This window comes from Excalfactoria chinensis, chromosome 28, assembly GCF_039878825.1.
Source record: "Excalfactoria chinensis isolate bCotChi1 chromosome 28, bCotChi1.hap2, whole genome shotgun sequence".
Taxonomy (NCBI): Eukaryota; Metazoa; Chordata; class Aves; order Galliformes; family Phasianidae; genus Excalfactoria; species Excalfactoria chinensis.
Genome location: NC_092852.1, coordinates 1513754 through 1629924, shown reverse-complemented (window position 1 = coordinate 1629924; position 116171 = coordinate 1513754). Strand labels below are relative to the sequence as shown.

Genomic DNA, 116171 nt, shown 5'->3' with positions numbered 1-116171 from the left:
TTCCAAGTTTCTATGAGTCAAACGTTTGCAATGTGTTACCGAAATGTTACCAAGCTGGAATGCGGCATCCGAGAGGGTTTAGCTAATAAAACTTCTTGTTTGTTGGGTGGGAGAAAGTGTCAACCAGCAGGGAACGACCATCCGCTTCCTTTCACTTTGCCCATCCGGGTGCTGCTTTAGAGGTACCCATCCAAGGGGGGGCATCGATGCTCCCAATGGGAAATGATGTTGTAAAGGGAGATGGGAAATGTGCAGGTGGGGGATGGAGGGAGATGTGAAATGGTGGGGCTGTCCTGTAGCATGGTGAGGGTGGGCCCAGGGCTGAGCAACCAAAGCCCTTCGTGCAGGTTTGGGATCAGGAAAGTGCTATTCCTCACCCCACAGCTCCTGGGTTCATCATAGCTTCATAGCATGGCTTGAGTTGGAAGGGACCCCCATTGCAAAATGTGGGCTTCCAACGAAGGCAACAGAGCACAATCTTCAAAGCATTTTCCAGAAGCATCTGCTGTGGGTTTGCATGCTTCCACATCTCAATTTCTTTCCTCCAGAACCCAGCAGAATCAAGGAATGCTTCTTTCTTATGATGTTAACCACCAAAAGCAACACCCTCCTTCGGCTGTAGATCACTGCTATGCATTTTATCCCTTCCAAATCTAGGAAACCCAATACTTCCCAGCATCACTAAACACACAGCAAGTTTGGAAATGGTTCTATGATCTTTGAGCTCCGTTCCAACCCAACCATCCCATGGTTCTATGATCTTTGAGCTCCCTTCCAACCCAACCATCCCATGGTTCTATGATGACGGGATGGGATAACACCGGGTTTTGATTTTGGGGTTGGAGAACCACCTGTCCTGACTATTTCCAATGTGTTTTCTCCTTTGATGCCATTGGAATAACAGTGGTAGAAAAGAGGGAGCACGATGGACCTTCTCCAACCAACTCCTGGTCAAGCAGGTCATTGTGAGACCAGGAACAGCCCAAGTCTACAAAAGCAGAAGCTCATTTTGGCTGTACCATGGAAAAAATGCCCATTTATCCTCAAAATGGCAGCAGCAACATTCACATTCATCAGAACAGAAGGAAAATGGGAAGATCTATCAGACTTCTGTGGCTTTCTCCCTAAACATAGGGGTGTTCCAGGCTGCTCTCTCCTCAAGGAGCCCTACAGTTCCCAAGCCCAATTGCTCTGTATGGAGAATTGTTCTGGAATGGTGTTTTTGGCACTGGGGAGAGTTTTACCACACCTGCAACAGCTGCAAAACATATTGAGACTAAATAAAAATACACATATATATAATATATGTATATATATATATCAGGCTAGAACTGTCATTGGGATTCTGATGTGGTGAAAGAGGGGGGAAAAAAGGGGAGAAAATAAGAAGGATGGGGAAAGAGGAGATGGGGACGGTGAGGATGCGCTCAGAGGTTGGGAAGGAGCCATGCAGACCATGTCCCCATATGGGGCCGCTCCTGCTCTGCTCGGAGCTGATCCTGAGTTGCAAACTTTTACCCAGTTGGATATTTGCTCTGTGTGCACGTTGAGGTGCGTGGAGCCCTTTCACACAACCAACTGCCAAAAGCAGAGCTGTCCAAATCCAGAGATAAGGGACGGGGGCTTTAACTTTTAACAAAGAGACATTTCCATATCTGAGGAAGTGAGGCAATTCTGCCTCATTAAGAAGGCTGACAAAAGTCTCTTAGGAGGAAGAAAGACAGCAAAAAGATTAAAATCTGTGCATTTCAGAGGAGAGCAGCCAGGAACGCTCATGTCCCATCAGCTGCAGGGTCGGACAGAGGCTGCATGGCACCTTCCATTGCTAAGAGTGATGGTGGTGGTGGAGCTCAGCGAGTGCCTGGAGGGAATGGAAAGGCCCAGAGATGGAGCAGGGTGTGAGCAGAGCCCTCAGAACTGCACTGGGATCCATCCAGGGAGGGAAAGCCAATGCTTGGCTGCTTTGAACTCAGCCATCGTTGTGCAAACGTTGAGCCTCAGTGCTTTCATCCATACTGGCGTGTTCCAAGAGCACTTCTTTGAGGCTTTATCATGAAGAAAAGCAAACCTCTACACATTCCAGCAGGCTCCTGGTATCTCTGGCTATGCACACAATGCTCTCCAAGGGAAAACGTGGCCTGCGCGTGTTATTTGCCATTCACACGGCTGCTCCTGCTGCGCTGAAGGGTGCACGTGGAGAAGAAAGATTCCAAAGTCTCTGTTCATTTGGAAGTGTATGATAGCAAAAGGGGAATGCAAAGGCATCCATGGAGAGCGCTCACACCGTGCAGACTGCTCTGCACCCAGCAATGAAACAGCTCTGGATGGGCCATGCTGGCCTCATTCTGGCTCTCTCTTCTGGAGTTGATGCCTTTCCGAGGTTCTTTCCCAATGCTGACAGCCCCTTCCCAAGCTCAGCCCAGCAGAGCTGGTGATCCAGCATGGATCAACCCACACCGTGCCCCTTCAAGGTGAGATTCCCCTTCAACCACCCCACAGCAAAGAAGCCCCAGTATCACCATCTGTGGGCAGTTTGGGGGCAAAGACACAGCAGAAGCAGCTCCAGAGGGGCAGTTTGGCAGCAGATGCCACAAGCTTTGCCAGCACAGCAGCACGTAGGTACCCTCACAAGCACATCAGCATCAATAGTTCATTTGGGGATGGGAGAGCGGAGGCAGCACAGGGAAGGGCTCCGTGCACAGTATTGATACGCCAGGTATGTTGGCCAGAGAGCTCTCAGAGGATGAATAACATTCCCTTCATACACTGAAAAATGTCAGGCTGCTCTATCTGGAATGGGACGGCCTGTAATGGTCGGAGATAGTGCTTAGGAGTAGAAAGGTACAGATGGATTCTGAAAAGCCTTCAGGCAACCAAGTGTAGAAGCTCTGCCTGGAAATCTTGCTGGGTGCCCATATCCATTTCTATCCACTGAGCACAACCTCAGGGTCCCTTCTGGCCTAACAAGGAGCTCTCCCAGCACTGCTGCTTCTCCCAGGGGCTCCAGATGGGTCGGGTGAAGCCCACCTGCCCTGGAACACAGAGAGCTCTGATTCTGCCCCCATGCAGCTCTCACTGTATGGAAGGTGAGCAGAGCAGAGCTCAGCCCCCAGGCACAGAGCAATGCCTTCAGAGCTGCAGGAGCAGCAGCGTGGGTGCAGGGGGAGGAGGAGGAGAGCTGCCTGCAGCTGCCATAGAAGGCAGAAGAGAAGCAGGTTTGTTTCTGCAGGGGGAGAAGAGTTATGTCTGCAATTCACAGCAGCTAAAAATACTCCCTGCCTGGAGGACCGGTGTGTACGAGAGATGCTCAGCGTTCCCAATGGGCAGGACTGGGGGTGCCCAAGACCCATAAATTTCAATGCTTTCATGCACTTTGGCTCACTTCAGACTGCAAAGCAGATGCAGCAGCCTGGGCTGGCCTGTTTCTTACTAATTAGTGCACAAAGTAATCGAAGCCCCAGCTCTGCTCCAAAGGTTCTTCATGTCAACTGTGCAAGGAGCAGAGATCAGAGCCCAGCAAACAGGTCCCTGAGGGGACTGATGCTTCTGCAGTGTACAGAGCAGCACAACTGCATTCTGCATGGGCTACAGCCAGCAGTGGCTGCTCATGCATTGCAAACCCAGCACAGATCAGGGGCAGGACCAGTTCACCCCTTACCTAAGCTCCCATGGGTGCAGGGTTACACACACAGCGCCCTTTCTGCATCACACCAGCACCTTCCTGGGGACCCCATCAGACCTGCCTGAATCATTTCTTCTCTTCTCCAGTTTCAGCTGACAAAAAAAACCCCAACAACAACAACAACAAGAGGCATCTCCAATAGTTTTTCCCCCCCTTTGAAGAGGCTGATCCCCTGTGGACGGCTCACAGCAAGGGCGTGAGGAGGAACTCGCCTGGCCCCAGTCCCAGTAAATCACAGCTCGGAGACAGACGAACTCCATTTTGTGATTATTAACCCCAGCCCTGCTCCATTTGTTTGGCCTGTCTGAGGCTAAATATAGTGAGGGGAGCAGGCATGGCTGGGGAGAATTGTGTGCAGCTGTTCAGTACAGTCCTCCCCCTTCCCCCCCCCATCCTCACCCCCAACCTCTCCTTAATAACAATTAAATATATATATATATAAATAATAAAGGGTTCCAGCAAAACAGAAAGACGACGGCTGGGAAATGAGAAGCAGCTGTGAAAGAGGAGGGATGAGTCGTCCTGCAGGGAGGCCTGACTTCAAAACTTGCAGGAAATGTTAAGAGAAATTCCACAGGCGTTTTTCCAATCCATCATCCCACCCGTGTCCGGGGTGGCCAAGCAAAAATCATCTCCATGAGGAGCTCAGAAATGCCCCATGAAGAGCTGCTGGTTCTCCCTGCTCCATCACCAATCCCTTGCTGTGCCTATGGGACACATCCTGGTCAATGCAGATAGAGGGAACATCAGCAGCAAGCAGGGGAAATGAAGGGAACCCCCAGTACTGTTTTCTGCTCAGCAGGCAAGGTGTTGCTGCACCAGCACTCTGAACACAGGAGCTTTCATTTGGCTGCAGAATACACAGTAATTAAAGAGAAATGCTTAGAGGAGCAGCCAGGGCTTTGAGATCCTGCTTTGGGCATTGGAAAGCTGCTCCTGAGTGTGTGTGTGCAGCAGAAGGCTGCTAGAGCTGTGGGTGCATTAAATCTGGGTGCATCCCGCTGCTAAATCAGTGCTGGCACTTGTAGACAAGCACAGCCTATCTGGCTCCTGCTGGGCACATGCATCCTCAGGCATGTGCACTATTTAATAGTGATGTATTTAAACGGATTGCTTTCCCTTCTAGGCTTTCCCTGAGCAGACAGTTCCGCAGCCAAGCTTATCTCACTGCAAAACAACATTTATCTGACTCAGATTTCCCCGGGCAGATACTCCTGTCCTCTTTCCCTCCAGGCAGAGCCAGACTGTGCCTGTTGCGCTGGCAAATTGCAATGGGGAAGCCTTCACCTGAGCCTGAGGCAGCATTGGGTTGACCTTCCCTCCCAGCTGTGCTCCTGGAGATGAAAGGAGCAGTGCTTTATCCCAGACAACCGGGTATCCTCCAGGACAGTGTGAGCATAGGAAAGCTCACTACTGACCCCTAACAACCAGCTTTTCTCTTTGGCTCCAACCACCAGCAGCTCTGGCAGTGTCTGTTCACACCTGAGCTGCTTCTCAGGTAGATGCAGCAGCAGCTTCTATTTTCTTCTCCAGGCAAAGCTCAGAGTGCTCAGAAAGCACTCAGCCTGCCCTTAGGTTTGGATATGGGTGTTAGTTGTACCAGCTGGCCAGGTAAAGCCAGGTGCACGCGTTTAGCTGGAATGCATTCATTTCACCTCACTGCAAATGGTGTGTGGGATGTGTTCCCATGTGTCCGTATTTAGAGTACGGCTTTGGTTGGACAGGTCCTTAAGGATCATGGAGCCATAGAATGGGTTGGGCTGGGGAACCACAGAATGGTTTTGGTTGGAAGGGACCTTAAGATCATAGAATGGGTTGGGTTGGAAGTGACTTTAAAGGTCACAGAGCCATAGGATGGTTGGGTTGGAAGTGCCTTCAGACCCCCCCCCCCCCAATCCCACCCCTCTATCAGCCACCCAGGGCCCCATCCACAGCCACGAGCACCTCCAGGGATGGGGCACCCACACTTCTCAAGGCAGCAGTGCTGGGGCCTCGCAGCCCCCTGAGCCATGCGACAAGTCACTCTCCCTCCTTATTACAAACTCTCCCAACCCTTGCTCGTAGCTTCCTGTTTGCCAGGGCAGCTCGGGGTGAGCACAGCCTTGTTTTTGTGCAGCTCAGCCTTCCCACAGGTTGTGGTTTTGGCAGCTGATGGCACCAGGCACCCCGCAGCCAGGTGTGACCGCATGGGGTCGGTTTGGAACAAAGGAGAAGAGCAGGGAGCTGAGATCAAGGTGTGCATCTGCAAAGGGAAGGAGCTTCCCAGCTCAGCTCCTCCTGAGGCTTCAAACCCCACCGAGCGCTCTGGTCCTACACCTGCAAAGCTGCTCACCCAATCCATGGGCTCTCTTTTCAGTGCTCTGGGATGCACACAGGAGGTTGGTGTTTTCCTATGAAAGGTGTCCCAGCCTCTTCCAGAATGAGAACAGTTCCCTGGGGAAGGTGCTGTGGTCCAGGCGGCTCCTGGCTGCACCCAGGTCCTGCAGCATCTCCACGTTGCTCTCCTACAAAGGAAGGGGTGAGCAGAGCACAAGGTCTCTTCAGCACAGAGCGTGGTCCATTCAAAACCAACCCAGAGAGGAACCCATTCAGGCCTAAAATCTACCAGAAATTCCCCCAAATCACCCCCTATGTACTCACTTTCACCCCTGGCTTTGTTTAAGTGCTGGGTCCCATCAGAGCTGCTCAGAACGATGTTCCCCCCCTGCTGCCTTTCAACCAACAGCCCCCAGCTCCCTCCAAACAGCTTCACCAACCCCACCATCAACTGCTCCAGAAGTGACAAATTCCACCCATGAAAACAGGAAGATGGAGATTCCTCCCAGCAGCTCCAACCTGAGTGCAGGCAGGGGAGGGAAGATACACAGAGAGAGCATCTGATGGTGCAAATCCCCCCCATCAGGAGCAGAAGGTTGATTTATTTACTGGGGCCAGAGGTACTAAAAAGCTTGGACAGGAATTTGCATTAAACCTTTGACACACAAGACATTTCCCTTTCTGGCCAAGACAAACAAAGGAAGGAAGTGTCTGGGACATTTAAAGCGACCTAATGGAGACAGGTAAGGGCAGATAAGGGCTGAAGGAAGAGCGGGCTGGGCAAAGGGAAGTATCTTGTTCTAAAGATTTGTTGGATTCCTTCAGCTCTGCAGATCAGGGCTGGGGGAGGCAAAACTGCCTGGGGGGGGGGGGAACTGCTTGCAAAGGGAGAAGCACCGCTGCAGTGCTCAGCACTGGCTTTTTCTCCTTGCCCATCCTTTTTCTGCATGCCCAGTGCTTATCCTATAGCCCACAGGACTTTGATGCCCTTGAGCTGACCACCATCCATCTCCTGACAAGCGATGCTGTGCAGGTGCCTGGCCTGATGCTCGCCCTTCCCATGCCAGCAGGCTCCCATGAGTTCCCAGCTTTATGGTTTGGTGCAAAAGAATCCTTGCCTCTTTCCAGCAGCTGTTCCCATCTTCTAATAAAGAGAGCAAAGAAAACCCTCCATAATTTATGCGTATTTATGCCATGCCTGTTTACAGCTGAACGCTGCAAGAATATTTGCCTTCAATTAGAAAAGTGCCTTGCTGCTTTCAGGGGTACAGATGCTGTGTTGGGTGCATTGCTGGCTCTGGCAGCTGCTCCTCTCCCAGCTCAAGACTTTGCATTTGCCATCACAGCACGTGGTTTTTTCCTTGTAGCTTTTAGTGCTGCAGGACTGAGTGCATTCCCCATCCTTTGGGCACGATGCTGTGGCTCCAAGCTGCCATCAGCTCACAATGGATGAGCTCCAGAGCTGGAAGTCAGTGGGACAAGCCAAACTCCAGCTCCAATGCTTGCCAAAAGGGTTAACCTTGTCTGTATGGGTTGATTTGTTTCTCCTTAGAGCCGACCCCACGCTTCCCACACGCACCCCTCCCTTACCCCCTTGCTCTTTGACCTCAACCCTTCCCATTCCCTACAATATTCTTCCCGTTTCTTTTGAATGTTTTCCTCACCCACGAGGTGACACAGCAACAGCATGAAGCTCAGGGGGAGGCAGCCGAGAGCACATCCACTTAGAGATCATGAAAACAAGGCTGCTGCCTTCTGGGTTATTTATAAAGCAAGCTGGACAAATAAACGTTTCCTACGCAGAATGGTCAAGGTTAAGAACCCATAGTTCTCCTTCCCTATGGGGATATCACTGGTGGTGACTCATTCCTAGCAGCACTCGGGGGCTTCCAGGGTGGGCAGAGGCAGCCAAGGGCTCCCTGCAAGGGCTGAGCCTGGTCTGTGCTCACTTGTTGCTATTAAGCACCAGAAAGGTGTCTGTAATGCGTGTAAATTCTTTATAAAATAAAAAATACTAAAATTGGATGAAGCACCATCTTGAGGCAGAGAATGGAAGTGATGGAAAAGCAGCTTGTATCTTCCAGAGGGGGAATCACCCTTGGACAAAGCCAATGGTAAAGTGCTGGGTATTCATCATAGAATGGTGGGGCTGTAAGGGTCCTTAAGGGTCATTGGACCATAATAGGATGGTTGGGTTGGAAGAGTCCTTAGAGGTCAGAAAATCATAGAATCACAAGGTTGGAAAGGACCTACAAGATCATCTAGTCCAACTGTAAGATGACTACCATATAGACATAGAACCATAAGATGGTTGAGTTGGAAGGGGGACCTTAGAGGCAACAGAACCATAGGATGGTTGAGTTGGAAGGGTCCTTGAAGGTCCCTTTGGATGGCATCCCTTCCACCTGTCACATCAACTGCACCACTCAGACCTCAAACTCAATCCCACCATCCATGTCACTGATAAAGACGTGGAATAACACTGGTCCCAAAACATCCTCCAGCCCCATACATTTGTGCACTTCCAGCCTCACAAGGCAGTCTCAGTCTTGTATATCTCTTCCAGCAGAATGGATTTTGCTCCTCCAACCCCCGCCAAGAGGTTCAGGGATATGAAAGACATGGGAATACTCAGGCTTCCCATCAAACACCCAAGTCCTTCCCCCATTCTCTACTCAAAACTCTCCCACACAGCAGGACCAGGCGGTGGGTGAATGCTTGGCTGCTGGGCCCCACCAGCACCAAACCAACCCTCACTGCACAGAGAACCCTCCGGGCTTATCACATCATCAGAGCAGTTAGGAGACAGTTGAGTGTCTCTCGAGGGGCCGATAGGAGGGAAGGCTTTGCTCCTGCAGATAAGAAATCCTCCCTGAGGAGCCAGGGGAGTCCGTTGGTATCTCAGTGTCTTCCAGAGCCTGGCAGATGAACCCTCTGAGCACAGGAGATGCTCATGTAGGCTGCAGCTGCTGTATTCTTGAGGTCAGTTAACCGAATCCCTCACTATCATCTATTTTCTTTTCCCTCCAATGATTTTGCTCTTGTTGATCAAGCCTTTGCGGTCACCTCGTGGGCTCACCAAGCTGTAAACAGGCGCCTGGATCCTGGCGTTTTTGGAGATTAACAGAGGGAAGATGGGCACTTTGGGGGCAGCAATTCAAGCTAACATCTTGAAATACTTCACAGCTCCCTTCACCTTTGCTGCAGGTTATAGAAAACTAAAAGACAGGAGATTTCGGTTAGTGGTTAGGAGGAAATTCTTTATAGGCTGCTCAGAGCTGTGGGTGATCCATCCCTGGAGGTGCCCAAGAAGTTGGAGGGGGGTGAGAGCAGCCCAAAGCAGGGGGGCTTCTAAGGTCCCTTCCAACCCAACCATCTTACAGTTCTAGGATCTTTAAGATGCCAGTCAACCCAAGCCGGGCTGTGATTCTACAGCTCTATACAGATGCAGGTTTATAAGCATCTCTTGCCTGGGTCAGCTGGATCAGCTCTATCTGGAATGCAACCATTCACTGCCACCTCGAGCCCACAGCAGCAAATCCAGCTTCTGCTGCTCGTGTGCCATCTGCTGCTCATGCACCAGGAAAGGGAAAAGCCCAGGATTCCTTTATCCAGAATTCAATAGACCTACGTCTCCAATATCAGGTAAAACTGGAAGAATGAGGCATTGTGCTCCTCTGGGCCCTTCCTTCTTACCTCCCACTCTGCTCTTCCTCCCTCTCCACAACCAAGGAAAGCCTTCACCTCTCCAAATATGTTCTTTTTACCTCTGAATGGGGGGTGAAAAGATGAAATATTGTTCAAAACAACATAATTTTGCTGTGAAGTAGAAACCTAAAAGCAATGCTAAAGTGCAGGCACACCACCCTACAGCCCCAGCTCAGCAATGGGAGCCCTATGCCATCTGCTGGCACAACCCCTATTGCAAGGTCTGTGGGGAGAAGGGAATACCCATCACGTGGCCTAGCAGAAAATAGGCTTTTTTTGTTTAAGTCTAACAGCCATTTTCCAGCTGGAAGGTTGCAGTGACCCCACAGCAGCTGTGAAGAACACTCTGTGTGTCCTCAACTGCTGAGCAGGTGGGGAATGCAGGCACTTAACAAGCACAGCTCATGGCCAGGGCTGTGCAATGATCAGCACAGCCATAATGAACCCAGCACTGCCATGCAGGTGCTGTGGGACATGCATAGAACTCTGCCATTTCCATCCCCTTCCCCTGGAGAACAGTGCAGACCCTCTGCAGAACCAGCAAGTAGCACAGCACAGAGGATTGGACTCCATAGGATCCATAAAAGCACAGCAAAAACAGAAAGTGACTTTTTGTTACGTGCCTCACGGGAGCTTCACCTATACTCCATTGCCAACAAGTAGCTACAATACTATGATACTATGATACTATGATAATTAATAGGACAAAGGTTTTGAGCATCCAGCCAGGACCCAGACTTGGTCAAAGAACTCCTGCTGCTGCACACTGCTGTATGTTCAGTTATCACCTTAACTGCTCAGCTTCAGCCCTTGAAGTGTCCCAACCCTCAGGCACTGCTTGCAGCATTTCCAAGCTCTGTTTCCTCACGGTGTTGCTGAGCACTTTGGGGGTTCAGAGTCCTCTTTGTAGCCTGAATCTTCTTGGACACAAGCCTGGACCTTTGTACTGCCTCCCCTTATGTGATGAAGGACCCAGAGCCTGCTCCCTGCATGCTTTTCTGCCATTTCCTTTGGCCATACAGATTATTTCTTCCTGCAAACCAAGCCATAGCTCTCATAGATGACTGCAATGACAAAAGCCAGCAAAAAGGGAAGATGAAGGAGAGGGCTCAGAAACAGGGGATTGCCAATAACAGCAGCAAACTGCTGCGTGCAAAGGAAGAGAGGCAGAAAAGCAGATCCCTGGAGTACAGGCACTGCATGTGCCCTGCTGCAAGTCCCTCCCAGCCCTGCATGGGCACTTGAAGGCTTCAAGAAGTGTTTTTTCAGTCGGGAAACCAGGATTTCCTTTCAATCAGCTCCGAGCATTTGATCAGCATTATTCCATTGAACACCACCATCTCTGGCCAAGGACTGTGTTTTCAAGCACTCTCCAAAGCTCTGTGCGTTTTTCATCTCTCTGCATCTCACTGCAGCTCTTTTGCTTTTCCTTCCCACTGTTTATCTCTCGCAGCACTGAGCCTTGCTTGGACTTCCTGTTTGGCTCTGTGGTTCGTTGCTTTCTCGTTTGCTGTTATTTTTGACTTCCATCCAAGCTTTGTATGATATTAATAGCCCTTTCACAGAGCCATAACCATCCTCAAAACCAGCCCTAATATTAGCAAAAGAGCCAAGAATCGTTGCCTAGCCCTGAGGAACTCAAGCTCCCACTTTCTCCTCCATGGTACCACTGCTGCCCACAGCTCAGCAAGCCAAAACACAAGCAAATGAATCCATCACCCAACCCCAGAGCCACACACTGGGGCTGTAGGAGCGTTGGTGTGGAGATGGTCACACAAGTATCCAGGCTGGGAAGTGATGCAGTCCTGAATGCAACAAGAGATGGATAAACACCTTGTGAGAGTGAAATGATTCTATGCAAGTGCTTAGAAAGAACGTGCTCCTACGATGACTCAAGAATTAGAACTTACTGAGTGTCTGCCTGATGCATCAACAGCCTCGTCAAGATGATCACTACTAGTTTGGTTACAGCAGTGATAACAACGTCCAAACTGCTCCATTTCTATTAAGGGCTGCAAGGAACAGGAAAAACAATCTGCCCCTTTCCTCTGATGAATTCTCCTCCCTTCCTTTGCATTGCTACAGTGACTCATCAGCATCCTGAGGTCTTTTGAGGGAGAAAATAAGAAGCTGATGATGGTTTTTGGCTCCTCTGTGCCAAGGGGAGCACGATGCCAAGGTTCATGATTTCTTCCTCCTCATTTTAGGGTTTAAATGAGGCTCTATTTAGTTATTTTCAATGCCTTCAATATTTGATTCTCTCCGCACAGGGCTGCAGTTCCACATTACATTCAGCATATGTCATATTTTACCTCTTCTAAGACCAATTTTTGTCACTTGCCCAAGCTGTGTTATTTAAACGAGTGGTAACAAATCATCAGTGAGCTGCAAGCAGCCCTGGGCCACCCTATGCACGCTGCCCACAGACCACAGTACCTGCTCCTTAAGGGAACAGGCATCACATCATCACAGGCACAGACACCATACCCCACAGTTACATAAAACCACATAAATTCAGCTGCTCAAATGCATTAGGTAACAGCCACCCAGCTGCTAAGCAGTTGTGGTTAGAGACAAACAAGCTAAACAAACCAGAGCAAAGTTTCAGGCAGGTCTGGACAGTCCCAACCACAAACCAACCTGACCAGTTCAGCACTAAGGGCTCACAGAGTCTGTGGCCTTTTAATGATAACAGCAGTGTCATGCATAGTGGAACACAGGACTGCAGAATGCATCCCTCTTCTGTCACCTCAGCCCTGTTGCTTTCTAAAAGCTGTAATGCTAACAAAGTCATTCTCCAGAGCAAGTCCCAGTCCTGCTGCTCTGACCACTGGGTTTTCTTCTCTACTTATTCAGATCCCAGACCTCCTTTGTGAAGGGAAGGCAGTGGCATCAAGGCAGAGTGGAATGCTTCATTCTGGTTTAAGCTGCACCTCAGCACTGCCAGAGTAATGCAGCACAAGAGCCTTCTCTAACACTGCCCAGGCCCTGGCTAAAATCCCACAGCGCAGGTGAAAAGTGTTCACCAGAGTACAGAACCACAGGTCACAAGGAGCACCATGATTTACTTTACTGCTTTGCAGGTTAAAATAGTTTTCCAGAGCTCAGTAAAATAATCACATTTCATGAATTTCTGTACATTCACCCTAAGCTTTTTTCCTGCACAAGTTCATATCTCCCTGTTTGGAGAAGCAGGTCAAGAGTGTTTTTAAATCATCTTCTAATGCTATCTAGATAAAAGTTCTCTGCAAAAGTCTCCCCTTGTAAGCCCAAGACAAATGCAGCACTGCCACCCTGAGGATGACAGGCTGCACCACCACAACGCTTCACTCATCAGGCAGAGAACAAGATGCTACTGAAAAGTAGCAGGGAGCTTAATTGTCTATGTTAATATTTCGAATAGGACTGGTATTTATTGTCTTCACCAATGCTAAAAGCAGGTAGTAAGATCTAGCATTGTGCAATATACTAACAACAATCCCATTAATTCAGCTGAAAGAGAAAAGGAAAATGAGATTATTTCACAAGCTGCCAAGGAGAGGAGCTGCTGCACTCGTGCGTATTGGTGTGCAAACCCTAGGATGACATTTACTCCCAGGTCCATTTCATTTCAGCACAGGAGAGGCAAAGAATCTGCCTTGACGCCTCAGCTGGGTTGCTGACTTGCATTTGCTTGCAGATCTGGTTCAAGAGAAGTTGAAAAGATAAGGTTTGGGTTTTGGATATAGACATCTAACAGTCTCCCTTTCCCAGGGATCGTTCACCCAAGTTCTACCCACCCAACCAAAAAACCCCACCACTCTTCTCCCTGCCATAGGACAATGCTCATTAACCATTGTGCAGCTTGCACTGCTACTACAGCACTGATTAAGGCAAATAGATTCAGTAGTAAATCCAAGCAGCTCCCAGAATTCCGTCCAAAAGCCTATTTCAGCTCCTCTTGAACACCCAAACCACCCGCAGCCAACCCAACATTTCCATACAGCACCCAGAGGAACTTACTTGGGGGTCATGCTGAAGGAAGAGAGGACCCTTTGGCACAGGGAGCTGGAAGACAGCCTCCTGTACATCTGCCTCTCTGGGGTAGCGAGGGGTTCAAATATGCACTCTATCAAGAAAAAAAAGATAGGCAGCGAAGTGAGCAGCATGAGGACAGCTGAGTTTTCATTGCTATGCAAGCAACGTCAGACATTTCCCAGCATCTGTCAAAGATACCAGACTTGTCTAGTATTTTCTGGCACACATTCTTTCTCTCTTCCTCCCAACTGCATGCAGGAATGGTTAGTTCCAACACTCTTACAAGCAGCTTTGATTGAGGATCATTATTTTCCATACAGCAGCTGTACACCAGTAGAACAGCATCCAGCTATTACCTTTAACATCTGGTGTCTGTGGAGTGGAGTAGGCATTGGTGTTCTCAATTACATGTGCTGGGTCAATGTTTTCTTGCTCCAACATCATCAGCTGGCTCCAGTACTCCATAGGCATCAATAGAAGCCGCTCCACTACCTACAGAAAGCAGCCAATATCAGGAACTCCACACAGCCCTGACACACAGACACTGGGCAGGCATCGCCTCAGCTCCCTCGAGGCAGGGTTTTTTAAATGGGATCCATTCGCCCACAGCAGCTTTTCCTGCTCACCTACCTTGGGTTGCCGCTTTGTGTCCTGCAGGAGAGTCATCGGGTCAGGATCGGGCACTGCGTGAGCAACTATCGTAGGGCCAAAGACTTTGGCTAAGTTGCTAACATCCATTTTGGTGTCAGGGCTCTGAGCCACTCTATTTTTAAAACAAAGAAACAAAGAAAGGGGGAAAACTCCTTTTCTATCACTTAATGCTGCTGGCCCAGGGCTTTTCACTCTCAGGCAGCAACAATAGACTATCAGAGAACACACCAATGGCAATATCCTCCTTCCAGTACTATCACTGCATCCGAGCATACCTCTGCAGATGAACCATGAGAAAAGCCAGGGTGTCCCTATTAGCCCGAGGAAGTTCCCCAACTGCTTGGTACATAGCAGCTATGCTGTTGTCCTCATCTAAGATTTCTGAAGGGTAAAAAAAATAAAAATAAAATTAAAGTATTATTGCAGTATTCCCCGCACATTAAGAGCTAGTCTGAGAGAAAAAAACCAACAGGATCCTAAACCTCCCCTCTTAGTTTAAAGCCATCCCCCCCCATCTTATCACTATCAGATTGTAAAAAGTCACTCTCCCTCCTGGTTATAAGCTCCCCTCATGTTCTGGAAAGAACTTGAGATTCAACTGGAATTTCTCTCCTCTTTTGCTGTGCTATTTTGGAAGAAGAGATCTCCCCAGCAGCCTGAGTATCCACAGCAGAGCTGCAGTAGGAGCAGTGAGGTCTGCCAGCTCACGTGTGAGATAAGCCTGTCATTAAGCCTTTGGATATCTCTTTGTCTCCTTACCTGCAGCTTCCATAAAAGTCTTGTTTAAGCGGAAAGTGAGAAGGGGCTCTTTCAGGTTGCGTAGAAAGTCTTTCAAGAGACCACAGATGGCGTGGATATCATCCACGTTACTGAGCGAGGGAATATTTTTTGATCTGAGAAACTTCTCTTTCAGTTCTCTCACTGTCTTGTCGCAGCCAGATATCCGGTAAAGGCCCTTCTGTTGGCAGAAAAGCATTGCTTAGAGGCAGAATATCAGCTGCACACAAAGTCTACCTTCTTCTGCTCCCACTTTCTCTCCACACCTGAGCACTCTGCACAGCCACTGCTGCCCTCAGTCTCCCACTGAGCAGTGCTGTACACACCATTAACAAGGGACATTTAGGTTGACTACTTGCTTCCCCAACAACCCAACCCATTTCATTAGCACAGTCCTTGTTTTTACCTCATTCAGGCCTCTCTGCTCAATCTCGTTAACACAGTGCACTATGATGGAAGGAATCATTGGAGGAGCAGAAGGGACAAAGTCCATTAGTGTACCCTAAAAGGCAGAAGAGCAGCAACAAAAAAAGTACGCAAGTCTTCATGACACAGAAAACATTTTCTAAGGAATTCACAGCAAGATTTAGGCTCAAGAACAAGCCTTGTTTCTTCCTCACCAACCCTGAGCAGCACTACACCCATCAGCACAGTGCTACAGCCCACACAGAGCTGCTACATACACAACATAACACCATTGCAACAAGACATCCCCACCAACTTCAGCAAGTTGGTTTGTTTCTTATTATGCAGCTCTGAGCAACGGGAGCTCTTCTGCAGCAGGCAGACTTGTTGGAGCCTAAGCACATTCCAGCTCTAACCAAGCATTACCCTGTTTGGGTCAGCAGCCATACATTTCCCCCCAGACTTACCTCCCCAATTTTGACAGGAGGGCCTGTCAAGGTGGGGATGCAGGGAAGAGGACAGCGATCCCGACACTCTGGATGACTGACCACGTGGCAGTCTCTGCACTTCAGAGAGATTTTTCCAAATTTCACTCTTTTTCCACAAGGAACACACGACTCTGGTTTGATAACCTAATGATTCAGAGCATACAGACAGAAAGAAATTAGTGCCTTGTAGTAACTCAGCTTAAACTGGATAACCAGGCAGATAACAGGCACAGTGAATATTGACTCTGGATGTAATGGCTGGTAGTTTCTTATCAATAGCTTGCTATCACACACATTTAATGTAAATGTACTTAAAAAAGTAGATACTTTTCAAGTTGTTTTCCCCCCCCTCCCCCCCAACACACAGAGTGTGGTGACGCACTGGAACAGGTTGCCCAAGGAGGCTGTGGATGCCCCATCCCTGCAGGCATTCAAGACCAGGCTGGATGTGGCTCTGGGCAGCCTGGTCTGGTGGTTGGCGACCCTGCACATAGCAGGAGGTTCAAACTATACGATCTTTGAGGTCCTTTTCAACCCAGAGCCTTCTACGATTCTTCCTGCCTGTAAACCTACCGTCTTTGATACGAAGTCATGCAGCCTCACTCCCCCATTGCTCTGTGGGGTGACAGAACCATTGCTCTCTGATTTGGATTCCACCTGCTTAAAGCCTAAGCTTGTCTCACTGCTCCAAGGCTGCAAAGGACCTAGAAAACAGAAGAGGAGCATTTACTAGATGAGAACCGTTCCCTTGTGCATTCCTTGCTCCAGACAACATGCACGACAAATCAAAGGCAGCAGCTTAAGTGGTGGAGCATAGGAAAGTGCAGTGACAGGACACCCTCCAGCCTGCTAAGCATTGATTTATGACAACAGGCTGACGCCTACCACTCTTCCTCTGGCTTCTCAGGCTGTAGGGCACAGTCTGGATGGTAGAGATGGCTTCAATAGGACCGCCATCACTGGGAACCATGAGAGTTGTCTTTGCCACTATGGATTCGTTCCCCTGTAGCAAGAAGTGTGTTGTTGGTGACAGCAATGCTGACAGGACAAGGATTTAAGTCTGTTGGCCCTGGAAACAGGTGTGCACTGTGGCCAACTGCTTTAAACACACACGCAGCCAGCTGGGATCACCATACCTGGTCTGCTGTGGAGCCAATTGATCTGATTTTCTTCTCAGGAGCTGGTGGGCCTTCAGCATGCTGCCTGGAAGAGCGCTGAAAAGACATAGTATTTTAGTCTAAAAGGCAGGTAATACTATTAACTTAGTGATGTATTTTAGTCACTCTCTTGCAAACACAAGTTCATAACAAGATACCTGAAACTCCACTCATTGTGCCCTGTGGAAAAACTGTATCAGAAATAACTTTCACACCAAATCCACACAGCAAGTCTGAGTTAGACTAGAATCACACCCATCAAGGTTTTGTGACTAGCAGCTACCCATCACAGGTGGCACCAGTTAATGCTTACAACAGTATCTATGTGAAGGGAAAGAATTGAACATACCCTCTTCTCTCTCCTCTTCAGTCTGACAGCTTTCACTGCAGAGGAATCCCAGTCCTGTGGAAAACATGCAGCACTGGTTAGCTCAGCGTAAATGCCACACCACCTCTGGTCCACACCTTCATTACATTTTACCCAATAGCACATCAGAGAAATGCAGATCAGCTCTACCAGTTTAATACCACAGTAATCTAAACACAAGAGGTCTCTGGAGATTACTCTGCAGGTTTAAGATTTCATAGTTTAGAACTTGGAATTACATTACCAGTGAATCATCAGTCTTGTCAAAGCTGATGTCTGACAGAATTGAGCCAGATTCATCTATTGTAGACAATCTAAAAACCAAGAATTAGAAGCATGCATCAGTTTCAGGCAGCTGTGGTCCCAAAGCAACCTTAGGCAAAAGAGCTCTATTTCAAACTGGAATAAAACTGTTGATATGGATGCAGCATGTATCTCAGACACACACAGGCAGACCAGTAGCTGTCACTTATGCTGCTCAGACAAAACCATTCTGCCTACCTCTTGTTGCCTGAACCTCCTACGGAAACCTGTGGTTTGTTAAGGAAGGCAAGGGCAGACTTCTGTTCTTCACTTAGCTGAATGCTCCCAGATGCATCACACATGAGCAGCTCTCGAATCAGTTGTACTTGCCTCTCCTGAAAAGAGAGATAATATCAAAAGCCATTTAATTACATGAACCAATCTCAGGTATTTGAGATACCACACAGATAGGCTCTCACAAATTGCTAAGAGCAAGTCCAGCACTCAGGCTGCTGATACCTGCAATGCCCAGGCTCTGCCAGGCAATAGCAGCTCAGTTCCAAACAACAGCCCTTCCAGACCAAAGCAGAAGGCCATTACGAGGAGCCAGACCAACCTATCACTGACTCTTTTTTATTCCCCCTCTTGTTTTTATTTCCCCCCAGATAATTGCAGTTTAACCACCTTCTTGCCACATCAACTGGAGCTAATCAGTAATAAAAGAAACACTCACCAGCCTCTCACAGTCTGCTTCAGCTTTTTGCCTGCGTTTGATCTCTACATCCACTTGATTACGAGCATGCTTCAGCTTCACGTCCAAAGCACTACGCTCAGCTTCACTTTTCATCAGAAGGTCTTTGTACCTTCCAAGTTCCTGCTCAGTTTTCTGCCACATTCTTCGAAAGTCTTCAAAGTTCTTCGCCAACTGAATAAATTCTGGAGAAAAGGCATATTACTCAGATTAAGAGAGGAGATGCGGCAGCTCTCCTATCACTGAGGGCAGACTTCTATTAATTAATTAAAATCTCTATTAATTGAAACATGGAGAAGCTGGCCTTGCAGCAAACCCCACTACACTCTGGATGTTCCCAAGATCTCACAACCTGTGCAGACCAAGTCCCAGTAGCAGCATCAAGCAGAAGATACCTCATGTGAGATCCAGACAAAGGCAGTTTGCTTTCACTCTATGACTCCCTATTTCTCAACAACGGGAAAAAGAAACAACCTTCAAATCTGACTGCCTGTAAGAGTGTTATTACCCAAGACCTCATCAACAGATCCTTCAATAGCAGCTAGCAATGCTTGCTGCAAGAATATAAGCACACAGATGCTGCTCGCTGTTTCAAAACTTACGGTATTCATTCCCCTCACTTAAAACTTCAGCCTGACGTATGAGTTGGTCACACAAATTCCACAGGTTCCTCATCGTGGTATCCATCCTCCTGCCAAGAAAACAGAACTAAATAAACACCTCCAAATGACAAAAAAAAAAATACATTACCAGCCTAAAGAAGAAAGGATTTGTTTCAGAATTCTCTTTTCTTTAGGCAAGCTGCACACACAAAAAAAAAGATGTTATGCTTTATGAAGAGACATGCATCTAAATTCTTAGGGGGGCAAAGGCACTCAGCCCTCCAGAACTCAGTATCAGAGCAGCACAGCTTCCCAAACAGCCTCTAGTTTACTACAGAGGAGGGATCACAAACCATTTTCCTTCTGCAAGGCTGCAGGACGTGGCTCGGGCCCGCTTTGGTGCTATATAGGCCACCAGAAATCTGTAAGCATTCAGAGCAACACAAGGTAAAAATAGAAACAGCATTCAAGGGAATTTCAATGCCGTTTTAAATTTAGCTGCACTTGAAGTTACAGCTCCTGCTGCAAACGGCCTTGGAAATGCAGGCAGTCAGCACAATTCCCTCAAACAGCAAAAAACAACGGCATAATAAACAGGAGCAGCGAAGAGGAAAGCCTCGAGCTCAGCAGCACAGAACGCAGTTCTTTCATACAAAAGGGGCACTCAGGACAGACTTGGATAATGAATGAGCCCCGGGTGCAGGGATGGCTGGGAAGGGAGACTGGGAGAGGTACCAGGAGGAGCAATGAACCCTCAGCTCCACACGGAGCCCTCACAGCCGCCTCCCGGGGCACAACAAGCGGGAGAGCCCTGAGGTAACAGGCGTCGGGCCTACCCCGCCCTGAGGTAACAGGCGTCGGGCCTACCCCGCGCCACACACACACCGGGAGCCTGCCCGGCAACAGGGCCCCACCGAACCTCCTCCGCCCAATATCGGGGCCCTGCAGACCACCCCCCTCAGCCCAGGACCCTTCTGATGCCCCCCAACCCCAGACCGGAGCCCCACAGACCCCCCTCCCCGGCCCGGTTTCCCCCCCGCGCACTCACCCCGCCCGAGCTCCCACTCCAACAGCCGGCTTCAACTGCCCCGCGATTCGGTTTGAATCCCTGCCGCTGGCCAATCACAGGGCGCTCTCCACCCTCCCGGTTTCTAATTGGTTCTGCTCGCCGTGTGTCTGAAGCCAAGTTGATGCCATGTCTGCTAAGGGCAAAGCTTTTCCCCTCTTCTGATTTCCGGGGTTGATAGATGATGAAGCCGGCCAGGCGCCATCGTTATTATTGGCAGCTGTTTCCAGCCCGTGTTGCTTAGCAACAGAGCAGGCAGGGATGGCGGTGGGTCCTGGACCCCCAACCCGAGGGCTGCTCCTTCTGCAGCGACCCCGAGCGCAGCCATTGGCAGCAGAGGGGTATTTTGGGGGAAGAAAAGCTATTTTCAGGCCAAGCCCTGGCTGTGACTTTGTGTTAAAGCAATGGCACAAAGCGTGGCAGGGTTCCCAGCCCCCTGTGCATTGGTTTTGCAGTGACATCAGGCACTCAATGTGCCCCAGAAATGAGCATATTTCAGAGAACAGAAGCTTTCCAGAAGGCCTTTGGTTCAGCGTTGTCCCTTGAGAAGAACAATGCCACGGCCTTTTGTCTTCTATCTGAGCCAAAAGACCCACAAGCCAAAAGGCAAAGCCTCATTTCATTGCCTCCTCCCATTTGCAGGCCTTTTTATCCAAATAAAACACGAAGCAAAACCCAACGATTTACAAGAAAGCGGAATCACGCAATAGCAATAAAACAGCAACGCACTTTAATCTTTGAAATCTGAAACAAAACCAGCGGGTAATTGGAGAATGGATATTAGCAATTAGAAAGCGGAACTAAATGCTGGAAATTACTAAGTGGGAAAAGGGAGTTCATAAAAGCAGATTGCACTCAAAAGATCCAGATGCTTCGTCAGGACTGCGTTATTTGGGCTCTATAGTCTGCTTTAACTTCATCATTAATTCATGATCGGTTGCAAAAAAGCCTTGAGGTTCCCTGAAGAGTAAACATCAAGGAGGTACCTAGAGGAGAAGTGGTCAGAATTATCCGTGTTTACGGAAGAAATGAGGCCTGGAGGAGAAATGCCTCATCCTCTGTGCCAATAGCAAAGCAAAACGAAGATGCCAACCTTGATATTTGACCTTGTGGCACGCACTTCTTTCATCCAAAACCCCAATTTTGCTCCAGTCTGAAAAACAAGACCAAGGTTGGAACAGTTGGACTTGCTAAGAGCCTCTGGTGCACCCCCAAAGCATTTTGTACCCCCATTTCTGGGGAGATTTAGTGATTTCAGCAGCAGCCCTGGGGCCTCCTGCAGCTCCTGCCTGTAATTAAATCTTCTAAGCTAAGACATCTCTGTTGGCAGATCGTATTTATAGGTAGGCGAGTTGTTTTAGTGTCATTCTGAAGAGTTGAAGAGGCTTTTTCTCATAAGCAAATTATCCCTTTTTTTTTCAGTAGCCTGATACAGGCTGGCTTGTTTAGCAATAGAGATCAGTGCGTTAATTTAAGGACCAATATATTTGTTTAGCAAAAGCTAACTCCAAAACTTCCCATTTCCAATTTGGTGTGTGAACATCCTTGTTTTCTCTTAATACTGCTTCTCAAGAAGCGCTGGAGTCATAATAGACTACTTATCTTTGTATTTCATTGAGGGGTAAGGACATTTTCCTTGGATTTCACATGTTATTGTTTTGGAAGTTGCTCATTGTGGCCTAATGAGCATCAGAAATTGGCCAAGTTGGGGAAAAACAGCTCAAGGTCAGCAAAAAAAGAAGCTTTAGGGATGAATCTGATGGTAGAAAAATAGGGATAAAGCAAGCAGGTATATGACCATCCTAGGTAGTAGAATACGTATGCCAGTGTACTGCATAGGTATGCCCTAACTTAAAATGGAGAACCTGAGCTCTAAGAAAGCACTTTTGGTTGTCAGGTCATCCAATCCATATCATGGGGAATAAAGGAATAGTCACTTTCTAGCACCACATTGGAGTTTTCATCCCAGATTTCGGATGACGAGCCTCTTACCAATAAAAAAGGCTCATCATTTTTGGTAACAGCCCACACGGCACTCATCGCGAGCTGCCACATTAGGCAACGTGTTTTTCCTCCGTGCATTTTCAGGCATCGTGTCACCAAATCTTTCCCTAAAAACCAGTGAGGCTTTGAAGGGCACTGAGAACTGAGTTTCCCCATAGGAGCTCCTCTAGGAATCTCATGCAACAGCCATGCTCTGCTGTGGCCAACAGGACAGACAGACAAGCAGGTTGTGGGGAGCTCAATGAGGTTTCCCTCTTCCATGGTGAAAGCACAGTGAGAGCAGGCAGGCCAGATACACCCTTCACATCCACAGCAGAAGACAAGGCACGAGGATTGAGGGGCCTTTATTGCAAAGCAATTATACTCTCTTTTGTTTGTGTCAAGTATGAGGGGGGGGGGGGGGAGAAGCCTTGAAACGTCTCATCTGGGAAACCGTTAATAGAATTTATGCTAATTTGATGATTCCGGCGATTACTGGCGGAAATACTCCACATTTTCAGGCAGCTGAAATCCTCCTCAAGCTCCTCCTGCAATCTCACTCGGTTTGGTTGCTCTCCCATTCTCATCCAGATGCTGGATTCTTGCTTGCTGGGAAGAACCCAGGACTTTTGGGTACAGAATTGACCCCATGCCTCCATCCTTTGGGATGCAGAGGGAGCTGCCCTAATGCAGCACCATGTTAACAAGCAGCCCTGCAGCAACAAACCTTCCCCACCAGCTTTGACTTTTGGTGGAGCTTCGTACAAATCTCTCTGCCCGGCTCCTGCCTAATTAACTCCAGAATTGCAAACCCATTTGTGCAGCTTTGTGCTTAAGGGGAAGCCTTTATTAAGTTCTTCTTAATCCAAAACCGGTTTGAGAGCGCTGGTTTTTCATGAGCAGTCATCCAAAAAAGAAAGAAAGAAAGAAAGAACAAGAAAAACCACCGCCAAACAAAAATAAAGCAGAGCTAAGAAACTTGCAGCCAGCAACCTTTCTCTAAGGGAAAACAAAAGGCGGAACAAATGATCTTAGGTGCATTTCTCTTGATGCAGCACTGATTTCAGCAGAGGCATTCAGTGGCATTCGGAGAACACCCAGCAGGCTGATAGAGGGAGGGCAGCCTGGGTTCAGCAGGACATTTTTGGGTATGAATTCCTAATTTATCACGGCTTGCCCGAGCCGCAGGCCGGCAGATGGCATCAAACTCATGTCATCGGGTGATAGCAGGCTCTGCCACCACTCAGCTGTGCAAAATATTGCTCGGCGTTTTGCCCGCGCAGCCTGCAAAGAGCGTGCCAAAGGAGCAGAGATTGCACCATCGAAGCCAAAGCAGCCTGGTTTGCTTGTGATCATCCTCCCGTGCCATTCCTCCAGCAGTGACCAGCAATGGGGTAAAGAGCACTTGGATGAGATCGGAACAATCTGGTAGCCTGCAGCAGCACGCAACCCATCCCTCCTGCAATGGTGCATCGATGGCGGCCCCGAGGAGGCACGGCCTAATCTTGAACTCGTTAAAAAACAATGGGAGTCTTTTTATTGCCTTCATCTGGCTTTTAATGAATGACCTCTTGTCGCCAGGAGCTACGTATGGTGACAAAGGGTCTTTGTGGGCCGATATTTATGATTTCATTTAAGCCGGGGTGTAAGCTAATGGGAGAGGGCTGGGAAATAAGAGCGGAGCTGATGTTTCCTGCTTGAAACTCAAGGGGATCTTTATCTGAAGGGTTTTTTTTTTTGTATTAATCTAGTTGTCATCTCTTAAATATTTGAACGACTCACAGCCACGAGCACTGGTGAGTTGGCAGAACACAAAGGTCACGGCTGGGTGACACAGCAGGGAAAGACTCTCCCAGTCCCCACACTTGACTTCAATCCTCAGTGCTAAGATGGGAGGAAGGATTTGCATTATCCTAACCTCCCCCGCCCCCAAACTGCATACACATGGAGCACACCGAGCCCTGCTGTGAGTGTGCAACCCGCTGGTGTGCAGCCCCAGGCTCAGCACAGCCATCAGGTCCCAACCTCCTCGCACTGCTACTCACCAGTGCTGATAAACGTGTGCTTTTCCCTGGACAGGGTTCAGCGATGGATTAAGCAGCTGGGAGTCTGGAGGAGAGAGAGCGGCCCCTCTCTTTTGCCATGCAAACAGAGAAAATTAATCTTCCAGCTTCCTCTGATATTTGGGCTAAATTACAAGCTGGGAGCGGAGATAAAGGACGGGCGAAGGAAGGCACAGGTACAGCGGAGAGCCAGGCTGCCTGGCACAGACCCTTGTCCGTGCAGATAACAGCTCTCCTCCCTGTGTCATGCATAATTCACCAGCACTGCCTCCCTCTGTCCTGGTCATCCCTTTCTGTTTTCTCTCCCCTAGAAACCAGCAGCCTCCCCATCCATGCAAAGCCATCCAGGCTATGTGTGGGTACAGGAAGGGGAGTAAACACGGGTGTTCACCCAGAAACACAGCAGCAACGTGCAGAACTCAGCTGCAGCAGCAGCACAATGCTCTGCTGCTTTGGGAGACACCAACACCAAGACAGCCAAACCATCAGAGCACATCAGCTTCTGCAGGAGGCTAAAGGGGGATTTCATCTGCCCATCACATTTCAGCTCTGGTAACCGAGCTATCTCCCTCAATCCCTCTGATGTTGTAGTTGAGTCGAGGTTACTTCCTTTGGGATACCAACCCCAGCATTAACAGGCACCAACTGCATTTATTTGGTCCATCATCCAACATCTGCTCTGTACCTTTATTTTTGTTTGACAGAATTGTGCCACACGGAGCAGAAAAGCCATGGAGGTTTTCCATTGCCTCCGAGAGCTTCTTTCCTAGAACAAAGCAGAAACAACCCTGGTCACTCCCAGCCAAACAGCCAGCATAGACACCTGCTTAATTATTTTTGCTTTGTAAATGAAAGCAGTGCCACGAGTTTAATAACCACTGCTTAGGAATAATTGGGGCGATTATTGTATGGCCCAGGGGGAAAATTGCAGCTTGTTATCTCCGGGGAGCAGCATTAGGATCCAGAAGATAATCAGAGGGTTATTTGTTGCACTTTAGATGGCATTTCTTATGGAGTTGGGAGTGATAGAGCTCACATTACTAAAGTCACTTCCAATGGAGGGAACTCAGACACCTGTAAGCTCACCAGCACCCGAAGCTGCTCCTGCAGCAGGACAGCAGGCACACACATCATGGAAGACACATTGGAGCTCAAATACCTCCAGATCTGTGTCAGTCAACTCCTTTTATATCTTGCAATTTATTTTCTTAAAGCAGACAAGGCTTGGGACAGCAGCATGTCAGGCTGCTGGAGGGGATGCAAAAGGGGGAGATGCCACCAACTAAATCTGTACACAGCCACAGGCTTCCTTGGGACTTACCCTACCCACCCTGGTTGATGGCATTTGCCTGTCCTCTCACCTACAGCAATAAAACTGGGTTTAGCAGCAATGCTCACACAGCACCGAAGCACCAATGCCTGCACCGTGCATCCTCCCTGTGAACGCCAAGACTGCTCCCCAGTGCACAACTCAGCACCTATCCTTGGTGTCAGACATTTTGTGCATCACCAGGGAGCAGCTTTTAGCTCTGAAATCACCCAGAGGGTTATAGGAGGTTGGGGGAGAGTTCCAGCAAACCCAGATGCAGAGCAAGGGCAAAATGCAGCTCCCGGTGATGCCTCCCAACATCAGCCCATCTCTTGGCATCCGAGTTGCATTCATCCAGCCTGGCTGCAGCTGTGCAAAGAGGATTTTTAGCAAGGCTGAGCCCAGCCAGAGCGTTCAGAGCTCTATTCTCTAGGTTTGCTGCACAGGAGCATCCCCACATCCTGCATGACACTGGTGAACAGGATCCTGCTGGTCTCAGGAGAGCACTGAGCCACGGCTCCGCTATCGATCCCCCAATCAATGACAATTCAAGGCCTGGAAATGACAGCCCTCAATTCCCACCCAAGGCTGTGCAAGGAGAGGAGGGAGCTCCCTCGGAGACTGAGCAGTAACCCAAAGCCAGAGTGGAAATGGGAAGAGGCTCTTTTGTGGCAGGTGGGTTGTTTAACAAATTGGACGCATAACAAGACAAAAGGCACGGAGGAAGGAGATCAGTCGGGACAGGACCTTTATCTCCAACATGCTGGCAGCCAAATCTTTGTGCAATATTTATCAAGGGTAAGCGGGCAGGAGAGCTGGCAGCAGATGCAGAAGTGAGGAATTAAAGCTACTCATAGCCACCCTTATCTGTGGGGCAGACATGCCAAGGCAGGGGTATGTGGGAGCTGCGAGGCAGCCCAGAGCAATCAAGTCTGAAGCCATTTGTGGAGTTATCCTTATTTGCTCAGTTGATGGGAGCAGAGAGGAAGCACTGAGGGCAAATCAGCATGTCTGCATCCCTGGGAGGCCCTCATGGCATTGCACAGCTGGAGGGGAGAGTGACAAATCTGCCCCAAACGTATTGGTGCAATTCTGATTAAAATTCACTTTTTAACCAGCGAGTTTGGAAGCTGCTCTTCTTTCTCTCCCAGCTTTGTTCAGCAGTAAGGCAAAAGCAAAAGATGCTGTGCCCTCGGGTGTGCTCACATCTCCAAAGTCAGAGGCAGGAGTGCCCTGTGAGTGGCAGACACTGCCTGGCACTCTGCAACTACCCCATGAATGCATCAGGAAAGCTGCAGGGGAAACGACAGATCCCTCAATCCCTGCAGAGCTCTGAAGCTGAGTTTCTACACACCCGCCCCCCCCCCCCCCAACTCCCGTGGCCACGGATGGCAAGCTGAGGGCTGCTTCATCTCTTGGGAATCCCCAGCTCTCACATAACACGGCGGTAATTAACTCACTTATTGGCTTTGCTTCTGCTGAGATTGCATGTTCAAGATGGGCTCCATCTGCTCCATTCATAGGCTTGGTGGTCGGGGGCTGGGTAGCAAACAACCACCCCCCTCCCTTCCATTTAAAACAAGAGAAGAAAACTGTGTCGTCTCTAGAAGCAAGGGACAACAACAGGCCATGGCAGGGACCAGCAGCAGCCCTCCAGATGCCGTGCACCAACACTGTGTGTCCCCACCAGGGCCACCGCAGCCACCACCAGTACCACTGAGTCCTTTTAGGGGATTTGCATCTCTCCGTTTCATTTGTCTTCAAGGCAAAGACGAGCACAAGAAGCCAAATGGGAGCTCATTTTTGGAGATGCTGAACAGCTGCTGGGAAGCCGACGAGCTGATCCATAAAGCTGGGGGATACAGACTCGCACTCCCTCCCCCCTTTCCTCCTAGAGCAAATGGTTTAGGGGTACAATGCTGAGCAGCAGCAGCAGCAGAGAGCTGTCAACCCTTCCTTGCAGGCTCCCACAAACCCTCCCCGGGTCGCTCCAGAGCTGTAAGCAGCAAATCTCAGCTCACCGGCACGTGGCGCTCCCGGGTCCCCCTGCACCCATTGCACCGCCTTTGCGTCCTCAGCCTTTGAGCTGTGCAACGCTCTCGTAGCAACATCGCTTTCATTTGTTTGCCAGCATTCGGGGAGCGGGGGAGCTGTGCTCCCATCGGTGCTGTTTGGAGGATGCTGGCGTGCCGGCAGCGTTAACTCTTCGGTTTCTGTGCAATCTATTGGAGTGTGGGACTCGCTTTCTCCATCACAGCTCTGTGCTGCTGCCGTGCAGCAGTTGGGAGGCGGGGGGGGGATCAATTTCCCCTCCCAGCTACCCTCAGCGTTTCCTTAACGAGATGAGTTTTGTTGTGGCTGCAACCGGTGTCAGGGAGAATAAGGGAAGATGCGATCTGCACGGGTACTGTGCCAGTGACAAGGGCATGGGGACAAAGAGCCACGAGCAAAGCTGGAGCAGCACAGATAGACAATTGGTATTGGAAAAGCAGGGCAGCAATGGAGGGGGACAAACTGGGTCTGTGCCCAGGGGGGAGCTGGGGGTCCCACTGTCCTGCACATACCCTGTGTTTCACCTCCATGCACGCACACTGCTGGTACCCACTGTGATGTCCTAAGCACACCCACAGGAGCATGGCATGGCTGCTGACAGCAGGGGCTGTTCCTAATTGTGTTGCTCCAGAACAGCTTCTGATGGAGAAATCAGAGCAACAAAAGGAGTGAGGAGCCAGGAGGGACAACCTCAAGCAGCGCTGCAGGACTGCAAGCAACCACACATCCCCTGCTCAACCTGGAACCACACAAAATGAGATCAAAGGGCCTCAGTTTCATCTTTCCAGATGTGGATCCATCCTGAGCCATCTGCAGAGCCTCTGGTCCAGGGGAAGAGCCCCCCAACACTGCATCTGTGATGATAGGAGATAGCCAAGGTGGAGATGGTGCACAGGGAAAGCGTTCCAGTACGATCCTTGCACAGCGGTTTTATATCACCTCACACTAATTGCTCAAGTGAATGAAGCTGCACGTTCAGCTCAGCAACTTTGCACAGCGTTTCCATCCTCCTCCAGCCTGCAACGTGCCGGTCACAGCTCTGGAAAGCTGCAGTTGATCGATCACAAGATATCCAAAATGGCAAAAAAAGCATTGAGAGCCTTGAAGGGATCAAAAGAAAAACACAGCAAACCCAGAGCAGGCAAAGGGCACCCAGACCTGAGGGTGATGAGCACCAAAATGAAGGCGGGAGGGATCTCAGATGTAGTTTATGACATACCCCAGGCATGTGATGCAGGTGTAACACAGATGCTGGTGCATGGATCGTGACAGCAAACAGCTTCACCTGCAGAAGATGGTCCTGGGGAATTATACTCTGTCCTTTGGGGTCAGATCCCATAGCCCCAGGCACCTCCATGTCCCCGTGCTGGTTGTTAAGCGACTCATCCTCCTCCTTATCCCAAGCGCGATGCTGAAGGTTTAAATAGAAAGATATCAAAATAAAAGATAATTGTTGAGAAAGATGAATAGGGGGGAGGGAAAAAAAAAAACCCATCAGCATGGAGGAACTCTTGTCTAATTTCTCACCCACGCAGAGCACAGCGATATTAGTGCCTTCAACTCTGGTTTGTAAAAGCTTTCATGGCTTTATTACCGGCTCCCCGAACAGCTTGTCCTTTTAATAAGCCAAGGCCTCCAGATAGCAACTCTGCCCATGGGAGATCCCATCAGGACGTGGTTAATCCAAGCAGAAATAGCACAGAGCATCACTGAACTCGCTGGGCTGAGGAAGCCCTCACCTGGGGGAGGACAGGGTTAAAATCCACCCCTAAATCCAAACAGTGAGGAAGGAGCGCAGGGGAGCTGCCACCATTCACCAACACTGCTGGGTGTCCTCGCTTTCCCCTCTAGCCCTGCTGCCAGCTTTGGCCACGGAGGCCTTTAATTATCCAAACTGCTGCCCCTCACCGAATTAAATGCCGCTGAGGATGACTCAGTGTTTAATGGACTGGCTGCTCCTCTCGCCGGGAGAGCCAAGCGGGTGCGAGCAGGAGCGCGGCACGGCATAAATCAACACTGCACAGGGGCGAATGACCCCAGCTGGGAGCTGCCTGCAGGGATTGTATCTTCCTCAGGGTAACCCCAGCACAGCTCTGCAAGCAGCAGCAGTCCTGGGTGTGCACCCCAACCCCTTCCAGCTCTGGAGATGGGGATGCGCTGAATTCAGGCATCTCGCGGCATCACCGAGCAGCTCATACTTGGGTCTCATTTGTGAGGATTAAATGTGGATATTTCCTATGGAAAGGTCTCTGAAATGGGCAGGCGTGGTTGAAATAACAGGAGCAATTGAGTGCCAAGAGAAGAAATGTGAGGTTTATCCCTGCTGCCATCCGCCCAAGCCGTGATGGCAACACCAGAGTTCGACAAGGAGCAGCTCTGCTCACAGCCTCATTAGTCCCACTGAGGCTTTGCCTTTCAGTGGATAATTAACGGCATGCTCAACAATTAGGAAGCCCTGGAGCTCTACCATGACCTATGTGCAAGCACGGAAGCTGCTCGTGCTTCAGAGGTGGAACAAAGTGATACCACCCCAATGGGGACAGGGAGAAGCACTGCCCATCCCCATGCAGATGGAACAGCCCCGAGCTGCCTCACCAATGAGGAAGGTACACATAGAAAGTCCCCACACTACCTCATTTGAATACAGTTTACTCTTGCTAATGATGTTGATGGCTATTTCCCCAAGCTAGGAAGAGTTTGGCCCCAAAATGGGTTCCTGGAAGCAGTTTCTTATGAGCAATCTGTAATACCAGAGCTGATGGAAGCAATTTGCAACCCATTAGCAGAAATGGGCTCTGATATTTCATGTGTCACTCAGCCCAGGATTTAGGGGAGCTTGGGTTCCCCCATTGCCTCCAAGATTCCTCCCCTCGCAGGATGGGGATGATGAGAAGGGACAGACACCACACAGTGTTGCAAAGCTCCCCCCCAAGTGCAAGACTTGGAGAGCATGGAGCAAACAATGGCACCATTCCACTGCAGAGCAGTCAATGCCACAGTACTGCCTCCAATGCCTTGGAGCAAGGTCTTCGTGGCAAACCACATTTTAAATCAAACTCCCACTTTAAGTACATGGAGATTGCAGGGCTGGTCACCCCAAGGGTGTTCCCACCCCAGAAAAGCAAGCAGCAGCATCCAGCTCCTCCAGCTCACGTGGTGTTTAATAGACTGCTAGGAATTAAATTGCCTCCCATGGCACAGCTGGGCGGCAGGTGTAGATAAAGAAGCAATTTGCTTGATCCAAGGGAGCAATAGAAGGGAGCAGCCCAACCCTATGGGGAAGGAGAGCATCGCTTACCCAGCCTTACCCTGGAAGTGGTTTTGCCCTGGGGATGCTCTTCCAAGAAACGGAATGGAAGTTTGTTTCCGTAACAAAGATCCGCATGGTGGAATGGAAACGAGGATTGCTTGGAAGTGGAAACAAAACCTCCGAGGTTGGAGCCAGCCCTGGGCCCCAGCTCATAAGTTGTACTCCAGACACCCCCGCTGGAGGCTGCGCTGGGAGGCTCAGCAGTGCAGCACCTTCCCTTGATTACATTTTTCCTGCTAATTAGATCAGTGAGCACGGCTGACACGCAGCCATCCGAAGGGAGCTCAGCATCCGCAAGAGCTGAGCAGCCCCTACAAAGGATGCAGCCACAGCAGCTTTCCCCCCCTTCACACCCACTGAGCTCAGCTCTCAGCCCCGACCTTCAAGCCTTCGTGCCTGCTGTCTTGCTGCTACCAATTAGCGCCTGGGGCTAATCGTTAACTCCTCACCAGTCCCACAGCCCTCAGTTGGCCTCCCTGCATCTCCCAGCAGGAACCAACTCAGCCATCACGTGGCTCTCCCAAAAAATAACACGGAAACGCTCGTGCTCCCCACGCTCCACTCCTCTCCAAGGATGCAGCTGCATCCTTGTTTCTTCCCTCTGCTCACCTCCTCCCCACCTCCTGCAGGAGGCAGCCCTGGAACATTTGGGGGCCCCATCAGCCCCCCAAGGAAATGCAGTTCCCATTTGGAAGTGCAGAGATGCTTTGCTGGGGGTTTCTGGCATGGTGGAAAGCAAAGGTTTGCGAGAGCATCCATGTGTGCATCTGCTCCAAACTGAAACCCCATCGCTGCCACTGCCGGTGCATTTACTGTCAATAAAACCACTGCAGAGAATGAGCTGTCATCTGGAGGGGGAAAAAAACCAGCAGGGTGTGGGAGAAACAACCCCTTTGTAAAGGTTCTGATCCCTTAGACAAGGAGCAGGTTTCCATTGGCAGCCCCAGTGGAGAGGAGGCTGTAAGGAGGAGGTGTCAGCCTTATAGCTCACTAACAGGGCAAGCAAGCAGGGCACAGGCTCAGTGGGGCATCCCCAAAACCCATTTCTGCCCCTTTAGGGGTGATATCCCTATAGGGACCCACTGCAAAGCCACAGATTTCTGCTCTAGCAAGGGAAGGGTGAAGTCCAAGATTGGAACAAGGTGTTCCAGAGTGGGACCAAACCAAGTGTGTCCAATACATGAGATGTGGGGACAAGGCACACGTGCCTGACCTCGCTGTACCCTGAACTCCCCACATTCCCATGAGGTGCAGGGCAGACAGAGAGGACTCATTGGGAGGGCACCTTTGGGCCGGGTGACACTTTCAGGGTGAGCTCAGGCTTTCCTCCCAACTTCACCTTGGAATGTTGAAGTGCTCTCTTCCATCTGACTGCAGCTGCCTTCCTGGGCACGGCAGGCAGGTGCTTGCTGCATGCCTGGGGCTGAGCAGGGCCCCCCCAGCTTCAGGGTGGGGAGTAAGAGGGGAAGGGGCTCAGGGATGCTTGCAGTGCTGGGAGCACCCTGAGCCTTCCTGCACTGCTCTGGGGAGGAGGAGAGCACCCAGCACCCCACAGGGAGGCACCCAGGGGACAACGGCACCATTCTGACAGCCAGGAGAGGGGCAGGGACAGGAGCCATGTAGTCTCAGGTCCCCTCTGCGGCGAGCATCGTGCTGGGGTAGTGTCTAAAAGTGAGCATCACGCTGCTGCCCCAAAGCAGATGGAGCCACCAGCCGGGATCGAACCGCCCGCGGGTGGAACCCAGAGGGCAGCAGAGGCCGTGGCCCGAGGAGAGCAGGGTCAGGGCGGTGTGGGGGGTGCGGAGGGGGTCGGGGGGGGCTCGGGGAGCTGCAGCCCTGCTGCGAGGCGCTGGGGGATGGGAGCGGCACACGCATGCACACGCACACACACATCCCCACACGCACACAGCAGCAGCACCAACAGCCTCTGCCAGCAGCCTGCAATCGCTGGAGCTCCCGGCTCCTCCGCCTCTCCCTCCTCCTCCTTCTCCTCCTCCTCCTCCTCCTCCTCCTCCTCCTCGCTGCCCACCGGCCTGCGGCACCCCTCGGCGGCCTCCGGCCCCACCAGCGCACAGACAATGACTTCATGCGGATTATGCATCTGAAGAAATCACCAGCTCCCAGATAGCCACAGGGGGAGGCATCCATCCATCCATCCATCCCTCCATCCCTCCATCCATCGCTCCATGTGGTTGGCAGGGCAGCAGCCTCCCGCTCTCCTCCCGCTCCTCTCCTCGCACCCATCGGCCGCCTTCTCTCCGGCAATGGTCGCCTCCGGTCCCCCCGAGCGGCGCTGAGCGAGGCCCCGACGCATCCCCGCTCCCACGCTTGCACCAAAGGTACCGCCGAGGCTATTTTTATTCCCTCCCCCCCCCCCCCCTTTTCTTTTCCGGTTCGCCCGCCACTGCCGGGCTCGGTGCCGCTCGCACCCTCCATCCCCGTTCCCGGCTTCGTCTTCCCACCCCGGCGGAGGGAGGTCGGCCCCATCCCCGGCACCCGCGTCGCAGCGGCCCTGACTCCAGGTTTGCATCCTCCCCTCCTTCGTGTCTTTGTCGATGCGTTGGTGCCATTCGGGGGAGGCGGAGGGGATGCGTGCTGCGGGGGTACCGGGGGGGGGAGCACAGCACCTCGGTCATACTGTGGGATGGGGAGGGCAGTGAGGAGGTGGGAGAGGGGGGGGATGCAAGATGTTGCACCCCGATCCATGCAGGGATAGAATACAGAGGGTGCGGGGGGAGAACGGGGCACAGCAAAGTAGTGCCCCATGTGAGAGTGCACCCCCAGCAGAGGGGATGGCAGCGCACAGAGGTGCACCCCAACATTCCCTCAATGGGACACATCAGGTGTTGGTGACACCCAGGAGGTGGCACTGGGCACCCAGGGGTCCCTTTCCCTACAGAGTGGCCCCCCCGGGCTGCCGACTTGGACCATGATGGACCTGAAGGTGGATGAGGAGGAGGTGGACAGCGGGCAGCCGGTGAGCATCCAGGCCTTTGCCAGCAGCTCCACCCTGCACGGGATCTCACACATCTTCTCCTACGAGCGGCTGTCGCTGAAGCGCGTGGTCTGGGCTCTCTGCTTCATGGGTTCTCTGGCTCTGCTCGCCCTTGTCTGCACCAACCGCATCCAGTACTACTTCCTCTACCCGCACGTCACCAAGCTGGACGAGGTGGCTGCCACCAGGCTCACCTTCCCTGCTGTCACCTTCTGCAACCTCAACGAGTTCCGCTTCAGCCGGGTGACCAAGAACGACCTGTACCACGCCGGTGAACTCCTCGCCCTGCTCAATAACAGGTGGGTGTCCTGAAGTGGCCCCGGGTGACACCTCTGTCCCCAGCTCAGCGTGTCACCATGCGCCCTGCTGCATTGCTGTGCGATGCATTGCCTTTATCTCTGTAAGGAAGCGCATCCTGAGGCAACTCAGCTTTGCAGATGGGTGCAAGAATGCACAGCCCTACCTGGAGGGCATCCTGCTCCTGGGCATGGAGTTGTTACTGGGGGTCTAGAACACTCTGTTCCAGCCCCAGTGTGTGGATCCCAGCACACATGGCTCCAATCCCTGAGCTTGGATCCAGCACATGTGATTCCAGCCTCAGAACACAGCTCCATGCTGTAAGGCTGGAAGGTGAAGCTTCTATATGCCACCAATACACTGCAGCCATCCCTTGGGCTGCAGGATCCCACAGTGCCATAGCCAGAATGACACCCCTCACCCACCCTACCCATCCCATCCCCATGCCTGTAGCAGCTCTTTGGTGCTGCTGAGCCACCCTCATGTTCCCAGGTCCCAAAAGCAGTCTCTGCCTGTGCATATTTAGGCACACAGGGCATGGACCAGGCTGCCCTGAGCTGGGATCACTGCTGAAGGTCTGACTGTGGAGCAATTGGTCTGGGTTTGGTGCTGTCAAAGGGGCTGTGATGAGCCTTGTCGGAAGATGCTGATGTCTGAATGCATGGGACACCTCTTTGCCCAACCAAGTTGTGTTGCTGAGAGTCCTAAAGATGCCATGTGCTTTAGCCCTGGGTTGGGGTAGGAGCAGCTCATGTGAAGCCACCACAGCCAGGCCTGAGCCTCTGTCTGCTCTTTCCCCTAAGATACGAGATCCCGGACACACAGACAGCTGATGAAAAGCAGCTGGAAATCCTTCAGGACAAAGCAAACTTCCGAAACTTCAAGCCCAAACCTTTCAATATGTTGGAGTTTTATGACCGTGCCGGCCACGACATCCGGGAGATGCTGCTCTCCTGCTTCTTCCGTGGGGAGCAGTGCAGCCCTGAAGACTTCAAAGTGGTGAGTGACCCCACAGCCCCTTCCCCAGGCTGTGAATTCCATGCAAGGAGGGTGTTGGTCTGCCCATCACCATTCCTCCCTCCTTTTGGATCCCAAAGAAGGGGCAGCAGCATCGCTGAGGGGGGTTCAAGGGGATGCTGCTGCTGGGGTTGAACACATCGGGTTATGCAGGGTTGTGTGTGCTGGGCTGGATATTTGAGCTGGAAACCACTGCACATGGAGCAATGGATGGAGGGATGGATGGAGGGATGGATGGAGGGATGGATGGAGGGATGAATGGAGGGATGGAGGGATCCCTCCCCCTCCAGCTATCTGGGAGCTGGTGCTTTCTTCAGATGTGTTGGTGGCACAGCAGGGAGAGGCCTGGTGATGGCCAGCAGGGAGCAGGGGAAGCCCCGTGAGCCCTTGGGGACAGCGGGTCCCAGCGGTGCAGCACAGAGGCTGCATTTCACACTGCTCCATTGCACAATAACGCCTTTGTGCCCCACGGCTGCCTCTCCCCATCAGCTGCCTTGTCTGTTTGGCTCTGGTGTGGAGCACACAGCTCTGGGGTCCCCATCCCTGTCCCCAATGTGGCCTTGGGGACATCCCGCTCACCTCCCATGACAAAGCTGCAGCGCGTGCCGAGGCACCGGCTGGGTGTCCCCAGGGCTGCTGCACACATCCCAGTGCTGTATGAGGGATTTTAATCCCCAGTACTAAATTCCCTTGGCAGGCCCTTGGGATAGAGAGCTCCTCTGTTGTTTGGTTGTTAAATGGAGGCGAGGGGGCTGGATCCTCCTCAGCAGGGTCAGGTCCCAGCCCACGTGTGCCACCACCAGCTTTGATGCTTGGTGCTCCCCTGTGTTTTCTGCACCAGAGCATCCTCAGGGACCCTCCCACCGCTTCCTTGTACCCGCTGTTAGGATCCAAGCACCCTCCTTCCCCCTCTGCTCCAAGCGGGAGAAGCAAAATAGACATGCAGCTGGTTTATTATTACTGCCTGGATTATTCCTTGCAAGCAGGTTTGGATGATTTAATGGATTTGATTAGAAAAAGCTGGCTCAGTGCTGTATTTATGTTGCTCGTTGGATTCCCCTTGCAGCCGTGCGCCGGCAGAGCTGTGCATGGTGGGGATGGGGATGGTGTTGTTTGGGAAACCTTGGCTCTGTCCCCTCGTGGATTTTGGTGGCAGCTTTTGGTTTGACCCAAAGGTTTGTTCCTTCCTCCTCACCACTCCCTCCCACATTCGTCTGTGTTGAGCTTCTCTGTGCTGCTCTGAGTCCAATGGCACCAAGTGGCACCAAAGGGTGCTGGGGCAGCAGTGGGGCCAACCTTGGGCAATGCTCTGCATCCCTGCACTATGTTCCTCAACCCCATGTGATGCTCCGTTGTCTCCATGCAATGTTCCATTGCCCATGTGATGCTCCATGTCCTTATGCAATGCTCCACGTCCCCGTGTGTTGCTCCATCACCCCTATGCAATGTTTTATGTCCCCGTGTGATGCTCCATGTGCCTGTATAATGCTCTATCACCTCTGTGCCATGCTCTACATCCCCAAGCAATGATCCACGTCCCTTTGTGATGCTCCATGTTTCTATGTGATGCTCCATATCCCTACATGATGCAGCACATCCCCCAGCCCGCATTGCCCCACTACTGGTCCCACTGCCCTGTGTGACCCTCTATGTTCTGGAGCCCCTAAAACAGTCCAGGCAGGAGGGATGCCTGGGCCAACACTGTCACAGACAGCGCTGCCCCCTGCTCTGACTGATACAGATGAGATGCTGTATCCAGGATCACTGCTAGGGGGATTTTAGGGCTGCCCAGACCCCATAGGCTAGAAGGTCTGTGTACAGGTGGGGATGGAGATTGGTCTCTTCTGCCTCTATCACCTTTGCAACCATCTAACTTTGGTCCTGTTTAGAGCACCAAAGCCTTTAAAGAGACCTGGGGATGCACCATGGGGGCACCAATCCCTCCCCTGTCTCTTCACGGCCTCTCCAGCACCAGGTGGGTGCTTGGGGTCCATGAAGCTCCCCCATCTCCACAGCATTCTGGGCTGGGGATTTGCAGGGAGCTGCAGCCACCTCTTCCCCCAGACCCCAAATCCCAGCATAACCTCAAAACCCAATGGGGCAGCCACAAAGTGTGGAGCAAATCCTGTTCTCCCAGGGCCTCCAGTCCTGTGGGACATAGGGTGAGAGCATCCTTGTCACCTGGGCTGTGCCTGTAGCCAACCCATTGTTCCCTATGTGATGCTCAATCATCCCTACATGATGCTCCATCATCCCTATGTGGTGCTCCGTAGCCTGGTCCCTATAGGCTTCTTTATGGGAACAGGGGACTCACCCTCCCTGCTGCCTCTATTCAGGGGCTATGCTCATTAGCAGCAGAAATCAACATTTCTTGCCTGCTGCTTCTTAATGTATAAGTAGGAACTCCCCTGTGTGACCCTGCTGGATCCCTGCTTGTGTTTCCGCTGTCTTCCCAAACCACTGCCCCAGGAACCCCATTCACACCCCATGGATCTGCTCCTCACCCAGCAAGAGAAAAGGCCTAGGGGTCCCATCTCTAAGCAGGACTCCAAACCCCATTCATTTTCTATGCATCCCAGGGGAAAGGAGGAGAAACATCCTCTTCACCCTGGGACTTGGGGTGGGAAGTGGGGCTGTCCCATTCAAACCACCCTTAAAACTGAGGGCAATGTTTCGTGCTTGGCTCTTCAAAGCTCCTTTTGGGCACAGTGCTGCTGAGATGATGCTGCCGTGCCCGTTGTGATGTGTTTGCAGTTTTCCTTCTCACATCCCTGCAGCCCATCCTGAGGGAGAGTCACATCCACGTGTTCCCATCCCTGTTGTGCTCTGGGGCTCAGCAGCCTCCAGGCAGCACACGGGGGCACCATGAATCACTGCAGAGGGTTGAGACCTCTGGACCATCAGGCTCCAGGGCTGAACTGGCACCAGGGAGAACTGAGTCTGACACAGGGATCATGGCACTGCCTCGTGTGTCCTCTGCCCTGGAAGCAATGAGCTCAGGGAGGATAAGTGAGGGAGCAGAAAGGCTCTGGAGTGAACCCATATGGTGCTCCTCCTCTTCTTCTTCCCATCCCCGGAGCTGCTGTAGTGGAGAATGGATCAGGAACACCTCACTGTCCTTCCATCCACCCCCCAGCACCCACTGATGGACATTGTGAGTCCAGAGCCTTCCAATGAGCACAGTGTCCCCACAGCAAAGTGCCCACGGATAACCACGGAGTGTGGAGCATCTCCCACACAACTGAGAGCGCAGCACCGCTGAGACCCCACAGCTGCTCGGAGTTCCTAAACCAAAACCACACAGCCCCATTCGCACTCTGCAAAACGAATCTGGGGACCTCACAGGATTAAGCCCTGCGGGGCGCCGCGTTTACAAACGGTGTAAAACAAGCGAGCCGACGCATATAAATGGCTCCTAAAAGCAAGGCTCCTAAATAACTCATCAGCACTTGAAACCGTTCGCGTGTCGCTCTGATCTCCTCCACGCTGTGTTGCACCTCCGGCTGTTGTCCCCGGGGTCCCTCCGAGCTGTGGTTCCGTTGACCCCGGAGCCCGCAGCGTTTACTGTGCGAACCGCGAGGGATCCGACTGCATTGCGAGGAGTAATCGGAGGTGGTGGAGCAGAGGAGCAGCCGCGGGTGGGTCGGGGACATCCCGGCTCTGCCAGCCCCGAGGATTTCTGCACGTTGGTGTTTTGCTCAAAGCAAAGCAGCCCTGAGCCGTGCAGCAGAGGGGAGGCACCGGGATCTCTGCTCCATTTCTCCTTGGCCTTTGCTGGAGCTTTTCCAGCAGTGCAAAGGAAAGCAGTGCAAAAAAGCTGCTGCATCCCTCAAAGGATGGAGTTTGGGATCCCTCGGCCGTGCACGGCTCTGCTCACCCCGTGCTTGTTTGCTCGAAGCCTGTTGCATTTCAACCTGTTTTGCAGCACGACCGTTCTTATTCCTACATGGGAGCGATGCCACTGAACCCAGTGGGATTTTGGCAGAGCCAAAAGCAGCAGAGGAGCGTCGGAAACACCAGCACAGGGAACAGCACAGCAAAGACCGATACGCGTCTGCAACCTGCAGCCGCTCCACCAGCAGCTCCGTCGTGGAGCAGCTGCGTCATTTAGCACCTGGAACCTGTGGGCATGGAGCAGCACCGCCCCCATCGGGACGTGGGGAGGCAGAGAGGAGGACACCGAGCAGGAGCAGCACAGGGCAGTCACCAGCCTGGCAATTCAGCCCATCCCAGCATCACACTTGGATCTGCTGCATGCACGTGTGCACTGTGCAAGTGTGGGAACAATGAACATCCAGAGGCATCGTGCTCAACCAAAGCATTTTGCTCACCCCAAAGCATTGGGAACTCTCTTTTGCTCGCCTGGAGATGCCACATTCACCCCAAAGAGCTTTGTGTATCCCAGTGCGCTTTGTACACACAACGTTCTTTGCACACCCAGAGGTGTGGTGCACACTCCAAGCTCTTTGCACACGCAGAGTTGTTTGTACACCTAAAGCACTTTGCAGTCCCAGAGATGTCTTGCACAGCCACTGAGGTGTGCACAACTGTGCACACTCAGAGGTGTTGTGCACACCTAATGCACTCTGCTCACCACAACGGACCATGCACACCTGCAAGTATTGTGCACACCCAAAGCACTTTGCACACCCCAATGCACACCCATAGGCGTTACTCCCTAAGAGCTTTGCACACCCAAAAGCACATTGCACACCTCAGATGCAAGCTGGGGCCCTGCAGGGCTGTTACAGTTCCTCTTGAGATGCCTTTGCACACAAAACCATTAACAAATTAATTATTAATTATTATTAATAAGGTTAAATGGTATCCTCAGCTGCTGAAGGAGATGAGGAGGCTCTCAAGAGCTGTGCAAATGGAAGCAGGGAGTCCACAAGCACAGAGCTTTGGGCACAGCCCTATGGCCACCGGCTCCAGGGGAAGCTGCAGGCTGGAAACGCAGCACTGAAATACCACCAGGAAACGGGAATTCATGCAGATGATTTTCATCCCTTTCATCTCCTTTCCATCTTGATCAGAGGCTCCGTTGGAGCAGCACTACCAGCACACGGCGTGTTGGGCAACCGCAGCAACCTGGAAGAACACACACAAGGATGGGGGTGCAATTCCTCCTCTGTCCCCCAGCACTGAGCCAAAAGGAGCCGGGGCAGAGGGGCGCACTGAGCCATGCAGAGAACTCCATAGGAAGAGCTGAGGAATGAACCACCCTGCAGCCTTTCACTTCAGGTTTAATTTCTCTACCTTTTGAGAGCCACCGTTGTTTCATCGCCTGAAGAGAGTTTGGTTGGAGCCCCCCAGGCTGCACTGCAACTCCTGAAACAGCCGTGACTTGAGATGCTCCTCACCATCTCAGGCTCCCATTTCTGTCTATATTCCTGCCTTCACAACTGGATGTTACAATTCTTGGTTTGAAATTAACCATTATTATCCCCAAGCATTTCTTTTCCCTTCCCTGCTGCATCCGGATCATCTCCCTAAGGACCAAACCAAGGCAGGGTCCCTCATCCCTTTGCTTTGTGGGGGTTTCAGACCCCTTCATGCAGCACCTGGAGCAGCTGCAGAGTGCTGAAAAAAGCAGAAATCTCTTGGTATTACAGATGCTTTTGGGGGATAGGAGGCAAAATAGGTGCTCAGCACTTTGGGTATGGCAGCTGGTGCATGGAGGAGAACAGCTAGAAGGGTTTGCCCACAAAACAGCCCCCCCAAAAGCAGTGGGGCTGCAGAGCCCTGCAGTGCCGTCAGTGCCTGCACCAGGCTGGGAAGCACCGAGAGGAGGAGGTTTTGAAAGATTAATGGAGTTTAAATGGGAACGTTTGGAGAGGAGATAAGGCTCGTCTGATAGGAAATCACACGGAACAGCCAGGGAGGCCCCGGGTCCGTAATGAAGTCCACTTAGCGCGAGTTACTCACCATAATGTGCTTTTTATTAAAGTCCTGTGGACGTGGGTCTGCAGCCGACAGCCCCAGGCAGGGTGGCATAGGGCCATCGGGACAGAGCGCCATCCCCACAGCAGCCTTTTGTCCCCATCCTTTGTCCCCTGAGCCGAGAGCAGCGATCCCACATCACCCATCTCCTCCATTCACCCCACAGCCGCATCCGTGGGGGGAAAAGACAGCGGTGGGGAATCACGCAGATGGGCAAAAACTCCTCTTGAATTTATTTATTTTTTTAAAATCATCGGGTTTTTTTATGCATTAGGATGTGACATGCTAATCCACTGTGAAGCGTCTAATCTGGGGGGATAAAGGGGCGGATAACACCAGTACGCCCAGCTTGGCCGGTGGAGCGAGAGGAGGCAAGGTGGCAGCATCTGATAAAGGAGGTGGGATTAGTGCCGCAGGATCCCCGCATCCCACCCCACTCCTCCGCCTCCGAGTCATGGAGATTTCCCCATCTCCGCCTCGTGGTGGGGCAGAGACCCTCCGGGCACCGGGAAGCGTCTCAAAGCTGCATTTCTCCTCCTTGCTGCGCAATGCAAGCGCAGGGCAGCCCCTTCACCCCATCGAATATCCCTTTTCTCCCCTGCTCCCGGCTGCTGTAGGGGTTTCAATGAGTCCCATCCCACCCCAGCGCCTGGATACGGAACCAAGCGAACCCGCGGCACCTCCTGGGGCCGGGCTACGGTTTGCATGCCTGGGATAACAGAGCTCACAATGTTGTTTTCTCCTCGCCTCCTCGGGGATTGGTTTATCTCTATGAATAACTCCATCCCGGCTTTGATCTCCTCTGCCATTAAAGCGTGACAGGCTGTGAAATGCGCTGCTGCCGCTGCCGTCAAATCCCCCCATCCGCCTCCCTCCCTCCCCGCCGCCTCCGTGCTCCCCTGCTCCGGGGAACCTCGGTGCCCCCGGCCCGTGCCGGCGCTTCGGGATCGGACAGCGGGCAGATACCGCGATGGAGCAGGGAAACACCGGCTCTGCTACCGTGGTCCCACCACTGTGGGGGACACAACGGCACCGAGCATCCCCGTTCCCCAGGTTGGGGCACAGCGGATGCTGCCACGGGGGTTGATGTCACAGTTAATTATAGCATCCCCCATCCTTCTCCCCCGCAAAAGCGTTACCTGAAAGAGGGTAAAAATAGCTCCTGCTGAGGGAGGAGCTGGGAGAGAGCCCAAGGGCTCCTTGAAGATCTCCAAAACTCACAGAAATTGGGATGGTGACCCCTTGTCCCAAACATGGGAACACAACCAGGAATTGTCCCCATCCACAGGGTCAGAATCTGAGTCCTGCTATGCTTCTGGCTGTGACCACCCCTGGTCACTGACCTTCATCCCTTTAGAATTCACCCCCAAGCAGCATTCCTCCTCCCTAGGAACAGCCCTGGTGCTCCCCATAGGTTTCAGCCAAGTGAGACCACGATGGAGTGCTTTCATTACAGCACCTCCCTCACCCTACTGCAATCGCTCCTGAAAAGCACATGGAAAGCCCACCCTGTACCATTAGATAGCATTAACAACTTGCTCACACCAGAACCAGGGAACAGAAGAAATCCCACCTCAACCAACTCACACCTGCTCATCCCCCAGGACTGGCTCCTATATCACATCCCAAGCCTTTACCTCTCAGAACTGAGCAGCCCAACACCCCCAAGTCTTCTCCCAGCTGATGCCTTTTAAAGCCTGGCCCTGCCCATAGAGCTCATCTCCATCCAAATACCAAAGGGCTGTGACCCAGTCCCCATGGCTTGCTGGCCAGCTCCCCATTCTTAGCCTCATTCCCAGGATTTTTCCAGCTGAAGCTCTCCAGGTTGCTCCCCAAAGGCACAACCTTGTTCTCAGCCCTATGAAATTTCATCCTGTGGCACTGGCACTTGTCCCCAAGGTCACCCACGCTTGTTTGCTCTCCCTGGCTTTGCAGCTGATTCCTCTGCTTTGTCCCCTTTATACAAAGGGCCCTTTGGGGGAATATTGAATGTGGGGACCCCCACGGTGGACCCTCGGGGAACACCGTGCTGTCCCATCATTGCCCCATTGGCATTTGTCCTCCTGGCTGAGCCCTGCTGGCAGTCCCCTGTGCACACCCCACACGTCTCACAGTATCTCTTGCTCTGGCAGAGCTGATAACTTCACACAGGGATCAGAACCATTTTTTTCAGTGGCTTCCTGATTGCATTCGTTCACCTGTTTTGGGGATACCCGTGTCCATGAGCTGAGATGTGCACAGGGACCAGGAGCCATTTGGGGTTTGTTGCCTACAACAGGGATGGATGCTCAGCCGATGCAGGGGCTGTGCTCACCCATGCAGCAGCCAAACCCCTTTGCCCAGATCCTGTGCGTGCAGACACTCTCCTTCCCCTCAGCCTGCTGATGGCGGCTGCAGTGCTGGGATGGGGCTGGAGATTGCTCTGTGGTCACATTGGATGCTTTTACAAAGTGCTGAGCACAGGAAAAAAAGCAAACCACAAGAAGGGGCCGTGCTGCCGCAGGGCTGCAGGGAGTGGGGGGTGATGCCTTTGCTCCTGGATTCACCCAGCTCCAGCCCCATGCCATCTCAGGGCTGCCTCCCCAGGACCCCGAATCTCATCCTGCTGGCCTGAACCCTGTGCCCCCACATGGAGCAGAGCATGGAGCAATGCACTGCGTGGCTCTCCAGGAGGAGGCATTGCCCAAAACATGACAATGCCCAAATCCTGCAAAAAGCAGCATGGGCTTGGAGGACACCCAACCTCAGGCATCGCCTGTGCTTACATCGCTGTCCCACTGTGTGAGGAGATGAGCCCATGGGGATGAGTGCGACCAGGATGAGCAGCGCGGAGCACTTGGGGACACCACAGCATCCTCACTGGCACCACCCAGATGGACACGACGGCAGGACGGTGACACAGAGCTTTGGGCAATCTCTGGCTGCCACAGTGAAGAGCTTGGAGACCCCGGTGAGCTGAGCAGATGGAGGCTGCGGAAACAGCCTGGCACCCGGCGGGACAGCATGGATGGAACTGCTGATCAGGCTGCCAGGGATGGAGGATGCAGCACAACGGGTGCCTGAACGCAACAACATCCATGTAAACCCATCCATGCACACCCATCTGTGCACACCCGTCCATGCACAGCTGTGCACCCCGGATCTAGCTGCCCTTCAGCTCCCAGCACAGCAGTGCAGCAACGTCTTCACTCCGTCCTGCCAGCCGCAGCCGGGCTGCTCCCGTGGGAACCTGCAGAACCGCCCCTTGCTCCTCCCCAGCCCTCTGCTCCTGATATCCCCTCCTCTCCAACCCCCCCCCTGAGCAGCCCTCTGCTCTTCTTCTGCTCCTCTCCCCTCGCTCTGCGCATCGCTGCACACCTCTCACTCCTTTTCCCTTCTCTTTCTCTGCTCCCAACTTTTCCCCTTCCTCCATCCCAGCCCCTCACCCACCCTATGAGGCACTGATTCACCACTGGAGACCCCCCCCCAGCTTGCAGCAGGACCAGGACCCGCACCCCACGGCTGGGACCCCCACTCTGCACAATGCCCCTCCAGATATTCTGCACCATCTCCTTCTCCAGCGAGGAAGCACCGAGAGATGCCACAGCAGCTGGGAGAGGAGAGAATGGAGCTGATGAGTTCCTGTACGGGCAGGAGGAGGAAGAAGAAGAGGAGGAGGATACAGGGGCAGCCACAGACTTTGTGGCCTTTGCCAGCAGCTGCACACTGCATGGGCTGAGCCACATCTTCGTGGAGGGCAGTATGGGTGCCCGGCAAGCTCTCTGGGCGCTGGCTTTCCTCCTCTCCCTCTCCGTCTTCCTCTACCAGGTGGCTGACCGCATTGTGTACTACCTGGAGTACCACCACGTCACTCTGCTCAGTGAGGAGGACAGTCCTGAGATGACTTTCCCCGCCGTCACCTTCTGCAACATCAACCGGGTGCGGGTTTCGCAGCTCAGCCATGAGGACCTGCTCTACCTCGCACCCCTGGTTGACTACGAGCCCGGGATGGAGCTGGGCTTTGTCCCAGCTCAGTTCAGCTCTTGGGATGAGGATGAGCCCTTAAATTTGCACGGGTTTTTTAACCGCACTTGCCACCAGCTGGAGGACATGCTGCTGAGCTGCAGCTACCGGGGCGAGCAATGCGGCCCCGGCGACTTCGTGGCGGTGAGTAGCCTTGTCCCACTGCCCTGGGGACCAGATGGTGGCACAGTTCTTTTTCCCGGCACCATTATCTCCTGGCTTCTGTCACCCCTAACCTTCCCTACAATCACACCTTCTCCTCTCCCCTTTCCACTACCTGGGACTGCTCAGTGTGATGAGTGCCGCGCTCGCAGCTTGGGATAGGGAAAAGTAAAGGAAAGGGACCAGGGAGCAGCTCCCACCAGCGTTGTGTTGGATCAGCTGCAATGGGTGATGCTGTCCATGCTTGGGGACAGGCACTCATCCTGCTGGTGTTGGTTTTGGTGAGACACCTTCATCCTTGTATTCCCACCACACATTGGGGTCCAGGCTTGGCACTGGTGCAGCCTGCTGGCCCCAAATGCTCCCTTTGCCACAGCAGCTCAGCAGCATGGAGCTGTGCTGGCAGCCAGAGGTGAGAGCTGGAATGGGTGAGAGGAGGGCTGGGGGGGGTTGAGGATCCTGTCCAGCCCCCATCTGTGGGATTGGATGTGATGGGGCAGATACTGGTGAGGGCACAGGGCTGAGTACCGCCGTCCTGGGGCTGCAGGGTCATGGAGCTGCAAATCTGCAAAGCATCTTCACTGATCTGCACCCATTGCCTTGGTGGGGATCTCGTCCTTCTACCAGGGCAAAGGCAGCTCCTAATGCTAAGAGACCCCATGGGACAAGACCCTGGGTCAGGCTGTCCCCCAGGCTGGGCATGGCCACATTCTGGAGCTGGAGTCAGCTCCATGCCACAGTGCCAGTGGCAGTTTGGGGCCAGCAGAGGGGCCCCAGCCTCAGCCTCATGTCCTCTCCCACAGGTGTTCACACGCTATGGCAAATGCTACACCTTCAATGCAGGGCAGGACGGCAAACCCCGGCTCATCACTATGAAGGGGGGCACTGGAAATGGCCTGGAGATCATGCTGGACATCCAGCAGGACGAGTACCTCCCTGTATGGGGGGAAACAGGTAACCCAGCAGCTCCTAGGCTGCTTCCCAGCAGCCTCCCAGCTTCACACCCCACAAGACCACATCCCCATGGATCCTTCCTTCTGTTTCTCACCACTTCGGGTCTTCTGCTTTCCTTTTTCCTTCTTGCCTCTGCTATTTGCCATGGCAACTCCCTGCTGCTTTAGACAAGCAGCCATCACTTGTTTATAAATAGAGCCAGGCACTTTCCACACTGCTCTTCCCAAGCTCTGGACCACAGGGCTGGAGGGGACAAGGGCACGGGGTGGATGGATGGATGGATGGATGGATGGATGGATGGATGGATGGATGGATGGATGGATGCATGGATGGATGCATGGATGGATGGATGCATGGACATGTGAAGGAGTGAATTCACCAAAGGGAAGGGTGGGAGACAGGAGGAGTTTTCTTCCTTCTTGCAGCAGGGTTCAGCTCCTCTCTGCTCCTCTCTGCTGCAGATGAGACCTCATTTGAAGCCGGGATCAAGGTGCAGATCCACAGCCAGGATGAACCTCCACTCATTGACCAGCTGGGCTTTGGTGTAGCACCTGGCTTCCAGACCTTCGTGTCCTGCCAGGAGCAGCGGGTAGGGGCTGTGGGCCTTGTTCAATCCCTCCCACCCCCCAAAGTGCTGAGCCCCCTCCCTACATCCCCATCTCCTTCCCCAGTGTGGGATGGAAATGGGGAGCGGCACACGAGGCCCCATCCCCTCACCATACAGTGGGCTGCAGGGACGTGTGCTTCTCTCCTTATCCCTGGCTTCCCTCTCAGCTCATCTACCTGCCACCTCCCTGGGGCGACTGTAAGGCCACAACGGGGGACTCGGAGTTCTACGACACTTACAGCATCACGGCCTGCCGCATCGACTGCGAGACCCGCTACCTGGTGGAGAACTGCAACTGCCGCATGGTACACATGCCAGGTGAGCTCTGCATGGCTGCATCCCATCCCAAACCCAAGGGACACAGTCCTATGGGAAACCTGTTCTGTCTCCTGCAGGCGATGCCCCTTATTGCACCCCAGAGCAATACAAGGAGTGCGCAGATCCGGCCTTAGGTGAGGCTGCCCGCTTCCATGGGGCTGAACTGACAGCACTGGGGTTTCCCACATCCCCATCTAAGTCTCTCTTCCTGCCCAGATTTCCTGGTGGAGAAGGACAATGAATATTGTGTCTGTGAGATGCCCTGCAACGTCACCCGCTACGGCAAAGAGCTCTCCATGGTGAAGATCCCCAGCAAAGCCTCTGCTAAGTACCTGGCCAAGAAGTACAACAAGTCAGAGCAGTACATCGGGTAATGCACCGCAGGTATGGGGCAGCAGTGTGTCTCTCCAACACCACGACCTGACGCTGCTTTCTGCCCACGCAGGGAGAACATCCTGGTGCTGGATATCTTCTTTGAAGCCTTGAACTATGAGACGATCGAGCAGAAGAAGGCGTATGAGGTGGCTGGATTGCTGGGTGAGCACTGTGGGATGGTGGCTGTGCTGAGAGCTCTGGTTGGCAGCCTTCATTGTTGGCCCCATGTGCTGTCACCCCAACCCTGGGGCACCAGGGTGTGCAGAACAGAGCAGCCCCCAGGCTCACAGCAGTGATGAGGTCTGCCCTTTCTCTGCTCTATCTACCAGCAGTGCTCTGATAACAGCTTTCCTCTCTCCCCCAGGTGACATCGGAGGACAGATGGGGCTGTTTATCGGGGCCAGCATCCTCACTGTGCTAGAGCTGTTTGACTACGCCTATGAGGTGAGCCCCAAAACGCTGCGCCCCATTCCTGTGGGGCCGGCACAGCCCCCTTGGCACCACATCCCCCCATCTGCTGGGGAAACCCCTTGTTGGGGTCCATCCTGGAGCTCAGAGCCGTCTCCTGCAGGTGATCAAACACCGGCTGTGCCGGCGGGGCAAGTGCCGTAAGAACCACAAGAGGAACAACACGGATAAGGGCGTCGCGTTGAGCATGGATGACGTGAAACGCCACGTGAGTGCCGGGCAGGGGGTCTTGTTGGGGTGGTCACTGTCACCACCTGGGGGAGAAGGGGCAGCAGGCAATGGGAGACAGGGAGACATGGGAGACATCCCATCTCTGCCCCTACAGAACCCCTGCGAGAGCCTACGGGGTCACCCGGCCGGCATGACGTACGCAGCGAACATCCTACCTCACCACCCAGCCCGGGGCACCTTTGAGGACTTCACCTGCTAACCGACGTCTGGATGTACAACAACCCGAGCTACCAAAGCCCTCCGGAGCGCTGCCCTTCTCCTAGAGGAGAGACACAGCCAGGGGACCTCGCTCGAAGCCACGGCGGGACGCGGACAAGAGCGGCGGCCTCAGATTTCGGGGCAGGCGGCCGGGCCGGGCCGTGTTGGCTCAGAGACTCGAGGAGGCTGCAGCCCAGCCACGGAGCCACGCACAGCGGGCCGGGGCGCGGGCCTGCCCCGTCTCCTTCCCCTCGGCTCCCCTCGGCCTTTTTAACTAGAAACCCAGAAGCCAAGAAGAAGCAGCCTTCGGGCCGCAAGAGTCTCCATCTACAGCCCTGTTCGTCTGTCCGTCCATCCGTCCGTCGTCTCCATGCTCATTCTGCTCCCCAGGCCTCAGCTTGAGCCTGTCCCCATGCCTGGCATCATCTCAGAGCCCCACAGCCACGTGCACAAAACAGAGCAGCTCCACTTCTCCAAAATGTCTTCCTCGGCCTCCAACCCGGGGATGGCAGCGTTGGGCCACTGGGGGAGCAGCATGGAGGGCTGCGCCATGGGGGACCGCTGAGGGCCTGCGGCCTGGTCATGATGTGGGGTTGGCTCTGTGATGGTGTGGGACCCCAACATGGTGTGAGGCCCTGTCATGGTGTGGGGTTCTGTGATGGTGTGGGGCCCTATCATGGTATGAGGCCCCGTCATGGTGTGGGGCCCCAACATGGTGTGAGGCCCTGTCATGGTGTGGGGTTCTGTGATGGTATGGGGCCCTATCATGGTAAGAGGCCCCGTCATGATGTGGGGTACCAACATGGTGTGAGGCCCTGTCATGGTGTGGGGTTCTGTGATGGTGTGGGGCCCTATCATGGTATGAGGCCCTGTCATGGTGTGGGGTCCCAACATGGTGTGAGGCCCTGTCATGGTGTGGGGTTCTGTGATGTTATGGGGCCCTATCATGGTATGAGGCCCCGTCATGGTGTGGGGCCCCAACATGGTGTGAGGCCCTGTCGTGGTTTGAGGCCCCGTCATGGTGTGGTGCCCCATCGTGGTGTGAGGCCCCGTCATGGTGTAGGGTCTCATTGCCCTGTCACGGTGTGTCCTCCCTACCCCACAGTCCCCAGGAAATCTGGGGTTGCCCCCATGCAGCCCCCAAAACGACCATCCTTGGGGACAAAACCACAAGGAAAGCTCCAGCTCCCATTGGCACCATGTTGCCATAGGAGCCCCAGCATCAACAAAGGGACAGGTTTAAGGGACACCCCATGGAACACATGGTCCATGGGACTGCAGGCTCCCACCCCACCAGACCCCCAACAACAGCCACCCCTGGGGGCCATGAGCCCTGGGCACCATTCAAGCTCACAGCCCAGGCCCCATACCCCTTCCCATTGCTGCCCCCTCCCAGCAGTGGGGCCATTGGCCACCCCCAGCCCCCCTGCATCAAGCAAGAGCCCTCCTGGGGCTGAAGTGCTTCTTCTCTTTAAGAGCTTTTGCAATAAGTCTTTTTAGTAGTTATTCTTTCTAGACTCTCTTTTTCTCTCCTCCCCCCCCCCCCCCCCCACCACATTTTTATCCTCATCATTATTATTTGCTTCCTGACCAAAATTAGGAACTGGGGGTCAGTCCTTTGTTATCCAGCAATCACCCAAAGACAAAAGGTCGGCCACATCCATAAATTTTCTTATGGATTTTTCCTAATGTTTCACTGCATCTCATGTATTTATTTTCTTCCTTTTTCACCCGTTAAAGCTTTTAAAGATGGGGCTGGGATCTGACCTTGAGGCTCGCCTGTTGGAACACCCAACTTTTGGTTTGTTTCTATTATGCCATCTGCATTTTATATTTCTTATATATAATATATATGACTATATATATATGTGTACATATATATATATATATATCTCTATACATGCATCATATCAGTGTAGATATCCATTCCGTAGCATTTAGGCCTTGTTCTTGTGCCATTTTCTTTTTCTGTTACTGATCTCTGAATGCCTTCAAGTGTATAAAGTGTTGAATTCTCTCTGGTATCTGTACTATGTACACACATTTTCATAGGAAGCACAATAAGATGACAGATGCATTGTACATCAATACCTGCTACTCTTAACGACGATATAAAGAATGATAAAACTGATGAGCACCGAGCCTGTCTGTGCTGTGGGAGATGCTCCTCAGTGAGCTCTGGTACCCAGGTGGGCTCCAGCCCCACATCCCTGGTCCTGTTCCACTGTGAGCACACACCCAATAGATGCTTTTGGGGCTGGAGGATGGAAATCAACTTCTGCTCCTAAGCAGAGAGAGGAGGATTCACATCTGATCTTCAACAGCTCCATCACTTCTGTTTTGGAACAGGCTCCCGAGGTCAGCAGAAACAAGTCAGCAGCTCAAATATTACCTGGTTTTAATTTAACCAAGTTAGTAGTAGCCGTGATATAAGCCATTTGCAAACAGTTTCTGTCCTTATGATTCCTAGATGCAAAGAACAAAAGTAGCGTGCCAGATCCAGCGCTGGGCATCCAAAAAAGCCCTAGGGACCCCATGGAGATTGAATAATAGCAAATGGGCAGCAGGCAGGGAAAGCTGAAATGCCAAACTTGCTCCTGGAAATAGCAGATGGGTGGTGTGCATTCAAACTAGAAGAGAATTGCTGCTATTCCAGTCCTCCTCTGCCAGAGTTGGTGCTGCAAAGGCCACAGGGTGGGCTTTGAATAGGAACAGGATGATATAGCTAAGCCCAGAAGGGAGTTAATGAACCTAAATTAATTGCAGCCAGACACTGTGAAGCCAGAGCAGCTCACTATGCTTGCTACCTCTGCAGTGGCACTCAGCAGCCCCTGCTGCAAGGGGCAGGCAGCAGCTCTGACCCCACTGTCCCTTCCCCAGCAGCCTAAAAATGTGCTGGGTTCCAACCACCTCAACCTCACATTGCATCCTCAGCCTCTGCCTGAGGTCTTTGCTGCTGCTGGATGCACTGTGTGAGCCACAGCCTGGAACAGCCTCACAGAGGGGTGCAGGGACCCCAGAAGCAGCACAGTCAGAGTGATTCCCAGCCCTGGAGCCAGCAATAGGTGAGGGGTGGGTGCACGGCCAGAAGCCAGACAGGACCCGATATGAGCAGTGCACAAGCTGCACATTTTCTGACTCCAAGCTCCAACGTGCAAACCATCCTTGTACCACCAGAGCAGGAACGAGGATCCTTGCATTGCTCGGGATTATAGGGATGGGCTGTGAACAGCTGGCGGGCTACAAGGTGTTGTGATGCATGCAGAGTGTGCATCCAAGGCTGTCGGTGCACACTGCGCACAAGACAAGGAGTTAATTACACTCCCCAGGAAGCATCACTGACAATGCACGTGAGGACAAGGTGCTGCACGCCTCAGCCTGAGGTTGCTGGGAAGCACCTGCTTGCACACCGCTGATTGTGTGGCTGCTGGAACCCTACAGAGCAAGGATTAATCACACACCATGCAGATAGCGGCGGCACTGATAGCATCACCTCCTCTCCTCCACAGCAATAACTCCTAGTTACCACTTGCTCTCTGCTAACGCTGCCAGCAGAAACAGGCACTGGGCTATAATTACACAGCCCTGGATGCTGCTCGGCTGCCTGGAGCCAGAGCCACGCGGGCTGGGGAAGGTTTCAGCAGAGATGCCTCATGCCAGCAGGTGCAGGAAACGAAGGTGCACGGGTAGCATTTCACTGAGCAGTGAACCAAGCAAACCTTCAGGCTGAGGGAAGGAGAAAGGACAAGTGTAAGGAGACACTGGGGTTATTTTGCCCTCCCCTGCTTCTTATGAAACACAGCTAATGACAGGGGACAAGGAGAACTGGCAACAGAACATCCCTGGAGAGGGGGAGCTGGGGTGATACCATGCTCAGCTCTTAGGAACCCACAGCTCTTAAGTGTGGGTTGGATGAGCAGACAAGGGCTGATCTACTAGAAAGGAGCTCTGCAGAAAAGGATGTGGGTCTCTTGGTGGTCAATGGGGTAACCACGAGCCAGGAGTGTGCTCTGGTGGACAAGAAGGCCAATGATACCCAGGGGTGCACTGCACAGAGCCTGGCCAGCAGGGTGATGGAGAGAGGTGCACCTCCCCTCTGCTCTGCCCTTGGGGAGGCCACAACTGGAGCACTGGGCTCAGTGCTGGGCTCCCCAGATCCAGGCAACAGGGAACTGCTACTGGAAAGAGTCCATTTCTCAGCTCAGCCCTTATTTCTCTCTCCCTCTATCCCTCCCAGCCACTTCCTAACCCCGTCCAAAGGCTCCTGCCGGGCTTTAAGCCTCACTTGAAGTCGCTGCATCTGAACAATACGGAGCAGATAAGTTCCACCGCTTCTCCTCACCATGAATATTTCATCAGGCAGCCGGGCGCCAAGGCTGTGTTGGAGGTGGCATTACATTAACTGCACGGACACACGGATGCTGAGACAACAGCTAATGGCTGTGCTCACGGCATCGTGTTTTCCATCGAGGTCAGGAAACACTGAATTTGGTGGAAAAGGTGCCAACAACTCCCCACTTCTCAGTCAACAATGCCACGCAGTGTACAGGACAGCTTCCTAAATGGCCCGTGATTAGCATTAATTGCTTAATTCATACTTGCAGCGTGGCTGCTCTCTTGGATTTTATTCATGGATTAATGCAGGCTGGATGCAGGTCCCTCTGCTCTATGAGCAACCACACGGATGAGTGCCCTGGGGATAAGGAAAGTAATGCTAATACTTGCAAAAAGCGGCCTTTAATTCAGCGCTGTGCCTTCTACGGAAGGAGGGAGGAATCCTCCTCCAGGCGTCCCCAGCCCTAAGCAAAGCAATCCCAAACACGGGCACAGAGCACCTGTGAGAATAGGGGACCCACGGCGCCCCCACCCCAACTCCGTCACAGCATCGAGGCTCGATGCCATGAGCGCTGTCCTCCAGGGCCTTGCACCCTCAAACACTTCCCTATGGTCCGTGCACCTCCACAGGACGCAGCCCCTTCCCACACCTCCCACATCCCCCCTACAAATACCCCATGGTCTCTAAAACCCCCAAACCCAACCCCCTCCCATAGCCCTCTCCAAGTCCTCTGCCTCACCCACTGCCCTCCCCAAGCTCTACACACACCCCCAGACCTCTATTCCCACACAGCACTGACCCTTGGACGCACCTACGACCCCCTCCCCACCCAGGACCCCCGTCCCTTCCCCCCTCTCCCCCACGCCCCGTTTCCCACCGCCAGCAGCTCCTCCCGCCGGCAGAGGGCGCTGTCTGCAGGCGTTGCCGCTCTATCCGCGCTCTCTCTATATCAGAGCTCCGGTTCCGGCCCGCTCCTCTTTGTGCTGAAGAAGATGGCGGCGCGGGCGGGCTTCCAGTCGGTGACTCCCAGCGGTGGAGGCGGCGGGGCCGCAGCCGGGGCCGGAACGTTGGGTCCGGGCACTCCAGGCGGACCGGTGCGCATGGGCCCGGCCCCGGGACAAGGCTTGTATCGCTCACCGCTGCCGGGGGCCGCCTACCCGGTGAGGCAGGGGAGGGGCCGGCGGGGGCGTGCGGGGCGGGGCGGGAGGGACGAGGACGGGGCCGGCTTCCCCCCGGTGGTCACTGGAGCGGATTCTTCTTCCTCCCGCAGCGCCCCGGCATGTTACCGGGCAGCCGCCTGGCGCCGCAGGGTCCCTCCATGGGGCCGCCTGGATACGGTGGGAGCCCGGCAGTGAGACCCGGCATGGCGCAGGCCGGCCTGGATCAGGCCCGCAAGAGACCAGCGCCGCAGCAGCTGCAGCAGGTGCAGCCCCAGGCAGTGCCCAACCGCAACCACAAGTAAGAGACGGGGGCGCCGGGGGGGGCTCAGGGCATCTCTGTGCAGAGGGGGGGGGGATCACAAGGCATCCTTGGCCATCCTCAGAGCAGTGAGCAGAGGGAGGAGCTGAGACATTGCTGGGACAACCCTGGGGTAACAAGGCTCTTGGGACGTCGTCTGGTCAGCCTCTTGGCAGCAGGGGGGTTGTCAGGACAATGGGTGTCCACGGGATGTTGCCGGTGCAGTGAGAGGTTTAGGATATCCTTGGGCATCCCTGAAATAGGAAGGGTCCCTGGAGCAGATGGGGCTCCCAGGTCTTCCCTGTGCTCCTCCCGAGACAGAGAAGGTCTCAAAATGTCCCTTGGGCATCCTCAGAGCAGCAGGGCCATCCCTGGGATGGCAGAGGAGTCTTGGGTATATCCTTGGGCATTCCTATGGCAACAGGGTTCTTCAGGACACCCCGAGGGCAAAGAGGAGTCTCAGGGCATCCTTGGGCCCAGTGGGTCTTCATGGTATCCTCTGTGCATCACCAGAGCAGTGAGGGTGCTCAGGGCATCCCCAGCTGGATGTGGACACGTTGCTTCTCTCCCCACAAAGCCCTATGGGACAAGATCCGTGTTTCGGGGTGAGGGCAGGCACCACTGAGCTGCAGGCTCTCTCTGAATGGGCCAGCACTGACTTGGTGTCATCTGCTGGCTGCTCAGAGCAGCACAAAGCTTTTCTGTGTGCAGAGCCAGGCCTGGGCCTCTCATCGCTGCTTTTGTTTGTTGGGTGGCTGAAAGAGACTTTGATGTTCTTGTGCAGCTTCGTCTCTGCTAGAGAGGAACTTCCAGCAGATAAAAGAGTAATGTGAGACTGTTGGACAAGAGCAAGTTTGCATTCAGTTTCTGACAGTACAATGTGATGCCTTGGTAATGTCGGTAATGCATCCCTGAGTCTCCTAGAAAAGTCTGTCTAAAGCAGATTGAGCCATAAGCCTTCCTTTCCAATGATGCAGCCTTGTTTTCAGTGCTTTCCTTGGGGATGTATTAAGGCAATCAGCTGCTGCAGGGCTGAGAGTATTGCCGGTCCTAAAACACAAACCTCATCTCGCTCCTTTTGTGAATGTCCACTGTTAATTAGCAGAACGGTTACCATTTTAATGCTCTCCTTACTTTACAGTGCTAAAAAGAAGAAGATGGCAGACAAAATTCTACCTCAGAGGGTGAGTGGCGTGTGCAGTTGGCAGCCTCTGCTGATAGGGAGATGTGGGGGAATCGACAGTGATTTGCATGCTTGATTGGCTTGTGCTCTGCTTGTAGATTCGTGAACTTGTGCCTGAGTCTCAAGCTTATATGGACCTGCTGGCCTTTGAAAGGAAATTGGACCAGACGATCATGAGGAAACGCTTGGATATCCAGGAGGCTTTGAAACGACCCATTAAGGTTGGCAAGGGACATCCAGAGACTTACTGTTATCAGGAGAGTAGGAGGGCTTTGAAGGTTGTGTCATATCCCTATAAGCATAGAGAGAACTGTAATGCCCAGGACTTAAGTGGACCAAGACTGCCTCTCTCTGTGCTGTTTGTCCTGGGAGTGGATGTATGAGGAAAAGAGGAATATTAAGCTTAGTTTTAACAAAACATAAGCATGATTCTCATCCCTTTGCTTCAGAATAAATACTGACCTGATGCTTTTTCTTGCAGCAAAAGCGAAAGCTACGTATTTTTATCTCCAATACCTTCAATCCAGCCAAGTCGGATGCAGAGGATGGTGAAGGAACAGTGGCCTCCTGGGAGCTTCGAGTAGAAGGAAGGCTGCTAGAAGATGTGAGTCTGAGACACCCAACCACAGAGCTGATTTGATGGATCTGGAATTGGCAATTGAACCAGTTTCTTAGTGTCTGGGAGTGTAGCTAAGGGCTTGATATCCTCCTTCATCTCTGTTTTCCAAGGAGTCTGATGGTGACGAGACCGAGAGCCCAACTCGGAGACCGATGGGTATCCCCATGGCAGAACATGAGTTATACAAAGTTCTTATAGCTATAAGAATTAATGGTGAGAGCCGATCAGTAGCACTTTGTGTACCCTGGCTCTTAGAACCAGGGCACTCGCATTTTATGTAATTGCTGAGTAAGTTAATTCCTCCAAGCTCATCTTTATCTCCAGTCTTTCACCATTTTTGACTTGGAACTTGATTTTCGAGCATGTGTTGATGAATGTAAGTGTTCACAACTTAAAGGAACACTGTCGTGCAGCTTGCCTGTGCTTGAGTCCTGGAACTTGCTCTCCTGACTCTCTCTTCCTTCCTGTGTTGCTTGCAGTCTGCTTTGTCCAAATACGATGCCACCAAACAGAAAAGAAAGTTCTCATCCTTCTTTAAATCTCTGGTCATTGAACTTGATAAAGACCTCTATGGCCCTGACAATCACCTGGTAGAGGTGAGCTTGCTTCTTTTTGCTGTATTATCTCTACAAATGGGTTGCTGTTCCAGCAGATTGAATTTGTGTGTAGTTGGTAACTTGTGAAGTGGGATATTTAAGGCTTTGACAAGTGGCTAGGTGCCAGGGCTGAATTCTCTTGAATTCTTATCTTAGCTTTTCCACTGACTTGCCAGGGCTCTGAATAAATGCATTAACTCTTGTTTCAAACTATAAATGGGAATAAGATGAATCTTCTGTCGTGGGGGAAGTTGGGTGGCAAGCAGCAGGAGCAAAAGGAATCGAGTGTGTAGGTGCAGCTTAATCCCCCTCCTGTTGCACGTATTCCAGTGGCACAGAACTGCTACAACTCAGGAGACAGATGGCTTCCAGGTGAAGAGGCCAGGAGATGTCAATGTGCGCTGCACTGTCCTTCTGATGCTCGATTACCAGGTGAGATGTTGGATAGCAGTGCTTGGCATATGCAGCATTTGCTTTGGTCTGTGGCCATAGTCCCCTCTCACCTCTCTGTTCTTTTTCTTTCAGCCTCCCCAGTTCAAACTGGATCCCCGCTTGGCTCGTCTGCTGGGGATCCACACTCAGACTCGCCCAGTGATCATCCAGGCTTTGTGGCAATATATCAAAACCCACAAGCTCCAGGACCCCCACGAGCGGGAGTACGTCATTTGTGACAAATACCTCCAGCAGGTAACAGGATTTGTGGTGGGAATGAGCAACTGCTTCAGCTTTTCCTGGTCAGCAGGCAGCTGTCTGGCACAGCTCCTGTTCCTTCCCTTAGCCTTGTCTTTCTGTCACAGATATTTGAATCTCAGCGGATGAAGTTCTCTGAAATTCCACAAAGGCTTCATGCGCTGCTTATGCCCCCGGAACCGATCATCATTAATCACGTGATCAGGTGAGGCTGCTTTACTTGGCTTTGTATTTCTAGAAAGAACAAAAGATGGATGAGGCTGGCAGAGAAAAATAGCATGATGTGCTCTGGTTTTTCAGTAGTAGTTTCCCTGCGTTGCCTGCCATTATTTCCTGGGTACCTCTGGGTACCTCTGACACTTACTGTATCCTTCTCTTTCACAAGGAACTCATACTGCCTTTATATTACCACGTATGTGGGTAGAAATTTGCTTGGAACAGTCACTTGGTCCTTATGCAGCAAAGACATCAATGAAGCTTTGCTGTTTGGTGTTAGAGCTGAACCTCATGCTGGCTTGCCTTGTCCCTGCTGACAGTCCTTATGCTGCATCACCCTAAAGCAGTCACAGTTTGATGTGATGGTTTCTTGAATGACTTACTCTTTCTGCTTCCTTCCTTGTGGATGCCCCCAGTGTTGATCCTAATGACCAGAAGAAAACGGCCTGCTATGACATTGATGTGGAGGTGGATGATACCTTGAAGACTCAGATGAATTCATTCCTGCTATCAACTGCCAGTCAACAAGAAATTGCTGCTCTGGATAACAAGGTAGGAAGAGCTCCTTCAGGTGTGCCATCTTCTTTGCTAGATAGGAGTGTGTCTGTGGAGCAAGATGAGCTCTGAATGGGACAGTTCAGCTTTGCTCTGTTGGGCATTTGGAAGCTGGAGTAGGGCAACAATGGGTGGATAAATGGCTTTACCTGAAAGCAGAGTTTTAAAGCAAATGGTCAGTGGAAAAACCAGTAACCTTTAGAGCAGGGAGTTAGGAGCTGTGAATCCTATCTGATAAATCAGCCAGAAAGTGTAAGAATTCACCTTCACACGTTGGATCTCTTCATGTTTCTCTGACATTTTTTCCCTATTCAGCAGTCCCGATGCTGTGCTTATCTCCTTCAGATCCATGAAACAATAGAAACAATTAACCAGCTGAAGACCCAGCGTGAGTTCATGCTGAGCTTTGCCCGAGATCCTCAGGGCTTCATCAATGACTGGCTCCAGTCCCAGTGCCGGGACTTGAAGGTAAAAGCTTTTCTTGTATGGAAGGTGGATCCAGTCACATGTTTCCCTCATTATAACTAGCTCCCACAGAGAGAGAAAGGCAATTTCCTGCTTAGAAAGCGAGACTTGAACTGAAATCAAACATAAGGACCTGACCTGACTGAACTGAAGTTTCTTTGAGGCAAAGGGGGTGCAGTTTTGTTCAGCACAGAGCTTTCGTACTCCCTGAACTGCTTTGTCCTTTGTGCTTTCCAGACGATGACTGATGTTGTTGGGAATCCTGAAGAGGAGCGTAGAGCCGAGTTCTACTTCCAGCCGTGGGCTCAGGAAGCTGTGTGCAGATACTTCTACTCCAAGGTGAGTGTCTCCAGGCAGGGGTTCCTTCCAGACTCAGTGGCTGGGTGTACCTGCCACTTCTTGGGGCTGATGCCATGGTGAAAAAGGGGCAGTGTTAAGCCTTGCTTTCAGACACCGCTAATGCATTATGATCCCAGTTTGTGTTCAGCCCCATCCAGATGGTCCCTGTGGTACTTGAACACTGAGCTGCTGTCTGTGTTAATGCTGCAACTCTTCTCTTCCAGGTCCAGCAAAGACGGCAGGAGCTGGAGCAGGCCCTGGGAATCCGCAACACATAGGTCCTCATCTCCTCCCCAACCAGAAGGCATCAGAGCTGCTTGTGGAGACAGGGTGCTGCAGAGCACGCAGTTAAGGCTCACATAACCACACTGTGGTGCCAAGGCCTGCACCGTCATCCATCCTGGCACTGTCCCTGCTGGGGCAGCTCTAGGACACCTGGGGTCTTCTGGGGAGTGGCAAGCAGACAGGCTCCAACAAGTACACACTTCTACCTGGTTTTCTTCCTGACTGTTGCCTTGTCAGTCCCAAGGCTTCCAAGAGCCTCCCCTTGACTCCGTGCTGCCTGTAGTGTCCCCAGTAGCCAGTATGAATGCTGACTTGGAGTTCAGAAACTCTTCCTCTTCCCATTCCTTTTCAACTAGCATCTAGTTGTGGCACACGTGAGACCTGACTCTGGGAAGCCAGAATCTGCTCAAAGGGTGGTTAGTCTGGTCTCCGCCTCTGTTAGTAGCAAGGTACCAGGAGATGGAGTGGGCAGGATGCTGACATACCTCCAGCCCTCCCCTCCCTTGCTGGGAGGGGGCTGCTGCACTGGGCTGCCTCACAGGTCACTCTCCTCCTTGAGGAAGTTACTGGACTGTATAGAGAATTGTTTCTTCCCTTGTCCCTTTTTCCCTGTCCTGCTCCCTCCATGTTTATGACAGACTGCCTTGAGCTGGGAATCACAGGGGAGATGAAGCATTGTCTTACAGCAAAGATATGGAAGTGCTGAGAAAAAGACTCTGCTTATGGTTCCAGCAAGCCAGCTGGCTGCTTGCTTTCCCTGTAGTGGGGAGGGGATGCAGTAGCTGCCCAGTGCAGTTGTGCGGGGCAGAGTATTGTATGCTCATTCCTTTGGGACAGTTACCATGAGTCATTTGCTGTGGGGACCAGAGGCTCCTTCCTGTGGATCTGGGAGTGTGGATCCATCCCTTGGGAATGGAGGTAGCCCCAAGTGTGTATGAGTTAGCAGATGTTTCCATGCTGAAGCTCCTGTGTTTTTTAGTCAAGTTATGGATCAGGAATGTACAAGTAGACTTTCTTTACCATGGGGAGTAGCAGCCCTTTATACCTCTTTGTGGAGTTATTTACTAGTGAACCAGTGGTCAGGTGTAAGAGAAGGACCTCTCTCAGCCTAGATCTCAGTATTTCTGCTTGGAACTGTAATGCAAACAGACTGTAATGCAAAGCTGGCCACGTTCTCTTGGAACAGCTGCAAAACCACATTACTGACAACCCCCCCCAACACCCCCTAATCCCTGCACCTGGCCGTGGTGTGGTTGGGAAGGTTGCTATGATTTTGGGAGCCCTCCTCCTGTGTCTGTGTTCCCACATGTCTGTGATTAATAGACCCTCCCTTTCTCCTTTGCCCCCCTTTGGAAACTGCTCCTCTGTGGTACTGGGGTGAAGGTCTTGGTGCTGATGAAGCAGCCCATTGACTCCTCAGGGTAGTTGCACATGAAGGATGCTGAACACTGCGTAGGCAAACATAGCTGTTGCAGAATAACTGCTTTTCTTAACTATTACGTTGGTTGTTTTGTTGGTTTTTTTTTTCTTCCCATGGACCAAACTTCTTTTTTTTTTTGTACTGTATCCTTGTAGATGTCACCCAGTTTTAATAAAAGCCTGTGAAGGAAGCTGTCCTCCTTCAATGCTGACAGTACGTTTTCTCTCAGCAGCTGCCTTGGATGACAAGTCGTGTATCTGCCTGGGAAGGGGGAGAGGATTCATTTCACTTTTAAAACAAAGCCAGCTGGTTTGAGGAACTGCAGAGAAAACGTTCTTCCCATTTTAGCCCTTTACACAGCGCCTTTCTTAAAGGATCTCTGCCTTTGCAGGGCGCTTTTGTGGTAAAAGAGCAAAGGATTTTGAGCAAAAGGGAAATCCGGTGGTTAAGCTGATGCTGAATGCTGGCCAGCCTGGTGTCCACACCGCAAAACATGGAGGAAAAAGTTCACCTAGGTGGGTTAAGAACCGTGCAGGATGGGCTTTGCCCTTTGGTAAAGCTTGAGAACGCTCATGAGATCCTGAACGCAGAAGCAAGGGCAGCTCCTAAGGTCAAGCAGTCAGCGCTGCTGCTTACCGCTGGGGTTAAGGCTGGGGTTGCGTTCTGGGTCTGCAGTCAGTCGGTTCGTGTTTCCTACCGGGGGAAGGAGGAGGGAGCGAGGGGGGGGGAAGAAAATATAATGGCTTTTCTGCAGAAAACGGGGAGGGAAAGAGAGGCAGGGCAGCCGCACCGCCGGCTGTGAGCGACCTGAGCCGCTCCTCCTCTGCTCCGGGGCAGTGAGCACCGCGGCCGGGACACTGTCCGGTTCGGCGGGGCGGGTAGGGGCGGGTGGGGGGCGGGCCGGACCGCGGCCTCACCGGGCACAGCCTTCAAATAGCGCCCTTGGGCTCCGTGCTGCGCAGCGCCCCGCGTCCCTGAGCCATGGGTGGCAAGAAGGTGTGCATCGTGGGCTCCGGCAATTGGTGAGCGCCCTCTGGGTCCCCCCTATCTCAGGTGCCCCTCTCGGGGGGCGCTGCGTGATTCCTGGGGTCCCCCCCCGGTGCCGGCAGCCCCGGTGCCCCCCGCTCACGGCTCCGTGTCCCCCCCACCCTGCGCAGGGGCTCGGCCATCGCCAAGATCGTGGGCAGCAATGCGGCACGGCTGGGCACCTTCGAGAACACGGTGAGCATGTGGGTGCTGGAGGAGGAGGTGGGAGGTCGGAAGCTCACCGAGATCATCAACACGGAACACGAGAATGTCAAGTACCTGCCGGGGCACAAACTGCCCCCCAACGTGGTGAGTGCCTGCTGGTGGCCTGCTGAGCACCAGGGCCGTGTTTAATCACCCTGGTGACAGGTGATAAAAAGCCGCTGTGCTGCTGCAGCCCCATGTGCCAGCAGCGTGAAGGAAGGGGTGCGCTGGGGCTCCTGCGTTCCCAATGACCTCATGGCAAGCTTTGGGATGAGCTGCTGCCCTGGTTGTTCTCACTGCCCACCTTTGCCCTTGCTTTGGTTTCTCACGGGCTGCTCTCAAAGCCACGTGTTGCTCCCCCCAAACAGGGAGGCAGGCTGAGCCTTTCGCTCTGCGCTTCTCCAGTCCCTCTAAAAGGGGAGTTTGTCACTGAGACCCCCCTGCTCCCATTGCTGTGGGTTAGGGCAGCCCCCCCTCTACAAAGCAGTGTGGAGAAGCTCCTGATGGTAGCTGTGCTGTGCAGGTGGCGGAGCCCGACCTGGTGAAAGCTTGTTCCGGGGCTGACATCCTCCTGTTCGTGGTGCCCCATCAGTTCATCGGCAAAGTCTGCGATCAGATCAAGGCCCATGTGAAGAAAGGTGCTATCGGGATGTCGCTCATCAAGGTGTGAGCAGGGCCACGGCCAGGGGCATGATGGGGTTTTTGAGGAGAAATTGGAGTCATAGGATCTGAATATCATAGGATTTTTTGAGTTGGGAGGGAGCTTTAATGGGCATCCAGACCAACTCCCCTGCAATGAACAGGGTTTGGGTTTAGAGCGGCATATGCGGGAATACAGGCACTGCCTTGTGGGGATTTGGAGGTGTTATGGGGTAGGGATGGGTGAGGGGCCCACAGCAGATCCTACATGCTGTGAGGAGTGGGGTGAAGCTGAGCATGGGGGGCTACTGGGATGGCAGGGGCAGGATTGGGGTGAATGGGGCCAAGACTCCCAGGCCATCAGCTCATCTCTGCTCCTGGTTGTCTCCCAGGGGGTGGATGAAGGACCAGATGGGCTGAGGTTGATCTCAGACATCATCCACGAGAAACTGGGAATTGACATGAGCGTCCTCATGGGGGCCAACATTGCCAGTGAAGTGGCAGAAGAGAAGTTCTGCGAAACAACCATCGGTAAGGAGCCAACATCTGGAAGCTCTATGCCAGCACTATGAACATCTGGCGGTCAGCCTGGCTCAAATGAATGGGGTGGGCACCTGGGAGACCCTTTAGGAAATACTTCTCTTGCTTTCGTTTCAATGGGCTTCAAAGGGACACTCACCTGGACTCGTGTTGCTGTTAGCCAGGGCTGCTTCAAAGTTCACCTGGTGGCACCTCCTGCCATCCTCCGCGCTGTTTGTGAATCACACACAGCAGCCAAAACCAACAGAACTGTTCTCTGGGTTAGAAGTTACAAGATTCACAATGTCTGTATTTAGAACAAAAGCAAACAAGCCATGCAGGAGGCTGGAGAGCTGTAAGCAGAGCACGCTGTCACCGTGAGCACGCAGAGACACGCTGATGCAGGGCAATGCAGGGAGAACAGCAGCCTCCAAACCCATATTTTGCAATCTCTGAAGATGCCTTTAAAAGTGGACAGGCCAATTCTGTGGTAGGGATATCCTCCCTGTCTTCTAGAAGCTCCAAGTTTGAACCTTGGTTATCTGCCAGGCAATGTGTGCTTGGCACACGGTGGGGCCTGCAAATGTTTAGCCATGGTCCAGCATTTGGGCAACGGATTCCTCTTGCTGTGCTGAATGCAGCAGGACCACAGGGATGGGGTTGGAATGCAGCTCTCCTTTAGGGTGTGCTCCATCGTCTTGTCCCTTCTCTCTCACTGTTAGGCTGTAAGAATGCACAGCAGGGGCAGATCCTGAAGGAGCTGATGCAGACACCGAACTTTCGGGTCACGGTGGTGCAGGAAGCTGACACTGTAGAGATCTGTGGTGCTCTGAAGGTGGGTGAACTGCTCACTGCGGTTTTTGCAGGGCTTGAGCTCTGCAGGGAGCACTGAGTGATCTCTGGATATTGCACTCCAGCTTGCAGAGACAGCTGGGTAGAAGGCTAAGCTTCAGAAGGAGCTCTGTGCACGTCCTGCTCAGCTGCTTGGAGGGATGGTGGTGACCAGACAGGCAGGGCAGGCAGCAGTCTGTTGATGGGATCACACTGGCACCTGTGGATAGAGAAGTGCCCTGGGTTTTGCTGGGAACACATCTCTCTGTGTTGTTGTTTTCCAGAACGTTGTGGCCGTAGGGGCTGGTTTCTGCGATGGTCTTGGCTTTGGAGACAATACAAAGGCTGCTGTTATCCGTCTGGGGCTGATGGAGATGATTAGCTTCGCCAAGATCTTCTGCAAGGGTCCTGTCACCCCTAGCACCTTCCTGGAGAGCTGTGGGGTCGCTGATCTCATCACCACCTGCTATGGTGGTCGCAACCGTAAAGTGGCTGAGGCTTTTGCCAAGACTGGGAAGGTGAGCAGAGCAGCAAGGGTAGCCTTAAACCTGCAACAACGTGGAGCCAGTTAGCACCAGGTTATCAACCTTCACTTGCCCGGTGCCACAACCCAGCTCAAGGGAGTGACCACGGGACAGTGGATGGCATGACAGTGTCCAACTCCCTCTCTGTTGGGTTGTTTTAGTCTATTGAGCAGCTGGAGAAGGAGATGTTGAATGGGCAGAAGCTGCAGGGTCCCCAGACGTCTGCTGAGCTGAATCGCATCCTTAAAACCAAGAACATGGTGGATAAGTGAGTGATCTCATCTCCCATGTTTGCTTTTTCAAAGCTGGGCTGGGGGTGGAACTTCCCCCCTTCCCCCCCCCCAATCTCCCTCACTGTCTGAACTCAGTGAGCTGCTGTCCCACCTGCTGCTGCTCAGTGTACCAGGTGCTGTGACTCTGCTCTGAGTGATTGTGTTGGTCTGCCCATAGGTTCCCCCTCTTCACGGCTGTCTATCAGATCTGCTATGAGGGCAAACCTGTTTCTGATGTCATCAAGTGTCTCCAGAACCACCCTGAGCACTTATAAATGGGCTCTGCCTGCAAAACTACACATCCTGCTGAGAAGAGGGGTGAGCTCCCACCTACACCACCTTGCTGCTGCTACAGCTTTGTGAGGAGTGCAGACTTCTGGGAGCCTTTGCAGAGCACAGCAAGGGCAGAGGTTCCTCTTCTCAGCCATGGAGACTGCCAGTCTGAGCCTGGTATCTGCACGGAGGTACCTGCTGATTTCCCTCTTTCTCTGAAGGGCTCATTTAGCTTCTGCTGCTGCCTAGGTCCTGCCCTGAGAGGGGCTGAGCATCTTCCTCCTTTCCCTTTCTTTTGCTTTGGTGGATTCAGTTCTCAGAGAGACGCTGCTAGGTCGTCGTCATTGATCCAGGCTGTGCAGGAGGCACTGCCTGGCAGGTCAAGCTTTGCTATTATCCCCATGAGGCCTCCTGGCATGACACCAGCTCTTCCCTGCTTGCTGCCATTGCTTATGTCTTAACTGCCTCACAGAGGGGCCACAGTTCCCTGCCAGGCTCCACCAGAGGCTGAAGCTCCTGAGGACTTTCAAAGGAGCCGATCATCACTCTTTTAAGAAGCACCAGCACAGAAAGAAGCTCCCTGCCCCTTGCCATGTGTAGCTTCCTCAGCTACCACCAGCTGCTTCTGCTGCACAGCACAGCCTGCACTTTGCCTGCGTGAGGGTAGCTCCAGAGAGAGCCCTTGGAGCTCAATGATTTCACTTTTTGTTCTCACAGCTGACCCTGGCCTCTGACCCCTTTTGTCACTGATCTGCCCGTACTAATTCTGTGCCTGCTGCCTGTCCCTGGCCAGCTCTCCTCCCTCATATCAGTTTGTTCTTTGGCTGGCTTTGGCAATGCAGGGACCAACTGCCCCAAAGTCTTTCTGAGCAGCTGGCAGGCTGCATAGCCCTTGGCAGTGTACCTGATAAAGCAGTTGGGCCGTTGCTCTTAGAGGAATGATCCACAGCAGCTTTTTGCCTTCTCTCTGGCTTGTTCCACTTTGCACCTTAGGCTGGCCTTTGCTTCTCTGTGTGGGTTTACAAGAGCTGAGGAAAGCAGGTTCCACGCTTTCACTGCTCCTGTGAGACTGCCCACCAGCAGCACGAGGGGCAGTGAAGGACGTGATCCACAACAGGTACAGAGGGCCCTCCAGCAGCACAGCAGGGGACAGAGGTCTCATGCCTTGTGCTGTGCCTTTGAAACTTGCCCCTTGTCCAGCTGGCTGCCACGTGCCTCTCAGACACTCTGATTCTGCCTTGCTGCTGCTGTTGTTCAGGGCACTGAGTCCAGTGGCTCGCTGTTCCCATCTGGGGCGGGTTGGATCTGCTGCAGGTCTTGCTGAATGCCCTCAGGCCAGGTCCCAGTGCTGCAGGCTCTCTGACTGGCAGTGTGTACTTCATGAATGTGTAAAAATCATAATAAATTTGGAAAGGGAGGAGGAGGTTGTTCACTCTGTGGTTCTGGTGCATCGTTGTCTTTGGGTTGGTGCCTGTTGCTCTTGCTAACGGTATAGAAGAGGGCTCTGTCAGTTCCTTCCTGGGGCTGCAGCTTTGTGTGCTGTTCCAGAAGTAAGAACACACCTGCAGGAGGGCAGTGCTGGGTCACACTTGCATCCCACTTGATATTTTTTCAGCAGCAGTTCCAGTGCTAAATCTTAACCGAGGGCTGCAGTGTTGAGATTGCATTGCAAAGATGGGTATGCAATCCCAATTCTACTTGAGGCCTGCAGGATCCAGGTCAGGATTCTGCTGTGCTGCCTGTACCCCAGCCCTCCCCTTCTCTGCTGTTCCCTGGGACATTCTGTGCTGTTTTATTCAGCTCTCCCCAACTTCTCTTCCCTGCCTTGTCTTTCTTTGAAATGCATCTCACACTGAGTGACCTTTCCAGGCCCCGTTAGCTCTCTGCTCACCCTCTTGCTAAGGGAATTTAATCTGCTGGCACTGCAGTTGTTTCTGTGCCTTTTATTAGACACGCGTTCTTGGTGGCACCCTACGACCTTTAAATTCAACTGAGCTGAAAAGCACACAAAGTAGCCAGCTCAAGGCTCTGTCTGATGAGGAACTTTTTTAGCAAGGTTTAAAGGGAGGATAAAGGAAGTCCAGTGTCTTCTTGCAGGGCTGGCGCGATGTCTGCTCCCCTTTGTATTGATGGGCTTCAGGAATCCCACTTGAGGCTCACGCAGTGTGGCTGAGCTCTCCTCCCTTGAAACACTGCAGCCTCTCACCTGCAGCAGGATGCAGATCTTTGTTCCGGCCTGGAATTCAGCTGTTAATCCATCTGCTATGGAGGTGCATCACTGTCCATTCTCCACCACTGTCCATTCCTGCAGGCCCTGAAGGTCCCCAGCTCTCACCTGGGGCTGCTCCGTGTCCCCTTGCTTTCCAAAAGCCCACTCTTTGCCACCAGCGTTGGGGAGTTCACAAGCTATAAAAAGTCTTCCCTTTGCCATTTGGAGTTATGTTCTGCAGCCTCAGCACATCCCTGCGCTGCAGCTCCTGCACGGCTCAGGGGGCTCTGCAGCTCTGGGCTGCTGTTGCTTCAGGCTGAGGAGCAATCAGGGCTTGGGATGAGGGGGGGGACACAACTCTCAGCTGGTTGGGAGCCCTCATGGAGGAGGAGAGGCCTTAAGGAGAGGGACTCCGGGAGAGGCCTTGCGCCTCCCTCAGCGGGAACTCCTTAAGCTGGAAGCCGTCTCCTCCAGGCCGCTGGGCCTCAGCCTCGCGCAAGGCCGCATTTATTGAGCAGAAACACCTCAGGGTGCTTGAAAGGTCAGAGCTGGGCAGGCCCAGCGGAACAGCGGCCGGGGATGAAGCGGTGGGGGGGGGGGAGGTGAGCGGCCGGGGCTCTGAGGAAGGAGCGGCCCCGCGAGGGGGTGCTGTGGTGCGGCTTCCCGCCTCGGCGGAATGCTGGGAGCGGAAGTGCGGCCTTGAGGCTGGAGCGGCGGCGGCGGAAGCGGAGCTGACGGGAGGCGGTAAGGAGCGAAACGGGACGGGCGGAGGGAGCTCAGCCGGTAGCTCAGCCGGTAGCTGAACGCCGCGTTGTGTTACAGGAGCGGCCATGGTGTCCGGCAAGCAGCTGGCTGATTTCGGTTACAAAGCTTTCTCCGGTTCTATGATGCTGCTGACGGTGTACGGCGGCTACCTGTGCAGCGTCCGGGCCTACCGCCTGCTTCAGAACCGCCGCGCCCGGCAGGCCTCGGCCGGCCCCGAGGACGGAGCGCTCGGAGCTGCCCCGGGGCCGAGCTGAGCTCTCGGAGGGGTCCGGAGCGCAATAAAACCACGTTGAAACGCCCGAGTGTTTTATTGCGGGGGGAGCGGGGTGTTACGGAGTGTTACGGCTTTGTTCCTAAAAGCTCGTTTCATCACGGGAACACGGAACGTGGTTCTGAGAACCACAGCCAAGGGACTGACAGACACGGAGCCGCAGGGGTTGAAAGGTGCTACGAACCTCCCCCCAACCCAAAGCCCTCCAGCGGGTTGCAGAGGAAGCATATAGGCTGGTTTGGGGCTCTCCAGAGGAGCCTCTCCGACCTAAAGCTTTTCCTTCCATTCAGATGGAATTTCCTTAGTTCCCATTTGTGTCCCTTTTGTCCTGAAAAGAGCCTGGCCCCCATAGTCCTGACCCCCAGCCTTCAGCTGTTGCCAAGAGTTGATCTGATCCCCTCTCTTAGCTCTCTTCCCCATGTGAACAACCCCTTGGGCTCTCAGCCTGTCCCCTACCACAGGGTCTGGCAGCCTGCAGGGCTCTCCTAGCAAGTCTGAACTGGGGAGCCCAGACTGGGACCAGTGTTCCAGCTGGGGGCCTCCTCAGTGCAGAAGAGAGGGAGAATCCACCCCCTGAGACCCCATTGGCTCACCACCATCGCCCTGTTGCCCACCACGATGTGGTCAGTGATTTCACTTTAGTAAATTAGCAAAGCGAAACGTGGTTCTGAAGTGCTTTGTTTGGTTTGGTTTTGTTTTTGTTTGTTTTTTTAATCGAGATAAGAGTAAACAACAGTATAAAATGGTAACAACTCAAGGAAGTTTCCAATATTCTGCTCGTGATTTGCCCCCCCCAAGTACCATCAAGTTAAAAAGAAGCAGAGCCCACAGTGTGGCTGCTTTTCCAGCCCAGTGATTTCCTCCATAAAAAACATGCAGAATCAGAGCAGCACCATTCTAACTTCAGTCCTGAAACACAGCTGAGCAGGACTGAAATCCCCCCTTATTATGTGGAAAGCTGAGAACAGCCCCCAGCGTTATATGCCCTCAAGTTTCTCTCTCAGCCAACTGCAGCCAGTAGATCTAGAAATGTCTTCAAAACCACAAGTTGCAAAAGAAAAAGAGATTTTAAAGGTATATATTGTGATACTTATCTTAGGGGGCAATAGGGAATCCCCTCCCCTGTTTCAGAAGGCTGTCGCTGAGGCTTCAGAGGGGCTTTCAGCACCAGAAGAGGCAGCAAACGCTGACCTGGTCCCTCTTGAGAGCAGAGTTAACCAACTATAGCCTCCTTTAGCACAGAGAATGTGGAGTAACTTTTCTGGTGTAGCACAATGCAACGCAGAGTTTGGCCATGGCAAAGAGGGATGAGTCTGCTGCAGCCTGTACATGGGGAGCAGAAAACCAGGCACTCCCCATGCTCTGAGCAGCTTATGGAGTGCACCAAGGAGACGATGCTGACCCTGCGTTGAATGAGCCGTCGTCGCTGGCAGTGCATTCACCAACCGTGGCCAGGGGCCAGCTGAACCCAAAACTCATTCCACCTTGAGTTGATCCCAGTACAAACCAGTTTGTCACATACAAAGATACCTTTGCAAATGTCGATGGGGCTAAGATTGAAGTACAAAATGGTTTAAAGTGAAATCTGCGGCTTGCTTTTTGCCCTAGTAATTGGCTTTCTCCCTTCTGTCATGCCAAGCCTTTGACTGGTCTGGATTGTGCCCGTGTTTCAGATTTGCTGGAGATTTCTGGGGAAGGGGCATCTTGATTAAAAAAAAAAACAATCACTTGGGAATGCAGAGTTCAACACATCTAAATATTTAGAGACAAGTTCATGTTTGCTCAAGGCCAACCCAGGGCCTTACTCATCCTCTGTCCACTGCCCGCCGGCCACATGGCCATTAATGCGGTTGGAGCCATTGCTTGAAGTGCTGAAAACTCCTTTTGTGCTGTTGGATGTCACATCCTCTTCCTCGGAGCTGCTTTCTACGTCGCTGCGGTCATCTTTGGATACCTGAACAATCCAAGTGAGATTTGGTAGTGGAAAGGGGAGAAGTTGATAAATTCAGATGAAGTTACAGCAGTAGAAGGTTGCATTGAAGGGATTAACCAGCCCCAGTGACAAATGTCTTCTGTACTCCACCCTTATTAACTTTAAGCTTAAAGAGCCTGTCATCACATGCAGAACACAAGACAGATGTAGAAAGATAGCTGGGAATTAGGAGCTCTGTTTTCCAAACGCTGTACACTGTGAGGCATCACACTTCACGCTCACCAGATCAGAGGATACTAAAGATCCTGGCTTGCTTTTGTCTTCCAAGAGTTGCGTTCTAGACTGGTTAAAGGCTGCTTTTCCAGATAAATTTGCTTTCAATAACAACAATAATAAATCTTCTCACACCGTAATAATCAGCAAATACAATGACAAAATACATATCTGTTGGTTCAAGAAGGAACACTTTGTCCTACCGGGGCTGCCTTTGATATTTTAAAAATTAACCAGCTATATTTATCACATTACTGCTTGCACAAAGTGCCTCCCATTTTCATTGCTCGCCATTCATCTGTGAGAACTCGTTTACGAGGAGCAGCACAGTTGGGGAAGCAGGCTGTAGAACAGAGACAATAACTTAACACCAGCCCAGGAGCTCAAGAAGCATCTCAGCCTATGAGGAACTGCCCTATGGCTTTGGCTATAAGGTGACTACATATGCCATTTGTACATGGGGTTTTGAACCTTTGGAGCAACCCTCAGGCACAGCTCTGGTTCACATCACTGCTACCTGCTGTGGGAGTGCCATGGAAGTGCAGTGCACTGGGATATAAAAGAAGGGACCATAAGCCTGGCCCCAATTGCAAATAAGCACCTTGGTCGCTGGCTGGGCTCCAGAGCCATAAACTCACCAGTGCCATATGGATGCACAAATGGCTCCTGCTTTAAATCCCCTAGGGCAGGCTTTCCACATTTCTGTCTGCTGCAGCTAACACTCCTCTTTCACCTCGTGTGCAAGCACTTTGTGGGGAGACTGCTTTCAGGTGCTTCAGGATTTGATCCTGATCTGCTTGTTCTGCACCTGGGTTCTGGCTTTCAAACAGCACTTGATGGGAAGATTTCAACTCCAAGGAAGATGTGGAAGAAAGCCAGATAAAGTTAATGATCTCCAGGATGGGTTTTGATGGGCCTGCTGGATGTACTTGCTTTTGTAGCCAAAACTTCTGGTACCCTTCCTTACTCTCCTCCTATACTGGAAGTTCCAAGGGTCACTAAGCAGAGATCTCTCAATGTTCTTCCCATAACCACTGTAATCCTTTTCACAAAAAGGATTGCTTTTCTGCTGTCCTCTTTCACTCAGCAGAGTGTTAACGAGCACTACAGATACAGACATCAGTGTCTTCGTGAACCAACAAATCATACAGGCGAAGATACCAGAATGAGTCACAGGACACTGCTCAGACCTTTGGAGAACCTGCATTTTAACACTGGATCAGGGCCAGCACTGCATCAGCCAGGGAAACAAACATTTTAAGAGAAGACACCACCCAGCTGAAGCCCCAGCACCAGAGCTTTGTGTTCCCCTCAGCCTAGAAACAGAAAGAAACAGAAGTACAGATCACACTTACATGCAAAGGATGAAACTGTCCAGCTCCAATCTGGCACAGAGGAAAAGGAGTGAGAAAAGAGTGAAGAAGACAAAGCTCAGAGCCCCTTCTCTGGCTAGGTCACCTGGACAGGAGAAAAGCAAGGAAAGGGAAAAGACACAGACCTCAGCTGTAGGAACAGCTGCATAGAAAATAAGAGCCTCGCAGTAGCAGTTGTGAGGAACAGATGACAAACTCGTGTGCATACTCTAAAATACATTTTCTCCTGACAAACACTGCCACAAACAGATATGTATTTCAAGGTTATGTTTCATGTGTGGGCAGCTAAGAAGTCAAACACGAAGTATAGCTGTGAGAGAAACTCAGATCAAGATATCAGATAGATGACAAAAAAAAGCATCTGTGCTAGCAAACCATCTGTTGCTCTCTGGTAGATGCAAAGGAAGTAGCTTCTGATGGGCTGGCTGGGTGTCAAATCAGTTCCTAGGCTGCTTGCCCTGTCTCACGCCTCCAGTTGAAGTGCAACTTTTAAGCTTGGCAACTTAGGCTACAGCCAAACATCAGCACTGTTTGCTCTTAGGATAACATCTACCAGCTGCTGGAGTCTCAACCCTCCTGCTCCCTAACTCCCCCCAAACTAAAACTGGAATACTTAGAGGACTGAACTAGACTGCACCCCCACTAGTCCAGCAACAACCAGCTTACTCCCCAGTACTCTAAGAATCTTTTACTTCTGCAGCTCAATGCCTGGCTCCCACTGGCAGCCAGAAGCAGATGTTAGAAAGCTAGGAGCTGAAAGACATCCTAAATGATTATTTGAAAATGAGCTTTCTACCACCCTGAACTGCAAACAAAGCACGTAACAAATCAGTCATCGTGATATCTCAGTGTACTGGGAAATGGTGGTGTTTCTTTGCATGAAAAGAACAGAGGAAAACATCCCTGCCTCTGTATGTATTTGGCAGCTCTGGTCTGCAGAGCAACCAGGGTTAAAAAAAGAAACCAACTGCTCTACAAAGCAATCGTGATGCAATTACCTTGAGAACTAGCAACAGCCCTTGCTAATGGCTCAGTTTCTCATAATGCCTTCAGAGAGCTTGAAGAAAAGGGGACCCAAACCAGCCCCCAACACCTTACCTTTCCCCGCACGAGGGCCTTGTAGGCAGTGCGAACGATGAGATAGGACCAGATGACATGCAGGATCTGCAGGGTTACCAAAAGGCCATTGAACAGCCACCAGGAAGGGTAGGGGCCAATCAGTTCCCAGCTTTCGAATAGGGTTGTATTCAAAATCCTAAGAGATCCAGAAACACATTACAGATAGGCTGTGCTGGTAGTATGGCTTCCAGCCCTCCATCGAGACGACTGGCCAGATGCACAGCAGTTTGCATCTCACTTAAGCATCTGTTGCTTTGCTCCTGTCAGAGCGGCGATGCATCTGATCTCTTGCCAGAGTTAGGAGACAGACTAAAGCCAATTAGAAACACTGGAACTGAGCGACAAACAAGAGAAGATGTGAATGTTATGCAGTTTGGTTACGCATACAGATCTGCCGCCAATTTCCTTCTCAACAGAGTTTATAGTAACTTTACAGGAAGTGACGTCAAACTGCTCTGGTCACTAAAACAACTGTTAACACATTCATCCTTCACCCATTTCTAAAAATCATGCAGGTTTTATTCCCAGTTGGCTTCCTTCCCTTCCCTCCTAGTTTTACAGATTCATCTTGCCAAGCTGGAAGACAACAAACTGCTTCACAAAGAATTTTGCTTTCTTTCAGGACTGTTTTGCTGTTCTCATCGCTGGAAGTTACTGCCAGCACTTAAGTGATGTAATAAACAATTTAGACTTTATGAAGTAGAGATGCATGGAGAGACCTTTAAAGGCACCATTAGTTTTGCACAGCTTTTAACGTTTCACAGGAAAAGAGAAACAAGCCTGTCAAAGAAGAACCCAAGGCCCCAAAACGCAGCTACAGGAACAGCTAATTTGTGGCCACCTTATTAATGCAGTATGCAGCTCCAGAGGTCTGTCGGTGCTTTACGCTGCTAATTAGGGAAGTGAATATACATGAGGTGAGCTAGTATGAGGTCTGCAATACCATGGCAAGCTTGTCAGATTTCTCTGTAAAGATGAGGAGTTACGTTACAGCCAGTGGAAAATACATTAAAGATTTACAGGGCTGCTGAGTAATAGCATGATGCAAGAGCATCACCTCACAACAGACAACAGCAAGGAGGACAATGACAACAATCTCATCTATCAAGGGAAAGAAACTCTGGAGACTTAAGTACTAAAACCTTTCCTTATCTTGATTCCCTTGACGCATTCACTGGGAAACAAGGAAGAGCTTTAATTGCAATTGTGATACCAAAACAAATTTTGTTTCTGCCTACCATTGGGGTACTCCAAAAGCACAGGAATGCAGGCTGCCCGTTGCTCAGGAAATAAATATATTCAATAAAATAAAAATATTGTAATAAGGCAATAATTATAGTATAATTATGGTAACAATCAGCTCTACTAAACAAATTTTCTGTTCACTCTTTCAATGGAAAGAAGGTGGAGAACATAACCAGGACCACCTCAATGAGCACAACCTACTGGATCAGCAGAGGACCTCATTATAGAACAATTAGCTGTAATCTGTTTAGCCAGGGTTGTACCTCCCAAGGAACCACAAACCTATTTCAGGCTCAAACAGTCACGACTCAAGGGCAAGACACAAACATCACAAGAAATCAAAAGCAGCACTGATGACTAAGCCAAATACTCAGAAATTAAACTTACTTCAAGAAATTATGCCTCTTCTGTAACTATTTCCAAAACTTCTCAAGTCAAGAGAAGCAAACAGTGCTCCAAGCTGTTCAGATAGCAGCTGACTGTGCTCCACTGATGAGCACTGTCATCACTTTGCAGCAAGAGGGGCCAGCTGTGTGTTAAGATTCCAGTCACTTCTCACACTCTCTCTTTACTGACTGCTGAGAGGTTTCTTCATACTCCTGTCTAAAAGCACTGCTCCAAACAGCACTTGGGTTGTCTGCAACTTCAGACTGCTATGAGGGACGGTCTGCACTGCTTGCAAGAAGTACGAAAGCTTTCCTTAAAGGTCTGGAAGGACAAACAAGACCTTACAGTTCAAGGTGCTTACCAGAAAGGATAAATGCCCAAACGTGTAACAATGAACACAACACCAAAGAGCATGAAGAAGGCATCACAGAGACGCTGGTACTTGGCATAATTGGCTAGCTTTGCAGCCTAGAAGAGATGAGAAACATGAGAATATTATTCCCTTTGTGCAGTCACGTCATTACCAGGCTGTAGAGCTCCAAAATCCTCAAGACATCACACTTGTAGGGATTATTCTCAGCATTACAGCAGTTATGAGGAAAAGCTGACAAAGCAGGATCAGCAACGCAGATATTAAAGCATGGGAACAGGGATGTCTGCTCACATCCCTGAGAGCACCCCAGCATTAGGTACAGAAAGACTGAAAATGAAACTCACCTCTAAGAGGAAATCAGATGCATCATGGAGACACAGCACCAGTGTTCCAACACGCACCATATTATTCATGTAAGAAAACGTAATGAGCCCAATTGTAGCCAAATGATGGACAAACATTATCAGGAAGTCCTGGAAACAGAAAGATGAATTAAGACCCTTTGGCTATCAAACAAGTACATATGCTTGGAGCAGAGCCACAAAACTGACCAACTGAGGTCACAGGATGACTTCAGTTCAGGCTTGGACTCCACACAAAGCACAGTTCATTACACATCAGCCACCATCACTGGAGGCTCCAGAAAGGTCTCTCCCAGCATGTGTGTTAAACTGCAACTCTGCATGCACAGGCACAGCACAGTCTCTTTGGCACAAACACTCAAGACAAAGGCAAGTATGGCTGCAGAATCCTCTGAAAGGACTGACAGGACAACACACGACCCTTTTTTTTTTGGGTCCCTTTGGCTTTACAGTCACATTGCTGGTCTTTTCAGCTCATGGCACAAATTCTAAGTACGCTGCTGTTACCACTGTCAGCATGCAAAAGCCTGCCAGAGCACAGCAGACACAGAACAGAAGATAATCCAACAGCAAGAGCTGGGCTGCTCCATTCAAAACCGTTTTTCAATGCACGTACATTTGGGGCTGTTTGCTAGCTCAGTCCCCTGGCTACAACACTTACACTTTACATCAATGCACCTTACCACGGGGAGTGTAACAGAGGATATGGAATTAAATATTGTAAACACTCTCACAGATGCTGTTATTCACTTCCCTTCTGAAGCTCCAAGACATTCTGCATCTTGGAGCTAATATTTCACTACAGGAAAAATACCTATTTTTTTTTTTCCTTTTCCTTTTTTTTCCCCCCAACAGCTGATGCAAGAATGGGGATAATTTGTTACTTTGCAATTTGTACAGCAGAAGCAATAAGCCACGATTTACTATGAACTGTTTTTCCAACAGCAACAATGAACCAAATCCTACAATGCAGCATAAGAGAATTAGATTCCAGCAATCATGACCAGTCACCGTTTTGCCACAGCAAGACAAAAAATTACTTTCAAAAAGCATGTATTATTGCTTCGGTGTTTGCCATTTTCTCATCCTGCTCAGCAAGAGAATGCTTACAGCATTTTATTTTCCTGTCCTCTTGAAAGCCTTAAAGTTAAAATCTCTGTTTATTAGGAGGTATTGAATGATTCTGTTCTTTCCCCTTGAAGACAAAAGAGCCTCTCAAGGATACACCAGGTCACACAGCAACTCCTTCCTCCCTCCCTTCAGGCCTGTATAAAGATTAGAGAAGGAGGTAGGCTACAGAGAGGTGTGAATGAGGAAGAAAATTCAGGTGTTACTACGCTTCAGCTTTACTGGCTGTGCACACACTCACAGTGTTTTGTTAGCCTGGTCTATTCAGCAAAGCAGTTAGAGCAATTCTGGTTAACCTCACCTTCCGTTTAATGTCTGTAAACTGAGAAAACATGAGAGACCAATAGAAGGCCAGCTCCAAGATATAATAATAATAAAGCCTGGATGTTAGAGGCTGGAAAACAAACAAAGACAGCACAGTTAGAAGACAAACTACTTCAAAATTTACATTACAATCCACTTTTTCCTTCCTTACCCTCCCCACTGTGTTTCTTCAGAATGAGGGATGAGTTAAAAGATCCAGAATTAAGGCTTGGTTAACACAAGCTTAAGCAACAGCCACCTTCCTCTAGGCTTAGTCACAAAAGCCACCTTGCGTGTTTGAGAGGAGAATCTCAGGTTTTGAATAAAGTACAATGTTTACACTGCAGCCTCCTGGATTAGGAAAAACAGGCACTAAACCAGATTGGCTGGCCTCTCTGCAATCACTCTTGATACATAATTGAAATAACACTGTAAATAAGTTACTTTGTATAATCTCAGCAGGAAGAAAACACAGAATGAATACAAGCTGAGTCTACTTGAGGAAACACCACCGTTGACAATCCTACGTAACCAGAATTGGAAGACACAACGCACTGTTATCTTTGTGCCTTCCAAAGGGGATGGCTGTTCACTAATTGGGAAGCTTACCAGGCCTAGGAAGCATCCACAGAATGAGAAAGAGTTGAGACTACTCAATTACTGCTGTCATTAATAGAAACTGCACTGGAGATTTGAATCTACTGAAGTTTGTATCTCCTACCTGAAAGGGATAGCTGTACCAGCACTGTCGTGTGTCCCAAAACCAGGGTGCCTGAAACGAAAAGTCAAGTTTATTATTCTGCTGGTCTTTTTAATTCCCTATTATCTAAGGCATCAACCAATACAGTTCCAGTTCACTGAAATTTTACCTTCATTCCAAGCTAAGTTTACAGTAAGACATAATAATGATTTGAAATAATCATTCTGCACCCAAAGGCAAACTGTAATGAAGCAGCAATTCAAAGAATAAGCAGGCAGCACTAATAATAAAGACCCAGAGTTAAATGTGTATTCCTATGGGAAGAAAATAAAACCTCTCCACACTGAGAAAACAGGTCTGTTTAACTCTGGTGTAACACAACAAATAAACTTCTAGTATTTCCATAATGACAGATTTGTTTAGAAGCTTTCTCATACTGTCAAAGTGACTTTTACATAGAAACTGCGGGATCTCAAATAAGGGCACACAGAGGTGGCCAGCACCAAACTCCCCTTGTTTGAAGCTAGTTGTAAGCACAGAAGGGACACTGTAGTCAAAGCCCTGAAATCTCAACACTGCAGTGCTAACCCAGGGGCACAACACACAGAAAAACCAGGTGGGAGGATGTGCAGAAGTGTGCCAGATCAACTCACCGTCCAAAGAAACCTGATTCCATAAAGAAATATACTTAAATAGAATGTAAACCTCCACCTGGAAAAAAGAAGCAAAACATGAAACATGAACCAGAAATTGTTTCTGGTTAACATTTATAACAAAATCTGAAACAACTGTGGAAAAAAAAAAGCAGTTTTGACACCTGAAAAGCATTCGCCCACTGATTGTTAATCCTTCAATCGTAAATGTTTTGTGTGAGGATAAACCCATTTGAGGGTTTTCACAGCACACTTGTTTGCATTGACAGTCAGGTTCAGAGTGAGCATGCAACATTCGTATGCTTTAATAGACAACGTCAAGATAACAACACAAAAGGTAGCTGTTATCCAGAAGGTATCCTAATACATGTATTTATCCTTCTTACCTTGTGGCTTTAAGTAGGCAAAATCATACCAGGGGAAGAACTAATATGAAGAAAATTACTGGAAAGGAAAGAAAGCAGCATAGAAGAAACAAGTCAGGAAAAAAGCACTCAGATGCTACTGCACTAACAGGGGAACTACAAGCACTCAGAAAGAAACAAAGAACGAAAGAATGAACTGAAGGGAAAAGCAGACAAATATGGGAAGTGTCTATAGAAGTAGATACATCACTGTAAGCCATAAGGTCGCTGTGCTTGGGAAAAACACTACAGCATAACTGTGCAGACAGCCAACTTGTCTTCAGTGTAATTACTGAACTGTGCACATGCAAAGGTGTACACAAACACTGAAGTGTCACTGTCTACCTGATGGGTACATCACTGACAAGAAAAGCTCCTGAGCAAGTGTTCTGGGCTTTCATGCACATACACCAAACACTGCTAAGAAGCTCTCTTCACTTCTTCCACTTGACTACAAGAGAATTTCCCTCCCGCCAGCCAACCCCCAGGCACCAATTTAAGTTAACAGTGAGAAGGGAGAACAAAGAGCTGGAGCTCTGAGATGGAGGCACATCCCGGCCTCTGCACGAACATACATGCTCTCACAAAATTTAGTGATGGTGGTGGGTTTGTCCTGGTTCCTCCGATGTCGAAACCAGCGCTGGATCTTTCGAACATCCCAGTCTAGCTGCTTTGACAAGCCTTCTAACCTTTTTCCATCTGGAGACTGAAGGAAAATGAAACAAACGTCAGTTCTCCTCCTTCTCAACCTGCTTTCAGTTCACCATCCTCTGAACACTACAATAGGATTCATGCATAGATGGCAAAACCCACAATGAAAGCACTACGCCCATTTTTAACCCTGACATTAGTACTATGCCAGAAACAGGAACCTGTTGCCATATTCATTCACATTTAACCTTCAAGAGCCACTAATTACTTAAGTATGCAGAATGCTCGTGGTTTTAACATTTCCTCATCTATTTCATCATTTGACAGCACATCACTATGCAGAATGCAGTCCTGTTCATTAGTTTGGAAGGAGGAGCTTTTGAAATGCCCTGACCTACCTGTTAAAACCTGCATGTCAACTCAGGCTGTTTGGAACTCAAGAAGATGACAGCTGAATACATTGAAGGGGCAGTATTCATTGTGAAGTTTATGGAAACTTTAAAGTGAGAATTCGGTTTTAACACATCTGATGTTTACAGATTCAAAAAAGGCATCAGAGAAACGGCATTATTTCCATTACCGCGTTTAGAGTGCATGAATAAAATCAAACTTGAAAACAGAAACAGTTGCACAATAAAGAATGCATCCCCATTCTCTCACTGGAAACTCTACTGGCAGTTTGTTTGAACAATGACAGCGGATTTACAGGAGCAGAAAAAACGAACAAAACCTGACAACTACTTCTACAATGGCCCAGTGGTGAGATAAGCCACGCTAATTTCAGACCAGTGTCCTTTTAACAAGCTCTGCCAGGGAGCTCTTACAACTGAAAGATGATAAACACATTTTACCACTTAAGTTACAAACAAACCCAGAAAGCTACGTAGAATGCTCATGTCATAGTCACCAGATTGCTGAACTGAAAAACAAGATAATCTGTCATCTGATTTGCAGTACTGAAACCAGGACATCTTCATAGTTCCATCACAAGCCGACCTCTTGTGTCCTTTCCAGGCTTTAAGGGGTCAGGCTGCTGCTGTGCTGAGAGTGGACGTGCCTCAAAGGAGAGTGCACACAGCTCCCATTGCAGACAGCAGTGAAATCTCTTTCCTCTGCATCAGTGCCGCCCTTACATTTCCATTCTCCAAATCTGACAGCACACAAGCATACTGGCATAGTTAAACAAAGCTCTGTTTCCATAGAAGCAAGATAAGTATTGCACAGCATGCAACCCCATAGGTTTCCTCAACATTAATTTCAAGGACAACCCCTGCATAAAAGCCTTCCCCACAATGACATCAAATCACAGGGGCCTTTCTGTTCCTGTTTCATCCCAAGTACTCCTGAACTTCACTGTTCCCATGAGGGGAGTTCTGCTGAGCCTTTTATAATGTCCCCTCCATTCACCAAGTGCTTTTTCCGCCCAGCTCAAAATGGAGTTCGCCATCACCAAACGAGAACATAAAGCCTTTCATTTCAATATCTTTAATGAAAATCTATCCCACCACCTGTGCTGATTTCACTGTCAATATCCAAAAGCACAGACAGCATGTAGCTCTGTCATTCTAAAGTGAAGGAGCACTGCCAGCTCAAGCAAGAGAAAAGCCATGAAATGTAGAATAAAAGCAATACCTGCTGCCAACATTCAGCATCCCACCACTTGTCAGGGCGCACTTCCACGGACTGAATGCTTTTACTTGAGCAAGTGACTTCCACTTGGCACAGGAAGAGGAAAGCATTCCCCCAGATGGCCAATGAAAGCAGAGGAGCAGATCGCAGCAGAGCAGTGCTCTTCCAATAGGAAGTGAAAGATGCCAGGCAGTTTTTTTTTGTAAACCAACAATTACTGCCTATTACAGCAATAACAGCTGGGACAAAAGCAGGGAACTAAAGGAAGAAAACTCATTATAAAAGAGGACAATTTTGATTCAAAATAAGATTCTTCTGTGCGCAAAACCACAAATCAGCCATAAAGAGAATTTACTTTCCTACAAGATGGACACATCAGAGGCAATGGAAAATAAAGAAGACATGGATGAATGCACTGTGGATGGAACAGGTTTCTCAAAACAGAGAAGTGGGAGACAGAAACCCACACGGTCACCTTTGCAGGTCTCGGTTCCTAGCAATGCAACTCACCTTAGTGATGGATGTAAACACTTTCTCTAAAATCGCATTGGGCTGGGCTCTGTGAGCTCCGCTGTCTTGTATGCCAAGGTTTATGGCACATGGCTTGGCAATAAACCTGAAACACAAAGAGATGGATAAAAACAAGGCATGTTTCCTTCACCCAAGTCACAGCCTCTTCCTCTCACAGACTGCAGAACCTCAACAAAACACTTCTGAAGATCTTTACTCGTGTTGCTCCAAGGAACACGTACCTTTAGTTAAACCCAATTGGTAACTACAGGCAGCATATGTTGTAACACAACTAAGGTGAAAAGTTCAGTTTGAATGCCCTGGCCTTGCAGGATCAGGACACGTTTCCCCACGTGACTTGCACTGCTCAAGAACAAACAATAATAATAAATAATCACTGGCACGAGCCCTCTGCAGAGATCTGCTGGAGCCCCTGCAGCACCACAGATCAAACACCTTATTTCCAGAATGTTTCTTGGCATCACATAGCTCCGAAAAAAAGAAAGGAAGTTCGAGTCACACAGTTCACAAAAGACACAAACACAGATTTACGTTCCCCTAAGAGGAAAACAAAGCCAAAAGAACGGTTAAGTGGCTTCCCTAGGCAAGGTGGGGAAGACGTCCCATGTCAGGCTGAGACGCACACCTCAGCATCTCACATTGCATGCAGCATGTTACCCAAAAGCTAACTGAGCACTTGGTTAATCTTATGGCACAAACACTCTGAACACAAACCTGGCCTTGCAACTGACACGAACACACACACATTCAAAGCCAGTTGTGTTCTGCTGTACCTCTGTGTCAAACTGGCCGAGAAATAAGACACACACATTACTGTGTTCTCTCCTGTTGGTGAGCAACAGCTTTTGAGCACAGCAAATTAAAACAACAATGACCAAAAAAAAAAAATCAATTAATTTCAGAGCATGTAAAAACCTGTTTCTCGAAAATGATTTTGAAAAGGACCCAACACTTGCATCATTAAATCTCCTTTGCTTCAAAACAGCGAGTGTTCCAACTTCATTACACATATGTATTCCATTTAGAAGACTCAGAGTGTGATTAAGCAGAAAACGCTGCTTTTTTCCAACCATCACATTTGCTGCCATTTCCCTTTGTGTTCAAAAGATGAGATTCAAATTCAACCGAATCATTATTATAAGCATTCCAGCTGCAGTCATGCTTGGGAGCACATCATCAGCGCTTCTGTAACGAATAGCTGCGAGTGCACTGCAGAACAGACACAAGTTGTAGGGTTTTTCCCTTGAGAAATTATGGATCAGCTCACAACTAATCCTAAATGATCCCCACTGCTTTTAGAACATAACCCCCAAGCAATAGCAGTCATAGCGCTGGGTTCCTGCCCCGTTTCTCATACATCCAGCTCACTTCAACAGTCACATCTAAAGAGAAGAAAAAAAGGAAAGGGTGATTTCCTTGATTTCCTTTCAGCTTGGCTCTTCGCTGTTTTGATGGCTTGCTGCTTCCTCCACCATCTGAACCACCAGCCAGAAGTGATGTTAATGATGTTATAAGTGCCCATCTCTTTGCTCCTCTTTCCTCCAGGATGCACCATAACAACGGCAGAGCAGCCCACATGCACTCACCGGATGTCAAACAGTTCTGTTTCATTTTCTGGAACGCGGTGCTTACAGCTCCACAAAGAGCTGCTTTTGTTTAAGAGCGGGTAAAGAAGAGAAGGAATGGTTAAAGAAGCTCCTATGATCCATAAAAGGGACATTATTTAGGAATTCAAAACCTGAAGCATCAAGGAAAGAAGAAACAGCATCGCCTCAAAAAAAAACAAACAAGAAAGAAGCAGAAATAATTCACTTCAGGACCCACTGATTACAAATAGACCACAATGAAGATTGGCACAGAACTGCTCTAGACTATAAGCTTTCTCCAATGGGAAAATACAGACATGTCCAGAAGTCAGGATAGGAAAAATAATAAAGAGCAAGACAAGGCTACAGACACCGCATGGGACTCAGCCAAGCATACAGGTGACCAAAGAGCAAAACAAAAGAACACACAAACGTTTCTTGGTGCACGAGAACAAGCAGATATCAATGTAGGCAAAGAGGAAAAGTCACAGTTACGGTGGTAGAGCCACAGAAATAGGATCTCTTTGCTGTTAAGGAAGTGTAGCCCAGCGTGGTAATGCTGCTCCTCTCACCCAGCAACGGCTTCATGCAGCATGGGGCAAATTCCAACCCACAGCCGGCCTCCTGCAGGGCCTCAAAGCCCTCCCAAAGCACTTTCCCTGCAGCAGGTTGCACAGGTGGGTTTGGACCTCTCCACAGGACTCTCCCACCTCTGACAGCTCTGCATGGCTCTCCCAGCAGTTCCCAATCTGCCTGGAGCTGGAGAGCCCAGCACTGGGCCCAGTGCTCCAAATGGGGTCTCACCAGGGCAGAGCAAAGGGGAAGGGAATCTCCTTTGCCCTGCTGGCCACGCTGTTTGCAGCACACTCCAGGGTCCCCATTGACCACCATGAAAATGCCACCCTAACTGTAGAATCCCTGTTCTTAGTGATGTCCACAACTGGACAGCACCACAAGCAATTTGAGCTGATTCCAAGACCGGTCCTGCTCTAAGGAAGGGATTGGACAAGGTGACCCACAAGTCCCTTCCTACCTTATTATTTTATGATGCCACACAAACCTGCTGCAGGAGCTATTCCCAAGGTCAAGATTGTGCTGCGCCCTCCCAGCAAGGAGTTATCATTATGTAAATGCTTTTATTGCTGTTTTGTGAACCCACATTTGTTTATTGGCGTAAGTCACGCCTACCCAGCTACATTTTCACCCCCAGTTATTAAGACTCTGAAACCAGCACCAGTTTTCAAGCACAGTGTCTCGCATCTAACAAGCACTTTCCAGTCACGTTGTACCTCATGAGCCCTCCGTTCTGGAAGTTTCAGGTTCTCTGCTAACTCCATCCTATAGCTTTGAAAAGAAGAACAATTCCCTAAGTTTAAAATGTACAAAGTAAGCACATCCTGGAGTCAATCAATGTACCTGAAGTGAGAGTTCATCTCTTGATGATCTCCCAGTTTCAGTTCTCACCTCACCTGCAGTGGGATGAGATACATAGGGTGAAACAACTCACCTGCAGTGGGATGAGATACATAGGGTGAAACAACTCACCTGCAGTGGGATGAGATGCATAGGGTGAAACAACAGCAAGAAGAACGGTAAGGAAGAAGAAAGAAATAACATTCTAACTTGACACATTTGTTAGCAGAAGTCCTCCTTCCTCCTGCATGCCTCAAAACCCACTTCCAGCTCAGCCCCAGGGCCTTTCCCTGCTCTGCAAGCTCAGTTCTTCATCACATAATCACACATAATTCCCACAATCACTCTGCCCAGTGAATATTTTACCAACACCATGATACGGTCTTTTGAAACAAACATACAAGGAACAGCCCTGGATTTCACTCTCACCATCTGCTTTCACTTCAGGATACCACCACGGAGGCACCAATAAAGAAAAGGAAGCAACCCACACAGGAACCAGAACACAGTTCCCAGGTTCTACTGCTAGAGGAAGAACATTTAATTCCTCACCTGAATCTTCCCTGAATTAACACAGCAAAGGAAATTTCATAAGCCAGGGGCACAGCGTTACCAAGATAAAGTAGCCTCTAGCAGGATGATGTCTTACTAGGTGCAGCAGGATGCACTGCACCGCTCTGCCTGCCTCACCTCAAAACAGTCTGATGTATTTCCTCTCCAAACAACCTGAACCAACCAGGACTTAAGACAGCCAGGAGACTTCTCCTAACTCCCCCATAACAACCAGGGGCAGCTGTGCCTCCCAGATCCCTTTCCTCATCTGCTGGATGTCAGGGGTGGGCTTTGGCTCTGCCATGTGTTCCTGGGTCCTCTGCACCGGTCTGAGCTGAGAGCTGCATTCTGAGGTAGTGAGAAAGAGATAAGATCGACATGGAAGGGGAAAAAAGTGATGCTCTCATTTGTCTCCTGCTTTGCTTACCCACATTTTTCTTTGCAGTTCTCTCTTTTTTGCTCTGAAAGCTCAAAAATAAATAAATAAATAGCACTTCCTACAAAAAAAAAACCCGAAAAATGAAACCAACTCAACTCAGTTCCTGGTTGCTTTAATGCATTACACAGAGAAACACATGCACTCATTACATCCAGAAATGAACGTAGGACTGACTCAACCTCTTAACGAACTATTTAAATAGGTACCTGAGGTGTCTTAATTGGCTTCTAACACCTAAGTGCTCTTTTAACCAAGCCACTTTCCTAATTAGCATCGCTGTCAGCCACACAGCCAGCTCCACGTGCTGCTGCAAGAGATATCCATCGCAAAAAAAGCAGAAACTGCTGCCCCAGGGGAGAAGTAACACACTGTTACGGATACTGAACTGAATGAGAAATGCTGCACCACACCTGTCCGTGGGCAGACAGCATCCAACCGCACCTCTGGCATTGCAGGGACCCACAGAGCAACCCACACAACAGCAACTAGCAGAGAAGGCCTGGGTTCCTCAGCCAAGAACTGTCAGGGAGAGCACATCACAGCCCAGCAAGCCAGGAAGGTGCAGCCCAGCATCCCCAGTTACACACACAGGGTTGGCTTCAACAGGAATGGGGAATAAAAGTGGGTTCTTCTGGCACTGTACTGCAACCCCTCAGCATGTAGGGGGCTGTCAGGGCCCACAGCACGGCACAGGGGAGTCTGGGGGCCACAAAGAGGCACGGTGAGACCCCAAAAGGCACATGAAGGCCCCACAGAAAGGCTCGGAGGGCCGTACGGGATTCCCCACGCCGTGACACACGGGACGGCCCCCAAAGCGCTCCCTCTCTATGCAAAGAGATGAAAGGAGAGCCGGGCGGAGGCCTAAGGCCTACACGGGACCTGAGGGAAGAACGGGACTCCGAACCGAGTCGGGCCGAGCGGTACCGAGCCGAGCAGAACCGAAGGAGCACCGAACCGAGCCCAGAACCGCACGTTGCTAAGAGACCCCAACGGATTCGCACCGTACCAACAGCGCGGAGGGGGCAACGGCCGCCGCCTGAGGGCCGAGGGGCTCCGGGAAGGGGCCCAACCCCGCGCTCACCTCTCAAACAACAGCCGCACGGCGAAGATACCGAGCGCCAACGGGAAGGCGGAGAGGACGTGGCTCGCCCGCGGGTATTGCAGCCCACCGTCCGGTTCACCAGCCAGGTCGGCCCACGTCACGTTATGTGGCAGCCAGAATCGCTCGTTCCAGAACCAGGCCCGTATCGCCGCTACCGCGGCTGCCGCCATCTTCCACCGCCTCCCTCCGCCTCACACACACCCCCCCCCCCCCCCCCTCCCGCCCCGGCGGCGGCCACCGACAGCGGGCGGAGCTCCGCGCCTCAGCCCTCCCGCTTCCGCACGCCGGTCAGTGCGCATGCGCGGGCGGCGCTACGGGGCGGGCCTTGCCCTGGCCACGCCCCCTTCGCGGACCGTTAACTCGGAGCATGCGCAGAACGCGGCCCGCGCGATACGCTCTGCCCGCCGCTCTCCCTGAGGAGAATGGGCGGGAACCGGGATGTCGGGGGCGTTCCTATTAAAAAAAGAAAGAAAAAAGAAGAAAAAGCCTGATTGTTTCGCTTTAAAAAGCCTCCAGATCGTCTTCCGTGCCCCAAGGAGCCATAGGACAGCCGTTCAGCTCTCACATGAGGAGCTGATGGTGAGATAACAAGGGTTCGTTTTATTAACGTAGACGTGGTTTAGCATTTAAGTGCAAAACAGGTTCACACGCTGAAAAATAAAGCTGAAAACGCTCCCAGTAGCTTTCAAAGCATTCAGGAAACGATTTCAACGTGATGGGCTTGAGACTGAGGGTTACCAAGGAATAAAGGGCTGTATTCTGCTTCGTGATTAACATTCTAAAAGCTCTCCATAAAGGTACCTTAATGTTGGAGTACACCAACATCCGTGTGTGGTAGCAGAGATCCCATCTGTCCCATAATAGCCCTTCTGGCATCCACCCAGCTGAGAGTAAATTAAACGGCCCATTGAGCACTCAATGACTACAGTAACTAATGGATACAAGGAGGTGGCAGTTCATAATATCCACACTTTTTAAGTCCCAGCATTAATTTCCCTGAGAATATGTTCACTGAGTGGTCAGGATCCCTGTAGCTCAAGGACTCGCAGGTGGCTGAGATTGAACCAGAACAAATAGCTATGAACAGCCGCCATGCAGCTTTAGTATCACATAAGAAGGGATGCATTATAAAGCTCGGCTGCGTCTCCTAAGAAACAAGGATGTCCAATACATCCCATGTCTGTGACCAACAGCTTCCAGACAGAACTGCTTGGTAGAGCAAGTAGATGTTGAAAAGGGATTTAGCTTCCCTAGGTTTGCAATCTCTACCTGTTGAAACCAAGGCTTGATTCTCCCTTAAAAACAACCAGCTCATGGGTTGTATATGCCATGCCACACAGCTGCTAGCCACAGCAGCAGGATGTTCCCTTCCTGTGCCACAAAGGAGCACATTTGCTTCTGCTGCCACCGAGCAATCACTGCATTTTCACCACACCCCAACCAAAACTACCCCAGGCTTCAATGAAGATCACTGCAATACACGGCAGCAGTAAGGAAGATTAAACTAAACCAACTCTGGCTTGTCCTCAGCTGCCTGAGAAGCAGCTGAAGCCAGAAATGGGAGCTTGAGATACCTGTGCGTCCTTATTTCGCTCACCCTTTGCTAAACCCTCTCCCCTTCAGCCTTGCAGTCTGCTTGCGACGACCTCAAAAAGTGAACCCACAGTGTCACCTAGTGGCAACAACAAGTCACTGCCTGGCCTCCAGCTGCAAGTAAACCCCCGGATTTCACTCATCATATCCCCGTCTCCTTTTAAAATGGTGCTTCTTTGCGAAACAAGTTAGGAATGCAGCCTTCAGACCTATTTCTTTTTATGTAAATGACCAAACTTTATTGAAGTTAGCAGGACTGTTAAGAAAGCAGGATATTTTACACCTCAAAATATAGTTAAGAGTTAATTCTCATGTAACTACAGTACAAATAAAAGCTAATAGAAAGGGATATCTTCCTTCCACCATTCAGATTCCATTATTTGTAAAATAAATGCGGTCAAGTTTTTAAAATGTACTAAGCTTCAATGCCAGCAATCAGAAAGTTTCTGGTTCGTATGGTTTTATTCCAAAGACTTGCAATGCAGCAGAATTTCACAGCCATAATGGAACAAAAATAAAATAAAATCATGGCAGCTCAATAAAAGTAGGATTTCAAAACGGTCAAAAGGCCTTAGAAAAAATGTTATGTGCAGTTTTAAATGCATTATAATGAACTCTAAGTAAACAACAAAAAAAAAAAACCATTCAAAATGCATATAAAAATGCAAAAGTAATGCCCTGCAGGCTCTTGCAAATATGTTGACTTGCCCTCAAGGGAGTTCTGTCAGCACAGAGTTTGGATAAGCACTAAAATACATTTGTTCCAGCAGTGGGCACACTATTCCAGTTGCACAGAGAGAAACGGAGTATTAATCTTCAATTGATCGTAGGCAGGTTTCAAAGTTAGTTACATTCTGCTCAGTTTTAAGATGCTTTAGTTGTTGGACTCCAAGCCCCAGAAGTGTTTGTATTATAATATTTAAAAAACAAAACTGTGCCCTTAACATGTATTAAAGTGCATTTAGTTACCATGTTTAAAGCAGGTCAGAAAGTCCCTTTGAAACTGGTCCCTAAGCACTGCAGTAGCATTTTGTAGTGGTAAAAAGTAGTGTATTACAGAAAGCCTGTTCCATACCAGCACAGAGTACAGGGGAATTCTGTGCGTTAGTGAAACAGGTCCTAGAGTTCCAAAAGGATAAGACAACAGGAAAGAGCTCTGTTATCATCCCGTGGATGGAGGTTACCTGTCGGAGGCATCCCACAGCCACAGATACTCATTTCCATGCACCGAGACATTCTTTCAGGCTCCCACAGTACTTTTCTGGCTGAGATAATTTGTACGTATGATTCCCTTAATGTCGATGTGCAGTATAGCATCACTTTCATACAGGACAGCTGTTTGTTAAAGCTAAAAACACCAATTAAAAAAGGCCCAGCACCTTGAAGCAAGTTTTATTATAAAAGGCCTATTTATTCTTCATCATCATCTTCGTAGTAACGGTTCCTTTTGATCTGTTCTTCCACAGACAGATCTTCCATATCTTCACCCTCCCAGAAACCAACATCTTGGGATTTGCGATTCTGTTCAGGAGATGATTCCTTTGCAGTTACATTGGATAAGCTGGAATGTTTAGGAGAATTTGGTTCCAGGAATTCTTCATTCGGGGTTTGCTGCTCTTCCACACCATGTTCTTCCTCATCTGTCTCTGCATTCTCCTGGCCGTTTTCTACAAAGTTGTGCTCTGTTGTTTTGATACCAGGCAATTCTTGCTCTTCCTCTACGTTTTTCCCCTCAGCATTCTGTATGTTCCTATTCTCAATCTTTTCCTTTTGCTTTCTGTCTACCACAACCTCTCTCTCCAGTTCCTCACTTCTTTTCAACGTGTCTCTCTCTGCCTTAGAAGGAGAGGATGAATTGTCTGTTTTATGGCCTTTAACAGATACGGTTCTAAAGGAGGCTGCTACCGTAAAGGGACGACTTCTCTCCTTCAGTGAGGAGGATCTTCTTAACTTTTTGAGATCCAGATCCACATCCTCCAACACATCTGGCTTGGAACTCTCTTCTTCTGGGGGCCATTTGGGCTTTAATACCTTGATGCCCTCATCCAAAGCGCTTCCTTGAGTACTTTGGTCCGATGGAGGTGGCCAGGCAATCCTGAGCTTTTTTGTTTCTGCTGGTTTCTCTTCTCTTTCAGGCAAAGCTGAAGCTTTTGCTTCCATAGTTGCTGCCAGAACACCTACTTTTGCAATTGGGGCATCCTCTACTCCTGGGTTTTGAGGACTCTCAGTTGCATTTACACCATGGAGCGTTTTCTCTGGGGATTCCTCACATTCTGTTTTGCTTGACCATAATTCCTTGTGCTGTTTGTGTCCAAAGCCTTCATCATAATTACCTTTAGCTTTGAAGAGCTGATTGAAGTGAGGCTTGCAGTAAATATTCCCACGCAGAGAAGCGTATGTCCCAAGACTGTACAGAGAGAAACAAAATCAGATGTTAGCATTCTGTTTCTCAGCCTCTGAGACAAGTGTAAATCTTAGTTACGCTGCTGAAAAAAAATTACATTTCTTCCAGTAGGGCTAAAGAAGACAAGCTTACAGTTCTAATGTGTTTGTATGACCCTCTTTTCAAGTATCAGGAGGTAGACACTACATCTTCCTGTCATAAAGTGACATTACAAGTTACAAAATACACTGCGTTAAGTGCAAAGGCAACTGGCAGAACTAGAACTGCATTTACCACACCTATGCTCCTGTTCAGTTCACTGGATTATAGTTGTTTTCACTTATGCTAAGCCTGGACAGTATCTTACTCGGCTTCTGAGAATAGGAAAGCCACACTTCCTCGAAGGCAGCCAAATGGAGCAGTGTGTTTACCTGAGTTTACTGTTGCAATAGGAACAGCGGAAACAGCTGATGTGGAACACCTGCTGGTTGGCAAGGAGCCTTTCCATTGGGTACACCGTCTTCTGACACCCAACACAGGTTTCCTTTGCTGGCAACTGAAACTTCTATAGGAAGAAGAGAAAGTTCGTTAGCTGGAAAATGAATCAGTTGCGAGAAGACTTGGCTCGGATTCATGCACAGCTTCCACGGAAAAAATGGCTGTATTTCTGCAACCTCAATGCTAATTCTGATAGAGTGGGGTTCTGGTGGGCAATGAGGGAGGAAGAAGCTACAGCAAGCCCACAGGGATCAGCACAGTTTGACAGCCAAGGTTATGCCCCAGTGAGCTGCACATCACAAGCTGAGAGGGAACAATGGAAATGCTAGAACCCAGCTGTAACTCTGACAGAGCCAGTTCCCAGAAATCTAATGTTTCTGCAATCTTTTTTTTTCTTTATAGGAAAACAATGAAATATTTAAGTAGATACAGTCATTACGAGACTTACCAAAATGAAAAGTCAGCATAGAAAAAGATCTGAAAACCTCAACATAAAAGGTCGAGGCTGGGGAGAGAAGAGGAACAGTGCAGGCCGCCCTCAGCAGTTTGAAGTTCATTTTTGCTAAATGCTCTCCTCTTTTAAAGAGGAGAAAATAGCCTCAGTGCAGATGTGGGCAGCAGGAAATGCTTCTGACTTCATTTGTAAGCAATTCCAGTTCTACAGCAAAAAAAAAAAACCAAAACTGTAGTCGGGTTTCAGGACAAACAGCCCTCAAACTTGCTCAAGACTTAAAGCTGAGCAGGGCTTTGAGGTTAAAAAGCTCAAACTGTTTATGTAGTTACCCAGAGAATTTCCTGAGAATTTAGTGCAAGGGTAAACTTAAACACTAAGGAGTCAAGCACTGCTGCCCTGCTATATGGGAACGGTTTCAGACTTTGTTTTCCGAATTCATCAAGGAAACAAGCACATTGTCCATGAAAAAGGTCACTTGGTGCCATTCACTTCTCGGAATCTATTATGGTTGGCCAGCAGGAAAGATACCTCCAAGAAAAGGAAATAACTTGCAGGTGAGAAACTGGCATTCTCAGGCTGCTCACTGACAGCAAACTCTTCAGCAGCAGCATAGGAGCGCCTAAGCTCTATATCCAAGGGCTTGCATAGACATATTGACAGTACAGCATTTAAAAAACTTTTGTTTTCTTTCTTTTTGGACACAGAATTACCTGCTACAAACTTATTGAAAAGCTCCAAAGAAAAATACTGTGGTAAAGAAAAAAAAACCAGGAAGACAGCAGGAAAACTTAATTACAGCAATTAATTTATAATAGAAAAGAAACAATGGTTAGGCAATGGAAGTTACAATATGCAAGGGACAGATTGCTGAAGACAGAGCCAGCTGAAGTCTGTTTGTCACAGCCATAAAATTTACTGCCAATTTAATTCCAGTTCAATAGGTATTTCAACTTTTTAAGGCACTGCTTTAAGCTACAGTAGATTAAAGTTCTAATGATGATGACAACTAGCCCAACAAAAATTCAGAGTTCCTTTTCAAAAGGCCCACAATCCTGATGTGCTGCCAAAACTGCATATGAACTCTCAATCTCGTGTTGCTAAATGAAATCTCAGAAAAATGAGAGTTTACCAATTCAGACACAACTCTGATCGTCCTCTTTTGCCACAGAAAGCAAGGCAGCAACAATTTACTCGCCCATCAAAAAGTGACCCCAAGAGCTCACTTTTGCAACATTACATTATAGTGCTGGCATGTGCTTCTGCAACGTGCATCCCCATCTAAGAAGAGGAACTTACTTGTATAACAGTGAGCCCTGTGTCTGATGGAGAGGTGTTTTGGGGTGTGAAGAGAAAGAAATTCTTTTCCAGGCATACTACAAATAGGAGCTACAGGAGGAAGGTGAGGCCCAATAAGTAAAGAACTCGAGAGAAAGCTGAGAGTTGAGCTCACATTAGGAGGGAAGCAGAAGGCAGGAGCAGAGATTAGGAACCAAGAACAGGAAACAGAAGCTGGAAAAGACAAATACGAACCTTAGGTGAATAAACAGCATCTAGGTTTCTATCTGAGCAGTGCAGCATCAAAAGCACTAGCAAGGTAGAGGACTAAAGTGGTTATAATAATAGGAAGAGACTGAAGACCAAAATCCATTGCTTGCGTGTACCTTGTATGCTTTCACAGACAGATTACTAAAACATTACAGGCAGCTCTAAGGTCTTATGCTCGCATTTATACCAGCAAACACCAAGAAGTCACATCTCACTGGTCTTGCTTAGATCAGTGCTGTTCCTCTCCAAGATGGGGAAAGCAACAAAAGCACAGTTGTTTCTTCAAGAGTGAGCCAGGAAGCCCGTGGCAGCCCAGGGAATAGGCATCCTAACTCCAGACAGCACATGTGACAAGTGCAGTGTGATCAAAACATTCAGAACTGCTGTCTGCATGGCTAATAAGATTAGCAAACACATTCCTATCCAAGAAGCGCTCCATCTGCTTTGGAGCCCCTGCTAAAGAAAATCTAACATTGAAGATTTGTTATTGAGAACGCCACGGTGGAGTCGCTCACCATTCACCCTTGATATTACATTTCTACCAACTGCTGTTGCTTTGGGAACAGCTGGAAGTGTGGAGAGGCAGGTCCTGGCCTACTGAAGGCTCTCAGGTTCAGGATCTTAGTGCCGCCATCCAGGAGCTTTGACTTTACAGGAGGCATATACAAACCCTGGCAGGATCTGCATCCCTGCTCAAACCCCTTTTTCCCCAGGCTGAAAAGAAGCAGGCTGCCTCTGCACAGGGCAAACCATTACAACAGCAGCAGCACAGCTCCCAGGATGCAGCTCAAGCTTCATCTTTGAAAAACACAAGTTTTGAGGTGCTTCTCCATTCAGCACTCAAGTTCCCTCACAGTCAGATGAGAGATTAATACAGTTTCTTTGCTGACAGATTGGCTGAATGAAGGCTTTTCACTATTAAATAGAGAAGAAAGTTGTTCCTAACTTGCCAGTGTTTGAGAATAAATAGCTCCTTTACCTTCACTGTTTTTGGCAGAGATGCATCTGTCTGGCCAAGTGATTTGGTACCAAAGTTTTGCTGTTTTGTGCTGACAGGTTTCTGAATTTCTGTCTCACTCTCCAGGTTTTGTCCAACTAAGGGAGAAGAGAGGAAGAAAAGATCATTAGAATGACCTGAGAACCATGGACAGTTTATGCTGATAAGGCCCAACAGCAGTCCTACCAGGTAGGGGCTAAAACATTTGTTTGCTATTAAGCTTTTTGATCTAGACAAAGCAAATACATTTAAACGTGATCAGTCCACTCACGTGTCAGAATAGTTGATACATTACAGAAACTTACATATGGAGATCTAACACCTAACTCTGTGCTGTCATTTCCACAACATGCTCTCATGTTGCCCTGAATTCAGGTGTAAATCTAATGCAGCAAGAGAAGGACTTAGCTGAATGGGAACTTGTCTATGGTCAATCTGTCTATTGGTCAATGCCAAAGGTATTTGGTAGTTGTCCTGCATTAGCAAGTACATTCAGCCTTGCACAGGACAGACGTTTATTATGAAAAAGTTTTTATTAGGTCAAATTTATCATTTGACACGAGCGGTCCTAAGCATCCTGCCAACAAATGATTGATAAGAGGGAGCACTCGTCCTCATTTGCACATCCTGCTCTTGCTGAGGCAGAAAAATGAGTGCTTACCATTGCCATCCTCTGAAAGGCTGGAGTGGAAAGATAGGCTGTTTTCACCAACAGAAACCTGCAAGAGAATATTGGGCAATGAGCACCTGTGATCTTCAGAAGTCTGAGAATCGTGGCCCAGGTAACACAAAGAGTGACAGCATAAGCTCTCAGACAGGAAGAGACTGGCCACACTAAGGGACACATAAAGCTACTTTTTTGTTTTGTAAGGCCCAAGACAGAGTCCAGCTGACTGTCAAGAACATTCAGTGCTTGCTACAAAGGCAGATATCCTCACAGTCACAGCTCATCAGCAACATTCAGATCATCTGCTGTAGTGTTCATACAAACACTGTATTTTTGTTTTTCCCCAGAACACCTGCAGCTTGTATCTCTTTATCTTAGTCATTAGAAAGCCTCTTTGCTTTCTAGTTCTTAGTGAGAAAATCCTTGGCCACCAAGCAGTTTGCATTTACTGGAAACCTCATGTCTCCCCCCAGCATTTGGCAAATCTATGATACTTAAGCATTCAGCAAAGACAGTGCTTTCCAAAACAAAAGCCCTAACAACAACAACAAAAAATCCCTGAATTTCCACAGCTTTTCTAAGAGGTTGTTATAAATCAGTTTCAGACACTGAACACATTAGAGATAAAGCACTTGATGTAGAGTTGTTAAATTTGGTACTACTGCTATCAAAGAGCTCTAAGTAGCTACACTGAGAAACTAAACTACTGTAACAAGATTAATGGCAGGTCATCATTAATTCACTTTAATGACTGAATGGTCCATTGCAGGCAGCTGGCATTTGCAAATTAACGAGGTAACAGAAGAAGTTACATAAATTAACACACGTTGTTCTACTGACAAACACTGGTGTACTGGGAAGTGCATCAGCACATTCTATGGGTGTCGGAGTCACACTTATCTGACTTCTAAATCAGTCATGGATTCAGTGTAAGAAATGAAAGTTAGCGTGTCTATTTCACTCTTTTTTTGCCTGAAGGTTCCTATTGCTGACATTCATACCAGTAGTTTTAATTAGGCTTATTTCCAAATTTCATCATGCCATTTCAAACAGACAATCCTGATTCTCAAACAACACTCTCTTCAGGCTCTTTACTGCACCTGGACTCTTCAACAAGTAACTCACAACTACTGCTGAGTATGATCACTTTTATTCAAATCTGCCATACAACAGCAGAAAAGTGTTCTGATTTCACAGGTGTTCTTTTAATTAACTCACCTTTTAGCAGAAGCAGCCTCAACCAGTTAAACACAGAGCTGCTCAGCTGTCAGTAACCAACAGCTGAAAGCAGCAATTTGGCTCCTGGCCCAAGGAAGGCTGGAAAGCTCTAAAAGCCCTCCTGGCATTAGGCTGCCACGTGTTCAGAATGGCTTGAATACACAGTACCCCGATTATTATTCAGCTACTTTTATCCTGTCTGCTATCCCAGTTTAGTACACAAACGGTTGAGCACACTTTATTATCTCTGTATTCAGAGAGTAATTTAGCCCCAATTTACAGCTGAAGCTCAAAAACGGGAGCAAGCCCAGACTGGCACTCTCTGCTACCTTAACCAAGATGCAGCCGCTAAATAGAGAAGCAATGGTGACAAAGTCTCTTCTATGTGCATCACACAAAGCTTTTCATCTTTTAAGTTACTAAAAAAAAAAAACCAAAAACAAATACCTACTTGAGAATCATCATTTTTGTTAAGGAATATAACACAGTAAAGTTTAGGTGACTTCACCATATCAAATACTAACAGCAAAGTCAAACAAAACCAACCCCAAATCAGAGGTTTCAGTTCTCATCAGCTACTGAAGCCATTCCAAAGTATGACAACCAAAGGTTCTGCCTCACTAACAACATGTCATTATTGAGAAGATGGGAAATCTGCAAGGAAACTTTAAGACTTCTCTCTAGACGTTCCTTACAACTTTAAAAGTCTTCAGTTGATACCTGCTAGCTTATAATTTAGATACAGCCTAGATTAATAAGGAATTTTGCAGGTATGCAGTCACCTGCTTACATTCAACCTCTTAATAGCACGTGGAACAAAACAGCTGACACTCAGCAACTAGTTCCACTTACAGTGAAGTCCTTGATCTTCACCAGCATGAACATCTTACCTTCTCCCCATCCTGATAGGAAATGCAGTCCTCAAAACTTGGTGGCATATTCTCCTTCTGCTCAGATTTGTAATTCTTGAGTTCACTCTCACTGGCTTGAATCTCATTCTATAGAATAAAGCACTTGAAAGTTGACAGGCTCTTTTCTCCTAGGAAAGTACTTGCTATTTTTCCTTTTCTTTTTGTAAACTGTTTTCCTAGCATATACAGCAATAACTGAGAGAGCTTAAAAAAAACAATCATACACATTTGCAAAGTGATGGTTTTTAACAAAGAAAAGAGATGGGGCTGTAGAATTTTATTCTGTGAAGATAATGACAGCCCTTTTCTCTGACTGCAGATTTCCTTTAAGATCAACTCTTCCATTTGTCTCCTGCTCACTCCACATCTTCACTGTCCAGACATGTTAACTTCTCAAGATAAGCACCATATAAAGCACCGAGTAGTCGATAAATACAACATAAAGAAATCCTACTTGTTTCTATACTAGTAAAAAAAGGGGGAAAAAACCTAAAAAACTTATTTACCAAGATTTCTTTTCTTCACAAACTGTCTTAACATTTACACAAAAGAATCTTTCACACTTTAATAATAATCCAGCAAAACCTCGTGTTTCATTGCCGCAGGATTCAAGATAATTGGGGGAAGCCTCATGCCATTCACAAGACATCTGCTTTGTAACATGGAAGACAGATAGCCAAATGCCAGCACCACCAGCTCACTGGATTCTGTAAGCCAATTGAGTCTAGCAGGTATGTAATTAAGTGCTGATGTTTTAATACACACATCTCTAATAAATGTGCTGTTCACCATCTCTCCCTACCCTTCCTGTGTCACTTGTGATGCTATTAAAAGAATTGCTTCTCACTATTTCTCTAACCCACTGCAAAAACATCCACCAGTTTTAATCCAGACCTAATTACACAACAATGCCCACAGAAAAAAGCTGGTCCCAGGAGAGATTATTTCTCTCTTTTGCAGCATAGATGTGACACGTTTTCAGAGAAGGGCAGTACAAATACCATGCTGCCGTATCAAGACACTTAGTTCCTTTGGCAGCAAAGGAGGAAAATAACCAAGACTTACAGCTTCTATTCTAAGTATTGCAAACAGTAACCTCATCAGCACCTTACCTGCTGCCCTTATTGACATGCCAGGCCAAAACCAAAAGAAATTCTGCTAAATGGGATTTCCTAAGAGCTCGAGGCTGCACTGACACTCAAACTGATAGCACTGGGGAATTGAAAACGACAGGCTCAAGAGAAAAGAAAAGCTATGGCAAATCTCCTACCATTAGGACAGACCTTATTGAATTGGCTACTACTCTGAGCCACAGACAGGAAAAAATAAACTGGCGAACTGAATAGAAGTGGGAAACAGGACTCAAATCAGCAATGTGGAGATAATGACATTTACTGCACTGGCTGCAGTGCCCTTCCACTCATATCATGAAGGTTACTAGATTTTCCTCCCAAGGGCTGCAGAATCAAATCTACACCACAGACAAAATTGAGAAATCATTTCAGTTAGGTAGAGACCATTTCCTCTAGCTTAAAGCTAGCGTACATTACAGAAGTGAGGTTTTTTGTTTGTTCTCAGCATGCAGAGAGCTCCAGACAAGCAGAAAGAAAGAGAACGTCAGTTAAGTTTTAGAAGGATGAAATCAGGGTGCCAGCAATTAATTTCCTGGAAAACTTTCAAGATCATTCCAACAAGATGCAAATCCTTGCTTCTCCCTGCAGTAGAAGCAACTCTGGATTAAAAACGAGCCCTATGAGCACAAAGGTCTCTTCAAAACAAGATGGCAAACAAAAAGCTTGGTTTCTGTAACGTCTCTCCAGCCTTGGGTTGGGGCTAAAATTCATTTCTACCCAAGGCAAACAGACTTACCGCGGTAACGAGGCCTGTGGAACTGCCCTGCTTGGACACAGCTGCCTGATACTTTGCCAACCTATCCTTTATTGAAGTTTCTGTGAAGCGAGGCATCTCTAAGCTTTTCTTGGTCTCCACCTTATCTGGGCTGAGTGCTGGACTTGCATCTACAAGATGAAAAGAACTTACATGAGTAAAGAGCAACTTCCACAAACGCCAACAGCACACATGAAAATTACAAACCCCAACCCTTTGCCACTGTGACAGAAATTCTCAGTCACAGGCTCTAAGTCCTGTAATCTACCCAGCCAGTTTCAGAAGCAGCACATTCACTTTGTCTCTGACAAAGACTTCAGCCAGTGCTCTCAGAAGCAAACAGTATGAACACTGATGACTGTTTTACTGTTACTGTCAAATGAAAGCAGCTGCTACAGCAGCTAAGTAGAAATTCACAACGCTGCTGCAGAGACACAGTTGTTAAAGTCTTTTAGAGAAGACTAAACACAAAGCAGAGTTTCACCTGCCACTTCCACCTTCTCCGTGCAAATATTTACCACGTGGCATGCTAAAGATGAGGACTTCAACAACAACAAACGTTACAAATTAGTTCAGTTTAGCCTCACTCGTCCTTGGAAGCGTCTGGACAAGGTGGGAGGGATAAGAATTAAAACAAGGAAGATCAACCGACTACTTACTACTTATTTTCTAAATTAGACAGACTGTTAAAAGTAGCCATAGGAACGACTACTTTAATTGATTAATGCTAGTTATCTCCTGTGCCTCAGTATCTTTTGCCTAAGGGGACAATGCTTTAACATTCACAGCAAGATTGAGTTAATTAAATGTGATGTTTGCGTGCCCTTTGCAGACAGGAGACAGTTACACTTCTTTCTACTTATGAAAGGCAAGATTTAATTCCATCGTGTTGTGCATAGTATTTATTATATAAACTGGAGAAAACAAACAAACAAACAGGGGGATTACTGACCTGATGCACTGTGACTCTTCTCTCCTTGGCCAACATCAAGGTCCTCTGAAGAGAAGCTGTTTTCAGAAATCCTCCTACCAATTGCTGTCTTCCTCTGGTCTCTAGCAACCTATTAGAGACAGAACCCACCTATCAGCTGCCTAGGCAAACAAAGACTGTTGAATTTAATCCTTTAAGATGCACAGGTGTCATTAGCAAATCTGCTTTACTAGAATAAACAAGTCTAGCAGGTGACATCTTATTTAACCAATATTAAGTTTGATCACAGAATACGTGACCCTTTACCACCTGGAAAACACTCTCGTGAAGAGGTTGGTAAATGTCCTTCAGTAAGGTATCTGGGTTGAAAAATCAGACAGCCACATATGTGAGCTTTTTAGCCATTTACTGCTGCAAGTACAAAACTTCAGTCTAGATTTTTGCATCTCATACCACTTCTCATGAAATTAGTGTTCAAGGTCATTTTATGAAGATTTAAAATTGAAAAGGACGATGAAAGAAGATAACAGAAATCAGCATTGATTTTCAGCGACAGAAAGGAAAAAAAGATACTAAACAAAAGTTATCAAGAGCTATTTGTTTTGATTTGGATCTCTCATGCACTTGGTACCAAATAATTCCCTAATTAGGTCTGATAAGGCTTAAGCCAGAGTGCTAGAGATAAATATTCTCAGATAAACAGGATAATCACTATTTGCAAGGCTGTACTGGTGGGCAGTTCTGTAGTTACAGCCCAAGTGTTGCGGCTGCCTCAATCAGATTTAAGGCTCATTTGTTGAGACCAACTCCCCAAAACCTTGTGCTCAGTACAAGGAACTGTGAAAGAAACTTCAGAGCAGCTGAATGCTCATGAAATGCAGCATTTAACTGGACCTCATTGAAATAAGATGCTTTCAAAGCTGAAAGACAACATTCCAAATACTAGAAGGTGATAAATCTTTGTTATCTCCCTCCTTAGGAAAAGTTAAATCACAGAGATGGTTAGAAATTACTTTTGAGGCTGATGAGAGGAAGAAGGCAGGTTTGACAAGAACCTACAACCACACATCCCTGCACCCCCACCTCCTACCAACAACTTTATTTGCTGGTCAGCAACATGAAGGAAATTCCCAAGTTTTATTTTAACAGAACTGCGCTGTAAGACAATCACTGTGAAAAATCAGGCTACTTTGGCATACAAAACAGCACTTTACCAGGAAAGGAAAAATGCAGCTGGAAAACCTTTTTTTTTCTTCTTTTATTTTTTTCCATTAGCATGGGAAATATTTCTTATTTCTGTGGTTTAAGGCTTTGTTAACTTTTCTTACTGGAAAAGAGCTTAGCCATGACAAGCCTTTTCCTTCCACTGAGTGCGTTGATAGGTTCAGTTTGGGAGTGTCTGCACACTTGTAAGAACTTGCAGATTCCTTATTCTGAGCAAACTATCCTTAGATGATTCTTCTCCAGCCTATGTCTGCTTTCATGCCACCTTCAGCCCACACATCTGAAGCTCTTACAGCTCAGATACTGGTCCTTCAAAGGGTCTGGCTTTCCACTAGCACACAGAAAACAGTTATAGGCAAGACACACAGAAAGAGAAGACCCTATAAGGATAGAAAAAACAAGTTGATTAGCCCACTTGAAACTGTGAACTAGCGATAAGCTGGTGGGTGTTGTTTTATTTGTTATATGGATCACATACTCTCTTGCACACAGCAGGACTGACAAAGCTACAAGTGAAGTTTGTAGTACTGACACACAGGAAGTTGAACTGGTGAGCAGCATTCATGAGGAAGACTTCACTGCTGGGGAACAAAAGTCTTAAGAAATTTAGGTCTGGTGTCTGGGATTCCAGCTTCACTGGAAGAAACCATTAGCATCTCTCTGGGGAAAAAAAAAACAGCTAGAAATCCAGGCTGGGTAAAGCTGATGTTGTGTAGATTTTATACCAGTAGTCTCACACCAAGGAAGAAAAAAACAGAGCTGTAAGTGAAAAATGTTTACTTAAGGAAGGTGAGAGACTTTCTCCATTACTACCAACAGCCTGACCACAAGTAATTAGGCTGATTAGGGTGCATGGAAGGTAATGTTGTTAGCACGGAGGAATCCCTTACTCCCAGGTTTAGGCTTATCCCACTCATTCCCTCTATAATTCTGGGTGGGCCACTATTCCAGTGCTACAGCTTGTGCTGCTTGCAAAATGAAATGAAATATTCCTCATGTCTGGAAAGCCCCAATGTTCTAAGACAAAAGAGGTGAGTGCAGAGGTACCGCAGAGTTAACAGCATTTTTTGCCTGGGGCACAAGGAGCTGTTGGGCAAAAGACCAAAAAGAAGTTACACCTATTTCATTATAGACAACTGTGTCAAATGTGACCCTGAGCATCAGGTTAGACACACAAGGCATAGTAAGTTTTTGCCTTAAAGGAAGAATAGAAACCACCTCAGAGATTAACTTTTCTAACGAGCCTTGCAGAACTGCTTGCTCTTTCTTCTGATTTTCCTCGGGTGTGTTTTTGCTATCGCTTACAGGAAGAATTCTTTGAAATTGATAAAAGACCTCATGTTTGGCCTCTGCTTAGCACTGAAGCAATCTAGACCAACATGCCTGCTCCTGGTTCAGATTCATGTGTTGAGAAGTATTTATACTGTGTCCTCGTGGAAGAAAACGATCTGCCTTGTACTGAAGTTGTAGAAGACAGACCAAAATCTGAACAAACAGATGAATAAACAAAGAGAGTTTTGCCCTGAAAATCAGAATAGCTTTGTGCAGAGTCTGTGATCAAGTCAGGAAGTCCAGGCAGTAACCTGGATTCTCGCCATGGACCCAGCAACCAGGCAAGTTATTTTATCTTTACGGCCATTAAGCCATAGCCGTGTTGCCACTTGGCTTATGCAGATGTTGTTGTCAGGAAAGCTCTGGCAGTGCTTATACCATAAGACTGAAGGAAATACCAAGGAAAATTACCATTTCTCAGGTGAAGGAAGCCTTGCTTGCACTTAAGCCAGGAGTTTATCAACCAACAGGGTTCAGGAGGAGTATAAATGGAAGAGAGAACCGCAGATCCTGCAGTCAGTTCCTACCTCACTGAAAAGGATCTGTGTCCCCATAGCACTGAACTATCTTCATTGTACGTGACTACATGACATCATCCTCCAATCCCCAGATAAAATCCCAGAACCAGAAACCTTACAATAGTGCTTTCTAATCAGACACCCCTCCCCCCGACTTAAACTTCAGAGCCCTTCGTGCCTTTTCCCTTCCAAAATTATAAAGTAACCAGATTAACTTGGAATAGGAACAAGATTTGAACCTAACCTGAAGAACTTCATATCTACTGTATGATATTTACTGTGCTCACTCAGATTTCAACCACGTTCAAATGACTAAGCTTAAGAGAATTATCAGTTCCAGACTCAGTCATCTCCAAAACAATTCCATTCCCCAGGCTAAGATAAAATTACTTCACGTCCATCTGCAAAATGGTACTTTCCTAAGGAATCCTGATGCATTAATCCTACAGCAAGAGTTCACACAAGTGCTATCAGGAAATCACCCTGCAGTCCCACCCTGAAAAACAGCCCTGATAGTATTGGGTGGCTCATAGAGAATGACAAAGACTACAAAAATCTAAGCTGTGCAATTACCACATACAGACCCCAAACTTCCTTTAACAAAGAACTGCCCCTCTGGATCTCCTAACTGATACATACTTTAAAAAGCTTTGTACAAAAATCTACTAGTTTTATTCAATAGTGCAAGAAAAATCACCGGCAGTAAAACAAAGCCAGGAGTATAGGAAACTATGAGAAAACTGGAAACTCCACCAGCCTCGGGACTGTGTTGCAAGTCAATGGCATATGCAACTCATTTTCTAGTTAAGCAATTCTCCCCCGGGACACACAGTCTGCAGTCCACATGCAGGATCAGATTTCATGAGCAGTTGTAGGAAAATGCAAGCCCTGTGCATTTGCAAGTCAAAACGAGTGAAGGCAGCAGCTCTCGTGGTGATCTTTGCTTCTTTATCCCCGGCGAGGATTTTTTTTTTTTTTGATAAGAAACATTTGTTAAGATGCAAAGATGCAAATTTCACAGCACTTCTATGCACACACATCTATGTCTGCTCGTGTGACACACACCGATGCACATAAAGCCCTTCTCTCTGGCAGTGCACTCATCTCAACTGCAACTGCCGATACCGTTGAGCTCTCTTCAACTTTATACATAACTACACGTATCTTGACACAATTCACGTTTTCGTAGCTCGTCTTAATCTCCACAGGAGATAAACACTCCCTTCACGCTTTGAAAAACTGCTGGAATTCCACACATTTTTCTCATTTTAAACGTCTACCAAAAGCAAATTCATCCTACATCTGCAACGAGCAACCCACAAAGCAAAGCAGCGCTCTACACCTCTCCATACAGCTCTAAGCAGTTATTAACAGTGGCTACCTTATGATTCAACTAAAACAATGCATACAGTCACAGTCAATAGCTCTGAACCACTCCCTCCGGGGATTTTTTCCCGATGCCCAGGAGGCAGCAGTTTTAGTTTCCCTTAAGGTTTGCAAGGTCAGATCCTTACCTTGGGCTGAGCTGCTTCACCCTTTTCAAACATCATCTTTAACTTGTTCAGCGGAACGCTGTACTTCTCTATCTTCCCTGAAGGCTCCGTGTTTTCACTGGCTTCAGGCTTTTCCATTTCTCTGGGCTCTCTCAGATAGTTTTCCATTTTACCACTCTCCGATGAGTGGCTTTGAGACTTTCTGCTGTCAACACCGGGACACTGCAGCTGCCCAGGGGTGCCAGAAGAGGCCCGGGTGTGAGATGCTGTGCCGGCTGTCGGGATCTGCTCCGTATCTGAGGAAAAAGCAAGGCTGCTTCCAACTCCCAGCTCGGGGATCGCGACCCTGTGCCCACCCTCAGCACAGCTGCTTCGTAGCGTTTCCTTCCGAGACTCCGTTCCCAGCACTGGATTCTCCCACTTCTTCTTTAATACGCTCAGATTCCCTCTCTTAAAATGAGGGGGAAGATTTTCTGTGCTCTGAAAGAACAAGAAGTTAAATTCCAGTTATGTGCCTGATGAAGTACTTCCTTTCTATGAGAAAGGAAGTTAAAGGCTCACTACTGATCTCAGCTCTCTGCTTTTTCAGACAGCTGTGAATAGTTACAACTGTGCCACATGGAGAAAGCATCCAGGATAGGAAAGGAAGGAGGGGGGAGAAGAGAAAAGTCAGGAGCTAAAGCAGGAAGTGAGCAAACAGGATGGCCTTATAAGGAAAAAGGGAGTCAAGGTCTAATGAGTTAAATGACACACAAAAGGCTCGAATCCACACATGAAGGGAAGGGGACCCAAATCCACATAACAAGGGTCTCTAGTCCTGGAACAAACAAACAACAGAAAACGCAGCCACAAGAGAGACGTGTGGTGTGCCAAGCTTTGCAATGTTTTCCAGCTGCTTCAGAAGACAATTAATAACACTTCCAAAAAGCTACTGATTAGCTTCCAAAAACCAGCACTTTTTTGATCTTTTGCATTTATACTAGCACTAAGCAGAAGCATTTCACTTACCAGAGATCTGGCCTCGCTATTTAGTACCATACAGAGTAAGGCTTAAGTAAGGCACAGACAAGATATTTCTCTTTGCTCCCATTCATAAATACCAGATCATTTGCTGGACTTTCTCTTCTACTTCACTCAGAAAGCTCCAAACAGGAAACATTCACACAAAGCACAAGTGCTGCCTTACCATTGCGAGTTAGATGGTAATACACGGAGCACATTCAAATGCTTTCCATATTAATTTTGCTCACAAGCAGTTACCTCTCCTCAGAGTAACAGACCAGCCCACGTTTGATTCATTCAAATCTATTACCTGCCAGCATTGCATTTTTGCTGTCCCTCCCTTATGGAGTCCACTGTGTATCAGACTCATTGCAAGTGGAGCAGGTCTGCAAGGCTTAGAGGAATTAAACAGGATTAGCAGCTATATTAGGATTTAAGTCTCTCACCCCATTACTCTTCTGGTCACATTTTGAAAACTGCTTTGCAAATTAACTTGAATCCATCTAGGCTTCAAAAAGATCAGCTCACTTGCTGACTGTACTTAAAAACTAAAGTTGTAAGGCAGATGTTGTAGTGTAACAGAAGTACTTAAAACTGCACAGCAGGATCCAGGATCTCTGGATATGGGACATATTGCTATGAAGCCCTGCCATACTTTATAGCCCCAGTCATTTTTGCTTGGGGTTTGCCTATTCCTGATCATCGAAGCAATGAAAGAAACTTAAGACTGGGCCAGTTTGAACGCTGTACACACCATTTCGGAGAAGATCCCTTAACAGATTCCACAGTTATCAAAGAGATGCATGCTAGATTTCAGAGAGGCTGGCAGCTTCTTTTTAAGCAGGCTTTTAAATTCAGTGGAGAAAGGAAGGGGTACCACATAACTGCCTACAGCTAAGAACAAAGAGGTTGTGGTTAGAAATGACAGCCAACTCGTTCTGCCTCTTGCTTAGGAGTGAACTGGTGATTCAACATATAGCTTTGGGCAAGTCACTTGATTTTCTTTCATTAAACATCGTAAAGAGAAGAGGGAACGGGTCAAAGGCAGACACTGTGTCTGAATTTTCTGTAGGACACATAGCAACAGCTTTGCTATTCCCAAAATAAACCAGCACAGGAACATTTCATGCAGGTGATCCATTCTGGTTGCAGGCTGTTGCTTATTGCCTAGGAAACAGGTACTTACATTTCTTTTTTTCTCAGCCGTGGCTTCTTCAGCTGCTTTCTGATACCTTTGGGAAATAGGAAGGAGGAAAAAGAAAGACACAACAGTTTTAAACTGGAATATTGAATGATCATGAAGACAGCTGGGATTTCATTTCCACCTCAGACTCTGTGCACTTATCAGACCAAATAAAACCCAAGGCTGGAAAAAGCCACCAGTGAATAGTATCTCAACAATGCAAAATGACAGACACGTTTTAAGTCATTCAGCTTACAGTAATAACACGTGTTGATCATTTTTGTTAGCTAAGCACTCTCATTCGCAAATCTAGGCAGTTTACCTTGGAATAGCTGTATTGTTTCTCCCACCCAGCTGTCTGCTGTGTCCCCTCACAGGAGTATTGCCTCAGCTATTTATACAGCAGCTGCTGAACCGTAACAAATTACAGCTTGGCATACACAGAAAATCTACATAAGTGCCAGTTGATCGTACTATGCTGGGTGGTAAACTGCACCAATTCAGCAGTTGCTTCATGAGCAGCTGAACCACCCCAGCAGTGGCAACGTTAATCACAGCCCTCTGAAGATAAGCTACCCTGGATCATGAATCAAAGTCCTTTAAGAAGCTACAGAAAACTCCCAGCAATCTGCATGGCACTCTGCTGGGAGCAAATGCACCCAGAGCTCAGAGCACACCAACCTCACTGGTCAGTATACTGCACACACTGATTGCATTTGGCTTTTGAAACGCACAGATTAATCTGATTAGATGCATTTTGCCATTTGTAACCAAAGCTGTGCTTTTCAAAGAGAAGAATCAGCCCTCAATATATTTCTGTTTTTCTTATCTGTGGGTCTTTCTTATCTGTGCAATTCTACTTTTGATAAAACTATGAATATGTTACAGGCCGTAAATGAGTCACTGATACTGTAAGTCATCAGCTTCAGACTTTTAATAACGGCTGGTATCAAACCAAGAACTAATGTATATCAGGGGCTCTAGGAAGGAAAAAAAGCCCCTTAGAAGGACCAGATTCTTTCTAAGGAAAAAGAAACTTATGCACGAATGCCTGTCTTACAGCTGATGAACCTTAGTGACTTTTCCTTTTGTGTATTGTGTGCTCTTATGTAGGTTCCTTCTCTCCTCATGCAGAACAGCAGACAGATTGCACTCCTGCTTATTGATGCTCTACAAGTTGCATTCACTGTACAGACTGAAAGCTGCTGAAGAACTGTAGCTGGCCCTCTTTAATTCACACGAATGAATTAACCTGTGTCTTGTCTACTGCAGAGCTTCCAACATTGAAACGAGACATGCTGAGAAAATAAGTTTATGGAGGAATAGAAATCAACGCTACTGAAAAAAGCAATAGAGAGGTGGGGATGAAAGTGCTCTACCAAAGTGGAGAACACACACAAGGACTGAAAAGCTTCAGGCAGCACTCAGTAAGTCAGCCCAGCGCAGCGCACTGTTTACATTTCTGCTGTTGCAAATTTGCATGTCTCCGACCTGGCAAAACTGATAATTTAAACACTACGGGGATTAAAAAAATACTTCCACGTACAAATATTTAGGTAATGACAATTTAGGGAAAAACACTCCTCTCTGTCAGTGTCAGAGTTGGCAAAGCCAGCAAGCAGAGCTGTGTTTTTGCAAGGAACTGACACTGCTTATGTAGAGGGACTCCGCTTGATTAAGGAATAGCAGTTTGGATTACTTCCAATAAGCCCTTTCCAAAGGATTACCAACATTTAGCAAGATGACTTGGTTCTGTAATCAAGTTTCAATGAGTGAATAAATTACCTTAACGAGACTGGTCAAAGCAAGCAGCTTCTCCTAGGACAGAGTACTTACAGAGCAGCATCTCTGTTTGTGTAAAGTCCAGAACGTAATTATCCTTCCTCTTCTGACTCCAGATAGTTTCTCTCATTCATTTAAATAAAACATTGCTACGCTATTAATGCAAGTCTAGGTCACTTGGCTGCCCAGCTCCCACACTGAGAATCCTATACAGCTCATGATGAAGCTGCAAAATCCCATTTTTGATGAAGTTAAAGTCCATCAGCAGTAGCTGCCTACACTCCAACACTAAGCCCTCAGAATCTGACTGTAGTCACACTGACAGCAGAAAGATTATTAACTCTGATCTTTGAAACTAAGCAACTAAAAGAAGTTTTGCACGGCATATACTGAACCAGAACCATTTTTGAGAAGCAAAGCAACTGTCAGTGAAGCAGTTATTGTTCAGTATCTCAGCTTTAACCTCCCCATGCAGACAGTGTGAATCCTCACAGAACTCACCTGGAGAACCTCTCCACAAGAGCTGAGGACTTATTCTTGTTGACAAGAGAAAGCTCTTTGGCAGTGATTTTCAAAGACTGAGAAGTCCATTGTCTTCTATTAAATGGGGAAGGCTCCATCTTTTCACCACGAACACCTACTGAGGAAGAAAGCACAGTGTCATTCAGCACGAGGAGAAAAGTAGTTCCAGAGTGATCTAACAGTCACCATTTGAAGTCAGTTCATGAGCTGCTGATCTACTCATGCCACCAAGTGCTGATCATCCCGAATCTTGTCCATCGACTGACCAAAAAATACCCCTCAGCATCAGATTAAAGCTATAACTTCCTCTGCAGATGCCGCTGAGATGGTGTCCCTGATAAAACACCAGCCACAACGAATGGGGCAAGCAATAGGATGTAAAACAGAACCCGAGGAAGAAGCAGGCTGTGACTGAAAAGGATGCTGATGTGAAGCTCTGCCTTTCCTTTACACACAGAGGCTCCAGGAAGCCCTGCTATGCCCTCTCTTGTTCTGCTTTCTGAACCAAATGCTCTGGCATTTATGTAAGAAGGTTTGAGTTATGAAACCTAAGAGGATGTAATTCCTATGCAAACATTTTTCATTCACTGGTGGTGTTCACTCTTCACGCAGCAGCCGTTTCCTCTGTGAGCCAACGTAAGCCTTCTGTTCACAGAGGCAGCTGTAAATCTCTCGTCACAATAGCTAGCAGTTACCTAAAGGAATAGTTTGGATTACTTCTGCCTTGCTGTAAACTGGAAGAAATTTTGTACAGCTTTTCACAACATAATTCAGCAAGTCACTATTGGATACGTACATATATTTTAACACAGTTTTCTTTTGTGGAGGAGGAAAGGAGGGGAGATTAATTTAAAGAGCTCCTTGATAAGACAAAAATAAAGCTTGCGAGGCAACGCCTTTCCTTTTTTCCTATGCTCTTTTACCCCAGCCTCGTGTCACACAATGCCTGCAGCAAGTGCACTGCCTGATCCTGCAGCGGTGACATCAGGCAGCCCGATCTCTTTCCTGTTTTCTCCATCAGTTTTTTTAGCTGACCATTACAGAACTCCAGAAGTCTGAGTCTTTAAAAGGCACCTTCAGAACTTGATATCAACAGTAAAACGTAAGGACGATCATTTGAAATCCTCATACGCATAGAACGCAATTCCTCAAAGGCATCAAAGATTTGGGATTGCAGATTCAGTCCAAAAAACTCAGCTGCAGCCAAGTGGAATCTCATTGATCTGATGTGAAGCTGAGGCAAAAGAACCTGAATCAATGCTGACAGGCGAGAATGGATCTGCAAAGCACCGGCTTGCTTCTGAAGCAGAGGAACCTCTCCAGTGCTGCACCCTGCTGCTGCACAGAGATAAAACACGCAGCTGATGAACACCTTGCTGTTGCCCGGGTGGGTATCATCAGAAAGAATGGGACTTCCTCTGAGATTCCTTAATTCACCTGATGTAATGGAGGGAATGACACACCAAGCCAGCACATGTTCTTCGAGATCGCGATTTAGATGGTTCTTTTAGATGTTGGACTATCATGGCAAACCAGAAAAGTGACACTATTTTTGTCGTGGTGTTGAAACACACTGAAACTACTTATCAGCATTACGTTTCCAGTCGCAGCTTGCTGCAGCTTCAGGCTTTCATCTCCCACTGAAGGCAGTCTCTAAAGCGCACCCATCGCCCCTTCCAACAAGAGAAGCTCACACTGCAGAGTTACTTTTGGAAGCTCATTTAAACACCCTAAAGCACCTCTTCTGTTACCCTGAGGAGTTCTGTCAGGACCAAACTACAATAAGGACTGCTCTCTGCTTTGCAGGCTTATAACAGCTGTCCCTCTTTACCAGCCGCACAAATGATCATCCACAAAGATAATGGTTCTAATTCCAATACGAGGGGGTGCTCAACAGCCCCTCCCTTTTTAACAAGCATGCCTTACATGCAAATAAATCAGCATTTCCGTGATGATAAGACAGAGTTTCTGCTATCCATGTAGCAAACACTCAGCGCACAGATTCCATGAAGGCATGAAATACACCCGCAGAGCCTGCAGATTAAATTCACTCCTGAAAAATGCATCTGCCGAAAAAGACAAAACTCCGAGCCAGCTGTCTAAAGCTACAGCTTCAACTTCGCCTATGGTGATTAATCTGGAGCCAAGAGAAGATCAACTGAAGCAGTTTTAAATCACCATTCTCCAAACAGAAGTCACTTCTGCAAAGGAAATAGTAGCAGAGCCCTCATTAGAAGCCTCTCTTGGCAGCCGAGCAGCTTGCTGACTGACGTGCACCTTACACGGAAGGACAGTTGCAGTAAAACACCGAGAAAACAAAATCTAGTTCAATTGTGCAGAAAATGGGCCTTAATTTGATCCCTAAGCACGGGAGCCTTCAGCAATCACTGCTTGCAGATGAATTTGGCCACCATTGTGTTACAGTTGGGTTTCCTCACCATTTGTTGCCTTACAGCCACAGGTGCACGGGGACAATCAGCTCTGCTTTGGCGATCTCTCTATACAGAAGCATGGGAAGTGAAGGAGAATATTTCCAGACCCAGCTGCTGGGAGGGGACACGAAGCAGGACTCCGAGATGCCCAGATATGTGAGATCCTGGTTCCCAGCACCATTCCACGTTCTCAGCCCTCTCCCATTCGCTTTCAGTTTCATCCCATTCAAACACCTTTGTCCTTCTTTTGCTTCTCTCCTCCTGAGGAATTATTCCAACCCGCGTCAGGAAAAGAGCTTCTTTATTGTACGATTAGCATTTAAACCAGATTGTGAGCATCCTACACAGCGTTACACAGTTATGTTAAAGATGGAACACAGTCCCGAGGAGGAGGAGGAGGGGAACCTCGAGTCCTGCCGGACTCCACGGAGGGAATGGCTGCACTGCAGCCCATACAGCAGCACACCGTGAGATAGAAACACACCTATATGGAAAGGCCCCGAAGGAAAACCCGAGAACATCCAGCAGCCTCCCGGACCCCGCACCCCTACACGACCACGACCACGACCACGACCACGACCACGACCACGACCACGACCACGACCACGACCCCCGCTGACAGTGCCCAGCGTGCAGGGCGCCCCCCTCCCTCCTCACGCACCTGCGGTGGCCGGGGGCGCCCCACGCACACACCTGTCGGGACGGGACACCGACTGCACCTCCCAGCCGCCGCCGCCGCCGGGCAGCCGCTCTGGCCACGCCCCCTTTGCTATCAGGCCACGCCCCCTCCTCTACAGACCACGCCCCCTCCTCTACAGACCACGCCCCCTCCTCTGCAGACCACGCCCCCTCCTCTACAGACCACGCCCCCAATCTTTGCCGGGGAAAGGGGGGGCGTTCATGAGGCGCATGCGCAGCTCTGCTCTCCACGGGGTCTTCCACGCGCGTGCGTTCTCGCCTCGAGTCGATAGAGGTTGGGGTGTCAGGGTCTCGTTTATGGGGTTGGGGTCTGTCCGGTTATTGATGCGGTACACACAGCTCTCAGCACCGCAGGGCAGCAGTGCGGCCATACCTGGAGAGCGCCGTGCCGGGACGAGGAGTGGCCTCGGTGGGGGTCCCTCAGTGTGTTTAAAAACAACAAAAAAAGGAGGTTTTCAGCAGCCCCGACTCGATAACCCGCATTCCTGAGATGCTGGGCGTTTATGCATCTTCATTAGCATGACACGAGCGTGAGTCTGCAGCCAGAAAGCAGCTCCTCCAGATGTTTTATCTGATCGGTGCACTTCAGGAATTGCTTGTAGGTGCCCTTTTATGTGTTCATTTATTTGTTTGTTCTTTCTTACATCCCTTCTGTTATCCCTACGAGTATGAAATCCTTGAGTTAAAATGCTGTCCTCACTCCCACACACTCAGAGCTCAACCAGGCCTCTCTGCAGCCCCAGCTCTGCACCCAATGCTCAGCACAGCCCTAAGCTCCAGAGCTGCTCACACGCCTCCCCACCCACCTCTGGCCATGAAGCAGGAAGCAACAAGCTGGAGTCAATAGCTGGCATGACTTGCAGCACAACCTCAGCCGCTGGCTGCACTCTTTCCATTGAAAAGCAAAAGCGTTGGCCTGGAAAATACACACAGGTTAAATTCTGAGCTTTGTAGCTTCACTGAACAGCAGCACAGTGATCGGTGCTGGAGGCTCAGAGAGGTGCGTCCAGGTGGAGCAGATGTGACCACTGTTAAAGTGTGCTCTGTGTGTGTGTGGTGCCATGGAAGGCATGGCTTGCACAGGAAACAGCATGTTTGCTTTGGTGATGTCAGCTGGGCACTGCAGGCACAGCTCGGCTGCTTCTCAGAGCTGCTGCTGCCATTCCAGACACTGGGACGTCCACAGAGACATGGGCCTGCCATAGGATTGAGCCTCTTTGGCCTTGCCTCCCTTTCTCTAGTGCTAGGAATGCTGCAAGACACCACTGACAACACAGGAAAGAAGCCAAACTGCACATCTGAGACAGCTTTGAGCCCACGCCATGTGTGCAGCTTCCCTCTCTGCAGCAGCTTCTGGAGCTCAGCAGAGCTGCAGGACTGGAGTCTAAATGAGGCCATGCTGTAACATGAGGCACAGCAGCGAGGAGGGGCTGAGAGGGGGATGAGTGCAGCAGTTAGAAGATACCCCGTGTACTTAATTAGCAAGGGTTGGGGGATTGCATTGGTTGAGCTGGGTCCTCTTCAGCATCCTGAACAGGTTAGAGAGGTTAAAGGGTGCATTGTTGCCCCTTTAGCGGCCCTTTATGTGCCTGCTGTTGCTCACCACATTGTTTTCTCTCACAGCAGGTTCCAGGCTTGTGTCAAAAAGTACTTTGTCCTCTCAGCTGATCCTGCAGTCGCAAAGTGTTCTTCTGTAGGCAAATCTGGTGAATGCAAAGTCCGCATTTCCTTGTTCTACCAACCTCACACCTTTAAAAGCCTCACTGAGATCCTTCGAAGCCTCCCCTATAAACTGAAGAGTGAGTCCCAACCATTTTGGTAGCTCCTTATGAAGAATCTGCTCCCTGCCCTCCTCTGGACCTTCTGGACCCCCATCATGTTCTGTGCTGCTGGGACCAGAACTGCTCCAGCTGTGAGCAAACTGAGGACTTTTCTAACAGCAGAGATGAGGACTTTGGCCTCACCTTGGTGTCCTTGGAAACAACCAACGTTCAGCTGGAGCTTTTGGCTGCTTGAAGCTGGTGGCTTCAGACAAGTGTCCATAGCAACGCTGTGCTCCCCTTCCCGAGCTGCAGCTGACAGCTCTGAGCCCATCACAGACTGAAAAGGACCGGAGTGTTTTCTGGTGCCTTTGTGGTTTAGTGAGAGATTGTTGTGAGCTGCAGAGAGAAAGGCTGACAAGTCAGTAAGATACAACCACCCTATTCCAGAACAACCTCAGGTGTAATTATTAACAGGTTTATGTTTTATGCAACAGGTGTTTGGGGTTTTTTGGTTATTGTTCTTCCTAAAAGGGGCAGCATCTTCTCCAGCATTACTCTTAGAGCATCATTGAGCCTCAAATGAGAGTCTAATTAACTTTTCTCTTGCCTTTTCAGCACTCCCTTCTTGATAACTCCACCTGAGGGAATCTGCATCCTCTCTCTTCTTTCTCTGGTTGTTGGAGCTGCTGAACTTCCTACAGAAGGGTCCCAGCAGCAGCAGGCAAGGTGAGGCAGCTGCTGAAGGAACACTCAAAGGTATGGACAGTGCTTGAACACCCACGTGGCCTATTTTTGCCCTCCACCCAACCAATGAACTTCACGTGACCCCTCATTTGTTTAATCAGCGATTAAACTGGAATTTTGCTTCACTTCCAAACAACGCTCCATCGGTCCTTACATTTCCCTTTGATTTATTTATTCATTTTTAATAAAGGGAAGCCTGTAGAAAAATATACATCATTAAAGTAGCATAGCAGAACTTAAAGGAGATACCATCACAGATGCGGTGACTGTGGGACTGAGCTTTAAGCCCTACAGAAAACTGCTGGTCTAGAAAGACAGAAGGTAGGACCCAGTATCTCTTATATCTAAGTTACAGCACAAGTGCCCTTGTTGGCTCCTGCAGCCCTTTCCAAGCTCTCCTTCAGGCACAGTTTAAGTCTCCAGGATTGCTTCTTTCCCATAACACGTGTCAGCACCACAACAAAGAAAACCAAGCAAACCGCACCCAAGTATTAACTCTGCAGGTAAAGTGCAATAAAACAACGAGTGCTGCTTTCCTACAGGATCACTGCAGGTTTCTCTTCTTCCTTAATGTGTCTCTCTTTAAATATACTGCTTGTTTTCATCAGTGAATGCACATGGGAGGTTTATAAATCGAGCCTGTAGTTATGGTGTGACTTGGTGTGCCCAGCACAGTGCAGGCCTGCAGAGATTAACTGATTTTATCCGTCCCCTTGCTGGAGCTTATTGGTTATTATTGGTTATTATTGGCTATTATTGGCAATTATTGGCTATTATTGGCTATTATTGGTTGTTGGGAGGCCCTTTGGATTTGATTTGCCTGCTGAAAGGTACATTTCCTGGCAAAGCAAAGCAGCTCCTTCCAGAGAAGCTGGTGACTCTCTGGTGCCTTTTGCTAAACGGGATTTTTGGTGGAGTTAAACATTAACACTGTTCACAGTTCCCATCTGTTCAAGGTTCAAGAGAGAAGCCGTGCTGACTCAGCCTGCCAGCTGCATTTCCTGCTCCAGTTCTTTCCTTCTGCATGATTCACTCCAGCTCCCTGCCAGAGTCCTGTGACAGTAAGAGGCAGCGGGACGCTCCTGCTGTCCTGCACCAGGATGTTGGAGACCAGCTCCTGCATGTCCTGGCTGTCCCTGCAAGTAAAGCTGGTGCTGCAAGGAGAGGAGGGAAACTCACAGTCACCAAAAGACTTGCTTGAACTATTCAGGAATTTCCTTTGGCCGTTAGCAGTCCTGTGCTCTTGCCACATGGCACTTTTCCTTCCAGACAACGCTGGACAATGGCTTTGAATGCACAGGACGGCGTATTGTCTGGCTGTGTATATTGCTTTTATTACAGGCTCTCGAACTAAAAGGGAAAATCCTTTTAGCTGTGAGAGTGGCACACGAGGGTGGGCAGATGAGAAGAGCCGTTGTATTTAATATTGCTGCCACAGTGCGAACGCTCCAGCACTGCCAAGACTTTGGGCGTAGCCGGTCTGACATGGGAAACTGATTGTTCAGTGCTGTTGCTTGGCTGCTGCTTGGAGCTGCAGCTCTGTGCTGTCTGCCTGCTGCTCATCCATCAGAGAGGCACCGATCCCACGCTGGTGGGTTTGGTTCTGCCTGGACTGAGCTCAGTTTGCTTCAGCATCGGTGGCAGTTTGTGCAGATGGAACTGCAGGATTCTGCTGAGCTCAGACCTGCGCACAGAGCCAAGAGCCTCCCTGGCTTTGGATAAAACTTTGCTGTGGTTACATGGATCATGTGATGGCGCAGCTGATCTTTCCAGCATTCACTGTTCTTGCTTTAGGCCTCTTCAGCTGCGCAAAGAGCTCAAAGCGTTTGTCCCCCTGATATAACTGTTACTTATTGATACCGGCAGTTGTTGAGGAAACTCCTCTGCCTGCATTCCTCTTTATCAGAGACTCCTTCCCAGCGTTGCCAGCCCATCCACAAAGCCTTCAGCATCCTCAGCTGTGGGATTTCTGAACAGATGCAGCTCCTCCTTGCGGCAGCCTTCCCTGCTCAGGACAGTGCGCCACGT

General features: G+C 49.4%; 7 protein-coding genes across 19 annotated transcripts; 4 read left to right on the top strand and 3 right to left on the bottom strand.

The window, feature by feature from the left end:
• Positions 1–12752: 12752 nt before the first annotated feature.
• RACGAP1 (Rac GTPase activating protein 1) lies at positions 12753–20269 on the bottom strand. 2 transcript variants are annotated; one of them, XM_072357976.1, is made up of 18 exons: positions 20213–20232; positions 19518–19586; positions 19165–19253; positions 18545–18747; positions 18070–18206; positions 17813–17882; positions 17551–17604; positions 17181–17258; positions 16930–17047; positions 16618–16748; positions 16024–16188; positions 15558–15653; positions 15134–15332; positions 14650–14755; positions 14354–14486; positions 14080–14215; positions 13709–13814; positions 12753–13387 (listed from the first exon to the last, which is right to left on the bottom strand). In XM_072357976.1, the coding sequence occupies exons 3-18, from the start codon at positions 19247–19249 to the stop codon at positions 13312–13314; spliced, it is 1893 nt and encodes a 630-aa protein (XP_072214077.1). In that variant the 5' UTR covers positions 19250–19253; positions 19518–19586; positions 20213–20232; the 3' UTR covers positions 12753–13311. The 2 variants fall into 2 exon arrangements, with proteins under 2 accessions (XP_072214077.1, XP_072214075.1); XM_072357974.1 differs by lacking the exon at positions 19518–19586 and having other exon boundaries at positions 20213–20269.
• A 12549-nt stretch (positions 20270–32818) lies between these two features.
• ASIC1 (acid sensing ion channel subunit 1) lies at positions 32819–50531 on the top strand. Of its 3 annotated transcripts, none has more exons than XM_072357967.1 (12): positions 32819–33286; positions 33847–34241; positions 35043–35238; positions 46167–46317; positions 46779–46906; positions 47092–47242; positions 47320–47376; positions 47459–47612; positions 47688–47779; positions 47982–48061; positions 48189–48293; positions 48411–50531. In XM_072357967.1, the coding sequence occupies exons 2-12, from the start codon at positions 33877–33879 to the stop codon at positions 48513–48515; spliced, it is 1584 nt and encodes a 527-aa protein (XP_072214068.1). In that variant the 5' UTR covers positions 32819–33286; positions 33847–33876; the 3' UTR covers positions 48516–50531. The 3 variants fall into 3 exon arrangements, with proteins under 3 accessions (XP_072214068.1, XP_072214069.1, XP_072214070.1); XM_072357968.1 differs by lacking the exon at positions 32819–33286 and adding an exon at positions 33320–33469; XM_072357969.1 differs by lacking the exons at positions 32819–33286; positions 33847–34241; positions 35043–35238 and adding an exon at positions 43831–45345.
• Positions 50532–53751: 3220 nt separating this feature from the next.
• SMARCD1 (SWI/SNF related BAF chromatin remodeling complex subunit D1) lies at positions 53752–60465 on the top strand. 2 transcript variants are annotated; one of them, XM_072357939.1, is made up of 13 exons: positions 53752–54010; positions 54121–54308; positions 55450–55492; positions 55590–55712; positions 55973–56095; positions 56590–56706; positions 57037–57138; positions 57232–57393; positions 57504–57601; positions 58029–58164; positions 58483–58635; positions 58870–58971; positions 59196–60465. In XM_072357939.1, exons 1-13 carry the CDS (start codon positions 53843–53845, stop codon positions 59247–59249), a joined length of 1569 nt encoding a protein of 522 aa, XP_072214040.1. In that variant the 5' UTR covers positions 53752–53842; the 3' UTR covers positions 59250–60465. The 2 variants fall into 2 exon arrangements, with proteins under 2 accessions (XP_072214040.1, XP_072214041.1); XM_072357940.1 differs by having other exon boundaries at positions 53755–54010; positions 58513–58635.
• A 567-nt stretch (positions 60466–61032) lies between these two features.
• Positions 61033–66397, top strand: GPD1 (glycerol-3-phosphate dehydrogenase 1). Of its 2 annotated transcripts, none has more exons than XM_072357941.1 (8): positions 61033–61191; positions 61834–62011; positions 62430–62570; positions 62938–63076; positions 63787–63899; positions 64180–64413; positions 64581–64687; positions 64870–66397. In XM_072357941.1, exons 1-8 carry the CDS (start codon positions 61130–61132, stop codon positions 64964–64966), a joined length of 1071 nt encoding a protein of 356 aa, XP_072214042.1. In that variant the 5' UTR covers positions 61033–61129; the 3' UTR covers positions 64967–66397. The 2 variants fall into 2 exon arrangements, with proteins under 2 accessions (XP_072214042.1, XP_072214043.1); XM_072357942.1 differs by lacking the exon at positions 61033–61191 and adding an exon at positions 61569–61698 and having other exon boundaries at positions 64870–66395.
• Positions 66398–67817: 1420 nt separating this feature from the next.
• On the top strand, positions 67818–68240 carry COX14 (cytochrome c oxidase assembly factor COX14). Its single transcript, XM_072357943.1, has 2 exons — positions 67818–67917; positions 67996–68240. Exon 2 carries the CDS (start codon positions 68004–68006, stop codon positions 68190–68192), a length of 189 nt encoding a protein of 62 aa, XP_072214044.1. The 5' UTR covers positions 67818–67917; positions 67996–68003; the 3' UTR covers positions 68193–68240.
• A 632-nt stretch (positions 68241–68872) lies between these two features.
• Positions 68873–86643, bottom strand: CERS5 (ceramide synthase 5). Of its 4 annotated transcripts, none has more exons than XR_011905886.1 (11): positions 86345–86580; positions 81253–81358; positions 79038–79168; positions 78059–78116; positions 77427–77477; positions 76704–76796; positions 75257–75385; positions 74901–75007; positions 72887–73043; positions 71771–71873; positions 68922–70163 (listed from the first exon to the last, which is right to left on the bottom strand). XR_011905886.1 is itself a non-coding variant. In XM_072357966.1 (11 exons), the coding sequence occupies exons 1-11, from the start codon at positions 86533–86535 to the stop codon at positions 70011–70013; spliced, it is 1206 nt and encodes a 401-aa protein (XP_072214067.1). In that variant the 5' UTR covers positions 86536–86580; the 3' UTR covers positions 68928–70010. The 4 variants fall into 4 exon arrangements, 3 of the variants coding, with proteins under 3 accessions (XP_072214066.1, XP_072214067.1, XP_072214065.1); XM_072357966.1 differs by having other exon boundaries at positions 68928–70163; positions 71771–71800; XM_072357965.1 differs by lacking the exon at positions 71771–71873 and having other exon boundaries at positions 68873–70163; positions 86345–86643.
• Positions 86644–88179: 1536 nt separating this feature from the next.
• On the bottom strand, positions 88180–111739 carry LIMA1 (LIM domain and actin binding 1). 5 transcript variants are annotated; one of them, XM_072358110.1, is made up of 11 exons: positions 111599–111739; positions 108485–108620; positions 106205–106250; positions 104038–104496; positions 99471–99579; positions 98501–98649; positions 96611–96718; positions 94497–94554; positions 93818–93933; positions 90773–90906; positions 88186–90365 (listed from the first exon to the last, which is right to left on the bottom strand). In XM_072358110.1, exons 2-11 carry the CDS (start codon positions 108601–108603, stop codon positions 89369–89371), a joined length of 2295 nt encoding a protein of 764 aa, XP_072214211.1. In that variant the 5' UTR covers positions 108604–108620; positions 111599–111739; the 3' UTR covers positions 88186–89368. The 5 variants fall into 5 exon arrangements, with proteins under 5 accessions (XP_072214214.1, XP_072214215.1, XP_072214213.1 ...); XM_072358111.1 differs by having other exon boundaries at positions 111631–111677; XM_072358113.1 differs by lacking the exon at positions 96611–96718 and having other exon boundaries at positions 88180–90365; positions 111631–111690.
• Between the last annotated feature and the right edge of the window lie 4432 nt (positions 111740–116171).

What these genes read in the sequence shown, in the direction of transcription:
- SMARCD1 (XM_072357939.1), top strand. Translation starts at nt 53,843, where the DNA reads ATGGCGGCGCGGGCGGGCTTCCAGTCGGTGACTCCCAGCGGTGGAGGC. An exon ending in GTGCCCAACCGCAACCACAA is followed by an intron (nt 54,309 to 55,449) that starts GTAAGAGACGGG and finishes CTTACTTTACAG; the next exon opens with TGCTAAAAAGAAGAAGATGG. An exon ending in CTTTGAAACGACCCATTAAG is followed by an intron (nt 55,713 to 55,972) that starts GTTGGCAAGGGA and finishes TTTTTCTTGCAG; the next exon opens with CAAAAGCGAAAGCTACGTAT.
- GPD1 (XM_072357941.1), top strand. Translation starts at nt 61,130, where the DNA reads ATGCTGAATGCTGGCCAGCCTGGTGTCCACACCGCAAAACATGGAGGA. An exon ending in ACAAACTGCCCCCCAACGTG is followed by an intron (nt 62,012 to 62,429) that starts GTGAGTGCCTGC and finishes TGTGCTGTGCAG; the next exon opens with GTGGCGGAGCCCGACCTGGT. An exon ending in GTTCTGCGAAACAACCATCG is followed by an intron (nt 63,077 to 63,786) that starts GTAAGGAGCCAA and finishes TCTCACTGTTAG; the next exon opens with GCTGTAAGAATGCACAGCAG.
- LIMA1 (XM_072358110.1), bottom strand. Translation starts at nt 108,603, where the DNA reads ATGGAGCCTTCCCCATTTAATAGAAGACAATGGACTTCTCAGTCTTTG. An exon ending in CCACAGGCCTCGTTACCGCG is followed by an intron (nt 96,719 to 98,500) that starts GTAAGTCTGTTT and finishes TTTATTCTATAG; the next exon opens with AATGAGATTCAAGCCAGTGA. An exon ending in CTCTGCCAAAAACAGTGAAG is followed by an intron (nt 90,907 to 93,817) that starts GTAAAGGAGCTA and finishes TTCTTCCTATAG; the next exon opens with AAGTTTCAGTTGCCAGCAAA.
- ASIC1 (XM_072357969.1), top strand. Translation starts at nt 44,722, where the DNA reads ATGCCCCTCCAGATATTCTGCACCATCTCCTTCTCCAGCGAGGAAGCA. An exon ending in CCGCATGGTACACATGCCAG is followed by an intron (nt 47,243 to 47,319) that starts GTGAGCTCTGCA and finishes TGTCTCCTGCAG; the next exon opens with GCGATGCCCCTTATTGCACC. An exon ending in AAGTCAGAGCAGTACATCGG is followed by an intron (nt 47,613 to 47,687) that starts GTAATGCACCGC and finishes CTGCCCACGCAG; the next exon opens with GGAGAACATCCTGGTGCTGG.
- RACGAP1 (XM_072357974.1), bottom strand. Translation starts at nt 19,249, where the DNA reads ATGGATACCACGATGAGGAACCTGTGGAATTTGTGTGACCAACTCATA. An exon ending in AAGCAGACTGTGAGAGGCTG is followed by an intron (nt 18,207 to 18,544) that starts GTGAGTGTTTCT and finishes CTCTCTTTTCAG; the next exon opens with GAGAGGCAAGTACAACTGAT. An exon ending in GAGAAGCCAGAGGAAGAGTG is followed by an intron (nt 16,749 to 16,929) that starts GTAGGCGTCAGC and finishes TCTGTTTTCTAG; the next exon opens with GTCCTTTGCAGCCTTGGAGC.
- CERS5 (XM_072357964.1), bottom strand. Translation starts at nt 86,535, where the DNA reads ATGGCGGCAGCCGCGGTAGCGGCGATACGGGCCTGGTTCTGGAACGAG. An exon ending in GGTACAGCTATCCCTTTCAG is followed by an intron (nt 76,797 to 77,426) that starts GTAGGAGATACA and finishes TTTGTTTTCCAG; the next exon opens with CCTCTAACATCCAGGCTTTA. An exon ending in TTGGGCATTTATCCTTTCTG is followed by an intron (nt 73,044 to 74,900) that starts GTAAGCACCTTG and finishes TGGATCTCTTAG; the next exon opens with GATTTTGAATACAACCCTAT.
- COX14 (XM_072357943.1), top strand. Translation starts at nt 68,004, where the DNA reads ATGGTGTCCGGCAAGCAGCTGGCTGATTTCGGTTACAAAGCTTTCTCC.